Source organism: Crinia signifera, chromosome 11 (genome assembly GCF_055691185.1).
Source record: "Crinia signifera chromosome 11, ASM5569118v1, whole genome shotgun sequence".
Lineage (NCBI taxonomy): Eukaryota > Metazoa > Chordata > Amphibia > Anura > Myobatrachidae > Crinia > Crinia signifera.
In genome coordinates this window covers 53,593,290-53,737,468 of record NC_139227.1, presented here as the reverse complement: position 1 = coordinate 53,737,468, position 144,179 = coordinate 53,593,290, and the positions used below count along the sequence as shown (strand labels likewise).

General features: G+C 46.3%; 1 protein-coding gene across 2 annotated transcripts; it reads left to right on the top strand.

Annotated features, from left to right (window-relative positions):
* The first annotated feature begins 32,079 nt into the window (after positions 1-32,079).
* On the top strand, positions 32,080-141,972 carry MTSS2 (MTSS I-BAR domain containing 2). Of its 2 annotated transcripts, none has more exons than XM_083165702.1 (14): positions 32,080-32,562; positions 66,261-66,322; positions 68,614-68,687; positions 72,018-72,102; positions 101,138-101,229; positions 101,548-101,622; positions 129,313-129,470; positions 131,622-131,729; positions 136,057-136,154; positions 136,310-136,511; positions 136,604-136,678; positions 137,463-137,624; positions 139,331-139,496; positions 140,206-141,972. In XM_083165702.1, the coding sequence occupies exons 1-14, from the start codon at positions 32,494-32,496 to the stop codon at positions 140,988-140,990; spliced, it is 2,211 nt and encodes a 736-aa protein (XP_083021828.1). In that variant the 5' UTR covers positions 32,080-32,493; the 3' UTR covers positions 140,991-141,972. The 2 variants fall into 2 exon arrangements, with proteins under 2 accessions (XP_083021828.1, XP_083021829.1); XM_083165703.1 differs by lacking the exon at positions 32,080-32,562 and adding an exon at positions 40,518-40,745.
* The last annotated feature ends 2,207 nt before the right edge of the window (positions 141,973-144,179 follow it).

Genomic DNA, 144,179 nt, shown 5'->3' with positions numbered 1-144,179 from the left:
TGGCACATGCCAGCAATCTATATATTACTGGTACTACTGGGCACCAATGCATAATGTATAAGCCAGTAATACGGGTCAGGTCCCATCTTTGCAGGGGATGGCGCTGGCGTCGCCAGCCGCCATCCCCCACCAGCGCCATGGCGATGGTGAGAAGGGGACGCGTGCGCACGAGCGGCGCGCGCGTCCCCTTCTGACGGCGCTTCGATCCGTTCCCCCGGGTCCCCGCCGGCTTGCCGGCGGTAACCCGGGGTCCCCGCCGCCTGCCCGCACCCCCCCTAACCCCCCCTAACCCTGTCCGTCTCCCTGAGGCGGAGACGGACAGGGTTTCCGTCGCGCTAGCGACGGAGACTGAGACGCGCGTGCGCTTGAGACGCACGTGCGTCTCAATCTCCTCGCTGGCGAGGCTGCTGGCGGGTCGCCAGCGCGTACGTTCTGGCGACCCGCCAGCAAGGATGTAGACAGTAACATACTATATAGATTGCTGGCACATGCCAGCAATCTATATATTACTGGCACCACTGGCCACCAATGTATAATTTTTATGGCGGCAATGTATACATTGCCAGCGCAGGCTAACAATATATACATTACCCCAGCAATTAACATGTAGGTAAGCAGCACTAATGTGGCATATGTAATAGCCATTACGGTGTGTGATAATGGGCATCATGGTGTGTTGCATAATATTTAACGGGCATCAGTGTGTGCCATTATCTGTAATGGGCATTATGGTATGTGACGTAGTGTGCATCACGGTGTATACTAGCATGTATTATGGCCATCGCAGTGTGTGGCATAACATGTAATGGGCATTACAATGTGTGGCATAATGTGTAAGTGGCATTACAGTGCGCAAAATAGATTTTTTAGCAAAGATTTAAAAAAAAACACTATAAGGCCGATCAAGAGTGGGTGGTTAAGGAGTGGGCCACTGTAAGAGAATATTTCAAAACAAAGGTGGTAACCCTTATTTTATTATGAGAATAGATTATACATTGTTGGCGCAGGTGAAAGGATTTCCCCGGGTGGGGGCGGCATGTACTTGAACGCTGGGCTCTGAATATATGCAGCCCAGCGATCAGTTTTCAATCAGGCACCAAGAACAGAAATGCACTGAAATAAAGGGGCCGTTGCTCCCACCCTTGGAATTCAAACCCCGCCCATTATGTAAATAGCCTTTTTATATGAAAGATTTTCAGCAAAGTCTTTCGCCTCCTGAAAATCTCTAGCTCTTTGGGGAAAATAGCTCAGTGTGTACGCACTACTTTGGTGAAAGATTTATCTTTCAGAGATTTTGGCAAAGTCTTTTGAAATGAAAATCTCTAAGTGTGTATGGGCCTTTAATTAGTATCTAAGGGATTCTGATTAAACGATCAGATTTGTAAGCAGGTGATGGTTGTCCTTTGGTGTAGAAGAATAGTCTTTGAGCCAATGGGTCCAAATAGCAACAGACACCAACGCGTTTCGCAGTACTACTGACTGCTTTATCAAGTCAGTCAGTAGTACTGCGAAACGCATTGGGCCTGTTGCTATTTGGACCCATTGGCACAAAGACTATTCTTCTACACCAGGCTTTCCCAACCACGGTCCTCAAGGCACACCAACAGTGCAGGTTTTGTAGATATCCAGGCTTGAGCACAGGTGACTTAATTAGTATCTGATGGATTCTGATTAAACCATCTGTGCTGAAGCCTGGATATCACTAAAACCTGCACTGTGGGTGTGCCTTGAGGACCGTGGTTGGGAATGCCTGCACTAGGGTGTGGTGGGAGAATAAAATAGTGTGCCTAGTGCAACGAGGCACTGTGCCCGAAGCATCTTCCAACTGTGTCCATGTCCACTGTGTCGACATTCAGGTAAAAAAACAGCGAAGAACCGATGTCGACCTCGTGACCTGTCAACCTAACCCATGTCGACCTAGAACCATGTCGACTTTGTCCCATGTCGACCTAGACACCTGTCGAACTTCATCCATGTGGACCTAGAACCCTGTCGACCTAGTTGCCTGGCGACCCAGTGGTGTTGACCTAATGACAGTCGACCTAAGTGGGGTCGACAATATGATCCACACCCCTCTCCTTGGGATGTTCTGTCTGCCATCTTGTCGGGGTCTCATCATACATATCAGTGTATTTAGACGCTGTGGTCACTTGTGCGGTGCCGGCTGTGGGACGTTACCACTGCCTTGTGACCGTGGGATCTGCTCACACATCTGGAAATCAACAGTGACCGACAGTTCTTAAGGTTCAGAGGAAATGTTTAATATGGACCCTTGTCAGCGCCATAATCCTCAGTATGAAGATCTGGTTAGGCTGCAGATTCATGCAGTTCCTCTAGGGGCTGCGCAGTGGGCGTCACACCCTGATCACCCATTATTTGGTCTCCCCTTCAGCTACAGCATTTTCTCCAATAGATTGTCCAATCTGAGGCCTACAATTAGTTTGTTTCCCTTAGTTAATAATATTGTCTGATCTGCCCCTACCCACCAATCACTGCCCCTATTACTGACCTGCCCCTTCCCACCAGATGCTGCCCCCATTACCAACCTGCCCCTACCCACCAAGCACTGCTCCCAACCTGCCCCTACCCACCAAGCACTGCTCCCTCATTACCGACCTGCCCCTACCCACCAATCACTGCCCCTATTACTGACCTGCCCCTTCCCACCAGACGCTGCCCCCATTACCAACCTGCCCCTACCCACCAATCACTGCTTCATTACTGACCTGCCCGGGCCCTACCCACCAATCACTGTCCCTATTACCGACCTACCCCCATTACCATCACTGCCCCTGTTACTGACCTGCCCTTACCCACCAATCGCTGCTCCCATTACAGACCTGCCCCTACCCACCAGGCACTGCCCCCATAACTGACCCACTAAGCACTGCTCCCTCATTACCGACCTGCCCCTACCCGCCAATCACTGCTCCCCCATTTCTGACCTGCCCATACCCACCAGGCACTGAACCCCTATAACTTTCCTAATTTCCACCAGTTCTCTGCCCATGTACCCACCCTAGTGCCAGAATCCCCCTCCTGTGTGCCAGGCTGGCATGGCCTGGATCCAGTGTAGTACAGTATGGCCCTGATTGTTGGGTTCTGCGTCCATGGGGCATACAGTATCTCCCTTACCATTCTGCTGACATCTGATTACAGGGGAACGGGCCTGTCCTCTCCGGTTTGTCTCTGGCCATCACTGGGCCCTCCGGAGACCGACATGTTAGACACTGGCATACAGCGGGTTAATACTACACATTTTCCAGCATTCTTTCCAGCTTTGTGAAAGCCAGAGAAAGGAAAGTGAGGAGGTCACTTCCCTGTGAACCCTCCCCCATTCCCCACATTGGGATTTATTGACCCAGAATGATCATATTGTTGCAGTTTCTTTTCTTGTTGTTTTTATATACTTTTTACACTTCCATGTCTTGCGCTGTCCGCCCTTAAACTCTGGTTCCTTCTCCTTTATGTACTTATCTGTTTTATGGGCCAACGTATGTGCAGGAGAGTGCGGTGGTACATGTGCCTGGGTTACATCGGGAGAGAGAGGTAGTAAATGTGCTGGGTTACACCGAGAGAGAGCGGTAGTACATGTGCCTGGGTTACACCGGGAGAGAGCAGTAGTATATGTGCCTGGGTTACGCCGGGAGAGACCGGTAGTACATGCGCCTGGGTTACGCCCGGAGAGAGTGGTAGTACATGCACCTGGGTTATGCCAGGAGAGAGCAGTAGTACAGGCTCCTAGGTTCCACCAGGAGAGAGCAGTAGTACAGGTGCCTGGGTTACACTGGGAGAGAGCAGTAGTACAGGCGCCTGGGTTACACCAGGAGAGAGCAGTAGTACAGGCGCCTAGGTTACACTGGGAGAGAGCAGTTGAACATGCACCTGGGTTACACCGGGAGAGAGCCGTAGTACACGTGCCCGGGTTACAGCAGGAGAGAGCAGTAGTACAGGCGCCTGGGTTACACCATGAGAGATCAGTAGTACATGCGCCTGGGTTACACCGGGAGAGAGCAGTAGTACATGGGCCTGGGCTACAGCGGGAGAGAGTGGCAGTACATGCTCCTGGGTTACAGCAGGAAAGAGCGGAAGTACATGTGCCTGGGTTACAGCGTGAGAGAGCGGCAGTACATGCGCCTGGGTTACAGCGGGAGAGAGCGGCAGTACATGCGCCTGGGTTACAGCGGGAGAGAGCGGCAGTACATGCGCCTGGGTTACAGCGGGAGTGAGCGGCAGTACATGCACCTGGGTTACAGCGGGAGTGAGCGGCAGTACATATGCCTGGGTCACACCGGGAGAGAGAGAGCGGTAGTGTATGAGACCTCAGCCACATGGACATCCACCTTGCTGCATCTTATGGCCTGGTGTGACCCTAATAACTAACTTACATCGGGAGAGAGGGGTAGTACATGTGTATGGGTTACACCGAGAGAGAGCGGTAGTACATGGGCCTGGGCTACAGCGGGAGAGAGTGGCAGTACATGCTCCTGGGTTACAGCGGGAAAGAGCGGAAGTACATGTGCCTGGGTTACAGCGTGAGAGAGCGGCAGTACATGCGCCTGGGTTACAGCGGGAGAGAGCGGCAGTACATGCGCCTGGGTTACAGCGGGAGAGAGCGGCAGTACATGCGCCTGGGTTACAGCGGGAGTGAGCGGCAGTACATGCACCTGGGTTACAGCGGGAGTGAGCGGCAGTACATATGCCTGGGTCACACCGGGAGAGAGAGAGCGGTAGTGTATGAGACCTCAGCCACATGGACATCCACCTTGCTGCATCTTATGGCCTGGTGTGACCCTAATAACTAACTTACACTCCGACTCTAGGAGATGTAGTGTATCTGCAGATGGAGCCCCTGTCAACTTTGCTCTTCGCCCGCCAGAACCTCCCCGCTGGCGAGCGCCGGCAGACAGGGACTCCATTGAACTGGGACGTGCATGCGTCTCACCCGCATTCGTGTTCCAGTCTTTCGGCAGCGGGGCAATGGCATTCTGCCTGTCTCTGCTTCAGGGTTAAGGGGGGGGGGGGGGGGGTCGGGGGGTCGGGGCGGCGAGGGGGACCGGCAGCGGTGGTGGACGTCGGCGGAGAGCTCTGTTGCAGCAAGGCGCGCAAGCGTCTCGGGCGCGTGCACCCCCTGACGGGAGATGGCGGCTGGCGATGATTTCACCAGCCCCTGCAAAGATGAAGCCTGCTACATCTGTATATAATAAGTTGAAGAGTGTGTGTGTGTGTGCGTGTGTGTCTGTCGCATTGTGGACACACCGTAGCACTCAGACGCCAAATTTGGCAACAAGGTACCTCTGGACGTTTTTGGAAAACCACTTACAAATGGAAAAAACTCCAAAGTGCAATATGCCTTGATGAGCTGGAAAAAAGATCAACAATCTGGGAAACAGATGACGAAGGAACAACACCACACCTGATTTTATTGATTATGAATGCAAACACATTCTAATGGTGTGTACACACGGCAGATACTCGCATCTCACGGCATGACAGAGGGGCACAATTTACACTATATAGTGCAGATCTGCACTATATAGTGTTGCCTGCCCTCTCTATCTGGCTGCCGATATGCGCTCACACGGGAGCGCGCATCGGCAGCGCTAGGGTTACCACCTAGTCCCTTAAATTCCGGACACATATTAATTACACAGGTTCTGTGGCTGGCTGACTTCAAGACTCCACTTCACCTGATTTTAAACTGCCACAGAACCTGTGTAATTAACATGTGTCCGGAATTAAAGGGACTAGGTGGTAACCCTAGGCAGCGCATCGGGCTCGGAAGCCCTAAAAAAGTATGCGATTTGGCTTCCGATGTTCCCTATATCGGGAACATCGGAAGCCAAATCTAACCGTGTGTACACACTATATCATTATTTATTTATAGTTACTTCTATAGTGCAGCATATTCCATTGCTCTTTAGAACTGGAGACAACAGTTATTAAGCAAACTGGTCAGAAACAAACCGACAGAGGTAGGAGAAAGCTTATAGGTGGAGGCTTTCAACAATTAAGCTGTGTACACACAGGGGCGATAGGGGCTGAAATCGCTGGAAATATGGTCGCAGGCGACCATATTGCCAGTGGTGGGAGTGTGCCCCGGCAATAAATCGCCGGGTGCACGCTCCCGTTTTCAGCCCTGTTCTAATCGCTGGTCACAGGAGCTTGCTCCTGCGACCAGCTGATTACCTCTGCGGCACCACCGGCAGAGGTTCCCTTTCATCAGCGACCATCTCTGGTCGCTGATGAAAAGGAGAAACTCAGCAATATATTGCTCAGCCATATATTGCTAGCAATATATTTCCCCCCGTGTGTACGGGGCTTTAGGAATAATTGGGGATATACATATACCACACATCACTCACACGTACACACACGACACAGTACACCACGTACGCACACACAGCACACTACACACACATATATACGTATCTCACCTCACACATACACACATTGGACAGATACACACAACACATACATAACACACCACATGCAGTACAACACACGCACAAAAACAGTACAACACACAGAACACACAAACTTAAACATTACAAAGGTATACAAACACACAGTACAACAGTGAACACACATACTTAAACATTGCACAGCAACACACCACTCACAGTACAACACCATACCTCCCAACATGACCCTCTCCAGGAGGGACACAATGCTCTATTTCTGGACTGTCTTCTTAAATTAATGATTTCCATCACCTGTTTTAAACAGGTTAAAGGCGTTTCAACACAGGTGATGGTAATCATAAATTAAGAGAGAAGTCCAGAAACGGAGCATTGTGTCCCTCCTGGAGAAGGTCATGTTGGGATGTATGCAACACACACCCAAAAAATATACACAAACCATACCTTCCAACATGACCCTTTCCATGAGGGACACAATGTTCTGTTCCTGGGCTTCCCTGGTAATGTATGATTGCCATCACCTGTGTTCAAGCACCTTTCTTATCAAATAACCTGTTCAACACAGGTGATGGCAATCATACATTACCATGGAAGTCCAGAAGCAGAGCATTGTGTCCCTCCTGGAGAGAGTCATGTTGGGAGGTACTGTATTCTGAAACATTACACAGCAGACAAGTATGTAGTGCACATCACACACTTACACATTGGTCAGATACACACAATACAGCAAATACACACATATATAACATACCACACGCAGTACATGAATACACACAAAAATTAAATGCATCATAGGTGCTAAATCTCAGGAGTGGATGTGGAATTCATCAACATACACAAACTGTCAAGTCAGGAGCAGAGTGTTTCACAGAACACCACACCTGATTTCATTGATGTCACTGAGTATCAATACAAACACATTCTAATGCTGTGTACACACGGGGTAATATGATTGCTGGGGATATATTGGTAGCAATATATCCCCAGCAATCATATTGCTCAGTGTCTCCTTTTCATCAGCGATGAAAAGGAGACACTGCTACGGGGCGGAGGGGGAGCGCAGCAGCAGCAAACGCTGCTGCTGTCACTTTGATGGGAGGAGGGAGGGAGCAGCGGCACGGGGCTGGAGAGATCAACGCTGATCTCCCCGGCGCTGACCTCCCGGCACAGCGATCGCCGGGGAAAGCCGCTGGTCGCAGGAGCATGCTCCTGCGACCAGCGACCATTAGGCAGTGCACACGGGAGCGCGCAGCTGGCGATTTATCCAAATCACTGGCAATATGGTCGCTCAGCGACCATATTCCCAGCGATTTTACATGAAATTGCACCCATGTGTACTCACCTTTACATCATACCTCCCAACTTCCGTCCGGAGGAAATAGGGACACTCGCAAGGGGGTGGGGCGTATGCAAATGAGGGCGCGGCTTATGCTAATTAGCCGCGACCTCATTTTCATACGAGAATAGACGCTGTGCGCATGCGCACAGCGTCTATTCTGCTAGATTGGGGGGTCTCCCAACTGCCACCCCCCGCAGCGGGACAATGCCTGCCGCGGGTGGGACGTCAGGACAGGACCCGAAAATCGGGACTGTCCCGACGGAATCGTGACAGTTGGGAGGTATGTTTACATTATGGTGGAGGCTTTAACAATGTACAATCTGAGGCCAATTTTGGAAATTAAAAAAAACCCAAGGTTTTCCCTGGCAACACCGGCGGGTCAGGTAGTCCTAAAATAAACCCAAAATCAGGGCCGGCGCTACCCACTCAGTAGAGGATGCAAAGCAGGTAGGCACCGGGCAGGAGAGGCACCCTCCCTGCTGTACATCCTCTGCTGTCCTCCGTGGCTGCCGGCTGCTGCTGCGTCTGTCACACTTCATGACAGCCAGCTCCTTATCACCTGGTCGTAGGCAGGGACCGTAAGGGGGCATGGCTACATGGCCCAGAAGGGGCGGAGTTACAAGGGAGCAAGACTGAAGACACATGGAATCATACCTCCCAACATCCTCTTAATTTTAGATTGCCATCACCTGTGGTCAGGGCCGGACTGGGACCAGAAATCGGCCCTGGCATTTTTGAGCACACAGGCCCACCTTCAGTAGGCGGGACCCTTGCCACGCGGCAAAAAGGGGGAGTGGTTTCAAGGATAGGAGGTGTGGCATCAGAAAAAGAAGGCAACTAAATCTGTTCTTTCAATCCCTAATGGTAATCATCGCAACGCATGCGTTCCAAAGCAGACGCATGCTCTGACTAAATACATTCAATGTTTGCATACAACATGGACAACACTGCGTTCACCTCTGAATCAGGCCCAAAGTCTCCACAATGAGACAACTATTTAGTCTTTATTAGAATGCTTTTGAAACTCCCACAACTTTTGCTGCAGTGACAGAGCCCAGAAAGAAAACCAGATACATGTTAGACCACTCTCAGCATCAAGACCTTAGAATGAATGCATTGATAAACTCGCAGCATGCAGACTGGAACATGTGTACTAATATTACACATACACAAAGTGTTTATATTACTGACCTTTAATAAGTATACAGGGTAACTATCACGGCTATGTACTCATTGCTGGCTGGCATGCATTCTATGCCCAGGACTGGGGGCACGTGTGAACAGCAGGTTTGGGTTTGTGCCTAGTTACTACATCATAGCACAGGACAGGGTAGGGGGTAATGATCAGCTTAAAGTCTCTGGGACTTTAACATTGTAACCAACATGTGTGCAGCACGGCTTACCTTCTTGTAATGCTCCAGACCAGATTCCATTCACCCATGCCCTGAGATCCTACAAAGTCCTCGCTGCACAGTTCTATACTCCGGGCGCATGGGTGGGCGGGCGGCATCATCGTCACGACGTCCCACTCCCCGCCGGGCATCAGGAGGAACAGGCGGCATCATCATGACGTCCCACTCCCCGCCGGGCATAAGAAGGAAGAGGCTGTCAGGGCCCTCCTCCTCGTAGTCTGGAGGCCGGCGGCCATGTTCCTGTAGCCGCGGCCATATCTTGAAAGCTGCAGGCTACAGGAACATGGCCGCCAGCGGTGGAGGAGGAGGTCAGCAAATTCGGCCCACTTGCCCATCGGCCCTTCTGGCATTTGCCAGAAGTGCCAGATGGCCAGTCCGGCCCTGCCTGTGGTGAAACCCCTTTTATTAGTAAACCTGTTCAACACAGGTGATGGCAATCATAAATTAGGAGGTAAGTCCAGGAGCAGAGTAGTCTGTCCCTCCTGGCATGGGTCATGTTGGTAGGTATGGAAACAAGAGAGGATGAGCTGCCACCATTGTAAAGTGTGAGTGTATTAATGTAGGCAACTGGTTTGGCCACGTGTGTAGGCAGTGCTACTAATGTCGGCAGCTGATGTGGGCACGTGTATAGGCAGCGCTAATAATGTCGGCAACTGGTGTGGGCACTGTATAGGCAGCGCTAATAATGTCGGCAACTGGTGTGGGCACGTGTGTAGGCAGCGCTACTAATGTCGGCAACTGGTGTGTGCATAGGTATACGCAGCGCTACTACTGTCAGTAACTGGTGTGAGCAGGCGTATAGGCAACACTACTAATGTCAGCAACTGGTGTGGGCACATGTGTAGGCAGCGCTACTAATGTTGGCAACTGATGTGGGCACGTGTATAGGCAGCGCTAATAATGTCGGCAACTGGTGTAGGCACGTGTTTAGGCAGCTCTACTAATGTCGGCAACTGGTGTGGGCATATGTATACGCAGTGCAACTACTGTCAGTAACTGGTGTGGGCACACGTATAGGCAACGCTACTACTGTCAGTAACTGGTATGGGCACGTGTATAGGCAGTACTACTAATGTCAGCAGCTGATGTGGGCACATGTATAGACAGCGCTATTAATGTCGGCAACTGGTGTGAGCACATGTAGAGGCAGTGCTACTAATGTGGGCAGCTGGTGCGGGCACATGTATAGGCAGCGCTACTAATGTCGGCAACTGGTGTGGGCATGTGTATAGGCAGGGCTACTAATGTCGGCAACTGGTGTGGGTATATGGCTACACAGTGCTACTAATGTCGGCAACTGGTGGGGGCATATGTATAGGCATCGCTACTTATGTCGGAAAATGGTGAGGGTATATGGTTACACAGTGCTACTAATGTCGGCAACTGGTGTGAGCATGTGTATAGGCAGCTCTACTAATTTCGGCAACTGGTGTGGGCATATGGTTTAGCAGTGCTACTACTGTCGGCAACTGGTGTGGGCATTTGGTTTAACAGTGCTACTACTGTCGGCAAAGGCGTAACTAGATATTCATAGGCCCCATAGCAAAAGTTTGTAAGGGCCCCCTATTTAGCAACTGATGGTGATAAATGTATGCAAAACATATTAGTTTGACAGCAAAGATGGGCCCCCTTCAGCTCTGGGCCCCCTTCAGCTCTGGGCCCCATAGCAGCTGCACCCCTTGCCCCTATGGTAGTTACGCCCCTGACTGTCGGCAACTGTTGTGGGCACTACGTATAAGCAGAGCAACTACTTTTGGCAACTGGTGTGGTGTTATGTATAAGCAGAGGTACTACTTTCGGCAACGGGTGTGTGCATGTGTATAGGCAGCGCTATTACTGTCAGCAACTGTGTGGGCATATGGTTATGCAGTGCTACTAATGTCAGTATGGTAGCACTACGTATAAGCAGATCAACTACTTTTCACAACTGGTGTGGGTGTTCTGCATATGCCTACATTTGTAGCGGTGCTTATTCATGAGTACTCAGGGCATTATGTGTAGCATAATGTGTGTCAATGTCATTTGGGCATTATAGTGCATGGCATATTATGTAAGGGGACTTACGGTGTGTGGCTTCATGTGTAATGGGCATTATGGTGTTCTGCATATTGTGTAAGGGGCATCATGATGTGTGGCATAACAAATAATGAGCATTACTGTGTGTGGTTACTATAATGTGTTATGGGCTTTGAGGTGTGAAGCATAATGTGTTATGGGGATTATGGTGTTATTGGTACTTTTAGGTGACCGCACCAATTCCCCATGAAGCCATGGGATACTGTGTTACTGTAACACACCTTTTGCTATGTGTGCAGGTGTGCACACATTACCAGCCTGCCATTGGACGAGATGGGCTCTGCGCATACTATTGCGACAATGTGCAGGGACAAGTGACGCAGAAGGTTGGAGAGAGGGTGCATGTGTCAGAGGGCACACAGCCTTGTGCATGTTATTAAATATAAAACATTGTCCTGGCTTTAGGCATCAGCGGGGGATGGTGCGTTACCAAGCTTCGGACGTTGTTACCTAACTATGCATGCCATGCATTAGTGCTCACTGTGGGGACAGGGCAGACATACTTGTGAGATGGGTTTAGAGATACAGGGTGAGATGTTCTAAGCCTTAAAAAGTGATACAATTTAGAAGGATAAACCATCAACCACTCAACTCCTAACTGTCATTTTTCATGTAGTCTGCAACACGACAGGGGCTGAGAAATAAATGACTCCTGTTTTCATGCTTAATGAAGGTGTGAGGCAGATTAAGTCAGGACTGCTGCGATTTTGAGATGTTTATCTGAGCATGGTAGCGGCTGGCTCTCAGGGGTTAATCAGCTTGTGATATATCTATTCCCCGTATGCTGCCTGTGAAGATCTCCCTGAGATGGTGAGGAAATTCCATCCAGCCTAGCGACAGATAAACACAGACCCTCTGTGGAATCCAATCATTGTCAGCGCTCTGCTCGGCCTAATGAAAAGCTCCACAAGATAGCAGCACAGCCAGGACTTTGCCTGAGGCGGACATTGGAGGATGGAGCTGTCATTGTACGGTGGGGAAGCGGAGCATGTGCAGAGGCTGGAGCATTGGAGGCCTGACCGTTACCATGCTCTTCCATTATCCTGAAGCCCCAGTTACCAGTGAGGTGGAAAGCTGCAGTGTGCCCCATCTAACCCTCCATCTTCAGACGGTACCACCTTGGCGGATTGAATAGGGGGTAACATTCTCTGAGATCAGGGTTTATGGAAGCTGCCAGTCATGCCGCCTCCAAACAGGGATGTTTCTGAAGATGCTCCTCTGTGGCAAGGTCGCTTATCGCGTTAATGACCGTTCCGAGCTGGTCCGTTGGAAAATTGTGGATCAGTGACCCAATGGGGAAAATACAGACCTGATCACATGGCCGATTACTGATTACACTGCGCATGTGACTGGGCAACAATGAACGAGTGTGAAGCTAGACAGCGATAAAATCTTGATACTGAATTTCATCGCTAGTCGTCCGCAGGGTGATTGACAGGAAGTCGGCATCTGTGGGTAGTAACTGGACGTTTAGTGGGAGTCCAAAGAAATAACGTAGGCATTTTATTTATATACAGATGGTGCCCCTCTCATGCTTGCGGTGGCTGGCGATAGAATACAAACCCCCCCTAACCCTGCTTGTCTCCCTGAAGTGGAGACAAACAGAGTCACGCCGCCCAACCGCCGAGTGACTGGGACGCGCATGCGTGTAGGCCCTCACACGTCCCAGTCTAATGGAGTCTCTCTTAGCCAGCGGGGACATTCTGGCGAGCGCCGGCAGTGAATGAGGGGCTTCATCTGTACATCAATTTGCAGGGTAGCATACTGGGCTTAAATCATTCAATAGTCGCTGACCATCAAATAATTTTTACTTTATTTGCAATTCAGTCTTGACTGATCTAGACTTAGACGTATGAGTCTGAGAATGGGGCTGGTGGCTGATGTCCTGTAACATCAGCCGCCCACCCCCCTGTAGGCAGGTGGCCGTGTGTGTTCACATGGGGATGCCCAGCGGTTTCCTGGGAGCACCCACTGCTTTGCTAACACCCTCTGCCCGCCTCCATCCTGCCCGCCCCCTTTTTGAATGCCATGGCGACTATGCAAGTTGCCGAAGGCATTCACACTGCAACCCTGCATACAGTTTGCGAATATGCGCACGCACAGAATGTAAACATCGGTCCCTGGTGCAAATTCGACTCAGGCCCAGGGTCTCCTATGCCTCATCCCGAGGCTACGTGTTTATTTATCACCATGGAAATACACTATGGGGCCCTAGGCAAGATGCAGGTGTGTGTCCCCACCCCTCTTAGGGGCAGGTTTGGCTGATCGGAGCCCCCAATGTCCGCTGGGCCTACGTTAGGAACACGGGTTGTCTGATGGATGATCCTGTCCTGCTTCAGACATGTAACAGCTACACTGCACATACAATAAGTGCATCATAAGTGTACTGACCACATGTAGCCTGATCACAACCCCCATTATCATATGCATACTGAGCACAGTTCATGCAGGTTTGGAATATACAGAATATAGGAATCGTTCCAAGCATTGGATGCAGCATGTGGATTACTTTGCAGGAAAGATGGGTGTGACCAGACGCCTGCCAGCACGCTCTGGCTACACCCTTTGGGTCCACAGATGGCGGTTCCTGGTCTCACGGGGCCTGGTCAATAGGGGATTCCCTGTTACCGTCAGTATCTGCCTGTTACTGACTCCACCCACTATGCAGTGGGTGGGGATATCTCTGCCACCACCAGACTCCTACTACATGGTGCCTGTAACCACGGTTACCTCCTCAGGCCCAAACGCTGGCCCCTGAGTAATACCTGCTGGGGTGTATGCATCGACACACTGCTGATACACCCCAGACTGGCATCGGTTAGTTCCCCACTGGTCACGGACCAGACCTCTGTTTCGGTAGCTGACAGAGCAGAATTCGGAGGACGCTGGATCCTGTGACCCAGAACAGCCGGAGAACGCAATTAGTGCAGTAATTCTGTTGGTTGCAAGATGAAAACTGTCGTCTTGAGGCAAAAAGATGTTTATTTGCTCATAGATCTGAAAACATCTCTGCTCCTATCTTTAGGAGGGACAGCATACAGGTAATGTTACAGCATTCAAGTCAGCCAGATGTACAACTTTACAGGCAGACCTTGTGCCTTTTTATCCAAAATCCACACAGCATACCACAGGGGGTAATTCCACCCTGTTCTCCCCACCCAATCAGCATTGCGCAGGAGGTGTACATGCCTGGGACATTTACATTCATATATCAATTGGAACATTTTCCTGTAATAAATAGATTCAGATTAGATGTCAAAGGGTTCAATCCAATTTCCTTAGAAAATTTACCAAATGGACAGGAAAGCATGGATTCCTTGACACATCACATACACAAGTCCCCTGTTACTACTAACACCTTTACACAGGAACCACAGACACAAAGCCTGCTACCTGACATTCTGTTAGCAAAAGGACAATTTAGCATCTCATTTCCTCATCACAGAGACTGCTAAGTTCCTTCCTACAGAAATGTACAAAGTGCATTTTAAATTTAGAATGCATTCCTCAATACAACATACTGTACAAAATATATGGTCCAGTAGTGTTCATTCTAGCATCCGTTATCTTTCAAAACCCATGCAGTTCCTCTTCCCTGCCTGGGGTGTCGCTGTCTGCTGTAGTGCTTCTAGCACAGTGTGGTCTGTATATCAGCACTGATATGCAAACCAGACCTGTGCTAGAAACACCACAGCAGACAGCGACACCCCAGGCAGGGAAGAGGAACTGTATGGGTTTTCAAAGATATCGGGTGCTAGAATGAACACTAGTCCAGTCCCAGCTCAGTGTTGAACATACATTTCATAAATAAATATACTTTGTGCCTTGTGCCCAGCAGTAGGCTTCAACTCACAGCAGCGCTGCAGTACGGGACCTGTCCCAGCTCAGTGCTGCTCATACAGTTTAAAACATTTTAAACATGTCAAGTGCCCTTGTCCAAAATGGCTTAACCCCTTCAGTGCCATGGCAGCCACGGCACTGAAGGGGCCCACAGTGGGATTCCCGGGATCATGTATTGGGATACAGTATGCGTGGTGCCACTATCCGCACAGTCTATAAAAGCTTATGGCGGCGAACATGGCGCACTAGATGCATCCGGTCATGCAGGCACTCCACCAGTGTGATGCCTGGCTGGATGGGGAGGCACGTGAGACGATTTTATGGTGGATTACAGGGGAACTAGATAGCAGCAGATAACAGGTCTAGCAATATACTGTATATTATCATTAATCTATCACTGGAACTGTGATTCTACCATCATTGGCTGTCGCACCACAATACCCAGGGTCCCCTCCACGCAGATCCCTGAACACAGGACACAGACATACTCCTATTATACATGTTTACAGGTGTGTAATATATCTCTACGTAAGCACATGGGGAGGGGGGACAATTAATTCCAGTTTAATAAAGACAAATGAGATTAGGAGGAATTATACAATATCCAACTGGCCGGCTGCTTGGGAAGAGATTATATTATAAACCCTTTTGGCCTCTGCCGCTAGACAGCGGATTGTTGTCCTGAGTCTGTAGTGCTAAACATACAATGCTAATTACTGTATCCACCACACCCAGATATATATGGCAGGACTCATTACTGATGGCTGGTGCTGTCCACACTCCACCTCACATAGCAATCAGTCATACAGCTGCAACATTCCCACTGGTAGGAGAAGCACTGACCACACCCACAGATCTCATTGTACAAACTCTATCCTATCGCTCTAAACACCGTCATATCTACAGGCCGCCTTCCTGCCGCTCTAACCACTATCATATCTACAGACTGCCTTCCTGATGCTCTAACCACTGTCATATCTACAGGCCGCCATCCTGCCACACTGACAACCATCATATCTACAGACCGCCTTCCTGCCGCTCTAACCACCATCATAACTACAGGCCGCCAAGTGCCGCTCTAACCACCATCATATCTACAGGCCACCTTCCTGCCGCTCTAACCACCATCATACCTGCAAACCGAATTCCTGCCGCTCAAACCACCATCATATCTACAGGCAGTGACGTGCGGTGAGGTCATTGCCTGGGGAGGCACTGACCTCACCACCCCCCCCACCCCCCGGACATGGCGGTGCTACATATGCAGAGGCCGCCGGTACATGCGCCCCCCCCCCCTCCCACCACCCGGCGGACTCACCTGTCCTCGGCGGTGGCGGCGGCCAGTCCTCTTGGCGGTGAGACGGGTGAGTGACATCTGCTTTCTCCCTGCAGGCGCCGAACTCCCCGCTGCCCGCGCTGCTGCATCCTCTCCAGGGCCCTGCATGTATGTGATTGGACAGCGGATCCAGCACTGGATCTGCTGGCCCAATCACATCTGGGGGCGTGCGTTTATACTGATGCCCCTGTCATTGCGGCATCAGTATAAGTGCCGCTTCCCCATTCATTTTCAATGGGCTTTTACAGCCCATTGCTGCACCCTGCCCACCCCTACCCGCCCCCCGCTGCCCGGAGTTTTAATGTTAAAAGCGGGAGGCACCTCTCCCGCTGCCTCCCACCCTCACATGCAGCTGTGTAAGAAGGTGGGAGGCAGCCGGAGAGGTAGAAATGATGAAAATAATAAAAGAAGATAAAGAAATATCTTTTTATTATTTTCATCATTATGACAGGGGAGGCTCTGCCTCCCCTGACTGCACGTCCCTGTCTACATTCCACCTTCCTGCCGCTCAAACCACCATCATATCTACAGGCCACCTTCCTATCGCTTTAACCATCATAACTACAGAACGCCTTCCTGCTGCTCTAACCACCATCACATCTAAAGGTCTCCTTCCTCCCGCTCTAACCACCATCACATCTACAGGCTGCCTTCCTGCCGCTCTAACCTCCATCATATCTACAGGCTACCTTCCTGCCGCTCTAACCATCATAAGTACAGAACGCCTTCCTGCCACTCTAACCACCATCATATATTCAGGCCACCTTCCTGCCGCTCCAACCACCATCATATATTCAGGCTGCCTTCCTGCCGCTCTAACCACCATCATATCTACAGGCCGCCTTCCTGCCGCTCTAACCACCATCACATCTACAGGCCTCCTTCCTCCCGCTTACATAGTTACATAGTTACATAGTAGGTAAGGCTGAAAAAAGACTTGCGTCCATCTAGTTCAACGTGGTATAGATATCCATTGCTGATTTGGTAGGTTCTGGTATTTTACAGACAAATTATATTTCTTATTTGTACCCATGGATGTTTTTCTCCAGTAAATGTTTGTCCAACTTTGCCTTGAACGCATTTAATGAGCCAGCCGTTACCACCTCTCTGGGAAGAGAGTTCCAGAGTTTGACTGTTCTGACCGTAAAGAAATTCTTTCTACTAGCTGAATTAAATCTTTTTTCTTCTAATCTATACTAATGCCCTCGCGTCCTAGATTCCTTTCTAGTACGCAAGGGCATGAGTATAGATTAGAAGAAAAAAGATTTCATTCAGCCTTCCTGCCGCTCTAACCACCATCATAGCTACAGGCCGCCTTCCTGCCACTCTAACCACAATCATAACTACAGGCTGCCTTCCTGCCTCTCTAACCATCATAACTACAGAACGCCTTCCTGCCACTCTAACCACCATTATATACTCAGGCCACATTCCTGTCTCTCTAATCACCATCATAACTACAGGCCGCCTTCTTGCTGCTCTAACCACCATCATATCTACAGGCCGCCTTTCTGCCGCTCTAACCACCATCATAACTACAGGCCGCCTTCCTCCCGCTCTAACCACCATCATAGCTACAGACTGCCATCCTGCCGCTCTAACCACCAACATATCTACAGGCCGCCTTCCTGCCGCTCTAACCACCATCATAACTACAGAACACCTACCTGCCACTCTAACCACCATCATATATTCAGGCCACCTTCCTGTCGCTCTAACCACCATCATATATTCAGGCTGCCTTCCTGACGCTCTAACCACCATCAAAACGACGGGCCGCCTTCCTGCCGCTCTAACCACCATCATATCTACAGGCTGCCTTCCTGCCGCTCTGACCACCGTCATATATTCAGGCCACCTTCCTGCCACTCTAACCACCATCATATATTTAGGCTGCCTTCCTGCTGCTCTAACCACCATCATATCTACGGTCCGCCTTCCTGCTGCTCTAACCTCCATCATATCTACAGGCCGCCTTCCTGCTGCTCTAACCATCATAACTACAGAACGCCTTCCTGCCGCTCTAACCACCATCATATATTCAGGCCACCTTCCTGTCGTTCTAACCACCATCATATATTCAGGCTGCCTTCCTGCCGCTCTAACCACCATCATAACGACGGGCCGCCTTCCTGCCGCTCTAACCACCATCACATCTACAGACCTCCTTCCTCCCGCTCTAACCACCATCACATCTACAGGCTGCCTTTTCTGCCTCTCTAACCTCCATCATATAAACAGGCTGCCTTCCTGCTGTTCTAACCATCATAACTATAGTATGCCTTCCTGACGCTCTAACCACCATCATATATTCAGGCCACCTTCCTGCCGCTCTAACCACCATCATATATTCAGGCTGCATTCCTGCCGCTCTAACCACCATCATATCTACAGGCCGCCATTCCGCTGCTGTAACCACCACCATATCTACAGGCCACCTTCCTGCCGCTCTATTCACCATCATATCTACAGGCCACCTTCCTGCCGCTCTAATCACCATCATAACTACAGGCCACCTTCCTGCCGCTCTAACCACCATCATATTTTCAGGCCGCTTTCCTGCATTTCGAACCACCATCATAAACTTCAGAACGCCTTCCTGGCGCTCTAACCACCATCATATATTCAGGCCACTTTCCTGTCGCTCTAACCACCATCATAACTACGAGCCGCCTTCCTGCCGCTCTAACCACCATCATATATACAGGCAGCCTTCCTGCCGCTCTAACCACCATCATAACTACAGGCCGCCTTCCTGCCGCTCTAACCACCATCATAACTACAGACCGCCATCCTGCCGGTCTAACCACCAACATATCTACAGGCCGCCTTCCTGCGGCTCTAACCACCGTCATATATTCAGGCCACCTTCCTGCCGCTCTAACCACCATCATATCTACAGGCCACCTTCCTGCCACTCTAACCACCATCATATGTACAGGCCGCCATCCTGCTGTTCTAGCCATCATCATATCTACAGGCCGCCATCCTGCCGCTCTAACCACCATCATAACAACAGGCCGCCTTCCTGCCGCTCTAACCACCATCATATATTCAGGCCACCTTCCTGCCACTCTAACCACCATCATATATACAGGCCACCTTCCTGCCACTCTAACCAACATCATATGTATAGGCCAACATCCTGCTGTTCTAACCATCATCATATCTACAGGCTGCCATCCTGCCGCTCTAACCACCCTCATAACAACAGGCCGCCTTCCTGTCGCTCTAACCACCATCATATCTACAGGCTGCCTTCCTGACGCTCTAACCACCATCACATCTACAGGCCTCCATCCTGCCGCTCTAACCACCATCATAACAACAGGCCGCCTTCCTGTCGCTCTAACCACCATCATAACTACAGACCGCTATCCTGCCGCTCTAACCACCAACATATCTACAGGCCACCTTCCTGCCGCTCTAACCACCATCATATATTCAGGCCACCTTCCTGCCGCTCTAACCACCATCATATAAACAGGCCACCTTCCTGCCACTTTAACCACCATCATAACAACAGGCCGCCTTCCTGTCGCTCTAACCACCATCATAACTACAGACCACTATCCTGCCGCTCTAACCACCAACATATCTACAGGCCGCCTTCCTGCCTCTCTAACCATCATCATATATACAGACCTCCTTCTTGCCGCTCTAACCACCATCATATCTACAGGCCGCCTTTCTGCCGGGAGCCGGACGGTCCCCGACAGTCGGGATTCCGACAGTCATTCCTCCGATGTCGGAATCCTGACTGCTCCCTCGCGGGGGTCCATGACCCCCATAGAGGGAGAATAAAATAGGTGGCGAGCGAGCTTGCCACCGTGCCCGCAGCGTGGCGAGCGCAGCAAGCCCACAAGAGGCTTCATTGCGCTCCCCACGCTGTGCAGTCGGGATTCTGACATCTGACTATTGACTGTCGGAATCCCGACTGTCGGGTAATTATATCACAACCCTCTGTAACCACCATCATAACTACAGGCCGCCTTCCGGCTGCTTTAACCACTATCACATCTACAGACCTCCTTCATCCCGCTCCAACCACCATTACATCTACAGGCTGCCTTTCTGCCGTTCTAACCTCCATTATATCTACAGGCTGCCTTCCTGCCGCTCTAACCATCATAACTACAGAACACCTTCCTGCTGCTCTAACCACCATCATATTTTCAGGATGCCTTCCTGCCGATCTAACCACCATCATATATTCAGGCTGCATTCCTGCCGCTCTAACCACCATCATATCTACAGGCCGCCATTCCGCTGCTGTAACCACCACCATATCTACAGGCCACCTTCCTGCCGCTCTATTCACCATCATATCTACAGGCCACCTTCCTGCCGCTCTAATCACCATCATAACTACAGGCCACCTTCCTGCCGCTCTAACCACCATCATATTTTCAGGCCGCCTTCCTGCATTTCGAACCACCATCATAAACTACAGAACGCCTTCCTGCCGCTCTAACCACCATCATATATTCAGGCCACTTTCCTGTCGCTCTAACCACCATCATAACTACGAGCCGCCTTCCTGCCGCTCTAACCACCATCATATATACAGGCCGCCTTCCTGCCGCTCTAACCACCATCATAACTACAGGCCGCCTTCCTGCCGCTCTAACCACCATCATATCTACAGGCCACCTTCCTGCCACTCTAACCACCATCATATGTACAGGCCGCCATCCTGCTGTTCTAGCCATCATCATATCTACAGGCTGCCATCCTGCCGCTCTAACCACCATCATAACAACAGGCCGCCTTCCTGCCGCTCTAACCACCATCATATATTCAGGCCACCTTCCTGCCACTCTAACCACCATCATATATACAGGCCACCTTCCTGCCACTCTAGCCAACATCATATGTATAGGCCAACATCCTGCTGTTCTAACCATCATCATATCTACAGGCTGCCATCCTGCCGCTCTAACCACCCTCATAACAACAGGCCGCCTTCCTGTCGCTCTAACCACCATCATAGCTACAGGCTGCCTTCCTGATGCTCTAACCACCATCATATCTACAGGCTGCCTTCCTGACGCTCTAACCACCATCATAACTACAGGCCGCCTTCGTGCCGCTCTAACCACCAACATATCTACAGGCCGCCTTCCTGCCTCTCTAACCATCATCATATATACAGACCTCCTTCTTGCCGCTCTAACCACCATCATATCTACAGGCCGCCTTTCTGCCGGGAGCCGGACGGTCCCCGACAGTCGGGATTCCGACAGTCATTCCTCCGATGTCGGAATCCTGACTGCTCCCTCGCGGGGGTCCATGACCCCCATAGAGGGAGAATAAAATAGGTGGCGAGCGAGCTTGCCACCGTGCCCGCAGCGTGGCGAGCGCAGCAAGCCCACAAGAGGCTTCATTGCGCTCCCCACGCTGTGCAGTCGGGATTCTGACATCTGACTATTGACTGTCGGAATCCCGACTGTCGGTTAATTATATCACAACCCTCTGTAACCACCATCATAACTACAGGCCGCCTTCCGGCTGCTTTAACCACTATCACATCTACAGACCTCCTTCATCCCGCTCCAACCACCATTACATCTACAGGCTGCCTTTCTGCCGTTCTAACCTCCATTATATCTACAGGCTGCCTTCCTGCCGCTCTAACCATCATAACTACAGAACACCTTCCTGCTGCTCTAACCACCATCATATTTTCAGGATGCCTTCCTGCCGATCTAACCACCATCATATATTCAGGCCACCTTCCTGCTGCTCTAACCACCATCATATATTCAGGCTGCATTCCTGCCGCTCTAACCACCATCATATCTACAGGCCGCCATTCCGCTGCTGTAACCACCACCATATCTACAGGCCACCTTCCTGCCGCTCTATTCACCATCATATCTACAGGCCACCTTCCTGCCGCTCTAATCACCATCATAACTACAGGCCACCTTCCTGCCGCTCTAACCACCATCATATTTTCAGGCCGCCTTCCTGCATTTCGAACCACCATCATAAACTACAGAACGCCTTCCTGCCGCTCTAACCACCATCATATATTCAGGCCACTTTCCTGTCGCTCTAACCACCATCATAACTACGAGCCGCCTTCCTGCCGCTCCAACCACCATCATATATACAGGCCGCCTTCCTGCCGCTCTAACCACCATCATAACTACAGGCCGCCTTCCTGCCGCTCTAACCACCATCATATCTACAGGCCACCTTCCTGCCACTCTAACCACCATCATATGTACAGGCCGCCATCCTGCTGTTCTAGCCATCATCATATCTACAGGCTGCCATCCTGCCGCTCTAACCACCATCATAACAACAGGCCGCCTTCCTGCCGCTCTAACCACCATCATATATTCAGGCCACCTTCCTGCCACTCTAACCACCATCATATATACAGGCCACCTTCCTGCCACTCTAGCCAACATCATATGTATAGGCCAACATCCTGCTGTTCTAACCATCATCATATCTACAGGCTGCCATCCTGCCGCTCTAACCACCCTCATAACAACAGGCCGCCTTCCTGTCGCTCTAACCACCATCATAGCTACAGGCTGCCTTCCTGATGCTCTAACCACCATCATATCTACAGGCTGCCTTCCTGACGCTCTAACCACCATCATAACTACAGGCCGCCTTCGTGCCGCTCTAACCATCATCATAACTACAGGCCGCCTTCCTGCCGCTCTAACCATCATCATAACTACAGACCGCCATCCTGCCGCTCTAACCACCATCATATATTCAGGCCACCTTCCTGCCACTCTAACCACCATCATATATTCAGGCTGCCTTCCTGATGCTCAACCTCCATCATATCTACAGGCCGCCTTCCTGCCGCTCTAACCACCATCATATCTACAGGCGGTCTTCCTGACACTCTAACCACCATCATATCTACAGGCCGCCTTCATGCTGCTCTAACCACCATATCTACAGGCTGCCTTCCTGCCGCTCTAACCTCCATCCTATCTACAGGCTGCCTTCCTGCCGCTCTAACCTCCATCCTATCTACAGGACGCCTTCCTTCCACTCTAACCATCATAACTACAGAACGCCTTCCTGCCGCTCTAACTACCATCATATCTACAGACCTCCTTCCTGCCGCTGTAACCACCATCATATCTACAGGCCTCCTGGAGTGGCCATCTCAATCTCCTGACCTCAATATCATTGAGCCACTCTGGGGAAATGTCAAATGTGCAGTTCATGCAAGACAGCCCAAGAATTTACAGGAACTGGAGGCTTTTTGCCAAGAAGAATGGGCAGCTTTACCATCTGAGAAGATAAAGAGCCTCATCCACAACTACCACAAAAGACTTCAAGGTGTCATTGATGTTAAAGGGGGTGTTAGGACTCTGGAGGGTACCACCAAACTTGACCCCTAACTCTGTTGCCTCTCCTTGTGGTTGACGGACTCTAGTCCTAACCTAGAGCAACAGTGTTCGAAGGAGCTGGTTATGCCAGCTCCAACCCCAAAGTCGCCAGGCCTTATGTGAGACAACGTGTCCACCAAGGCAATGAGAGTGCAAGAGGAAAACTGACTAAAGAGACACACAGGATGGGGTACCCCCAGAGTCTACACAAATGCGGGTGCAACAATGCACTAAGGTGGTACATAACAAAACATGCCCAGACTACTGCCCAAGGAAGGAATGACCCCCAGAGGACAAACCAGACGCCCAGTGCGAGCTGCTGCAACAATGCAGAGATGGTACCGTACAAAATATTAATAACAGGAGCAGCTGCAGGGAGAGCCCCTGACTTATCTGGACTGATAGTACACAGCAGACAGAACTCAGGAGGCTGCAGAGCAGGCAGGCAGACTGCTGACCAGGACCAGGAACACGGACACCATAGCACAGGCAAGGCTTGGGGCTCAGGACGCTCGGCATGAGTATTTGCTGGGGTACACAGGGCAGTATTTGGGCTCTGACAGGACTAGACAAGGCTCAGGAGTCAGACTTTGGCTAGGGAGAACTCCACTAGGAACTCTCTGCAGGCTGACAAGCAGCTAGGACAGGACTCTGACTAGACTAAACAGAACTAGACTGAACTATAACTGGCAGGGTCTGCATGCTGAGAACCTAACTAAATAACCTTGCAAGCAGCCACACCCAAGAAGTAGGGTATGCATGAAACTCAGAGAGCTGGATCAGCAAAACCCAGAGTACTGATCCAGGGGAAAACATGCAGACAGTAAACAAAATATATAAACTGCACATTCACACCAGTCTGCTGGAAGCGGATCGTACCAGGGGGCAATACACGGTATTAAGAACTGGTGTATGTAAACTTTTGATCAGGGTCATTTGGGTCGTTTCTGTTGTTGTTATGATTTAAAAAGAGTAAACACACACAGTTGTTTGACAATGATGCTGCTTTCCCACTGCAGACCCGTTTTAAGTTACAGGTAGTCTTAAACGGTATTTAGCATTCCCACTGCAGCAGATTACAGTTTAAAAAGCCATTTAAGTACCATTCCCATTGCAGGTAAAACGTTTTAGCTCTTCAAAACGTTTTTACAGCATTGGTGTGCAGTGGTGCTAGTAATATATACATTGCTGGCCTGTGCCAGCAATGTATATATTACTGGCTGATAATTAATCATTGGTGTGCAGTGGTACCAATAATATATACATTGCTGGCCTGTGCCAGCAATGTATATATTACTGGCTGATAATTAATCATTGGTGTGCAGTGGTACCAATAATATATACATTGCTGGCCTGTGCCAGCAATGTATATATTACTGGCTGATAAATAATCATTGGTGTGCAGTGGTACCAATAATATATACATTGCTGGCCTGTGCCAGCAATGTATATATTACTGGCTGATAAATAATCATTGGTGTGCAGTGGTACCAATAATATATACATTGCTGGCCTGTGCCAGCAATGTATATATTACTGGCTGATACTCCGTTACTGGCTCAGTGTTCAGCGGGGGGGGGGGGGGGGGGGGCGAGCAGGTCTCCGTGTTCAGCAGGTGGGGGGGCGGGGCGAGCAGGCCGGGAGGGGCGGAGCGCCCAGCTTGTGTGACCGGGCGGGGGAGCAGGACTGCCGGGCGGTGAGTGACAGCGGGACGGCGCCGGTGAGCGACAGCGGGACGGCACCGGTGAGCGACAGCGGGACGGCGCCGGTGAGCAGCGGTGAGTATATGACGCTGCGGGCGGGGAGGGGGGTGGCAAGGGAGGGAGCAGACAGCTGGACTGAAAGCCGCGCATCTTTCAGCCCGGCTGCTGTATACACATTCAGCGAGGATGGCTCAAATATGAGCCATCCTCGCTGCATCTGCTGGTAATACCGTTTAAGATGCATTCCCATTGCCTCTTAAACGGTAGATTACCGGCTAAAACCCTGCTTGGAAAACGGGTTGAAATACCGTTTAACTTTAAACGGTATTTCAACTCTGGCGCTTTCCCACTGCAGCCTTAAACGGTATTTTGCCCTCAAAAATCGGCAATATACCGTTTTAAGGCTGCAGTGGGAAAGGGGCATGAATGGCTTCACCCAACCACTAACCATGAGTGAAAGAAAAGTTTGTGAGTTATCATTCATATTCTCTGACAAATGGCCAGAAAATCACAAATTCTGCTAGGGTATGTAAACTTATGAGCACAACTGTAGGTGATATCTACAGGCCGCCTTCCTGCCACTCTAACCAGCATTACATATCTACAGGCCGCTTTCTTGATGCTCTTTGGACAGGCATGTCCAAACTATGGCTCCCAGCTGTTGTGAAACTACAAGTCCCATCATGCCTTGCTACAATTTTGCTATTAGGGAATGCTGAAACTATGACAAGGCATGCTGGGATATGTAGTCTCACAACAGCTGGAGGGCCACAGTTTGAACATGCCTGTCTTACCACCATTAGATGATATATACAGGCCACCATCCTGCCAATCTAACCACCATTAGTTGATATCTACAGGCTGCCTTCCTACTACTCTTACCACCATTGGACCATATCCACAGGCCACCATCCTGTCAATCTAACCACCATTAGATGATATCTACAGGCCACCATCCTGTCAATCTAATCCCTGTTAGGTGATAACTACAGGCCACCATCCTGACACTGTAATCACCATTAGATGATATCCACATGCAGCCTTCCTGCACCTATTACCATCATTAAACGATATGTACAGGCCACCTTCCTGCCACTCAAACCACCATTACATAATATTTACAGGCCACCATTCTTGCAATATAACCACCATTGGTGAGATTGCAAGGATAGTGGCATGTACATTTCATCTAATGGTGGTTAGATATTAGGTGATATCTACAGGCCACCATCCCGCCAATATAACCACTGTTGGCATGTACATTTCATCTAATGGTGGTTAGATATTAGGTGATATCTACAGGCCCCCATCCCGCCAATCTAACCACTGTTTGGTGATATTTACAGGCCGCCTTCCTGCCAATCTAACCATCATTAGGTGATATCCACAGGACACCATCCTGCAATTCTAACCACTATTAAATGATATCTACAGGCCACCATCATGCTGCTCTAACCACAAATAGATGATATCAACAGACAACCATCCAGCCAATCTAAACACTGTTAGGTGATATCTACAGGCCACCATCCTTGCAATCTAACCACCATTAGATGATATCTACAGGCCACCATCCTGCTAATCTTACCACCATTAGATTATATCTACAGGCCACCATCCAGCCGCTCTAACCACAATTAGATATCAACAGACCACCATCCAGACAATCTAAACACTGTTAGGTGATATCTACAGGCCACCATCCTCGCAATCTAACAACCATTAGATGATATCTACAGGCCGCCTTCCTTGAAATCTAACCACCATTAGATGATATCTACAGGCCACCATCCTTGCAATCTAACCACCATTAGATGATTTCTACAGACCACCATCCAGCCAATGTAACCACTGTTAGGTGATATCTACAGGCCGCCTTACTGCCATTCTAACCATCATTAGATGATATCCACAGGTCACATCCTGCAAATCTAACCACCATTAGATGATATCTACAGGCCACCATCCTGCCGCTCTAACCACAATTAGATGATATCAACAGACCACCATCCAGCCAATCTAAACACTGTTAGGTGGTATCTACTGGCCACCATCCTTGCAATCTAACCACCATTAGATGATATCTACAGGCCACCATCATTGCAATCTAACCACCATTAGAAATGTATCTACAGGCCACCATTCTTGCAATCTAACCACCATTAGGTGATATCTACAGGCCACCATCCTGCAAAACTAACCACCATTAGATGATATCTACAGGCCACCATCCTGCCGCTCTAACCACAATTAGATGATATCAACAGACCACCATCCAGCCAATCTAAACACTGTTAGGTGATATCTACAGGCCACCATCCTTGCAATCTAACCACTGCTAAGCAGCATTACATATCTACAGGCCGCCTTCCTGGTAATTGGGGCTGGTGAAGGATAGGGTAGAGGCGCGGGCACGCTGCACTTTTTTGTACTCATTGTGCCGAACACCTGTCTGGTGCACTGACCTGCCTTGGGTGCCAAGAAACCTAGCACCGGCCCTGAGCGAGAGCTTTCTCTTCCATAGTAATAGAACAACTGCGGGAAATGGACTCTGACATGCAGGCCAATGAGGATGCTCGTATGGAGAAATTTTTAGCAAATGAAAGACAGCTGCAGCACTCTTTCTTGGATCAATTAAAGGACATGCAGGACAGACAATTGTCCTGCTTGGAACGGATACTTAATCGTGGGTATACGCCGCCTCCGCATTATCCACAGTGCCACATGCTCCACAGGCCCCAGAACACCATGACTATGCATATGGCCAATACAGTAGAGGGCCAACTTCCTCTGCCCCTAGCACTTTGTGTGAGCACCAGCCACAATATAGAGCCACAACCCCAGCACAGCAACTAGCTACCATCCCACTACTGGTGCTAACTACACCCCCAACACTTCTACCAGTGCCCCACTAAACCCAGAGTATAGTGAGGCAAACACCATTAGCCGTGACAACACTGCTGCCAAACCTAGACTCCCCTGAATTTACGGTATATCGTAATTTGCCTTAAGAAATACCTGGGTTTTTTTTGTTTAGAATCCTTTTTCTTATTGCATTATTGCAATAAGAATGTTGAATGGGTACTTGTTTCCTAGCACGGCGCCCACGATTTTCAATCGTATGGTATCTTATGTATTGTATCGCATCGCATGCCATATTAGGGCCCCTATATGATTTTTAATTGTATAAGCACCCTAATGGGTGCTTACAATGTTCAATGCACCCCCACGCCAACCCCACTATGAACGCCAACTCGAAACATGGCGAGCGCAGCGAGCCCGCGAGGGGCGGCGGTACGCGTCCTCCGACCTTCTCATACCCCCACTATCCACGTCGGCGTGGAGTTGATTTTAGATAGTGTGGCGAGTGCAGTGAGCCACCGAGCCCGAAGCATGGCGAGCGCAGCGAGCCCCGCGAGGGGACGCGCATTACTTCACTGGTATTACGCGTCCTCTCGTGGGGCTCGCTGCGCTCACCACGCATCGGGCTCGGTGGCTTGCTGCGCTCACCACACTATATGAGATCAACTCCACGCCGACGTGGATAGTGGGGGTTTGAAAAGGTCAGAGGACGCGTACCGCCGCCCCTCGCGGGCTCGCTGTGCTCGCCACGCTTCGGTTTGGCGTTGATGGTGGGGTGGCGTTAACAATGAGGGGGCATACAAACAATGGGGGGGGGCCTGGGGGGCATTTCACATTGACCCTAATGGTCTCGGACCATTTGGGACCATTTAACATTGATTCCTATGGAAAATTGCGTCAATCGCATCGCATCACATCACATGCGATTTGGTTGCATGCGATGCGATTGATGCGATTTTATCGTGGGAAATCGCGTTGATCGCTTCGCATTGCATGCCTTAAGTTAAGGCATGCAATTAACAAAATTGGCCGCCCAGATAATACACAAGTACCGCTTATACAATTTAAAATCTTATACCATTGTATATGGCATACAATGGCATACAATGCAATGGTATACGATTTTAAATTGTATAACATCGGGTGCCATCGCGTAACATCGCATCGCATCCCATTGTAAGGCTTATGGCATACGATGCGATGGGTGCCGTGCTAGGAAAAAAGTACCGTTGAATGCATCTATTGCATTCAGTCGCATTGTGGGCACAGTTTGGTTAAACCTTACACCTTGCACTTTTTTTAAATTTTATGGGCACTTGTTTTTTAACATGTTTACATGCACTTTTTTCATTTTTATGTACGCCAAACTTTTTACCTAAACATGTCTTTTCTTGTCTTGTGTGAAGACACTTTTGAAAGTTCCAAAGATTTAATTTTTGGCAGTAAAAAAAAAAAAGTTAATTTAAAATAAATAAGTGTGATGATCCACAGGCCACCATCCTGCCAATCTAACCACCATTAGATGATATCTACAGGTCACCATTCTGCCAATCTAACCACCATTAAACAATATCTACAGGCCAACTTCCTGCCATTCGGACCACCATTACATAATATCTACAGGCCACCACCCTGCCAATCTAACTATCATTAGATTATATCTAAATGCCACTCTAACCACCATTTGATAATATCCACAGGCCACCATCCTGCCAATCTAACCACTGTTAGGTGATAACTACAGGCCACCATCCTGCCAATCTAACCATCATTAGATGATATCTACAGGCCACCATCCTGCCACTCTAACCTCCATTAAACAATATCTACAGGCCGCCTTCCTGCCACTTTGACTATCTGCCAGTATTGCAATATAGGATACCTTGGTTGACTCCATGCAGTCACAGAGGTAGTGACAAAGGGGCGGATACAATTTGTGCAACTAAATGCTCAAACCTAGCAACCACCTAACACAAAATATTTTACTGACAGGTTGCTCTCCCTATTGACATGCTGAACTCTTTGCTGACAGCTCTCCTTATTGACAAACTACACTCTTTACTCACAGGCAGTGTTCACTACTGACAATCTGAACTCCTTACTGACATGCATCTCTTCTTCCTCACAGGCAGTATTCACTATTGAAAGGCTGCACTTTTTGACAGGCAGTGTCTCCTCTAACTGATTGGCAGCATCTGGCCTTACAGACATACAGCATCTCCAATGACCATACTTGCCTACTTTTGAAAACTAGTTTCAGGGAGATTATATATGGCAATCAAATTTTTGCACAGCGCCCCATTGAGGGGGCGTGTCATGCTCCACCCAAAGGGCATGTCTATTTCCATATATGGAGAGATTGTGAAAAGAGATTGTGTGCTGCCTGCCACTAAGGGGAGATCCTGTCAGTCAGTCACTGATGGGAGATACTTTCCTGTCACTAAGGGGAGGTGCTGCCTGTCACTAAGGGGGGTGCTACCTGTCTGTCTCTAAGGGGAGGTGCTGCCTGTCTGTCTCTAAGGGGAGGTGCTGCGTATCTGTCACTAAGGGGAAATGATTCCTGTCTGTCACTAAGAGGAGATGGTGCATGTCAGTCACTAAGGAGAGATGGTGCCTATCAATTAGGGAAGGCGCTGCCCACCAGTCACTAAGAGGAGATGCTGTCAGTCACTAAGGGGAGGTGCTGTCAGTCACAAAGGTGAGGTGCTGCCTGTCATATAAGGGAGATGCTGCCTGTCAGGTACTAATGGGAGGTGCTGCCTTTCAGTCACTGACAGGCAGCATCTCCCTTTCATGACAGGCAGCACCTCATCTTTGTGACTGACAGCACCTCCTCTTAGTGACTGACAGCATCTCCCCTTAGTGACTGGCAGGCAGCACCTTTCCTTAGTGACAGGCACCATCTCCCCTTAGTGACAGACAGGCATAATTTCCCCTTAGTGACAGATAGGCATCACCTCCCCTTAGAGACAGACAGGCAGCACCTCCCCTTAGTGACAGGTAGCACCTCCCCTTAGTGACAGGCAGTATCTCTCATCAGTGACTGACTAACAGCATCTCCCCTTAGTGACAGGCAGCACATCCCCTCGGTGACTGACAGGCAGCGCCTCCCCTTAGTGTCAGGCAGCACCTCCCCTTGGTGACAGACAGGCAGCACCTCCCCTTGGTAACAGGCAGCACCTCCCCTTAGTGACTGACAGTCAGCACCTCCCCTTAGTGACAGCCACCATCTCCCCTTAGTGGCTGACAGGCCGCATCTACCCTTAGTGACTGACAGGCAGCATCTCTCCTTAGTAACAGGCAGCACCTCCCTTTAGTGACTGACAGGCACCACCTCCCCTTTGTGACAGGCAGAACCTCCCCTTAGCTACAGGCACCATCTCCCTTTCGTGGGTGACAGGCAGCATATCCCCTCAGTGACAGTCAGCACCTCCCCTCAGTGACAGTCAGCACCTCCCCTTAGTGACAGGCTACATTTCCCCTTAGTAGCAGGCAGCATCTCCCCTTAGTGTCAGACAGCACCTCCCCTTAGTGACTGGCAGGCAGCACCCCCTTATTGACAGGCAGCATCTCCCCTTAGTGACAGGCAGTCCCTCCTTTTAGTGACTCACTGACAGGTAGCATCTCCCCTTAGTGACTGACATGCAGCATGACATCTCCCCTTAGTGACAGGCAGTATCATCTCCCCTTAGTAACAGGAAGCACTTCCCGTTCCCGTTCCATTCAGGCATAAGAGGAGGCTGTTGGGCATGAAACCTGGGTGGGTGTGCACTGGGCATTAGGCAGATTGGTGGGTGAGTGGTCCTTGGGAAGCAGGCAGGCTGGTACGTGGGCGGGCACCGGGCAGCAGCAGGCCCCGCCCCCTGTGGCAGCGGCGTCCCGCCCCTCCCCCCTCCCCGGTGCTGCAGCACTGCAGCCTCTCCGCGCTTTGCACACAGCAATATAACACAGTGCAGACTGCCCCGGGTGCTGCAGCCAGGCTCTGCAGGATGATGATGCTGCTGCTGACCCCAGGAGGCTGCTTCTCCCTCCGGAGCCCGGGCATCTGAGACTGACCCCCGGGGTGAGGACCCGGCGCCTTTCTGACAGCTCACCCGGAGGAATCTGCCCCCAGCAGCGGCTACCCGGCCATGGAGGCTGCGGACAAGGAGTGCGGGGCCCTGGGGGGTCTCTTCCAGGCCATCATCAATGACATGAAGGTAACCGATACCGATACCAGGGGGCGAGGCCAAGGGAGCACGCCCCCAATCAATATCTGCTCACTCAGTGGGGGGAGTATACAGGTGTGTTCTAGGAGCAGCTATCCCTCCCTCCAGGTGTATACACCCATCTACCTGTATACTGTATCCATCCATCTATCTATATACTATATCCATCTAACTACTGTATATACAGTATTTCTATCTATATAATTTATCCATCCATCTATCTATATACTCCTACCTATCTATCTATCTATCTATCTATCTATCTACTGTATCCATCTATCTAGTCTCCTATCTATATACTGTATCCATCCATCTATATTCTCCTATCTATATACTGTATACATCTATATTCTGCCTATTTATCTACCTATATGCTCATATCTATATACTTAATCCATCCATTTATATACACACATATATATATATATATATATATATATATATATATATATATATATATATATATATACATACACACTGCCTATGTATCTACCTATATACTGTATCCTTCTATCTACCTATATAATGTATCCGTCTAGCTATATACTCCTATCTATAAACTGTATCCATATGTACTGCCTATTTATATACTCCATCTATATACTGTATCCATATGTGTGTGTGTATGTATTACTCCAATATATACAGTATACTGCAACCATCCATCTATCCAGCTATATACTGTTTGTGTCTATGTACCTATATACTATTATACATCTATGTACTGTATGTATCTATCATCCATCTTTATACTGCATATATTCTATCTATCTTGCAAGTGTCTAGTGGTAGTGATGTGTCATGTGTGTATAGAAATGTACATGTATGACAGTGTATGTGCCATGATGATGTGGGATATGTACTAGATGACTGCGACTATACACAATGTATATACATATTATATTTGTGTTTATACAGGAGAAACAGGATATATATACTGCCATGCACAGCCACCATTGCTGCATCAGAATCCATGGGTAGTACTGTCTGTCCTGCATTCTATGCCCGGTGGCAGTGCCCGCATCTCCCTGGTCTCTCCTGCCATGCAATAGGGCTGGCTGGTTGGCAATGTGTCATGTCAGGGAATTGGGGGAGGGGGGCTGCTGGCAGGGGTCTGCCATCTTTGTGTAAGTTAGAGGCTGGGCTCTGTACCAGGAGACAGCTGCAGAAAGCCCCTACCCCTTTCCCTGCTGCCTGGTGCCGGGCTAATGCTCCCTGCCAGTAATCTTCCTGACTGAGCCCCCAGAGGTCACTGCGGCACTCGTCCCCTTCCTCCAGACATGTATGATGGCTGCAGTGTAGATCCCAGTATGGTACACTGCACAGCCATCCCTCACTGGGGACAGGGGCGACCGGAGAGTATATAGGATTGGGAAATGTGTATACGGATGTGGTGAGGGGCGTATAGGATCGGGAGATGTGTATATGGATGTGGTGAGGGGAGTATAGGATCGGGAGATGTGTATACGGATGTGGTGAGGGGATTATAGGATCAGGAGATGTGTATACGGATGTGGTGAGGGGAGTATAGGATCGGGAGATGTGTATACGGATGTGGTGAGGGGAGTATAGGATCCGGAGATGTGTATACGGATGTGGTGAGGGGAGTATAGGATCCGGAGATGTGTATACGGATGTGGTGAGGGGAGTATTAGCCCGGCACCAGCCAGCATAGGATCGGGAGATGTGTATACGGATGTGGTGAGGGGAGTATAGGACCGGGAGATGTGTATATGGATGTGGTGAGGGGAGTATATAGCAGGGACGTGCAGTCAGGGGAGGCAGTGCCTCCCCTGTCATTAATGATTAAAATAATACAAAGAAGATACTTATGACACATATTCTGTGTCATAAGTATTTTTTTTATATTAATTTAATCATTCTCATTGTTGCATAATGTGTGTAAATGGTTTTGGAGGCACCGAAAGCGGTGCCTCCAGCTGCCCCTTATAAAAAGCTGGAAGCCGGAGGTGGGCAGTGGGCGGGGATAAGCAGAGAGCTGTAAAAGCCCATTTGAAAACCTAGTAAAAGCGGCACCTTTCCAAATGCCTCAGTGACAGGGTGCGCTTTCAGCCACTATGAAGACATGCCCCTGTCACTGAGGCCATCGAAAGCCACCCGCCCCCTTCGCCGTCGGTGCCCACCCTGCACTCCACCCTCACACACCTTTAGAAGCCGTGTCCCATGATGAAGAGGGAGCCCAGCGGTAACAGCAGCCCAGGAGGGTCGGGGTGCGGGAGTGTTGTGCCCGGTGCGCCGGTCCAATAAATCTCTTTGCGGGCTGGTCCGTTGGCTGTCCCGGGGCTGGCTGACAGGCAGGGGGCTGCTGCTCCGCGTGAAAACCGGAAGCTGCTCCGGCTAGCCGGGACTCTGGAGCAGCATTACAGCAGGGGAGAGTGGATCGGCGGCCGGGCAAGCAGGGTAAGTAACTGCAGTCACAGTAACCCTGCTGACGCCCGGTCCCATCCGCTGTGGAACCGCTGTGGGTGGGGGGGTGGTTTGCGCATGCTGCAGGGAGAAAGATCCCTGTGAGGGTGGTGGGTCGTCGGGTGCTACAGTGAGAAGAGAGCCGCTGGAGATGGGAGGGGGTCAGAGTGTCAGTGTATGTATGTATGTATGTATGTATGAGAGTGTCAGTATATGTTTGTATGAATGAGAGTGTCAGTGTAGGTATGTATGTATGAGAGTGTCAGTATATGTATGTATGAGAGTGTCAGTATATGTATGTATGAGAGTGTCAGTATATGTATGTATGAGAGTGTCAGTATATGTATGTATGAGAGTGTCAGTATACTATATGTATGTATGAGAGTGTCAGTATATGTATGTATGAGAGTGTCAGTATACTATATGTATGTATGAGAGTGTCAGTATATGTATGTATGAGAGTGTCAGTATATGTATGTATGAATGAGAGTGTCAGTGTATGTATGTATGAGAGTGTCAGTATGTATGAGAGTGTCAGTATATGTATGTATGAATGAGAGTGTCAGTGTATGTATGTAGGTATGAATGAGAGCGTCAGTACATGTATGAATGTATGTATGAATAAGAGTGTCAGTGTATGTATATATGAATGAGAGCGTCAGTGCATGTATGTATGAATAAGAGCGTCAGTGTATGTATGTATGAATAAGAGCGTCAGTGTATGTATGTATGAATGACAGCGTCAGTGCATGTATATATGAATGAGAGCGTCAGTGTATGTATGTATGAATAAGAGCGTCAGTGAATGTATGTATGAATAAGAGCGTCAGTGTATGTATGTATGAATGACAGCGTCAGTGCATGTATGTATGAATGAGAGCGTCAGTGTATGTATGTATGAATGAGAGCGTCAGTGTATGTATGTATGAATGAGAGCGTCAGTGTATGTATGTATGAATGAGAGCGCCAGTGTATGTATGTATGAATGAGAGCGTCAGTGTATGTATGTATGAATAAGAGCGTCAGTGTATGTATGTATGAATGAGAGCGTCAGCGTATGTATGTATGTATGAATGAGAGCGTCAGTGTATGTATGTATGTATGAATAAGAGCGTCAGTGTATGTATGTATGAATAAGAGCGTCAGTGTATGTATGTATGAATGACAGCGTCAGTGCATGTATATATGAATGAGAGCGTCAGTGTATGTATGTATGAATAAGAGCGTCAGTGAATGTATGTATGAATAAGAGCGTCAGTGTATGTATGTATGAATGACAGCGTCGGTGCATGTATGTATGAATGAGAGCGTCAGTGTATGTATGTATGAATGAGAGCGTCAGTGTATGTATGTATGAATGAGAGCGTCAGTGTATGTATGTATGAATGAGAGCGTCAGTGTATGTATGTATGAATGAGAGCGTCAGTGTATGTATGTATGAATAAGAGCGTCAGTGTATGTATGTATGAATGAGAGCGTCAGCGTATGTATGTATGTATGAATGAGAGCGTCAGTGTATGTATGTATGAATAAGAGCGTCAGTGTATGTATGTATGAATGAGAGCGTCAGCGTATGTATGTATGAATAAGAGCATCAGTGTATGTATGTATGAATGAGAGCATCAGTGTATGTATGTATGAATGAGATCGTCAGTGTCTGTATGTATGAATGAGAGCGTCAGTGTATGTATGTATGAATGAATAAGAGCGTCAGTGTATGTATGTATGAATAAGGGTGTCAGTGTATGTATGTATGAATGAGAGCGTCAGCGTATGTATGTATGAATAAGAGCATCAGTGTATGTATGTATGAATGAGAGCATCAGTGTATGTATGTATGAATGAGAGCATCAGTGTATGTATGTATGAATGAGATCGTCAGTGTCTGTATGTATGAATGAGAGCGTCAGTGTATGTATGTATGAATGAATAAGAGCGTCAGTGTATGTATGTATGAATAAGGGTGTCAGTGTATGTATGTATGAATGAGAGCGTCAGTGTATGTCTGTATGAATAAGAGCGTCAGTGTATGTATGTATGAATGAGCGTCAGTGTATGTATGTATGTATGAATGAGAGCGTCAGTGTATGTATGTATGTATGAATGAGAGCGTCAGTGTATGTATGTATGAATGAGAGCGTCAGTGTATGTATGTATGAATGAGAGCGTCAGTGTATGTATGTATGAATGAGAGCGTCAGTGTATGTATGTATGAATGAGAGTGTCAGTGTATGTATGTATGAATGAGAGCGTCAGTGTATGTATGAATGAGAGCGTCAGTGTATGTATGTATGAATAAGAGCGTCAGTGTATGTATGTATGAATAAGAGCGTCAGTGTATGTATGTATGAATAAGAGCGTCAGTGTATGTATGTATGAATAAGAGCGTCAGTGTATGTATGTATGAATAAGAGCGTCAGTGTATGTATGTATGTATGTATGAATAAGAGCGTCAGTGTATGTATGAATAAGAGCGTCAGTGTATGTATGTATGAATAAGAGCGTCAGTGTATGTATGTATGAATAAGAGCGTCAGTGTATGTATGAATGATAGCGGCAGTGCATGTATGAAGAATGTCAGTGTATGTATATGTAAATAACAGTGTATGTAGTATGTATATGTAAATAACAGCGTATGTAGTATGTATATGTAAATAACAGCGTATGTAGTATGTATATGGCGGTTGTCAGCTCCGCAGTCAATGGCCATAAGGGGTTCTTTCCTGTATATGTGCAGAATAATAATTCAGTTACTGAGAAAGCATGTAGAGAGAAGGAGGAGATCTTCTCTGGGGAGCTGGATTTGACCTGGAGCCCCAAACCATCACTGTGGGCCGGCTCCTATATGGCATTGCGACACTGCATTTTTTGGGGACCTCCCTTGACTCCCGCAGCATTATCTGTGTGTGCTGGGCTGTCCACTGCTGGAAGCTGCTACAGGTTGGGCATATGCTGGCCAGCGATGGTGCGGACACTCGGCCATATGAAAGCAGGGGGCGCAGTGCACACGAAGTAGAACAAGGCTGAGAGGAATCCCAGGAACCAAAGGTCCCCGATGAAGTGCAGTAATACAGAGCATCCTGCCCACAAACCGCCCATTTAAAGCCACAGGAGGATCAGGTTAGTAGTGACTACAGTGGGGTTAATGTGTTCAAACCTTCAGTGTGATCAGGAGCCACCTCCCTGCACCCCCCAACTAACCCTAACCATACACCTTCCTCACCAAGTACCCTAACTATACATCCACTTAGCCTAATCCTGACTATACCCTCATCACCTAACCCTAACTATACATGCCCCGTAGCCTAACCTTAAATACACATCCCCCATAGACTAACCCTATATATACACCCCCTACAGCCCAACCATTCACATCCCACCTGCAGTATAATGTCATGGGCATTATGGTGTGGGGGCATGCCTCATTTGTTATATAGCCGCTCCCCCAGCTGTGTGTAACCACACACCCTCATAACACTTGACCACGACCATTTTTGGGACAATGTAAGAAAAAATATCTACTTGCACCACTGCTTACAAACTAGTGCCTCACTAGCCACTGACCTCACCGCACGTCACTGGTATATAGTATCAGAAGATGTGTATATGGATGTGGTGAGTGGAGTTAATAGGATAGGGAGATGTTTATACGGATGTGATGAGTGGAGTATATAGGATCGGAAGATGTGTATACGGATGTGGTGAGGGGAGTATAGGATCGGGAGATGTGTACAGTATATGGATGTGGTGATGGGAGTATATAGGATCGGGAGATGTGTATATGGATGTGGTGAGTGGAGTTATGTATGTATGAATAAGAGCGTCAGTGTATGTATGTATGAATGACAGCGTCAGTGCATGTATATATGAATGAGAGCGTCAGTGTATGTATGTATGAATAAGAGCGTCAGTGAATGTATGTATGAATAAGAGCGTCAGTGTATGTATGTATGAATGACAGCGTCGGTGCATGTATGTATGAATGAGAGCGTCAGTGTATGTATGTATGAATGAGAGCGTCAGTGTATGTATGTATGAATGAGAGCGTCAGTGTATGTATGTATGAATGAGAGCGTCAGTGTATGTATGTATGAATAAGAGCGTCAGTGTATGTATGTATGAATGAGAGCGTCAGCGTATGTATGTATGTATGAATGAGAGCGTCAGTGTATGTATGTATGAATAAGAGCGTCAGTGTATGTATGTATGAATGAGAGCGTCAGCGTATGTATGTATGAATAAGAGCATCAGTGTATGTATGTATGAATGAGAGCATCAGTGTATGTATGTATGAATGAGATCGTCAGTGTCTGTATGTATGAATGAGAGCGTCAGTGTATGTATGTATGAATGAATAAGAGCGTCAGTGTATGTATGTATGAATAAGGGTGTCAGTGTATGTATGTATGAATGAGAGCGTCAGCGTATGTATGTATGAATAAGAGCATCAGTGTATGTATGTATGAATGAGAGCATCAGTGTATGTATGTATGAATGAGAGCATCAGTGTATGTATGTATGAATGAGATCGTCAGTGTCTGTATGTATGAATGAGAGCGTCAGTGTATGTATGTATGAATGAATAAGAGCGTCAGTGTATGTATGTATGAATAAGGGTGTCAGTGTATGTATGTATGAATGAGAGCGTCAGTGTATGTCTGTATGAATAAGAGCGTCAGTGTATGTATGTATGTATGAATGAGAGCGTCAGTGTATGTATGTATGTATGTATGAATGAGAGCGTCAGTGTATGTATGTATGAATGAGAGCGTCAGTGTATGTATGTATGAATGAGAGCGTCAGTGTATGTATGTATGAATGAGAGCGTCAGTGTATGTATGTATGAATGAGAGCGTCAGTGTATGTATGTATGAATGAGAGCGTCAGTGTATGTATGAATGAGAGCGTCAGTGTATGTATGTATGAATAAGAGCGTCAGTGTATGTATGTATGAATAAGAGCGTCAGTGTATGTATGTATGAATAAGAGCATCAGTGTATGTATGTATGAATAAGAGCGTCAGTGTATGTATGTATGAATAAGAGCGTCAGTGTATGTATGTATGTATGAATAAGAGCGTCAGTGTATGTATGAATAAGAGCGTCAGTGTATGTATGTATGAATAAGAGCGTCAGTGTATGTATGTATGAATAAGAGCGTCAGTGTATGTATGAATGATAGCGGCAGTGCATGTATGAAGAATGTCAGTGTATGTATATGTAAATAACAGTGTATGTAGTATGTATATGTAAATAACAGCGTATGTAGTATGTATATGTAAATAACAGCGTATGTAGTATGTATATGGCGGTTGTCAGCTCCGCAGTCAATGGCCATAAGGGGTTCTTTCCTGTATATGTGCAGAATAATAATTCAGTTACTGAGAAAGCATGTAGAGAGAAAGAGGAGATCTTCTCTGGGGAGCTGGATTTGACCTGGAGCCCCAAACCATCACTGTGGGCCGGCTCCTATATGGCATTGCGACACTGCATTTTTTGGGGACCTCCCTTGACTCCCGCAGCATTATCTGTGTGTGCTGGGCTGTCCACTGCTGGAAGCTGCTACAGGTTGGGCATATGCTGGCCAGCGATGGTGCGGACACTCGGCCATATGAAAGCAGGGGGCGCAGTGCACACGAAGTAGAACAAGGCTGAGAGGAATCCCAGGAACCAAAGGTCCCCGATGAAGTGCAGTAATACAGAGCATCCTGCCCACAAACCGCCCATTTAAAGCCACAGGAGGATCAGGTTAGTAGTGACTACAGTGGGGTTAATGTGTTCAAACCTTCAGTGTGATCAGGAGCCACCTCCCTGCACCCCCCAACTAACCCTAACCATACACCTTCCTCACCAAGTACCCTAACTATACATCCACTTAGCCTAATCCTGACTATACCCTCATCACCTAACCCTAACTATACATGCCCCGTAGCCTAACCTTAAATACACATCCCCCATAGACTAACCCTATATATACACCCCCTACAGCCCAACCATTCACATCCCACCTGCAGTATAATGTCATGGGCATTATGGTGTGGGGGCATGCCTCATTTGTTATATAGCCGCTCCCCCAGCTGTGTGTAACCACACACCCTCATAACACTTGACCACGACCATTTTTGGGACAATGTAAGAAAAAATATCTACTTGCACCACTGCTTACAAACTAGTGCCTCACTAGCCACTGACCTCACCGCACGTCACTGGTATATAGTATCAGAAGATGTGTATATGGATGTGGTGAGTGGAGTTAATAGGATAGGGAGATGTTTATACGGATGTGATGAGTGGAGTATATAGGATCGGAAGATGTGTATACGGATGTGGTGAGGGGAGTATAGGATCGGGAGATGTGTACAGTATATGGATGTGGTGATGGGAGTATATAGGATCGGGAGATGTGTATATGGATGTGGTGAGTGGAGTTACTAGGATCGGGAGATGTGTATACGGATGTGGTGAGTGGATTTACTAGGATTGGGAGATGTGTATACTGATGTGGTGAGGGGAGTATAGGACCGGGAGATGTGTATATGGATGTGGTGAGGGGAGTATATAGGATCGGGAGATGTGTATACTGATGTGGTGAGGGGAGTATATAGGATTGGGAGATGTGTATATGGATGTGGTGAGGGGAGTATATAGGATTGGGAGATGTGTATATGGATGTGGTGGGGCGAGTATAGGATCGGGAGATGTGTATACTGATGTGGTGAGGGGAGTATATAGGATCGGGAGATGTGTATACGGATGTGGTGAGTGGAGTTACTAGGATTGGGAGATGTGTATACTGATGTGGTGAGGGGAGTATAGGACCGGGAGATGTGTATATGGATGTGGTGAGGGGAGTATATAGGATCGGGAGATGTGTATACTGATGTGGTGAGGGGAGTATATAGGATTGGGAGATGTGTATATGGATGTGGTGAGGGGAGTATATAGGATTGGGAGATGTGTATATGGATGCGGTGGGGCGAGTATAGGATTGGGAGATGTGTATACTGATGTGGTGAGGGGAGTATATAGGATCAGGAGAAGTGTATACTGATGTGGTGAGGGGAGTATATACGATCGGAAGATGTGTATGCAGATGTGGTAAGGGGGGTTTAGGATCGGGAGATGTGTATATGGATATGGTGGGGGGAGTATACGATGGTATGGGTACTGCTGCTGGCACTATCAGCGTGTTATGGGCACTGCTCCTGATGTAATCAGTGTTTTGGGCACTGCTGCAGTTATAATCAGTGTGTAATGGACACTGCTCTTGGTATAATCAGTGTGGTATAGGCGCTGCTTCTGGTATAATCAGTGCTTTGGGCACTACTGCTGGTATAGTCAGTGTGTTATGGGTACTGGTATAATCAGTGTGTTATGGGCGCTGCTTCCTGCACAGTGAGCTATGGGCACTACTACTGGTATAATCAGTGTGTTATGGGTACTTCTGCTGGCACAATTAGTTTTTTCTTGGCAATGCTGTTGGTACAAGTGATCAAAAAAGGGTGACTGAGTGATAATAGTGTGCACACAACACTTTAGAGCTGCTAACAATTCAAGGTGTTATTCTTAAACCACCTCCATAATCAAACAAGTGTACAAAAATATGAATTGATATACAACGCTAAAAAGGTTCTCCGCAGAGATAGTCACCATAAATCCAATAATCCAAAGGAGATGTTTATTATATTGCAGTCCTTCAAATATAGAATGAAAAAGAAACAGCAAATAGTGCATAATGTTTTAAGACAACAAATTTAATAAAGATGTGCACTTACAAGTGGTAGATATTTGAATGCATATTAATGAAACTCATTTATATGCTTTTAAATATCTACCACTTTTGGGCACATGGGCAGTGCTACTGGTACAATCAGTGTGTTATGGGCACTACTACTGGCACAATCAGCGTGTTATGGGCACTGATCATGGTATAATCAGTGTGTTATGGGCACTGTTCATGATATAATCAGTGTGTTATGGGGACTACCACTAGTACAATCAGCGTATTATGGGCTCTGATCATGGTATAATCAGTGTGTTATGGGCACTGATCATGGTATAATCATTGTGTTATGGACACTGCTCATGGTATAATCTGTGTATTATGGGCACTACTACTAGTACAATTAGCATGTTATGGGCACTGCTCATGGTATAATCAGTGTATTATGGCACATGGGCACTGCTCATGCCAGGTATAATCAGTGTGTTTGGGCACTACTACTGGTACAATCAGTGTGTTATGGGCACTACTGCTGTTACAATTAGTGTAATATAGGCAATACTCCTGGCATCCTGATGCTGGCGTAATTAGCGGGTTATGGGCTCATTGACATTGCTGTTACAGACAGTATGTTATGTTCTGGGCACTGCTCCTGGAATAATCAGTGTGGTATAGGCATTGCTCCTGGTATAATCAGTGTGTAATGTACACACGTGCATTGCTCCTGGCATAATCAGTGTGTAATTGGCACATGGGCACTGCTCCTGGCATAATCAGTGTGTTATGGGAACATGGGCACTGATGGTGATATAATTAGTGTGTTATAGGCATATGGGCAGTGCTGCTGGTATAAGTGTGTTATGGTAATTGCTTTTGTTATAATCAGTGTGTTATGGGCACTGCTTCTGGTATGATCAGTGTGTTATGGGCACATGGGCAGTGCTACTGGTACAATCAACGTGTTAAGGGCACTTAGTGTTCATTCTAGCACACGCTAACTTTGAAAACCCATGCAGTTTCTGTTCCCTGCCTGGGGTGTCGCTGTCTGCTGTGGTGTTTCTAGAACAGGTCTGGTTTGCATATCCGTGCTGATATAAAGACCACACTGTGCTATAAGCACTGCAGCAAACAGCGACACCCCAGGCAGGGAAGAGGAACTGCATGGGTTTTCAAAGATAGCCGGTGCTAGAATGAACACTAAGCACTGCTCATGGTATAATCAGTTGGTTATGGGCACTACCACTAGTACAATCAGCGTGTTATGGACACTGATCATGGTATAATCAGTGTGTTATGGGCACTACCACTAGTACAATCAGTGTGTTATGGGCACTAATCATGGTATAATCAGTGTGTTATGGGCACTGATCATGGTATAATCAGTGTGTTATGGCACATGGGCACTGCCCATGGTATAATCAGTGTGTTATGGGCACGACTACTGGTACAATCAGTGTGTTATGGGCACTACTCATGGTATAATCAGTGTGTTATGGGCACTGCTTATGGTGTAATCAGTGTGTTATGGGCACTTCTTATGGTATAATCAGTGTGTTATGGGCACTACTACTGGTACAATCAGCGTGTTATGGGCAAGCGGGCACTGCTACTGGTATAATCAGTGTGTTATGGGCTCAAAGGCACTGCTGTTACAATTAGTGTAATATAGGCAATACTCCTGGTATTATCAGTATGCTATGGGCACTAATGCTGACGCAATTAGTGGGTTATGGGCACATTGACATTGCTGTTGTTACAGACAGTATGTTATGGGCACTGCTGCTGCTATAATCAGTGTGTTATGGGCACATGGGCACTGCTCCTGGTATAATCAGTGTGTTATGGGCACTGCTCCTGGTGTAATCACTGTGTTATAGGCACTGCTCCTGGTATAGAAACATAGAATTTGATGGCAGATAAGAACCACTTGGCCCATCTAGTCTGCCCCTTTTTTTAAACCTGTTACCTCAAACTATATTTGATCCTTATTTTTTTGTAAGGATATCAATATGCTTATCCCAAGCATGTTTAAATTGTACTACTGTATTTGCCTCTACCACCTCTGATGGGAGGCTATTCCACTTATCTACTACTCTTTCTGTGAAGTAATTCTTCCTCACATTTCCCCTGAATCTTCCTCCCTGTCGTTTCAGTGCATGTCCTCGTGTTCTGTTGCTCCTCTTCCTGTGAAGAATAGAAACATAGAATTTGACGGCAGATAAGAATCACTTGGCCCATCTAGTCTGCCCCTTTTTTAAACATGTTACCTCAAACCATATTTGATCCTTATTTTTTTGTAAGGATATCAATATGCCTATCCCAAGCATGTTTAAATTGTACTACTGTATTTGCCTCTACCACCTCTGATGGGAGGCTATTCCACTTATCTACTACTCTTTCTGTGAAGTAATTCTTCCTCAAATTTCCCCTGAATCTTCCTCCCTCTAGTTTCAGTGCATGGCCTCGTGTTCTGCTGCTCCTCTTCCTGTGAAGAATGTCTCCCACCTGTACCTTGTTAAAACCCTTGATATATTTGAAAGTTTCTATCATGTACCCCCTTTCCCTTCTCTGCTCTAAAGTATACATATTAAGATCTTTTAGTCTTTCCTGGTACGTTTTGTGATGTAGGCCATGCACCATTTTAGTTGCTCTTCTTTGTACAATCTCTAATGTATTTATATCCTTCTGGAGATATGGCCTCCAGAACTGAACACAATACTCTAGGCGAGGTCGTACCAATGACCTATACAGTGGCATTATTACTTCTTTCTTTCTAATGCTGATACCTCTCCCTATGCAACCAAGCATCTGACTTGCCTTCTTCATTGCTTTGTTACATTGTCTACCTGCTTTTAAGTCCCCTGAAATAGTGACACCTAGATCCCTCTCTTCCTCAGTAGTTTCCATTATAGTGCCATTTATACTATATTTAGTCTTTGGATTTCTGAGACCCAAGTGCATGATTTTGCATTTTTTGGCATTAAACTGTAGTTGCCATTCTCTTGACCATTTTTCTAATCTACCTAGATCCTCAATCATTTGTTTTACCCCTCCTGGTGTGTCTACCCTGTTGCATACCTTTGTGTCATCTGCAAAAAGGCACATTTTACCCTCAATTCCATTTGCAATATCCCCAATAAAGATATTAAAAAGCACCGGTCCAAGTACAGATCCCTGGGATACTCCACTTGTAACCTTTCCCTCCTTTGACTGTACTCCGTTTACTACAACTCTCTGTTTTCTGTCCTGCAACCACGCTCTTATCCATTCAACTATCTTAAGGCCCCCATACACTAGCCGATTTTGGTCAGATTTTGGCCAGATCAGTCGGATCTGGCCGAAATCGGACCAAAATCGGCTAGTTTTGATGTCCTCTCAGATCCGATGCGCGGTCCCGTGCGCATCGGATCTGCGTCGGGTGGTCGGACCTGCTGCACGTCCGACCACCCGACTTGGGACCTAGTGGGGCGGTGCGGCGGTGGAGGGAGCAGGGGGGCTGGGGACGCTGCGGGGGACACAGGCGGCATAGAGCCGGGAGCTGTCAGTACTGAATTAAAAAAAAAAAAGCCCATACAATGAATGGGCGGCCTGTGATTGGCTGCCCATTCATTGTATAGGCTTTTTTTTTCTAGCACTGACAGCTCCCGGCTCCCTCTGCCCGGCTCTATGCCGCCTGTGTCCCCCGCAGCGTCCCCAGCCCCCCCCCCCCTGCTCCCACCAGCAGCCCTGCTTTGTAGCTTCCCCCCCCCCCCCCTGCTCCCCGGGTTTTTTACATGTGATAGATCGAGACTATTTATCACATGTAAAAAATGGCACATCAAGTGCCAATCTAATAAAGCTCCCCCGGGGAGCAGCCGGGGAAGCTCAGGGGGAAGTCGGGGGCGACTTGTCCTAAGGACAAGTTGCCCTAGTGTATGGGGGCCTTTAGAATCCAATCCCAAGCTTTCAAGTTTATTTAACAGTCTGCAATGTGGGACAGTGTCAAAAGCTTTACTAAAGTCTAGATAAGCTACAATTACAGCCCCACCTTGATCTATTACTTTAGTCACCCAGTCAAAAAAGTCAATAAGATTTGTTTGACATGAACTTCCCCCAGTAAACCCATGCTGTTTTGGATCCTGTAAAATGCTGGTTTTGAGATATTCTACAACTCTTTGTTTTAAGAGTGTTTCCATCAATTTCCCTACTACTGATGTAGGGCTCACTGGTCGATAGTTGCTTACCTCTTCCTTGCTTCCACTTTTGTGCAGTGGGACTACATTCGCTGTTTTCCAGTCCTCTGGGATTACTCCAGTAGCTAGTGACTGGTTGAATAATTCTGTTATTGGTTTTACCAGCTCCCCTTTAAGCTCTTTTAGTATCCTTGGATGTATCCCATCTGGCCCCATTGATTTATCCACTTTCAGTTTTGAGAGTTCTGTGAGGACTTTCTCCTCTGTAAATGTACTTGTCTCTCCCTCAGTTTTCTGACTATACTTGCAACTTAACTGTGGCCCCTTCCCCTCTCTTTCAGCAGTGAATACTGAGCAGAAATAATTATTAATATTATCTGCTATTACATTGTCCCCCTCAAGAAAACTTCCACTCTCTGTCTTCAGTCTAATTATTCCACTTTTTGTTTTTCTCCTTTCACTTGTATACCTAAAAAAGTTCCCCCCCCCCCCTTTACCCACTGACTGGGCCATTTTCTCTTCAGCCTGTGCTTTTGCACATCTTATTACCTTCTTATAGGGCCTACACACATACCGATTTTGGCCAGTGATATAGCATGCCAGATTTAGCATAGCAGATTTCCTTTGAGCACAAAATCATCTATATTGCTTAGAACGTGCAAAATGTGTCAACGATATGCCTCAGCGATTCTGCTTAGCGATTTAAGCATGCCAGATTCTTCTCAAGCATGGGAAAAAGAAAAAAAAACTCATTTAAATAAAAATGGGCAGTTCAAAGGGCTGGGGGAGTTCTTGGGGAGTTTTAAGGGGAGAGAAGTCAGGAGAAGTGTTGCAAAGAGTACCTGTTCATAATAGCACCTTACCAGAGTGTTTGCAGTACTTTCTCTTCACTCCTCTCCCCTTGAAAAAAGATTATTTTTCAAGGGGAGAGAAGTCAGGAGAAGTGTTGCAAAGAGGAACCATACCTATACATAATTGAACTTAACTTAACTTGAACATAATTAACAATAAATAACATTTTGAAATGAAATGACACCATACCGTGTTTTTTATAATTTATTGCAAATACTATAAAAGTATAAAAGTGAACACCACTGGGTTCATCAATAATATCAGGCCGAGAAATGCCTCTGGCCCAAAGACTTTTCAAACAAAAAAAGGGATCAGGCCAACAAACTCACTACAGTATACTAGAGCCAACAGAAGTGATGACTCACAAAATGTGCAAAGAAGAGATAGCAAAGGTAAGGACAGTCTTCAGTGAAGGACACACAAGAGTGACTGATATCGCATCATTCTGGAGTCAGGGCCAAATGACGTATACAAGCAGACATTATAGTCTACAAGGAATCGAAAACGCATGGAAGAAAGAGCAATTTTTTCAACTTAAATAATTTAGAATTTTATTTTTTTGGAAATTTATAACGGATAATAAACAGCATCGTCCTGTCCTTGTGTACTCGAGAACGCTGAGTACATTCCACTGGACAGAGTGCTGGTGGTGGCTGATGTGGCCGGGTTGGGTGAAGGGGCTCCCGTCGTGTTAGCAGGGGCAAGCTGCGGAGGAATTGCCGGCGGATTACTATAGGGTTGGTGGTAGGGATACTGTGGCGAGGGTCCGCAAGATGCGTAATGCATCGGGTCGCGCATTAATTTGAGGTCATCAGGAATGTTTTTATCCTGGGCCCGAATTATTGCGTCGTACACGATGCATTTGAATTTCCGACGGGTGTCGTCATCCATTGAACGCATCTCCGAGTCTACCGTATTTGAAAACTGCCGAATTGAATCAATAGGCTTATTAAGCCTTGCCTCCGCAAATTGAAAAAATTGCTCAGAGCTGCCGGCTACAGATCTTTTGGCTGTCTTCTTCCTCTGCCTGGGTGGTGGCGTTGGCAGGGGGGTAGAGGTAGAGGTTTCCACTTCCTCACACTCTTGATCTGCAGCCTCTGTAGTCTCGGACGTCTCCGCAAACAGCTCCGGAGTAGCATCCTGTAAAATAAAATACGTTAGGACCATGAATAATGATGACATGTCGCATATCTATGTGTTCAAACTTACCAGATCCTGGGTCTCCTCCTCTTGCCTAATTGGAGGCACAGGATCCATGCTATTCTGTCCATGCGTTTTCGATTCTTTCTCCAGCAGGAAGTGCATCTGGTCGTAGTACCATAACATTGGCTTGTATACGTCATCGGCACCGGCTCCAGAACTCTGCGATTCAGTCACTTTTGCGTGCTCCTTCACAAAGACGGTCCTCAAATTCGCTATCTTCTTCTTCACACATTCCATGGTGGCATCACTTCTGTTGGCTTTAGCATAGGCCAGCAAAGCATTGTAGGCCTGATCCCTTTTCTGCTTGTTTGAAAAGTCTTTGCTGGTAATTTGCCACAGGCATTCATGGGCCCGATAGATGTCAATGAACCCAGTGGTGACTTTTTTTGAAGAATTCTGCTTTGCCATTTCTGTGTGAATAATATGGTATAAAATGTAAATACATAATTAACATATATGCATCCACCATTATGTACATAAACAGTCCAAACTAGGTCAGCTTACAATCTATTGTCCCTACCACATGTACATGCGCACACATTCACTGTTTTTTTTAGGGGGTTTGGTAAGACAATTTACCCCATCATAGACATGCAAGTAAACAACACATGACTAGCTTTTGCAATGTGCCATCACCCCAGAGCATGCAAGTAAACAACACATGACTAGCTTTTGCAATGTGCCATCACCCCAGAGCATGCAAGTAAAAACCACATGACTAGCTTTTGCAATGTGCCATCACCAGAGAGCATGCAAGTAAAAACCACGTGACTAGCTTTTGCAATGTGCCATCACCCCAGAGCATGCAAGTAAACATCACATGACTGGCTTTTGCAATGTGCCATCACCCCAGAGCATGCAAGTAAAAACCACATGACTAGCTTTTGCAATGTGCCATCACCCCAGAGCATGCAAGTAAAAACCACATGACTAGCTTTTGCAATGTGCCATCACCCCTCCCCAAACTTGCGCTAGGGACAGCGGGCATCACATGACACCCTCACCCAGAAGCATGCTTTATTTTATAACATTGGTGGCACAGTGGTCGCCTCACATCCCCCCAAAGATCATTGTGCCCATATTCTTGCGCTGGGGGGGCAGCGCGCGGCGGGTGCAGCGCGCATCACATGACACCCTCACCCAGAAGCATGCTTTATTTTATAACATTGGTGGCACAGTGGTCGCCTCACATCCCCCCCCAAAGATCATTGTGCCCATATTCTTGCGCTGGGGGGGCAGCGCGCAGCGGGTGCAGCGCGCATCACATGACACCCTCACCCATAAAGTTTACATTGGTGGCATAGTGGACCCCTCTCATTACCACCCCACCCCACCTGTAATCAGTGCGTTGGTGGTGCATAGTGGATAGCATAGTACTTACCAGCTCCGGAGGGTTCACAGCGCGTGGTGTCTGACAGCATCAGCATGTGCAGAATGGAGAGGAGGGCTCAGGGAGTGTCCAGATGAGTAAAATCTGTGGTCACTTGAGCAAAAAAAAAAGACACCACACAAAAGGCGCCCGATATGCAGGGTCTTGCTAAGCGATTTTACTAGATTGATGGGACATGCTCATTCTTCTTCTTATTGCGATTTAGACGCGCGGGGCCGCGCATCTATATCGGTTTAGCCTCCACACACACACCGATGTATGCTTAGTTTCTAAGCGACCTAGCTAAATCGCTTAGAAAATGGCACAAAATCGGCATGTGTGTAGGCCCCATTAGCCTCCTTCTGTCTAACAAGATACACCTCTTTGTCCTCATTCTTCTGCGTCTGCTTAAATTTCTTAAAGGCCAACTTTTTTGCTTTCACAATACTTGCTACTTCTTTTGCAAACCACAATGGCTTTCTTTTTCTTGTGTTTTTCCTAACTCTTTTGACACAAAGTTCTCTTGCTTTTAGAATTGCACTTTTTAATTTTTCCCACTTATCCTGCACTCCTTCCAATTTCTTCCACTCTGCCAAAGAATCCCTTACAGAGTTTCCCATCTCTACAAAATCAGCCTTCCTAAAATCTAACACCTTTTGTTTTTGTGTGCGATGAGTCAGTCTTTGTCTTTATTTTGAGCCATACTGCTTGATGGTCACTGGATCCCAGATTTTCACCCACATTTATGTCAGATATTCTGTCACCATTTGTAAGTATTTAAGTCTAATATTGCGTCCTTACGAGTGGGCTCCCTCACCAATTGCTGGAGGGATGCTCCTTGCAAGGAATTCAGCATGTCCCTACTTCTGGTGGAACTTGCAACAGGCAGCTCCCAGTTTACATCAGGTAGATTAAAGTCTCCCATGATTATCACCTCTCCTTTTAATGCAATTTTATTGATGTCCTGCAATAGGCTCTTGTCTAGTTCCTCTTCCTGACCTGGTGGTCTGTAGATCACCCCTATACGAAGAATCGCCTTCTCCCCTGTTTCTATGGTCACCCAAAGGGCCTCCGTTTTTTCTTCAATACTTTGTATTAAGGTAGTCTTTATATATTTTTTTCACATATGTTGCAACCCCTCCTCCAATTTTTCCCATTCTGTCCTTCCTAAATAAAGTATATCCTGGTATAGCTATGTCCCAGTCATGATTTTCATTGCACCATGTCTCTGTAATAGCCACAATATCCAGTTCATCCCTTGTCATTATTGCAGTTGGTTCTGGGATTTTATTTCCTAAGCTCCTAGCATTTGCACACACATAGCTCTTAAAGTTGTGTTTGTGCTTCTCCTGCTGCTAGCTTTGTTCATCTTTCTGCCTATATCTATTCGGTTTTGATTGGCATTATATTCTGTTGCAGTGGATAGGATTCCTGTTCCATTTGCCTGCAGAGACAATACCTCTAGGTTGGGGGAGCAGATTTCTTCATTCTTATTTGGTTCACTGCCCCCCTCTGCTAGTTTAAAAAGTTGCTTATGAAGCTTCCAAACTTCTCACTTAATATTCTCGTTCCCCTTGAAGATGGGTGCAGTCCATCACTTTTATATAAGGCTCTGTCTTGCCAGGTAGCTTGACTTTGACCTAAATATCCAAATCTCTCCTCGTTGCACCAATTCCTTAGCCAAACATTGAAGTTTCTGATTCTCAGAGTTCTATCTTCCCCTTGGTGTACTGGCAATACTTCTGAAAAAGTTACAGTGGTTGCCACCTGTTTTAGAGCAGTTCCTAACTTTCTAAATTCATCTTTTACGGCCATGACTTCAGCATTAACCAGGTCATTTGTGCCTAGGTGGACGATGACATCCACCTCCCTATCTTTTCTTGCTGCCTTTACAATTCTTAGCATGCGTTCTTTATCTCTTGGAGCTGTGGCTCCAGGTAAGCACCTTACTTGTTTCTCTACTTTAGTAGCATTTCCCAGATGAACTCCTCTAATGATGGAATCTCCCAAAAGAAGTGCAGTCCTTTTTGGAGGTGAAATTTTCCTGGTCCTACAGTTAGTAGAGGTAGAAGTCCTCATATCTTCCTGTTCTTTATTGCCTACGTTGGTCATACATTCCAACCCTGCAAGAGCAGCATATGAGTTTTGCAGTGTGACCACTTGGGGAATGTGTCTGATGCCCTCTGTCAGTCTCTGCCTTTCAGAGCCCACAGCAGTCCAGGCAGAATGTCTTCAGGGGGCTCTCTGAGGCAGTGGTGGTTGCAAGGACACAGACATCCTACGTAGCTCAGCATGCAGTTTAGCTATCTCCTCCTGCAGCAAAGACAATTGTTTGCAGATTGGACAGCAGCCGAGTCTCCAGAATGTCTCCCTCAAAACAAATGCATCACATCCACTGCACTGCACCAGGCCAAACATTGTATCAGATGTATGGTAATAACAATAATAATGTGTTTTGGCTTTTGTGTTCAAACTCACCTTTTTCTGTATTCTAACTTACCTGCTTCTGTTTCCAACTCACAAGTCACTTAAATATTGAAGCTTCACTTTAGTCTGCAAGCTTCTCCCTCAATGAGTATGATCACTGTGTTATAGGCACAGCTCCTGGTATAATCACTGTGTTATGGGAACTGCTCCTGGTATAATCACTGTGTTATGGGCACTACTCATGGTATAATCAGTGTGTTATGGGCACTGTTTATGGTGTAATCAGTGTGTTATGGGCACTTCTTATGGTATAATCAGTGTGTTATGGGCACTACTACTGGTACAATCAGCGTGTTATGGGCAAGCGGGCACTGCTACTGGTATAATCAGTGTGTTATGGGCACAAAGGCACTGCTGTTACAATTAGTGTAATATAGGCAATACTCCTGGTATTATCAGTATGTTATGGGCACTGATGCTGATGTAATTAGTGGGTTATGGGCACATTGACATTGCTGTTGTTACAGACAGTATGTTATGGGCACTGCTCCTGGTATAATCAGTGTGTTATGGGCACTGCTGCTGCTATAATCAGTATGTTATGGGCACATGGACACTGCTCCTGGTATAATCAGTGTTTTATGGGCACTGCTCCTGGTGTAATCAGTGTTTTATGGGCACTGCTCCTGGTGTAATCACTGTGTTATGGGCACTGCTCTTGGTGTAATCACTGTGTTATGGGCACTGCTCCTGATGTAATCACTGTGTTATAGGCACTGCTCCTGATGTAATCACTGTGTTATGGGCACTGCTCCTGATGTAATCACTGTGTTATAGGCACTGCTCCTGGTATGATCACTGTGTTATGGGCACTGCTCCTGATGTAATCACTGTGTTATGGGCACAGCTCCTGGTATAATCACTGTGTTATTAGCACAACTCCTGGTATAATCACTGTGTTATGGGCACAGCTCCTGGTATAATCACTGTATTATGGGCACAGCTCCTGGTATAATCACTGTGTTATGGGCACTGCTCCTGGTATAATCACTGTGTTATGGGCACTGCTCCTGGTATAATCACTGTGTTATGGGCACTGCTCCTGGTATAATCAGTGTGTTATGGGCACTTCTTATAGTATAATCAGTGTGTTATACGCACTACTACTGGTACAATCACCGTGTTATGGGCATGCGGGCACTGCTACTGGTATAATCAGTGTGTTATGGGCACAAAGGCACTGCTGCTGTTACAATTAGTGTAATATAGGCAATACTCCTGGTATTATCAGTATGTTATGGGCACTGATGCTGACGTAATTAGTGGGTTATGGGCACATTGACATCGCTGTTGTTACAGACAGTATGTTATGGGCACTGCTCCTGGTATAATCACTGTGTTGTGGGCACTGCTCCTGGTATAATCACTGTGTCATGGGCACTGCTCCTGGTATAATCACTGTGTCATGGGCACTTCTCCTGGTATAATCACTGTGTCATGGGCACTTCTCCTGGTATAATCAGGATGTCATGAGCACTGCTCCTGGTATAATCAGGGTGTCATGAGCACTGCTCCTGGTATAATCAGTGTATTATGAGCACTGCTATTGGTATAATCAGTGTGTTATGGGTACTGCTACTGCTATAATTAGTGTGTTATGAGCATGTGGTCACTGCTGCTGGTACATCCAGTGCGTTATGGGCACATGGGCACTTCTGGTATAATCAGTGTGTTATGGGTACTGCTCCTGGTATATTCAGTGTGTGATGGACACTGCTCCTGGTATAATCACTGTGTCATAGGCACTGCTCCTTGTATAATCAGGGTGTCATGAGCACTGCTCCTGGTATAATCAGTGTATTATGAGCACTGCTCCTGGTATAATCAGGGTGTCATGAGCACTGCTCCTGGTATAATCAGGGTGTTATGAGCACTGCTATTGGTATAATCAGTGTGTTATGGGTACTGCTACTGCTATAATTGGTGTGTTATGAGCATGTGGGCACTACTCCTGGTATAATCAGTGTGTTATTGGCACTGCTTTTGGTATACTCAGTGTGTTACGGGCACTGCTTCTGGTATAATGATGTGTTATGGGCACTGCTACTGGTACAATCAGCATGTTATGGGTACTGCTATAATCAGTGTGTTATGGGCAAGTGTGGTTATGGGCACATGGGCACTACTGCTGTTATTATGATGTGTTATGGGCACTGCTCATGGTATAATCAGTGTGTTATGGGCACTGCTTCTGGTATAATCAGTGTGTCATGGGCACTGCTGCTGGAATAATGATGGGTTGTGGGCACTGCTGCTGGTACAGTCAGTGTGGTTATGGGCACTGCTGATGGTATAATGATGTGTTATGGGCACTGCTGCTGGTACAGTCAGTGTGGTTATGGGCACTGCTGATGGTATAATGATATGTTATGGGCACTGCTGCTGGTATAGTCGGTGTGTTATGGGCACTGTGTGACATGTACACGTGCTGGTGGGGCATTTCTGCTAGGCTGCCCACTACTGTGGTGAGGTTCCAGCACTTCCCATGAGAGAGGCAGAATGGTCACAAAGCGCTTTCTCTAGTAAGTAGCAGGCATCAGATAGATGTGTCCCGGCAAAATCATCTCGGTGCAAAACGTGTCAGTGCCTATTACAGATTCCCCCTACCCGTTACCCATGAGTGGTGTGTGTGCCGGGTGGTGGCTCAGGGTAGAGTGCCTGTGCTGGACAGTTTGGGGACATGAAGAATGTGAGACTGTGGTAATGTCTGAGTCTGCTTTAATATGCCCCGGGATCAGGATTCCCGCATACCCCCGGCAGTAGGACACTCTGACATAAGCTCCACACCCCATACACCCCATATAAGTGCAATTACTGAGGGTGTGCGGCCCCTGGAAGCTTTGTGTGTCTTTTAGTGCACTCACATTAACGCATATTAAACAGCCGTGTAATCTCCTAAAAAGTAGGGCACATTATTCCCTACAGAGTGGCTCACATAAAGTTACTGGAGCATCGACTGAGAGCTGGAGGCGCAGCACTGGAAATAGAAATTCCAGCTCTGCAGAAAACACCTTGCACAGGAAATAATTCCCAGATGCCTCTGACAGCCCCAAACATGAAGCCACCATACTGTATATCCTCTGCCAGGGTCCTGGTGAGTTGGCTTCTGGGAGAAGCTTGTTGCCAGAATTGTCCTACCTGACCCCGGATGTCACAAGGGAACTACAGATCTCAGCCATACCATCTGGGTGGAGGTGGGTACTGTGACAGAGGGCCAGGTAGGGGTGGGGCTATAGGTGTGGTAATATGGGCACGTAAATATAAATCACATGCTTTATACATCGTATAGATGTCAGTAAATGACAGCGCTCTATACGTTACACAGGCATCAGTAAGTCACTGACAGACCTGACAGCACTGTATATTTTACACAGGTGTCAGTAAGTCACTGATAGACCTCACAGCACTGTATACATTACACAGATGTCAGTAAGTCACTGATAGACCTCACAGCACTGTATAGGTTACATAGATGTCAGTAAGTCTCTGATAGACCTCACAGCACTGTCTACGTTACACAGGCGTCAGTAGGTCACTGATAGACCTCACAGCACTGTCTACGTTACACAGGCGTCAGTAGGTCACTGATAGACCTCACAGCACTGTATACATTACACAGATGTCAGTAAGTCACTGATAGACCTCACAGCGCTGTATAGGTTACATAGATGTCAATAAGTCTCTGATAGACCTCACAGCACTGTATACGTTACATAGATGTTAGTAAGTCACTGATATACTCAAAGCTCTGTATACGTTACATATATGTCAGTAAGTCACTGAGGTCAGGGTTAGTTCCTACCGGATGAAACCCACGCAAGTACGGGGAGAACATACAAATTTCGGACGGGAAGGGTCATGGTGGGAATGGAACCCATGACCTCAGTGCTGTGAGGCAGTAATTCTAACCATTACACCATCAAGGCTGCACATTATACTATAGATTTATAATACAGCCAAGTGTAAGCCATTGTTCTCAGTTATCAGACACTGCAGACAATAGGATTAGTGGCTGGAAGTCAGCCCCCCTCCTCTCCGTCAGTACTATACCGCTGATCCGCACATCCCCATAGGCTGGTAGTGAGCGCACATGTCTCCCACTGGTGGAGCCCCCTGTATTTCAGCATCCACAGTCATGGCAGGAAATGCAGAGGTGTGATTTTCCGTATCGGTTCCTACATTGTATGGGTGGCAAATGCACAGTAACACTTCATAGGTTCTGAGTGTAAATTTTATGCACATTAGCACTCTCTAGGTGTTGTATGTTGGATGCAATTCTCGGTATCTGTTCTTATGTTGTATGCGTGGGAATGCACAGTAGCACCTCCAGGTGCTCTATGTTGGATGTAATTCTCAGTATCTGTTCTCTTACATTGTATGAGTGGGAATGCACGGTTGCACTAATCTTTTTCTGGATGTAATTCTCAGTATCTGATCCTACATTGTTTGCATTGGGAAATGCACAGCAGCACTTCTCATGTTCTGAATGTTGGCTGTATTATTGGTATCTGTTCCTATATTGTATGGCTGGAAAATGCACAGTATAATATTATAATGCCTGCAATTTAACCCTTTCATTAGTTGTAACAAATTTCTGATACTTTGCTCATATACAGGTAGTGGTTTTGTATATCAAAGTGGCACAAATTAAGTTAAACCTGTGCTCACACGGAGTATGAAACTGACTAAATTGAGATAAAGCAATATGAAACGGTAGAGGCATATCAGACTGCATTTACAGATCTATCACATGCTATACCCTAAAATAAACACATACTCAGCGCGTGCATCAATTTTTTAATTTATTGTTCAGTGCTTGTCCAGTTATTTATGTGGCATATAATTAACTTCAACGTTTTTTATTCCATATCATTAAAAGTTATATTTTATCGAAAAAATTTTCTTCAGTGCGCCAGCAAAAAAGTCAATCCTTTTCTTTTTTTGTCTTCTTGTATATAATCATTGTCTTTGTCAGCACCCCCATTCTGAATTAAAATGTAATCAACATTGCAATTGTAAATTGGGGACACAAATATCAATTGAAAGAAGCTTGTGCAGAAGTATCTCCCATTTCCCCCAACCCCTTTTTGGAGTATAGGTGAGAAATGCACAGTAACACCTCTCAGGTTCTGTATGTTGGATGGGTACTTATGTTAGTTGGGTGCCCACTAAGCTATTTGCTTAATTTTACGCATCCTCTCACCACGCTTCGGGCTCGGTGGCTCACTGCGCTCACCAACTATATAAAATCAACTCCATGCCGACATGGATAGTGGCGGTATGAGAATACTTACAATAGTGGGCGCCCAACTAACATATACGTACCGTTGGATGGAATTCTTGGTATCTGATCTTGCCTTGTATGAGTGGTAAATGCACAGTAACACCTCTCAGGTTCTGTATGTTGGATGGAATTCTCGGTATCTGATCTGGCCTTGTATGGGTGGTAAATGCACAGTAACACCTCTCAGGTTCTGTATGTTGGATGGAATTCTTGGTATCTGATCTTGCATTGTATGGGTGAGGAATGCACAGTAGCATCTCCAGCAAAGGGCTGCGTGCAGACTCAGCAGCGACATGTCCCTGGAATCTATCACAGTCAGCGCGGTGTGTGGGTGTAGTGTCTGCACAACATGCCTGTTGTGTCAGTCTGTCAGCAAACACGAGCGCCAGGCGAGCGTAGGCTATAGACACCACACAAGCTTCCGTCTTACACATTGATACTGCGCAAAGGTTCTGGTGCCACCGATCTGTCCATGTTCTGCAGTCCCCTCTGCATGTCAGCTGCAATGCTCAATGAGGGCTCTGCTCCCCCTCTGCATGTCAGCTGCAATGCTCACTGAGGGCTCTACTCCCCCTCTTCATGTGAGCTGCAATTCTCACTAAGGCTCTACTCCCCCTCTGCATGTCAGCTGCAATGCTCACTAAGCGCTCTACTCCCCCTCTACATGTTCGCTGCAATGCTCACTAAGGGCTCTACTCCCCCTCTGCATGTCAGCTGCAATGCTCACTAAGGGCTCTACTCCCTTTACATAGGTGTAATGTTCAGGATGACACTAGCTGCACCCTGCATTGGTGTAACGATCAGGATGACACTAGCTGCACCCTGCATTGGTGCTACTATCAGGATGACACTAGCTGTATCCTGCATTGGTGTAAGTATCAGGGTGACACTAGCTGTACCTGGCATTTGTGTAACTATCAGGATGACACTAGCTGTACCCTGCATTGGTGCAATGATCAGGATGACACAGGCTGTACCCTGCATTGGCGCAATGCTCAGGATGACACTAGCTGTACCTGGCATTGGTGTAACTATCAGGGTGACACTAGCTGTACCTGGCATTGGTGTAACTATCAGGATGACGCTAGCTGTACCGGGCATTGGTGTAATGCTCAGGATGACACTAGCTGTACCCAGCATTGGCGTAACTCTCAGGGTGATACTAGCTGTACCCAGTATTGCCAAAAAGTTCAGGATGACGCTAGATGTACTTGGCATTGGTGTAATGCTTAGGATGATACTAGCTGTACCCTGCATTGGTATAACCCTCAGGATGACACTAGCTGTACCCAGCATTGGGTTAACACTTAGGATGACACTAGCTGTACCCCGGCATTGGTGTAACTCTTAGGATGATACTAGCAGTACCCAGCATTGCCAAAAAGTTCAAAATGACACTAGCTGTACCCGGCATTGGCAAAAAGTTCAGGATGACACTAGCTGTAGTTGGCATTGGTGTAATGCACAGAATGATAATAGCTGTACCCGGCATAGGTGTAAAACTCAAAATGACACTAGCTGTACCCGGCATTGGTGTAAAGCTCAGGATGATACTAGCTGTACCTGGCATTGGTGTCATGCTCAGGATGATATTAGCTGTACCTGGCATTGGTGTTACTATCAGGATGATACTAACTGTACCCGGCATTGGTGTAACTATCAGGATATTAGCTGTACTCGGCATTGGTGTAACGCTCAGGATGACACTAACTGTACCTGGCATTGGTGTAATGCTTAGGATTATACTAGCTGTACCCGGCATTGGTGTAACGCTCAGGATGATATTAGCTGTACCTGGCATTGGTGTTACTATCAGGATGATACTAACTGTACCCGGCATTGGTGTAACTATCAGGATATTAGCTGTACTCGGCATTGGTGTAACGCTCAGGATGACACTAACTGTACCTGGCATTGGTGTAATGCTTAGGATTATACTAGCTGTACCCGGCATTGGTGTAACGCTCAGGATGATATTAGCTGTACCTGGCATTGGTGTTACTATCAGGATGATACTAACTGTACCCGGCATTGGTGTAACTATCAGGATATTAGCTGTACTCGGCATTGGTGTAACGCTCAGGATGACACTAACTGTACCTGGCATTGGTGTAATGCTTAGGATTATACTAGCTGTACCCGGCATTGGTGTAACGCTCAGGATGATACTAGCTGTACCCGGCATTGGTGTAGCACTCAGAATGATACTAGCTATACCCGGCATTGACAAAAAGCTCAGGATAACACTAGCTGTAGCAGTCATTGGTGTAACGCACAGGATGATACTAGCTGTACCCAGCATAGACGTAAAACTCAAAATGACACTAACTGTACCCGGCATTGGTGTAACGATCAGGATGACACTAGCTGTACCCGGCATTGGTGTAATGCTCAGGATGACAGTGAAATCACTATGTATTGGCATGGATGTTTGCTGGGCACACACATCACTTTAACCCTTCGCTGGCGTTTGTTCCATAGTCGGATCCTGTGGCATGGCAGATTGCATCAACATATGATGATAATTAGTGCAGAGTCAGGGTATTGGCTAACGCTGAAATGCCCCATAAATGACCAGTCATTCCTTTCATCCAGTCCCGGTGTTCGCCATGTCAGGGAGAAGGTTGGGGAATGACCAGTTTAGAGCAGAGATGCTGGGAACTGTAGTGCAGATGGTATCCAGGGCGATACGCTTAGATGCAGCTTCTCCTGCGTGGCCAGCTTGGCAGTTCTACCCCCATGGTGACTGTATGCTACGCATGGGAACGTGCCCCACGCTGTAGCATCTATACAGGATAATTTGATGTGTGCGACTCAGGGGCTTATTTACTAATATGGGATGTTGCTATGGGCAACCAATCAGATTCTATTATTGCTAAATAAAGAAGAAGTTGATTGTGATTGGTTGCTATGGGCAACATCCCATCTATTTGTGGAGAGGACAGCTAAATCCTCCATTACTGTGAAAAACGCCTGGTCACCATTTGTCTCTGTCGCTATAACTCGTCTTCCCCACAGGTCATTCATGAACTCGTCTGCATCCGCAGTGAGTGGTGCAGCAGCGCCACCCAGTGGTCGTTACGTGGCATTACCCCCAGATGGACTCGTCACCACGTTCTGTCCCCTTGTGGCAGATGCGGCAAAGTAGACCCCAGTACACGCTGAGTCCACTCGCTACTGCAGCGTCATCCACAGCAACAAGCAGGGTGATACACTTATATGTATTAAGCTGCAGCAGCGAGTGGGCTAAAGGTCCATACACACTGGGCAACTATGCCCAGCGTGAATGGACAACGATGATCGCGGTCATCGCTGGGGGGAAAGCCGCTCAGTGCATACACACTGAGCCGCTTTTCCCCCTGCCCGGAGCCGTCAGTGGGGGAGGACAGCTTTGCATAGCGCAGCTGGTAATATAGACAGATGAGCGGCTTTCCCGGCAATGATGCAGGAGCCCTGCAGCACATTCTCCGCGCCGGGCATACACACTGGGCGGCTTTGAGCTCAAAGTCGCCCAGTGTGTATGGGCCTTTTACATGTACTGGGGTCTCCTCTGACACACACAGATAAACTACTGGCCCATGAATTCCTAAACACTGTGATTGGTTGGTTCTTTATCTCTCTCCAAGCTTTGCTAAATCTGCCCCTGTTTTATAGCGGACATATTATGGGGGCTGGCAGCACGAACAATGTAATGGTTAGCATTACTGCCTCCGTACAATTACGGCCCTAACTGTGTGTAGTTTATATATTCTTCCCATGCTTGCGTGGGTTTCCTCTGGTGTCCTCCCACATTCCCAAAAAATACTGGTAGGTTATTTGGCTCCCAACAAAATTAACCCTAGAATGAATGTCTGTGCGTGTACATGTGGTAGGGAATATAGATTGTAAGCTCCACTGGGGCAGGGACGGATGTGACTGTTCAAATATTCTCTGTACAGCACTGCAGAGTATGCGGCCCCCGATGTGCCATGGTCATCCCCTGCGGCCCCCGATGTGCCATGGTCATCCCCTGCGGCCCCCGATGTGCCATGGTCATCCCCTGCGGCCCCCGATGTGCCCTGGTCATCCCCTGCGGCCCCCGATGTGCCCTGGTCATCCCCTGCGGCCCCCGATGTGCCCTGGTCATCCCCTGCGGCCCCCGATGTGCCATGGTCATCCCCTGCGGCCCCTGATGTGCCTTGGTCATCCCCTGCGGCCCCCAATGCACCCTAGTCATCCCCTATGGCCAGAGCCGGCCCTAGCCTAAATGACGCCCTAGGCAAGATTTTGGCTGGTGCCCCCTAGCACCGCCACTAGTTCCGCCTCTGACCCTGCTCCCTTTTCCCAGCACCATCAACCCTCATCATAGCAGTCATCATTTTGGCACCACTTTACCTTGTATACATTACTCCTCAAATTATTCACATTATACCCTTAGAAAGAAATACTGAGAAAACATTGTATTTTAAGCACCTCCATGGCCATGCTGCAACCTAGCACAAAGCAGTATGAGCTGGGCAGAGGAGATAATACCACACAGTAATGCCCCTTACACATGACACACGTTATTAATGTCCTTATAAACATAATGCTCCTTACACATTATGCCAACCTTTATTAATTTATTAATCTTCATACACATAATGCCCATAATGACACACATAATGCCCCTTACACATATGTTGCACATTATTAATGCCCTTATACACATGACACACATAATGCCCATTACACATATGTCACACATTATTAATGCATTTATACATGGCACACATAATGCCCCTTACACATATGCCGAACACTATTGCACAACCAACCCACCCGCAGACAGCACTCGCACAGCCGCTAACACTGTGACCTCTGCCTCTGCTTGGATACAAATGTTTCCTCATACATCTTGCCTCAATGTTGGGTGCCTTTTTTGCAGAAAATTCGTCTTATTTGCATTTTTTTTTTTTGTGACCAGGACACACAAGGAGCTTCCGAGGATTAAAATGATATACGGCATGCCTATATTCTGTGTGCGACTGTGGCTATGCATACAGAATGCTATGTTACAGTGATTTCCATGAATACACTATTTCATATGCAGATACAGTCTCACTCACACACAGAATATAGGCATGCTGCATATCATTTTAATCAGCAGAAGCTGCTGGTGCCCCTAGGCATTCCAAATGCCCTAGGCATTTGCCTAGTTTGCCTATGCCTAGGGCCAGTGCCGGGTCCCGATGGCCTCTGGCTGCCCTCTGCTAATCAGTGCCGATGTTGGGGTGTAGGAAGTAGATTAGTGGCCCCATCTGGTAGAGCATGACCCGTGATTATGTGACCTGGAAGTACATGTGATATTGCAGCCATTGTGTGTTTATTAGTAACTGTATATGTGTTGGTAACCCCGGTGTGTAGAAGCAGCCACATGGAGGAATGCCATCCGATGCTGCCGACTGCTGTGTGAGTGGGAAGGAATGATTGCAGAATGCTTTAGTGGCCACACCGCTGGCTATGCCAGGCTGGCACACAGAGATGCCAATTAGCAAAAGAACAAAGGGTACTTGTTTCCTAGCACGGCGCCAGCGATTTTAATTGCATCCATCGGGACCCAAAAAATAGCGTCGATCGCATCACATGCAACCAAATCTCATGGGATGCGATCAACGCAATTTTTACATTGGAATCAATGAAAAATGGTCCCTGAGACCCGATTTTACATTGGGCCCAATGTAAAATGCCCCCCAGACCCCAATTTTCATTGTATACCCACCCTTATGGGTGAAATGCCCCCCCATTGTTAACGCCACCCCACGATCAACACCAACCCGAAGCGCAGTGAGCCCGCGAGGGGCGGAGGTACCCGTCCTCCGACCTTTTCATACCCCCACTATCCACTTTGGCGTGGAGTTGATATTATATAGTGTGGCAAACACAGCGAGCCACCGAGCCCGAAGTGTGGCGAGCGGCCGCACATTACTTCACAGGTATTACGCGTCCCCTCACGGGGCTCGCTGCGCACACCACGCTTCGGGCTCGGTGGCTCGCTGCGCTCGCCACACTATATGTGATCGACTCCATGCTGACGTGGATAGTGGGGGTATGAAAAGGTCGGAGGACGCGTACCACCGCCCCTCGCAGGCTTGCTACACTCGCCACGCTTCGGGTTGGCGTTAATCAAGGGTTGCCGTTAACAATGGGAGGGCATGTAACATACACATTACCCATTAGGGTGCCTATACAATCAAAAATCGGGGCCATTGGCCCATTTAACATTGTTCCCTATGTAAAATCGCATCAGTCGCGTCGGTCGCATTGCATGCCATTATAATGGCATGCAATGGACGCGATCAACGCGATTTTCTCATTGCCGGCAATAAAGGCTAAAAATAGCCAAATATCGCGTCGGTTGTGTCCATCGCATACCTTAAGTTAAGGTATGCGATGACCCACGACGGGCGCCGTGCTAGGAAACAAGTACCGAACAAAGTATAAGCGCTAGGGACAAGTGATGTGTGCCGTGTACAGATGGCTGCCCTCTGTTAGAGGGATGCCGCCCTCAGCAATATGGAGAAACAGAAGAAAAAAAACAGTGTACACAAACAACAATTTAGTTAAATAAATAACATAAAAATAATTAATTGCCTGCATGCAACAAGAAAAAATGGGGGTGGGAGGGGGGGTTACATCGAAGGGTAAATGTCCCAGCAATTAATGAGGGTATTAATGTGTCCTCCCGATAGAACAAGTGAGTAAGTAAGTTGGTATGTACTCACACCTGGGTCTCCAGTACCGGTGTTTTGGAGATGATAGCGGCACTTCGAGATCCACTGTTGACAAATAGATCCCAGAGGGCTCAGGAGCAGCTGTCACCGCCTGCCAGAATTACTTAACTGGGCTGCCGCTAGTGCCGAAAACCAATCATTTTGTTGCTGGATACACGCACCGCCGTCTACGGCGTCTGATAATCACCAAGCTGCTGCACCGGCCAGCGGGTCGAATGGAGGCTGAAGATGACTATACTTATCGGATGCGTACTCCGTGTGGGGGTGAGAGCGCACTCCTGTTGTAATCGCTGGGCTGTGCGTTCAATCCTCCTAGCAAACGACGGGTGATGGAGACCCTCTCTGTGCCGTGCTGCACCAACTGAGCCGGGACCATGGTAAATGGGATAAGCAAGTTGGTAACTGCAGATAGCAATATTTCCCTCCAGTCCTCGGTATGTGGGGCTCTGGAACTCCTCAAAAGATGCGTTTCGCCGCGCTCAGGGTGGCTTTTTCAATTCGGAATGAGGTATTCCTTGTTAAGAGCCGGTCTTATACCTATACAATTACTACACACAGGTGTGTGATCCCTAATGGGCCAATCGTGGCTGCCTTAGTATTTGATTTGCAGCTGGAGAGTTGTATTCCCCATATATTAGTTTTAGCACACAAATAGCAGTCAAATATCTAAATAAATGCTTAACATAGAAAAATATAAAAAAAACTTTGTTATACTACACTGACTATCAGGGATAACAATTATCGAGCATTAGTACTAAATCAGTAAATCACTTAAAATTGTTTAAAAGTAGACTACAAAGTGGCCTTAAAGGGACATGTACAAATCAAATTAGTTTGAAAAACTAAACCGTTATTACAACCGTTAGTTCTTATTTCTTTATTTGTATTTTACATTAATTGTTCCTCGAGCGGAAAGGACATGCCTCCTACAGGGCCATTCCTTTATCTTCCTATACATACAATCGTGTGCACTTTGACCTGTACTAATCAGGACATAGTAAATAATCGGTCACTACTATGAATGCTTGATTTTATATATTTACTAGTGTGGTTATTTTCTTGTTGCATGCATACACAGAGATGCCTGCCTGGGCTCACTGTCTTAGTATACAGGGATGCAGTTTACATCCCGGCGGTCGGGATCCCGGCGTTCAGAATCCCGACACTGGAATCCCGACCGCCGAAATCCCGACACTTTCTCCCTCCGTGGGTGTCCACGACACCCCTGGAGGGAGAATAAATTTAAATATATATGGTAACAGTACATGCATAGCAGGCACTGGTTATGGACTGCAGACTATCATACGGGACCTTAGTCCAAGTCATACGGGACCTTAAGCCAAGTCTGTCAGCCCATATTCTGTGATAGCAGCTGGGATGCCTGTGACATACGTATCTGACTTCACTCTTCTCTTCTACAGAGCTCGTATCCAATCTGGGAGGATTTCAGCTCCAAAGCCACCAAACTACACTCACAGCTCAGGTAGGTGACCCTCAGCGGCAGTAACGGGAGGACCAGGCTGGTAGTATACCAGTCATAGTAACAGTATATTATATACCTGGGTGAGGGCTCCTGTGTTCGGGCTCCTGTGTTCCCCTTCCCTTAGGCAGTGTTACAGTCACAGCTCAGGTAGGTGATCCTCAGTGGCAGTAACGGGAGCACCAGGCTGGTAGTATACTAGTCATAGTAACAGTATATTATATACCTGAGTGAAGGCTCCTGTGTTCCCCTTCCCTTAGGCAGTGTTACAGTTATAACTCTGGTAGGTGATCCTCAGCGGCAATAACGAGAGGACCAGGCTGGTAGTATACTAGTCCTAGTGACGGTATATTATATACCTGGGTGAGGGCTCCTGTGTTCCCCTTCCCTTAGGCAGTGTTACAGTCATAACTCAGGTAGGTAATCCTCAGCGGCAGTAACGAGAGGACCAGGCTGGTAGTATACTAGTCCTAGGGATGGTATATTATATTCCTGGGTGAGGGGTCCTGTGTTCCCCTTCCCTTAGGCAGTGTCAGCAGTGTTACAGTCACAGCTCAGGTAGGTGATCCTCAGCGGCAGTAAAGGGAGCACCAGGGTGGTAGTATACTAGTCATAGTAACAGTATATTATATACCTGGGTGAGGGCTCCTGTGTTCGGGCTCCTGTGTTCCCCTTCCCTTAGGCAGTGTTACAGTCACAGCTCAGGTAGGTGACCCTCAGCGGCAGTAATGGGAGCACCAGGCTGGTAGTATAATAGTCATAGTAACGGTATATTATATACCTGGGTGAGGGCTTCTGTGTTCCCCTTCCCTTAGGCAGTGTTACAGTCACAGCTCAGGTAGGTGATCCTCAGCGGCAGTAACGGGAGCACCAGGCTGGTAGTATACTAGTCAAAGTAACGGTATATTATATACCTGGGTGAGGGCTCCTGTGTTCCCCTTCCCTTAGGCAGTGTCAGCAGTGTTAGTCATAGCTCAGGTAGGTGATCCTCAGCGGCAGTAACGGGAGCACCAGGCTGGTAGTATACTAGTCATAGTAACGGTATATTATATACCTGGATGAGGGCGCCTGTGTTCCCCTTCCCTTAGGCAGTGTTACAGTCACAGCTCAGGTAGGTGATCCTCAGCGGCAGTAATGGGAGCACCAGGCTGGTAGTATAATAGTCATAGTAACGGTATATTATATACCTGGGTGAGGGCTCCTGTGTTCCCCTTCCCTTAGGCAGTGTTACAGTCACAGCTCAGGTAGGTGATCCTCAGCGGCAGTAATGGGAGCACCAGGCTGGTAGTATAATAGTCATAGTAAGGGCATAAAATACCGCCTGTCGGCACATGTTGTGTCGACATGGACACCGAAACGTAGCACCGCATCCCAACTCGCTACACTCGCCATGCTTCGGGCACGATGCCTCGATACACTTGGCACACTATTTTATTCTCCCATCACGCCCTAGTGGATGGTAAGGCATGAAATACCGCCTGTTCGCACATTTTGGCTCATTAGACATTTTAAAAAAACATTTCGACCTAATGACCCTGTTGACCTTACCCATGTCCACCTAATGACCCTGTCGACCTAACCCAAGTCGACCATAAGTCATTTCGACCTTCCTGCATGTCAACCTTAAGTTATGTTGACTTAATGGTGACTAATGCTTGTCGACCATCATGCTGTTGACCCAATGACCGTATCACATTTCATCTGGGAATCCTAATTCAGATGAGTCTGTAAGTGGATCTGGAAATAAAGTAAAGACAATACAGGGTTCTATAGAATATATATCTACACCCTGCGAGTGCTGATGCATGTTGATCTGAGGTCACGTCACTGTTCTTAACCATTTGTGTGTCTATAAGAGCCATTGACCATATACAGCTGCCAAGACTTTGTCAAGTGCTCGCTCATCAACCCTGATGATCCACCTAATCGCAGCTAATAATTAGCCAGATGCAGACTCCGCGTAAGATAAATGATGGAGCATATGGCAGATAATTCCTCATATTTATACTATATCAGATTCTCCAGAGCCTCACTCCCCCAGACTTACCCTACCCACCCCTCTCCTTAAACATTTACAAACCAATGTCCTAGTCCTTACCCATCAAAAACAGGACACTTCCCAGGGGCATCCTGCAAAAATGACTCCATGGTGGTCTCCATCCCAATAATTTAATTGAGGGCAATCAGACCAACGTTCTGGCCTAGGCCTGAGTAGTAGACTGTAGAGCTGAGAATTAGGGAACATTCAGGCTTTTATCAGGCTGTGAGGTGTGACATCTCCTCTTCTGCCGCAGGACCACCGTGCTGGCTGCTGTCGCCTTTCTTGATGCTTTCCAGAAAGTGGCTGACATGGCGACCAATACTCGAGGTGAGCTAAACGTCAAAGGGACGGCGGTATATTCTAGTATTAATACCTGTATAGTTCTGCTGTAACAAACCTTGCTGGTAACTTGGAATCCTATTCATAACATCCCTGCATATTGATATTTTTTTATTTTTTTATTGAGACATTGCTTTCATGCATTATACATCACATGTCAATCATTGTGCATATTGATATCTTATATTTGTCATTGTTAGTCTGTATTTGGGCAGGAAAGCATTGTGTATTAGTGGTGGGTGTATTGGACTTTCCCTATTCACACTTCACAGCAAGCCTTCTGCTCTGGGTGGGTAGGCTCTGGGTATCAATTAAGGCCCAGACACAGGTCTGAGACATTTCTATTTAACCTGAATGTGGACGGCTGCTTGTCATGTGCAGCTGTGAAGTGTGTAGTGTAAAGTGTGAAGAAATATTAATAAGAATATTGGAGATATTCTGGAGATAAACAGGAAAGGACAGGAGGACACCCATCTACCTTCTAATATCACCCAAACATACCGCTATCAACATACAACAGTGAGCTAAAAACGTAACCACCTCCAACACATACTGAATGCACAGCCTGGACAGCCCTCACCGAGCTCCCTGCCTGCATATGGTCATAGCCAGTACTTTCTGTTCAACCTAATGTTACTAGTCATATTTTGTCTGTTACCATTTCAGTGTGCCAGATTCCACATCAATTGTCTCTGCATTGTATATTTCCCTCTGCACTGTATATGTCACTCTACACTCTGCACTGTGTATGTCCCTCTGCACTCTGCACTGTGTATGTTCCTCTACACTCTGCACTGTTTATGTCCCGCTACAACAGGGGTGGGGAACCTCAGGCCCGGGGGTCGTATGCGGTCTGAGTGGCCCGCCCATTCGCACATCGGCTTTGCCGGGAGTCAAGTACAGGGGAATTCTCGCAAGAGGTCAGTAGTTCTCACGAGATTCCTCTTCTTCAACAGCAGCGGGAGACTGTCAGTCCTATTCAGCGGCAGCCACTGGAGCATGGGACAGCTGCAGCAGGACAATTTGTAAGAGAAATTTTTACATATGGCCCCCGAAGGATTTTTTTCCCCATACAAACGGCCCTTGGCATAAAAAAGGTTCCCCACCCCTGCTCTACACTCTGCACTGTGGATGTCCCTCTGCACGCTGCACTCTGCACTGTGGATGTCCCTCTACACTCTGCACTGTGGATGTCCCTCTACACTCTGCACTGTGGATGTCCCTCTACACTCTGCACTGTGTATGTCCCTCTACACTCTGCACTGTGGATGTCCCTCTGCACTCTGTATGTCCCTCTACACTCAAGCATACCTCCCAACTTGAGTAGAGATGAAGGAGGGACAGAGTGATGCGCGCCGTAGATGCGCCGAAAATTTTGGGGGCGTGGCCTATACCCGCAGCTCCCCGTGAGGCCCCGTTTTGACGCTATGGCGGCATGACCCAGAGGCTCTGTGAGCCTCTAGCCATGCCCCCTGGCTGCGGGAATAGATGCTGTCGCTCTACACTCTGCACTGTGTATGTCCCTCTACACTCTGCACCAGGGATGGGGAACTTTCGTCCCTCCAGCTGTTGTTGAAATACACATCCCAGCATGCTTTGAAACAGTTTTTGCATGGCCAAATAGCAGAACTGTAGCAAGGCCTGCTGGGATGTGTAGTTCAACAACATCTGAAGGGCCGAAGGTTCCCCATCCCTGCTCACAGTATGTCGCTCTACACTCTGCACTGTGTATGTCCCTCTACACTCTGCACTGTGTATGTCCCTCTACACTCTGCACTGTGTATGTCCCTCTACACTCTGCACTGTGTATGTCCCTCTACACTCTGCACTGTGTATGTCCCTCTACACTCTGCACTGTGTATGTCCCTCTACACTCTGCACTGTGTATGTCCCTCTGCACTGTGTATGTCCCTCTACACTCTGCATTGTGTATGTCCCTCTACACTCTGCACTGGATTCGGCATGAAAAGCCGGTGGTCGGGATCCCGACGCCGGAATCCCGAACGCCGAAATCCCGACAAGGGGGGGACGTGGATAGCCCACCCTTGCGGGCTCGCTTCGGTCGACACACAGCGGGCCTGGTGGCTTGCTACACTAATTTATTCTCCTTCCGAGGGTGTCGTGGACACCCACGGGGGGAGAAAGTGTCGGGATTTCGGGATTCCGGCGTCGGGATTTTGAACGCCGGGATTTAAACTGCATCCCTCTGCACTGTGTATGTCCCTCTACACCGGCTTCTTACACTACTTACCTTAACTCTGTATTTATTTTTATTTTCCCTATCTTGACACTATCTTTCTGAACTACACTGTTGCACCAAAGTCGTGGTTCCTTGATCCTGTGCTATACCTATTCACTCTGCATGCTTTCTGCCCCCTAGCAGGGTGTGTTGTGGCATGGGCCACAGTGCAGGGCTGTTATGGGTCAAGGGTGTAGGTGGAGGAGAGAGAGGACTACTTTGTCCATTCTCTCTACCTGCTGGCTCATGTCCTGACCATCCCTGCCATCCTCACTTCTTGCCTTCATGTCTCCTTACTTGCACCTCATGTCACCTGTCTGTCTCTCCCTCCCTCTAGATTGTAAGCTCCTTGGAGCAGGGCCCTCTTCCCTCCTGTTCTGACAGCATTCTTTTTGCATTTCAATTACAGCTCTTTTACTCACTTACCATCTATACCTGCATCTCTGCTCACTCGCTTCCCTACATCTCAGCTCTCTTAATCACCTACCATCTACCCGCATCTCTTCTCACTCACTTCCCTACATCTCAGCGGGTATTCCCACAGAACAGTCCCAATGAGGAGAGGAGGAAAGGGATTCTCTCTCTCACACACACACACACACACACACACACACACACACACACACACACACACACTTCATGTGACCTAAAGGGAGATGAACCAATTTTTCCAGATGTAGAAGATGCATCTGTACACACACACACACACACACACACACACACACACACACATATATATATACCCACACACACACACACACACACACACACACACACACACACACACTTCATGTGACCTAAAGGGAGATGAACCAATTTTTCCAGATGTAGAAGATGCATCTGTTAGCCAATCAGCTTCTATCATTTTATGGAATGTACTTGGTATAGTAGATGCTAAATAAAAGCTCAGTGATTGCTATGGGCAACTTCTCCAATCTTTGTAAATATCCCTACTAGTTCTGTAATATCCAGGAAAAGTTGTCTGGTTCCAGGAACAGAAGTTGTGTCCCTGGTAGACCCCAGTGCAAACCCCCATGGATGGAATATTCTCTCCTCTCACTGGTTGTTTCCTATTACAGGAGCGACGCGGGACATTGGATCCGCGCTGACCCGGATGTGTATGAGGCACCGAAGCATCGAGAGCAAACTGAGACACTTCACTAAGTGCGTATATAGTGCTTTTTTTCTATACACATATATATATATATTTTGGATGCGGCCCGGCACTCGCCGCTGCTGTTCAGCTGCCCTGGTGCCCGTCTATGTGGAGTATGCAAGATCAAAAAGGAAAGACTGGCACTCCGGGGTCTTCAATAAACGTGCTGTATTGAGTGGCAACAAAAGCGACCAACGTTTCGGGGGTAGTCCCCCTTTGTCAAGGTGCGTGGTGATAACAAAGGAATACATGGTGAGTGCTTACCTTATAAAGGGTGAATGTAGGAGACGTGTCCCGCCATTTGCCGCGCGCCTGCCGCCGTCTGGTGTGTTTGCCGGAAGTGACTGGGTGAGACTCCCGTCTACTTTCGGTCTGTGGAGCGCTATGGAGCGCAAGCGTGCCGGTCGTCATGGTGACCGCCCTGTAATGAGTGTTCTGTGCCTGGCGGCTGGTGATTGGCTACGGCGTGTCACGGCTCCTATTACAAAGAAACGAAATACAATGAAATATACAGTTCTAATATAGTGATCCTTGCGTGAGACATGAATGTGACGTTGGAAAGAGATTCATGATAGAAAGTGATAAAAGTTGATGCTAATATCCGAGATCGGCGTGTGTAAACAAGTGATGAGATGCGCTACCTTCTATCTGCGCAATGTATGTGTCTAAGAGCCTGTGTGTATCGTGACAGGTCTATAAGGCTGTGACACTTCGTGGTGTGAGTGGAGGGCTCCTATTGTCTCAGGTGGAGATGTATGTAGGGATATTCTTTATGCGTGTAGCTAACGGTGTCCTAAGACTGTGGTTATGTGTTGTTAGGTCCGTATAGTCTATGTCTTATATGTTGACAATGTACTCTATGGGCAATGTTCCCACTTGCATAAATGCTGAAGGTACAGTTGGCAATCCGTGGGGTGCGCCCTATCTCTCACATGGGTGCTTCTTGGGGAGGGAGCCCCTATTTGGGTTCCCAAGGGCTATGCTTATGTTCTATGTGTGAGGCAAGACTATGACTGCCCGCTTGGGTCGGTCTGCCCCCCTGTGTGTGACTCATTGGGGACTTTAAAGAAGGAGTGTGAACACTCCTGAGATTCTGTGGGGTCACTGACATGTAGTCACATTATATACAAGTATATTTGTTAACACAGGAAGAAAATCAAAGGATAGCGAGATTAGACAGAGATGAAGAGAAAAGCACACTGATTATTAGGTCACTGTAGCATAATCTATGTCAATGATAATGGTCACCACAACGTTAGGCCTGTAGGGGACACCATAGGCTACATCTTCAATGAAGGAGAGTTATACATGTTACTACAATTGGATGGAGATGAAGCTCATCTGGAGCTTCTGGATACTAGAGGATTGTGATGTTCATGTTATTATACATTGGAAGAAAATACAAAGGATAGTAAGATGAGGAGGAGATGAAGAAAAAGCACACTTTAGGCTTGTAAGCCTACATCTATGTCATAATGGTCGGTACATGTACCATATCATATTATACATTGGAAGAAAATGCAAAGGATAGTGAGATAAGAGGAAGATGAAGAAAAAGCACACCTCAGGCTTGCCAGCCTATATCTGCTGTTGGATACCTACAACATGTCATATCATACACAGGAAAAAATTTAAAGGATAGTGAGATAAGAGGGAGATGAAGAAAAAGCACACCTTAGGCTTGCAGGCCTATAATTCATGGCTCAATGATTGTTATCTGCATCATAACATGTTATACACCGGAAGAAAATGCAAAGGATAGTAAGATAAGATTAAGAGAAGCAAAAGCACACACTGAGCCCGTGAGGGCAGGTACATCTAAGATGTTTAGTTATAGAGTCTGCGTTGTCACAATGGTCAACAGACGTGGGGTGTCACAGGAAGACAGATAATGGTAATCTGTCATTAAGTCCCGCTGGTTTAACCGAATTTAATCGGTGTATCCACCGGGCCTCCAATCGCAGTAGTTTGCCCGCTCGATCTCCTCGTCTGATTCCTTCAGGGATGTGGTGCACCACCATGTGCCTCAAGTCCGATAACTTCTGTTGTTTGTGGGCAAAGTGCCTTGCCACTGGCTGGTCGTTGCCCTTGCCTGTTAGGGCTTGACCTATGGCAGATCTATGCAGGGCCATTCTTTCCTTGACTGATCTTATAGTCTTGCCCACGTAGGTCATTTTGCATGGACAAGTGATGACGTATACCACGTGAGTGGATGTACACGTTAGTACATGTCAGATAGGAAACTGGATAAGGCTGGCTGGATGGATGGACAAAGCTGGCTCCTGTCGTCATATGTTGGCACGTGGTGCACTTAATGCATTTATAGCATCCAGGTGGTCGGGTTAAGAAATTAGTGCTGGAGGTGGCCTTGGACATAAAACCTGTGACATCATTGTGCACGATGCTATCTCTGATGCTGTTGCCCCTGGTATAGCACAGCATGGGTCTTTTCTTTTTGAGTCCTGGCAATTCTCTGTCTGTTTTCACAATGGGCCATAAGGCCCTAGTGGCTCTGGGCAAGACAGCGCTGGATACATTTAGCCTGGTCACGAATGGCAATATCTCTTCCTGTGTATCTACAGTGGTGGTTTTCGGTGCCAATAGAGTTTTTCTGTCCATGGACAGAACCTCCTCTTTCTGTTGTGTTAGTGCCTTTCTATCATATCCCCTCTCTTCAAACTTGGTGATGAAGCCATCTAGGATTGTGGGGAGGCTGCCCCTGTCACTGGTTATCCTAGCGGCTCTAACCATCTGTGACTTGGGCAGGGCTCGTTTCAACGCCCTAGGGTGAAAGCTGTTTGCTTTTAATAGGGTGTTTCTGTCTGTTGGTTTGCAGAAAACCTCCGTGCTGATAACCCCATCCTGAACCTTCACTAGGACATCCAGGTAACTGATGGCACTACTGGATGCTGTGAACATCAGTTTTATCGGGGATGGTCTGTTGTTGATCCTAGTGATCAGTTTTTCCAACTCGTCCTGTTCTCCCGACCAGATCATAAACAGGTCATCTATATATCTTGTGAAGCCCTGTATTCGGTTTGATGTAGCCGGGTCGTCAAAGAACATGTATTTCTCTTGCTCGAACATGTATACGTTCACAAATGAGGGCGACACACAGCTCCCCATTGCACACCCAGTTTTTTGCCTAAAAAAGCTGCAGTTGAATAAGAAATAGTTCTTAGTCAGGGTGAGACGTAATAGTTCCATGTACAGATCTAGGTCCAGTGACTCCATTTGGTTGTTTCTTAAAAACCGGCTCATTACAGAACATAAGCATAGCCCTTGGGAACCCAAATAGGGGCTCCCTCCCCAAGAAGCACCCATGTTAGAGATAGGGCGCACCCCACGGATTGCCAACTGTACCTTCAGCATTTATGCAAGTGGGAACATTGCCCATAGAGTACATTGTCAACATAGAGTACATAGTCACTGTATAAGACATAGACTATACGGACCTAACAACACGTAATCACAGTCTTAGGACACCGTTAGCTACACGCATAAAGAATATCCCTACATACATCTCCACCTGAGACAATAGGAGCCCTCCACTCACACCACGAAGTGTCACAACCTTATAGACCTGTCACGATACACACAGGCTATAATGTATGTATTTTAAATATGAAGAAATAAAGGTTAGATTTTAATCTAAACTTTATTTCTTCATATTTAAAATACATACATGCACACGTCAATTTTAATGCAAAGGACATAATTTTATGCAGGAAATGCAAGTGAGATAACGCATAAAAAGTTTGGCGTGGTAATTAATCAATTAGAGTAAGTATGCAACACAAATGTTCTAAAATGATTATTAAACGACGTCCATCTGGTAGGCGAAAATGATTGCAGGGAATTTACCAGTCACAATCAATTAGTAAGCAAGAAAAAGTAATTACATAAGTATCAAATGTACCAATAAATAAATAAATTGATTGAATCTTGCTACGGACCCTCAATTAATACAGTATATTATCCCTTATATATTATATCGGTCACCGGTTAGGTCATTAGCATAGTATAAAAGAGTTTATAGATGAAAGGGGGAATGCTCTTCGTATGCATTCGCTACTTCTGCTGTCTGGATGTCAATACAGCACTGGATATTCCCTGGTGGTCTCCCAAGAGGTACTGATCCAGCCAGTCACTGCTGATCGGATGGGATCAGGCGGCACAGCGATGTATGGCAGTATATATCGACAGATGAGAGAGCCTCAAATGTTACTAGGAGCCAGATGTCACTTCTGCTTTTTACCTGGAGTCACCCAGGTAAATGAGAGTGAATGAGTCCAGATGATAGATACTGATCAGGATGGAAATCGGCAGGAGAAGACAAAATAGTACACAGATAAACTGAATGTATATATGTGTGTGCCCACTGCTCAGATATTCTGGTATGTAAATACCGTACCAGTAATTGAGGATACTGTGCACCGTAGTACATGCAGGGGTGAGTGGGGTCTTTATGATTGATGTATGGATGTATGTGCGCACTGCTTATAGAGTCAATAGCGGCATCATACAGGGCCAGGTGTATCGCAGGTTTTAAATAAATAGAGACAGATGCAATGAAAAATATGTAGAATTATTATCCCAATATTATCAGAACATTGTTTCTCATAGATAGACCAAAGAAGCCACCGCTAGTATAGAGCACACAATAGGATTCAGTATAGGTGGAAAGAGTAGTATTAATTAGTTTAAATGTGGCCAGTTTAAATGATAGTAGTAGATGGCAATAATTGGCAACAAATTGCAACAGATAAGAGCGCCTGTGAGTGGATAAATAAATCTTTAGTTTAGATGATAGCACAACAAGGCAATAAATATCCGCAGATTTGTAACAAACTGGAGCGCTTGTAAATGGATGAATAAATTTCCAGAGGTATACGATGTATATCTTTTATGGGCGCAAGACAGATGCTGCCAAAGCACAGGGGGAATAACCTGTATGTGCAGAACCGGGCTCAACTAAAAAGTAGCCGGTACAAGGGAGTGGATGTGCGGACAGCGCTAGAGCGCAACACTGGCACTGGGCGCTGACGGCAGCCGGTTAGAGATCAGCCTGCCAGGTAGCCAGTAAAGGGAGTGGATGTGCGGACAGCGCTGTAGCGCAAAACTGGCACTGGGCGCTGACGGCAGCTGGTTAGAGATCAGCCTGCCAGGTGGCCGGTAAAGGGAGTGGATATGCGGACAGCGCTAAAGCGCAACACTGGCACTGGGAGCTGACGGCAGCTGGTTAGAGATCAGCCTGCCAGGTAGGATGCGAGCGTGCGGGTTAGTGCTTGCCTTAGCGGCAGCAGGGTCCGGTAACAGACACAGAGTCTGTCCGTGACATGTAATGCTCTAACGAGGATTTAATACCTGTGTACGTAGCGGTCAGGTCCTGTTGTAGAAACGAGCTTGTTTGACCGCACTTGCCGGAGGGATAGTACAGGAGTAGTCCGTGTGGCTGGGAAGCCCTGACGTCAGAAGAGACACGTGTTTCGCCGCAAATGGGCTTGATCACATTGACGTGCTGGCTGGTGACTCCCTGTCTGAATAAAAGAGGGAGGCTAGCCAATCGGCATGTTAGACACATGATGGACATGTGAATGTCCCAATGAATTAGTGGGTGTGTGATTGCCGCTTGGGTCTGATGCAGTTGCGGTGGACACACCAGTTGATTACAAATGATTGGAAAATGTAGACACAGCTTGCGTCGATTTATAAGTGCAGGATAATATTTGGGTAGGAATAATAAAAATAGGATTGGGCTGTTGTTAAGTAGTATGCTGCAAATGGTATTATGATAGGATTGAAATTGATATGTTGAAAAAAGGATATACATTAAGTTAAACGTGTATTAGGTATATCGTAATGCGAAAATAGTTAGTGGGAGGATAAGTCTAATTGTGAGTCTCCCGGGAAACCATTAATTAGTAGGAGTGATGAGATGATTAGTTAATATGGTAGAGATGGTCGGGTTATGTCCCCCGTTATAAATTGTGCAGGACAGAAATATTAATACAACAAAAAGTGTTGTAAGGACAAAAAGAGGGGGTTTGATTTCTTTAAATAGATTTAATTCTAAAAGGTTTAGATGGAGATAGGAAAGTGCTGATGGGATTTAAAGGGGCAGGGTAATATAAATGTTCTTGGTCGGGATATTATTGATTAAATTATGGATATGAATCTATAAATATATATGGAGACATGAGAAAAATAAGAAAAATGATTTAGGACTCAGTAACATTGGGTTGAGCCATGTGGAGAAGAAGGTGGGCCGGGCTAAGCATGGATTATATACAGGCTTTATGCACGTGATTACTTGGCTGATGGTCCTCAATTGAGGGATTGGAAATAAAGTGATGGGAGTATGTTTTTAAGAAGTATGCCACAGGGATGGGCCACGTGAGCAGACATGCTCTGTTGACCCTGAGAGGGGTGAGCAGGCATGCTCTATCTACCCTGAAAGAGATTAAGATAGTTATTAAAAATTTTGAAAAGAGACAATTTAGCATAAGAAATATACTGTTATGATTAGAACATAATTGATTATAACACAAAAAATGTATATATGATGATAATAATAGACACGATTGGTTCCGGCACCGGCTATGTGTCTGTAACAAATATGATCCATTATTGTGCCCAATGAGTATTAAGGATTATATAGTTGGATACATATACACATAATGGATTAACCAAAATATATTACAGAAAAACATATTGCAGAACAACAAATCCCTAGGCTAATTCGAAAGGAATATCGCATGTGACCATGTGATACGTTAGGCCCAAATATAAATCCCAGGATTTGTCTAGAAGAAATAATAATAATAATCATTGTTAGGATTGATATATGACCAAATGGCTTTCATTCGTCGTAAATGGTGTTGCTAACCTTATCGGGTTGGATCTGAAAATAAACATATAGAGCGTTAGACATCTACCTCAAAGGAAATATAAGGGCAGTTGTTTACGAAGGCCCTACTATTAGAACCAACTTTGTTGGTATGGGTGGGGTGTAAATGAAATTTAGAGAATGGCTGTATTGAATATAGGGAAAGAAAATTTGGTGTGCCAAATTGGTTTATAATAAAGGTGTAATGGATAGTTGGAAGTTTTGGATATTGATGACATCACAAGAATGAGCTAAAGTTGATATCTTCATTAAGGCCTTTGGGAGAGAGCGTGTCTACCTGTAAGATCCACCAGCTCTCCTTCTGTAATAAGGTTTGATTCACGTCCCCGCCTTTTCTACCAAGATGGATTTGTTCAAGTCCCGAAAAGGTTAAATGTGAAGTTTCTGAGTTGTGGTATCGAAAGAAGTGTCTGAATACCGATGTTAGTTGTTTCATCTTCGCCTTATCAGCTGCCGCATTTATTTATTTATTGGTACATTTGATACTTATGTAATTACTTTTTCTTGCTTACTAATTGATTGTGACTGGTAAATTCCCTGCAATCATTTTCGCCTACCAGATGGACGTCGTTTAATAATCATTTTAGAACATTTGTGTTGCATACTTACTCTAATTGATTAATTACCACGCCAAACTTTTTATGCGTTATCTCACTTGCATTTCCTGCATAAAATTCTGTCCTTTGCATTAAAATTGACGTGTGCATGTATGTATTTTAAATATGAAGAAATAAAGGTTAGATTTTATTTCACCCACTTTAGACACTTATCCTAAACATAGATGTAGGCTTACAAGCCTAAAGTGTGCTTTTTCTTCATCTCCTCCTCATCTTACTATCCTTTGTATTTTCTTCCAATGTATAATAACATGAACATCACAATCCTCTAGTATCCAGAAGCTCCAGATTAGCTTCATCTCCATCCAATTGTAGTAACATGTATAACTCTCCTTCATTGAAGATGTAGCCTATGGTGTCCCCAACAGGCCTAACGTTGTGGTGACCATTATCATTGACATAGATCATGCTACAGTGACCTAATAATCAGTGTGCTTTTCTCTTCATCTCTGTCTAATCTCGCTATCCTTTGATTTTCTTCCTGTGTTAACAAATATACTTGTACATAATGTCAGAGTGACCCCACAGAATCTCAGGAGTGTTCACACTCCTTCTTTAAAGTCCCCAATGAGTCACACACAGGGGGGCAGACCGACCCAAGCGGGCAGTCAGTCTTGCCTCACACATAGAACATAAGCATAGCCCTTGGGAACCCAAATAGGGGCTCCCTCCCCAAGAAGCACCCATGTTAGAGATAGGGCGCACCCCACGGATTGCCAACTGTACCTTCAGCATTTATGCAAGTGGGAACATTGCCCATAGAGTACATTGTCAACATAGAGTACATTGTCACTGTATAAGACATAGACTATACGGACCTAACAACACATAACCACAGTCTTAGGACACCGTTAGCTACACGCATAAAGAATATCCCTACATACATCTCCACCTGAGACAATAGGAGCCCTCCACTCACACCACGAAGTGTCACAACCTTATAGACCTGTCACGATACACACAGGCTCTTAGACACATACATTGCGCAGATAGAAGGTAGCGCATCTCATCACGGCTATTAGCATCAACTTTTATCACTTTCTATCATGAATCTCTTTCCAACGTCACATTCATGTCTCGCGCAAGGATCACTATATTAGAACTGTATATTTCATTGTATTTCGTTTCTTTGTAATAGGAGCCGTGACACGCCGTAGCCAATCACCAGCCGCCAGGCACAGAACACTCATTACAGGGCGGTCACCATGACGACCGGCACGCTTGCGCTCCATAGCGCTCCACAGACCGGAAGTAGACTGGAGTCTCACCCAGTCACTTCCGGCAAACACACCAGACGGCGGCAGGTGCGCGGCAAACGGCGGGACACGTCTCCTACATTCACCCTTTATAAGGTAAGCACTCACCATGTATTCCTTTGTTATCACCACGCACCTTGACAAAGGGGGACTACCCCCGAAACGTTGGTCGCTTTTGTTGCCACTCAATACAGCACGTTTATTGAAGACCCCGGAGTGCCAGTCTTTCCTTTTTGAGATATATATATATACACACACAATCCAATATGACCGGCACTCTGGTCTTAGCAAAAGTAAGCCTGGGAATCCTTGCTCCGGTGCCCTCAGACTAGAGGGAGTGGATCCTCTGGATATAAACAGGATACAAATAAGCGGCACTCGGAGACTCAAGTACAGGTGAAGAGGTGGAATATATATATATATATAAAAGGATGTTTCACAGGATGGCACTCTAATGGGAGACTGTGTTCCGGTGCCAGGAACGTATCAAATGATATAAATGCACTTACCCCCTCTTACAGGAAAGGATTGGAACCGGCACACTGATATGTAGATGAAGAAATAAAGTAATTTTATTGTACAAGCATAGTTGCACATCCAGACAGCTGTTTCAACTGCACGGCAAACTGATGGTAACTGCTGCCATGCAGTTGAAACAGCTGTCAGGTGAACAGAATTACTTTATTTCTTCAACTGCATATCAGTGTGCCGGTTCCAATCCTTTCCTGTAAGAGGGGGTAAGTGTGTATATGTATATATATGTATATATATATATATATATATATATATATATATATATATATATATATATTCCAAGTGCTTAATAAAAAGCGAGGGCACTCACCATAGCAGCAAAAGTCAGCCAATTTTAATAGTCACACATGATAGTCGACGTTTCAACCCACATTTACACATTAAAATTGGCTGACTTTTGCTGCTATCGTGAGTGCCCTCGCTTTTTATTAAGCACTTGGAATATAATTGGCTATCCGGATTGGATGACCTTTTGCTGTGCACCCCGTCTATGGTCCTGACATTTAGATGTGAGTGCTATATATATATATATATATATATAGTGTGTATGTATGTATGTATGTATGTATGTGTATATATATATATATATATATATATATATATATATATATATATATATATATATATATATATATATATATATATAATATATCAAGTGGAAAGAATGGAGAAGCGCTAGCTTTGCAGCCTCACAGTGATACCTGCTTCAGTAATATATTCAAAGTCAAAGCTTCCAGGGATTTTTAGGCACTAGACCTCATTTACTTTTAGGCCGCTGCTTTCCAACCTTTGCAAGGGAATCCCGGGACCCCACAGGATTAGTAGATTTCTGGAATGGAAGATGGAAGGAAGCGTTTCAAAGTGAAAATATTGTTTTAAATCAAAGGTATAAATCGCTTTAAAAGATTCAGTTAAAATGTACAACTCGTACCCTGTTAGACATCAGCGTGGGCTAGAACTACCATGTGGTTTTTAATAACAATTACCGCTTCCACCGCCATTCTCTCCTCAGTGCGATCAGTTGCATCTGATAGGACACGCCCAGATGCGTTTCGTGGATGACTTCGTCAGCCCACTGACGAAGTCATCGACAAAACGCGTCTGAGCGTGTCCTATCAGACGCAACTGTTTGCGAGCCACCAGCTAGGAGAGCTGAGAGGGGAAAAGTGCTCCAGCAATCCCAGCGTGTCAGACTGACACAGCACGCGGCAGCCCTAACCCGATCGCACTGAGGAGAGACTGGCGGTGGACGCAGTATTTGTTATTAAAAACCACGTGGTAGTTCTAGCCCACGCTGATGTATAACAGGGGTACGAGTTGTTAATTTTTTTTTTAAATTGAGTGTTTTTTATTGAATTTTCAAACATAGAAAAAACAGCTAACGTTAAAGTTCTGACATAGGCAAATTAGATGTATACGAGGTGAGTATAAACAGTGAGTTACATACTGTATTATTAGATTTACACCGGATGAGTAAAGAAGTGTCAACTACCATCGCCTATATAGATAAATCATAGTTGCCCAGAGGCGCCATCCAGGCAACCAAGAGAACAGGAAAAATATAAGGGCATTTGTGCAATGAAGGTATTCGACAGTATACCCCGATCTCATAGTCAGAATGAGTAAACAGTAAGTTACCATCCGCCAGAAACTGTATGCTAAAACCTAAAATAAACCTACTATACGTAACTAAAAATATTCCCAGAAGAACCCAAAGCAAACACCCCCTAAACCCCCCATCCTGTATAACCTACCCCCAACTTAGGCATACCTGGAGCCCAACCCACTAACCCCTAGCCCAATACCTACATTTACTAAATCTAAATCTACCCATGAAACCCTTTATAGAAACTGCCTGCCTCCCCCCCCCTCACCCCAAGTTGTGAAACACAGGATATGATAGAAAGGATGTATCGAGGGCTACAAACATATAACAATAGTCTTAGCTATGCTAAATCAGCACATCTCCCCAAATATAATAGCATACCGTATTTAGGAACGATCATATATTAAGGTAGAATAAATAATTTCAATAGTAGATCTATACATATTTTTTCACATAGTATAGAAGCCTAAAGTAATTTTTTTTTAAAGGAGACAAAAAAAGGGAAAACAATAAAAACTATAGAGTGCATCACAATACAGAATTCTAGCCATTAGAGAACTTATCGCCAGATATAAGTGAACAACTGAAATGTGCTAGTAGTAGTATAAGCGCTATCCGCAGAATCATTACTCCAAACCAGGGTATAACCCTAATCTGGCCAATTTTCTGTACCCTGAGAGTACCAAGCATGCTTTTTGTTGGGGGTATCAGTCACATGGGGACAGATGAAGGGGTGACTGTAGCACATTGGGGTCAATGTCCAGAAGTCAAATATAAACTTTGATAGCAGGAGAGAAGACTGGAAACAGACCAAATCAGTATCAATTTTCTGAAGAATAATATGACCATGAGGCTTGGAAGGTAAGTGGTTATAGTTGAACGAATCAAGTGTAATGTTCAGGGCGGTTGCAGGAGACATCAGATAGCCATTAGGCAAGGAGTAAACTTCCCCATAAGGTATATCGCATCTTCCAGGAGTATAGTGATGGGAGATGACACCTCCATGAACGTCATCCAGTTGGCGATAAATTCGGGCAGAGGAGGCATAGATTGCATTAAGAATCTGTGTAGTATAGGCTTCCATATTTGACAAAAATATGAATAGGCCAGGAGAGTCACTAGAAGTAGACTGCAGGATATTTAAACAGCTGCGTTGAGAGACGGTGTGGAATAGGGATCGCCAGGACACACTAATACCAGCTGGCAAACATAGGAATCAAAGCAGTTTACAACGAACGCCACAGTCCAGGAAACTCGTGGGGAGGGCTAGACCATGCCGGCTCCCCCCGGGCGGTCTCTATTGAGACCCTGTCCCGCTCCCCCGCTACAGGTGCCGGAGAGATAACCAGCGCACCCCACCCCAATCCACCAAGTCACCGGAGACAAAGCGCTACAGAGTGCTTTATAAGCAATGACTCCTGATGTATATACAAAGGGTCAGGTGTTCTCAGTGTTGCAGAGGTTAATATCGGAAAATGGTATCTGGTACAGCATAGACTCACAGAATAAAATGGCCGCGGTCTCCTCCCGACCCCTATGATGTGCGGCGGGGCTACACTCGTTTTCAGGTGTAAAAGCGCTGGAGGCTCCACAGGAGGCTGTCAGCAATGAATCGGTGGTGCAAGAGAGTACCAGCGTGGAGATCTGTGTAAGACAGTTCAGAAGCGCGGCTGCCAGGAATACCGAGCCTCAGCTCCTCACCCGACAGCCGCAGCAGCAAGATGGCGCCGGCACCTGATCCTCCCCGGAGACCCACTACGGCAGGCTGGATTATCTCCACAGCGGGGGTCCGGGTTCAGAGTCCGAGGCTCTCAGAATGGTGCAAACGGCTTTTCCCACCTCCACAGGTAATTTGGTGGAGGTATATCAATGCAGGATGGGTATTCAGGATATCTGGAGCGGGGAGCAACAGGAGAGCGCGTCCGCTCGCTTGTCCACCCAAGTCACGCCCCCCCGTACGAGTTGTACATTTAACTGAATCATATATTTTTATATGAAAAAGGTGCTGGAAGCGCCGAAACGGCTGTCGAGGAGACGTTGCCTAAAGGCTAGATTGCAGCCTGAAATTATGCTGAATTGATGCTAAGTATAGCCTGACGGGTGTTGTATGCTGACATGATGACATGTTCGTTTGCTGTTCACTTATGTCCTCTGTGACAATAAATATGTATTGAATATACTGGACTGGTGCTGGTCTTCCTGTGACATGGGACTCTCTGCTATATATATATATATATATATATATATATATATATATTATGGAGGTGCGCTAGCTTAACTGCCTGGGTTCTTTTAAAAAGTCCAGTAATAGGTACTCATACAAAGGCAGTTCACCGGACAAAGTTGTCCCTCTTTTTCCAATTAGCACTACATCACTGATTTAGCTGACCGCTGCTTCCAACCTGGATAGGGTCCTGGGATCCAAGCAGAACCAATTTTTATCTGTAGAGAAGGGGATGGAAGGAAGCGCTATATAATGCAATATTATTTTGATAAAAAGAAGTTTATTCTATGCACATAAAACTGAACCAACGATACACTGCTCATACCATTGAATTCCTCAGTGTGGGCTACAAATACCACATGGTGTGTTAGATAATAAAACCCGGTCACCGTCTGTGCCTGATGCTGCCTCCTGGCAGGGTCCGCTCTGTCACCTTAGCGCTCACGGCACTTCACGGTAGAAGATCAGCGTGTACCCCTAAGCTTCCACGCAGCAGGACTTCAGACTTGGTGTGTCAGTTTGCGTCAGGTAAGACACGCCCAAACGCGTTTCGCCTGTGGCTTTGTCAGTGGGCTGTCCTACCTGACGCTACCTTGGTCTATTTCTACCCAAACAATTAACATCAGCTGGTGTATTAACCCCGCTCACTCAGGACACGGCTCAATCTATTTAAAATTGACTACGGCTCATGTAATGTTCAGCCTGTAACTGCTATTCCAGCCAGATCGGAATTTAAAACATTAAACAACACATATACCTTAAAAACACACAAAGACTTAAAAGCGGGACATGGATTTTTAAAGTGCATACTAATTAGTAAAGGGGATTAGCCACAAACAGGGCACTGATATTTTTTGGTTTAATTATTTCAAGATAAAGGCAGAGCACCTCCGCAATTTCCTTTCCACCTATGAGAGATGGATATCTTAATGATTTTTCCTTATCCTGGGTCAGCGAGGTTTTACAAGTTTTCTACATCATACACACCAGGCAATTTTTCTAAAAGATCAAATTACATCATACATAGCAGGTAATTTATCCAACTGGTCTAATACACATTAGGCGATTTTCATATATGGTCAAATCCATCATACATAGTTGGCGGTTTTTCAATATAGTCAAGTACAGCCCCTCAGGAAGATTTTTTTTACAGGTATAAAGTTTCTACACATGTATATAGTAGTCTGGGACAAGGATCAGAAATATAGCCATACCTCTTATAATTATTCTTTATCTAAATGCTATATTAATATATGTATACAAAGGGCTTCTTACGTGTTGGCAATAAACGGTGTTATCTCGCAATTTTCATTAAGCCCGTTAGGTATAATTGTGTCCAGAGTAAGTATCCAATGGGTCTCCCTTCTTAACAATTGCTTATCAAGATCACCTCCTCTCTTATCTGGCAGTACCAATTCTATCCCTTTAAATTTAAGGCCACTTGCATCTCCTCCATGATGTTCTAGGAAGTGCCGGGGAACACTATGATTCGTGATTTTATTCTTAATGTTCCTAGTATGTTCTAGGATCCTTATTTTTAGGACACGTTTGGTCTTTCCAATATACATATATCCGCATGGACATGTCAATGCATATATAACTGATTTACAATTACAGTTGATGAAGTTTCTTATTTTATATTTATTTCCATTTTTGTCCTCGATCTCCTTGGAGCCCTTTTCGCCCAGTGGGCACACCTTACACTTTCCACATGTGTAAAAGCCGACAATGCCACCCAGTGGACGTGCCGCATTTGTTTTTATGGGCTCCAAGCAGCTCTTGGACACCAAAGATTTTATATTTTTGGCCCTTCTAAAAATCAGATCCGGTCTGTCAGGTAGTTCATTTTTCAATATAGGGTCCAACTGAAGAATATGCCAATTTTTCTTTATTACATTTCAAATCTGTTTCTCAGCATTATTATAACCTGTAACAAATGGACATACCATTTTTTTGTCCTTGTTTTTTGTTTTATAAACTAGCAGATCAGATCTTTTTGATTTAAGAGCCCTATTTTTTGATGACTCTATTAGACAGAGGGTAACCTCTCTCAAGGAACCTCTGTGTGTATATATCTGCTTGTTCTTCAAACTTATGGAGTTCACTACAATTTCTCCGTAATCTGGAGAACTGGGAAAATGGTATATTATTTTTCCAAGCAGATAGATGGCAACTGGTGTATTCCAAATAGCTGTTGGAATCCACCGCCTTAAAATGTGTACAGGTTTCTATTTTGTTATTGTGGCTACTTATGCTGAGATCCAGAAATTCCAGTTTGCACTCATCAACTACATATGTAAATTTTAAGTTATATCTATTAACATTTATTTTGTCAACAAATTCTTTAAAATCAGGAATTGTCCCGTCCCAGATCACTATCACGTCGTCTATATAGCGACGAAACACAATGATGCGCGGGTCAGCATATGTCGCCAACATCTCAGACTCCCATTGTCCCATGTACAGGTTTGCGAGACTTGGCGCGCAGATGCTACCCATCGCCGTCCCGCAAACCTGTACATACCACTCCTCCAGGAACATAAAATAATTACATCTTAACACAAACCCTAGGCATTTGCAAATGAAATCTATTTTGGCCCTCTCAATTGTTTCATCCGACTCCAACACCTTTCGGATTGACTCAATACCTCCTGCATGTGGTATCGCAGTATATAAGGATTGTACATCTATGGAACACCATTTATAGGAGTCTTTCCACTCTAGTTCCTCCAATGCCTTTAGAATATGCGTCGTGTCCTGCACATAAGATTTTAGTTTTGGTACATACCCTTTTATCTGACTATCAACATACTCTGAAATCCTTGACGTTAGTGATCCTATGCCACTTATAATTGGACGACCAGGGGGGTGGGAAATGCTCTTATGGATCTTGGGTATATGGTAAAATACCGCTATACGTGGAGTTCTATTCAGGAGGTAGGCAAATTCCTCCTTACAAATACATTTATTTATTAAACCTTCTTTGAGTATTATCTCAAGTTCTTCTATATACTGTTCTGTTGGATCCTTTTCTAGTTTTTTGTAGGATACTCCATCATTCAACAAATTGTATGCCTCTTTTTCATAGAACTCCCTGTCCATAAGAACAATCCCACCCCCCTTGTCAGCATTCTTAATGACCAATTCTTTGTTTTCAGACAAATTTTTTAATGCTTTTGTTTCGGACGCTGTCAGATTTTTTGCTTGCCTCGTTGTATCGATTTTTTTCAAAATCTTGCTTGGCTAATTTTGCAAATAATTCTACATAAGGGCCTTTTGATTCCACAGGAAAAAAATGTTGATTTTAGTTTCAATCCTGAACTATTTTGGCTTTCCCAATTCTTTTCTATAGCATTGGATTTTCTCAGATAATGGCGTTTTAACGTTAAATTACGTACATATAAATTCAGGTCTATATACAGTTTAACCTTATTCAAGTTGCAGGTTGGGGCATAGGAAAAGCCTTGTTTAAGGACCTTTTTTTCTTCAGTTGTTAGGCTGTATTTAGATATATTGAAAATACCCTGATCTAATTCTTTTGTTTCACATTCCTTACTTTGGCTTCCCTTTTTGGACCCTCGTTTTCCTCTTTTTCTGTTCTTCTGCGTTTTGTTCCTAGGGGTGTGAGGTTTGGGTCCATCAGACTGCAATTTTGCCCAGTCCCTCTCCGTTCTAAAAAAAACTCCTGATTATTTTGAGAACCAAGCTGATCAAATCTATTCGGACGACTATAGTCTCTCCACTACTCCCGCCTGCTATTCTTTCTTACAAATTTTTTAGGCTGCTGCCAGTGATACCTGTCTGTATTAGTTCTCCTGTAAGAGGGCCTCCTTCCTGAATTATCATAGTGGTTTCTATTGCTGTATGGGGCATTATTTTTTATCTCTGCATTTTGGGATGAATACGTTTCAGGTCTCCTGATATGTTGAGACCAGTTACGTACCTGCCCTCGTTCATAATCCTGTTTGTCTCTTTGGTATTTTCGCATTTTGGTATCTATTACTTTTTCTTCTATTTTTTGTACCTTTTTATTTATTTCTTTCATGCGATACTGAAAAATACCTGTCTCTTTTTGATCTTTGAACTCACCCTCAAGTTGTTCAAGTTTATCTTCAGTTTCTTTAAGGGTTTTTTTCTTTTCTAGACCCAGTAGATTAATTAATTTGAGGGAGCAATCATCTAAGATTCTATCCCATTCCTCTATAAACTTTGTATTTTCCTGACCAGTGGTGGGTACTTTCAATAATCTTAGACCTCGTGGTATGCGTTGACACTTTAAATAATTTTCCAGCCCTGTGATATCCCACCATGTTTTTGCTTCCTTAATCAAAAGGCGCTCTAAATTAGTGAATACCTCCTCATTTAGGTTGGGTTCTGTATTTTGGGTAGGGGCCTGCGGGTTTTCAATTAGCCTCTCACAGAATATCCTAGCACTCTCTTAGCCTCTCCTACCATATTGCTCACCGCTTCTAAACATGACAAACTTTAACACTACACACACACAACAATTAACAATAGACAATTAACAATATAAAACTTCACAGTAAATATCCCAAACGTATTCATCCCAAAATACAGAGATAAAAAATAATGCCCCATACAGCAATAGAAACCACTATGATAATTCAGGAAGGAGGCCCTCTTACAGGAGAACTAATACAGACAGGTATCACTGGCAGCAGCCTAAAAAATTTGTAAGAAAGAATAGCAGGCGGGAGGAGTGGAGAGACTATAGTCATCCGAATAGATTTGATCAGCTTGGTTCTCAAAATAATCAGGAGGTTTTTTTAGAACGGAGAGGGACTGGGCAAAATTGCAGTCTGATGGACCCAAACCTCATACCCCTAGGAACAAAACGCAGAAGTACAGAAAAAGAGGAAAAGAGGGTCCAAAAAGGGAAGCCAAAGTATGGAATGTGAAATAAAAGAATTAGATCAGGGTATTTTCAATATATCTAAATACAGCCTAACAACTGAAGAAAAAAAGGTCCTTAACCCCTTCACGACATTTGACGTATATATACACGTCATGGCCGGGAAGTACTTCCCGACACATGACGTATATATACGTCATGACTTTAAACTGTCACTGCGTCTCGAGACGCAGTGACAGAGGGACGATGTCTGCTGTCCCTGACAGCAGACATGTCCCTGCATGCCCAGGGGGGGCTGCGATGCCGCCCCCCCGTCGGCGATCGCTGTGATTGGCTGTTCAGTGTGAACAGCCATTCACAGCGTTTTCCTGTGTTACCAGCGAATCAGACGCTCGGTAACACAGGTGTCAATCACCGCCGGGCGTCAGGGGGCATGAGGGGGTCATCGGTGACGATGACACCTCACCCCACCCTCACCCCACCTGCCCCCAAGGCTGTGATTGGTCCGTGGGACCCACGGACCAATCACAGCCAAGGCGCGACATTTAAACTAACGGTGACTGCGCTGCAGACGCCATTCCGGTCTGGAATAGCGTGCAGAGCGGTCACCGTGCCTATCTGCCGTGATACTGACCTGATCCTTGCTAATACTTACCTGATCCTTGCAAATACCTTACCTGATCACTTGATCACTGCTTGTAGCGTGCTGGACGCTTCCTGGATCTGACTTCCTGAGACTTCCTGCTGCTGCTGCAGTGTGATAGAGAGATAGAGAGATAGAGAGATAGAGAGAGAGAGATAGAGAGATAGTGACAGAGAGAGCTATATTTTGTGTCTGCTACCCCCCCTTTTTGGGGGTGCAGGGTTTTTTTATATATAAATAACTGTCAGTGCTGCTGCTGCAGTGTCATAGAGTGATAGATAGTGATAGATAGTGAGAGATAGTGAGAGATAGTGAGAGATAGAGAGATTTGTGTCTGCTACCCCCCCTTTTTGGGGGTGCAGGTTTTTTTTTTATATATATAACTGTCAGTGCTGCTGCTGCAGTGTCATAGAGTGATAGATAGTGATAGATAGTGATAGATAGTGAGAGATAGAGAGATAGAGAGAGATAGTGACAGAGAGTGATAGAGAGTGTATATTTTGTGTCTGCTACCCCCCCTTTTTGGGGGTGCAGGTTTTTTTTTATACATATAACTGTCAGTGCTGCTGCTGCAGTGTCCTAGAGTGATAGATAGTGAGAGATAGTGAGAGATAGTGAGAGATAGTGAGAGATAGTGAGAGATAGAGAGAGATAGTGACAGAGAGTGATAGAGAGTGTATATTTTGTGTCTGCTACCCCCGCCTTTTGTGCTGATCACTATATCTGAGGTGATCAGCAACTTTTTGGAGGCGCAGAGGTTTTTTTTTTTTATATATACCTGTCAGTTGCTGCCAGTTGCACCAAAGGTTGTGCACCTGCTGCCCCTCACTGGTAATCAGTGTCGCATCACTGATCACCTTTTTTTTTTTTTTGTGGGTGCTGTGTGGTCTTTTTTTAATTTTTTTTTTACACACATTGTGATTTTGTGGGTGTCCTGTGGCCACTGTGCGCTGATCAGTGACGTACATCACTGATCAGCTTTTTCGGCACAGGGTTGATCTATTTTTTTTTTTTTTTGATCAAATTCCTGTTGCCTTTGAGCGCTGTTCAGTGACGGACGTTACTGACCAACATCTGTGCTCAATTTTTGGCGCAGGACCTTTTTTTTTGTTTTTTTAACCCCTTCAATTTTTTTTTTTTTTTAACCCCTTCAATTTTTTTTTTTTTGTATAAAGTATTTTTTTTTCTACACTACACACTACATACCCCCCGGGTTGAAATAAAGTTTGTACCCCCCCCCTACACTATACACGTGTTGAAACATTTCACTACCAGTAACACAAAAATAAAAATGTCATCCCAGTCATCCAGAAGAATGTATTCAGTGGAGGAGGCATATGCCATGCTTGCTTCTGATTCTGACACAGCCAGTGAGGCAAGCGGGGAATTTGAAGGATTCGTCTTAAGCTCCTCTTCCTCCTCTGGTGATGAGGGACCCCCTCAAAGACGCCCCCGTAGAGCAGCTGAGACCCCCCCCCCAATAATTGATCTCGTATGGACCCCACCACCAGACAATTTTGAGCCCCAGGTTCCTGAGTTTTTGGCCATGCCAGGAATCCAATTTGATTCCACAGGTCTCAGAGAAATTGACTTTTTCAAATTATTTTTCTCTGATGATTTTATAAATTTAATGGTGGACCAAACTAATTTATATGCCTAGCAGTTTATTGCTCAAAACCCCACGTCATCATTTGCTAGGTGGACCCCTGTAGATGCAGTAGAGATGATGACGTTTTGGGGTCTGGTGTTTCATATGGGCATAGTAAAAAAGCCACAAATTAGGCAATATTGGAGTACAGATGTTCTGTACAGCACCCCATTTTACCGTATGGCCATGACTCGGACTCGTTTTGAGGCAATCCATAAATTTATACATTACACCGATAATGCACAGTGCCCACCCAGAGATGATCCCACCTTTGACAGGCTATTCAAAGTCAGGCCGGTCATTGATCATTTCAGTGCCAAATTTGCAGAGCTATACATCCCTGATAAATGTATTAGCATCGACGAGTCCCTTATACATTTTAAAGGAAGGGTTAAATTCCGCCAGTACCTTCCCAGTAAGAGGGCAAGGTATGGCATAAAAATGTATAAGCTGTGTGAAAGCACCACAGGGTACACCCACAAGTTTAGGGTATATGAAGGGAAGGATTCAAGAATTGAACCGCCAGAATGCCCCCCCTCCCTCGTAGGTGTTAGTGGAAAAATTGTCTGGGATTTAATGCACCCCTTCCTGGATAAGGGTTATCACCTCTATGTGGATAACTTTTACACCAGCATCCCCCTGTTTAAGGCCCTTGGTTCAAGAGGTACAGCAGCTTGCGGTACTGTGCGTAAGAACCAAAGAGGCCTCCCAAAAACGCACATTGCCCAAGTAATGAGAAGGGGTGAAAGCAGGGGAATATGCACCGAAAATATGTTGTTGGTCAAATATAAGGACAAGAGGGATGTCCTTATACTGACAACAATTCATGGAGACAGTACCACCTCCATCCCTGTACGAGGTACCAGTACCCACACCTCAAAACCAAATTGTATCCTAGATTACAATAAGTACATGGGCGGAGTGGATCTTTCAGATCAGGTACTGAAGCCGTACAGTGCCCTGCGGAAAACAAATATCTGGTACAAGAAGCTGGCCGTGTATATCATCCAGATGGCACTGTATAACGCTTACGTGCTATTCCGTTCTACCGGCCAGAGGGGGACATTTATGCACTTTCAAGAGGAAGTCATAAAGGGCCTAATATTTGGGAACCAGCAGGCAGAGGGCCCCAGTACTTCTAGTACTGGCCCCCGTATTGTACCAGGGCAGCATTTTCCCAACGAAATCCCCTCCACTGCAAGAAAGGGCAGGACACAAAAAAGGTGCAAAGTTTGCTATAAAAAGGGAATAAGAAAGGAAACTATTTTCCACTGTGAAACTTGCCCCGACAAACCCGGCCTATGTATAAAGGAGTGTTTCAAAATATACCACACATCTATGGATTATTAGGTTCATCATTTCACCGTGCTTCGGGGGTCTTGCTAATGCCACATAGCACCCACCATTCATTCCACCAGAATCTGAGCTGCAAAATCCAAAAATCACTCCTTCCCTTCTGAGTCCTGCCATGCACCCAACTGGTATTTTTTGGTCACATGTGAGGCATTGCCGTACTCTGGAGAAATGGGGGCACAGATTTTGGGGTGCTTTGTCTCCTTCATTCCTTGTGAAAATGAAAAATTTTGAGCCAGAAGTACATTTTTGTGTAAAAAAAAATGTAATTTTTCATTTTCACAGCCCAGTTGTACCAAAATTGGTGAAACCCCTGGGGGTTTGAAATGTACACTATACCCCTAGATGAATTCCCTGAGGAGTGTAGTTTGCAAAATGGGGTCACTTGTGGGGGGGTTCCACTGTATTGGTAATGCAACATAGCACCCACCATTCATTCCACCAAAATCTGTGCTCCAAAATCCAAAAATCACTCCTTCCCTTCTGAGTCCTGCCATGCACCCAACTGGTATTTTTTGGTCACATGTGAGGCATTGCCGTACTCTGGAGAAATGGGGGCACAGATTTTGGGGTGCTTTGTCTCCTTCATTCCTTGTGAAAATGAAAAATTTTGAGCCAGAAGTACATTTTTGTGTAAAAAAATGTAATTTTTCATTTTCACTGCCCAGTTGTATCAAAATTGGTGAAACCCCTGGGGGTTTGAAATGTACACTATACCCCTAGATGAATTCCCTGAGGGGTGTACTTTGCAAAATGGGGTGACTTGTGGGGGGGTTCCACTGTATTGGTGCTTTGGGAGTCTTGCTAATGCAACATGGCACCCACCATTCATTCCACCAAAATCTGTGCTGCCAAATCCAAAAATCACTCCTTCCCTTCTGAGTCCTGCCATGCGCCCAACTGGTATTTTTTGGTCACATGTGAGGCATTGCCGTACTCGGGAGAAATTGGGGCACAGATTTTGGGGTGCTTTGTCTCCTTCATTCCTTGTGAAAATGAAAAATTTTGAGCCAGAACTGCATTTTTGTGTAAAAAAATGTAATTTTTCATTTTCACTGCCCAGTTGTATCAAAATTGGTGAAACCCCTGGGGGTTTGAAATGTACACTATACCCCTAGATGAATTCCCTGAGGGGTGTACTTTGCAAAATGGGGTGACTTGTGGGGGGGTTCCACTGTATTGGTGCAACATAGCACCCACCATTCATTCCACCAAAATCTGTGCTGCAAAATCCAAAAATCACTCCTTCCCTTCTGAGTCCTGCCATGCGCCCAACTGGTATTTTTTGGTCACATGTGAGGCATTGCCGTACTCGGGAGAAATTGGGGCACAGACTTTGGGGTGCTTTGTCTCCTTCATTCCTTGTGAAAATGAAAAATTTTGAGCCAGAACTGCATGTTTGTGTAAAAAAATGTAATTTTCCATTTTCACATCCCAGTTGTACCAAAATTGGTGAAACCCCTGGGGGTTTGAAATGTACACTATACCCCTAGATGAATTCCCTGAGGGGTGTAGATTGCAAAATGGGGTCACTTGTGGGGGAGGTTCCTAACTTTTAGCACTTATGGTGCCTAGAAACCTACATGGTGCCTAAAAAAAAATCTCATAAAAAGGAGGCTCCAAAATCAAGTAGGTGCTCCTTCTATTATGAAGCCTGTGGTTTGGTCAACGTGCACACTAGGGCCACATATAGGATATTTTTGAAAACAAAAGAATTGGGGGAATCAATGTTTAGTCACATTTCTCTAGTAAAATCTACTGTATTCGTTAGAAAAATGTATTAAAATTGAAACTCTGCAAAAAAAAAGAAATTTTGAAATTTCACCTACACTTTGTTTTAATTCCTGTGAAACACCTAAAGGGTTAACAAACTTCCAAAATGCTGTTTTGAATACTGTGAGGGGTGCAGTTTTTGAAATGGCATCATTTATGGGGGTGTCTCACATACAAGTCCCTCAAAGTCACATCAGAACTGAACTGGTCCCTAAAAAAATCAGTGTTTGAAATTTTCTTGAAAATTTGAGAATTTGCTAGTCATATTTGAAGCCTCCTAGTGTCCAAAAAAATGAAAAGGAGGTTGAAATAATGATTGCAACATAAAGTAGACATATGGTCTTTGTTAGTTATTAACTATTTTGAGTGGTATGATTATTTGTCTCACAAGCAGAAAATGTGACATTTTGCATATTGCTAAATTTTCCATTTTTTCACGATATTTTGGTATTTTTCACAAAAAAACACAGACTGTATCGACCAAAATTTACCACTAACTTGAAGTACAATGTGTCACGAGAAAACAATCTCAAAATCACTGGGATAAGTAAAAGCAAAAAAAAGTTATCCCCACTTAAGTGAGACATGTCAGATTTGAAAAAAAGGGCTCTGTCATGAAGGCACAAACTGGCTCTGTCATGAAGGGGTTAAAAAAGGCTTTTCCTATGCCCCAACCTGCAACTTGAATAAGGTTAAACTGTATATAGACCTGAATTTATATGTACGTAATTTAACGTTAAAACGCCATTATCTGAGAAAATCCAATGCTATAGAAAAGAATTGGGAAAGCCAAAATAGTTCAGGATTGAAACTAAAATCAACATTTTTTCCTGTGGAATCAAAAGGCCCTTATGTAGAATTATTTGCAAAATTAGCCAAGCAAGATTTTGAAAAAAATCGATACAACGAGGCAAGCAAAAAATCTGACAGCGTCCGAAACAAAAGCATTAAAAAATTTGTCTGAAAACAAAGAATTGGTCATTAAGAATGCTGACAAGGGGGGTGGGATTGTTCTTATGGACAGGGAGTTCTATGAAAAAGAGGCATACAATTTGTTGAATGATGGAGTATCCTACAAAAAACTAGAAAAGGATCCAACAGAACAGTATATAGAAGAACTTGAGATAATACTCAAAGAAGGTTTAATAAATAAATGTATTTGTAAGGAGGAATTTGCCTACCTCCTGAATAGAACTCAACGTATAGCGGTATTTTACCATATACCCAAGATCCATAAGAGCATTTCCCACCCCCCTGGTCGTCCAATTATAAGTGGCATAGGATCACTAACGTCAAGGATTTCAGAGTATGTTGATAGTCAGATAAAAGGGTATGTACCAAAACTAAAATCTTATGTGCAGGACACGACGCATATTCTAAAGGCATTGGAGGAACTAGAGTGGAAAGACTCCTATAAATGGTGTTCCATAGATGTACAATCCTTATATACTGCGATACCACATGCAGGAGGTATTGAGTCAATCCGAAAGGTGTTGGAGTCGGATGAAACAATTGAGAGGGCCAAAATAGATTTCATTTGCAAATGCCTAGGGTTTGTGTTAAGATGTAATTATTTTATGTTCCTGGAGGAGTGGTATGTACAGGTTTGCGGGACGGCGATGGGTAGCAAACCTGTACATGGGACAATGGGAGTCTGAGATGTTGGCGACATATGCTGACCCGCGCATCATTATTTATTTATTTATTTATTAGCAGTTTCTTATATAGCGCACACAGATTCCGCAGCCCCTTACAGAGAATATTTCACCATTCACATCAGTCCCTACCCCAGTGGAGCTTACAATCTATATTCCCTACCACATGTACATGCACACACAGACATTCTAGGGTTAATTTTGTTGGGAGCCAATTAACCTACCAGTATATTTTTGGATTGTGGGAGGAAACCGGAGTACCCGGAGGAAACCCACGCAAGTACGGGGAGAATATACAAACTCCGCACAGTTAGGGCCATGGTGGGTATTGAACCCATGACCTCAGTGCTGTGAGGCAGTAATGCTAACCATTACACCATCCGTACTGCCCATTGTGTTTCGTCGCTATATAGACGACGTGATAGTGATCTGGGACGGGACAATTCCTGATTTTAAAGAATTTGTTGACAAAATAAATGTTAATAGATATAACTTAAAATTTACATATGTAGTTGATGAGTGCAAACTGGAATTTCTGGATCTCAGCATAAGTAGCCACAATAACAAAATAGAAACCTGTACACATTTTAAGGCGGTGGATTCCAACAGCTATTTGGAATACACCAGTTGCCATAATAATGCTGAGAAACAGATTCGAAATGTTATAACGAAAAATTGGCATATTCTTCAGTTGGACCCTATAATGAAAAATGAACTACCTGACAGACCGGGTCTGATTTTTAGAAGGGCCAAAAATATATAATCTTTGGTGTCCAAGAGCTGCTTGGAGCCCATAAAAACAAATGCGGCACGCCCACTGGGTGGCATTGTCGGCTTTTACACATGTGGAAAGTGTAAGGTGTGCCCACTGGGTGAAAAGGGCTTCAAGGAGATCGAGGACAAAAATGGAAATAAATATAAAATAAGAAACTTCATCAACTGTAATTGTAAATCAGTTATATATGCATTGACGTGTCCATGCGGATATATGTATATTGGAAAGACCAAACGTGTCCTAAAAATAAGGATCCTAGAACATACTAGGAACATTAAGAATAAAATCACGAATCATAGTGTTCCCCGGAACTTCCTAGAACATCATGGAGGAGATGCAAGTGGCCTTAAATTTAAAGGGATAGAATTGGTACTGCCAGATAAGAGAGGAGGTCATCTTGATAAGCAATTGTTAAGAAGGGAGACCCATTGGATACTTAAGGCCCCCATACACTAGCCGATTTTGGTCAGATTTCAGCCAGATCAGTCGGATCTGGCCGAAATCGGACCAAAATCGGCTAGTTTTGATGTCCCCTCAGATCCGATGCGCGGTCCCGTGCGCATCGGATCTGCGTCGGGTGGTCGGACCTGCTGCACGTCCGACCACCCGACTTGGGACCTAGTGGGGCGGTGGAGGGAGCAGGGGGGGCTGGGGACGCTGCGGGGGAAACGTCTGTGTCCCCCGCTGCTGGGGACGCTGCGGGGGACAGCGTCTGTGCGGCAAAGCGGTAGAGGGAGCAGGGGGGGCTGGAGACGCTGCGGGGGACACAGGCTGCATAGAGCCGGGCAGGGGGAGCCGGCCGGGAGCTGTCAGTAATGAATAAAAAAAAAAGCCCATACAATGAATGGGCGGCCTGTGATTGGCTGAGCGCTCTCTCAGCCAGTCAGCAATTGGCTGAGAGAGCGCTCAGCAGCCAATCACAGGCTGCCCATTCATTGTATGGGCTTTTTTTTTTTATTCATTACTGACAGCTCCCGGCCGGCTCCCCCTGCCTGGCTCTATGCAGCCTGTGTCCCCCGCAGCGTCTCCAGCCCCCCCTGCTCCCTCTACCTTCTCGCCGCACAGACGCTGTCCCCCGCAGCGTCCCCAGCAGCGGGGGGACACAGACGTGTCCCCCGCAGCGTCCCCAGCCCCCCTGCTCCCACCAGCTCCCACCTCTTAGCCCCCCCCCCCCCTGCTCCCCGGGTTTTTTACATGTGATAAATCGAGACGATTTATCACATGTAAAAAATGGCACATCAAGTGCCAATCTAATCAAGCTCCCCCGGGGAGCAGCCGGGGAAGCTCAGGGGGAAGTCGGGGGCAACTTGTCCTAAGGACAAGTCGCCCTAGTGTATGGGGGCCTTTACTCTGGACACAATTATACCTAACGGGCTTAATGAAAATTGCGAGATAACACCGTTTATTGCCAACACGTAAGAAGCCCTTTGTATACATATATTAATATAGCATTTAGATAAAGAATAATTATAAGAGGTATGGCTACATTTCTGATCCTGGTCCCAGACTACTATATACATGTGTAGAAACTTTATACCTGTAAAAAAATCTTCCTGAGGGGCTGTACTTGACTATATTGAAAAACCGCCAACTATGTATGATGGATTTGACCATATATGAAAATCGCCTAATGTGTATTAGACCAGTTGGATAAATTACCTGCTATGTATGATGTACTTTGATCTTTTAGAAAAATTGCCTGGTGTGTATGATGTAGAAAACTTGTAAAACCTCGCTGACCCAGGATAAGGAAAAATCATTAAGATATCCATCTCTCATAGGTGGAAAGGAAATTGTGGAGGTGCTCTGCCTTTATCTTGAAATAATTAAACCAAAAAATATCAGTGCCCTGTTTGTGGCTAATCCCCTTTACTAATTAGTATGCACTTTAAAAATCCATGTCCCGCTTTTAAGTCTTTGTGTGTTTTTAAGGTATATGTGTTGTTTAATGTTTTAAATTCCGATCTGGCTGGAATAGCAGTTACAGGCTGAACATTACATGAGCCGTAGTCAATTTTAAATAGATTGAGCCGTGTCCTGAGTGAGCGGGGTTAATACACCAGCTGATGTTAATTGTTTGGGTAGAAATAGACCAAGGTAGCGTCAGGTAGGACAGCCCACTGACAAAGCCACAGGCGAAACGCGTTTGGGCGTGTCTTACCTGACGCAAACTGACACACCAAGTCTGAAGTCCTGCTGCGTGTAAGCTTAGGGGTACACGCTGATCTTCTACCGTGAAGTGCCGTGAGCGCTAAGGTGACAGAGCGGACCCTGCCAGGAGGCAGCATCAGGGACAGACGGTGACCGGGTTTTATTATCGAACACACCATGTGGTATTTGTAGCCCACACTGAGGAATTCAATGGTACGAGCAGTGTATCGTTGGTTCAGTTTTATGTGCATAAAATAAACTTCTTTTTATCAAAATAATATTGCACTATATATAGCGCTTCCTTCCATCCCCTTCTCTACAGATATATATAGATAGAGATAAGACGGCACTCCAAAGTACATCATGATATAGGTGGCGGTGCAGGGTCCATAAACAATTGATAACAACACTCACCCAGCCTCCAAGAAGGATAGGAAAGGACCAGCACTCACAGGTTTGTTGAAGAAAAGAAGTTTGTATTGCGTTTTCACAGCATGATAAGTTACAAGCAGGCTGACCCAACAGCCGTTTCCACTGGATACCTTAACCAGTCTTCATCAGGGGTGATGAAGACTGGTTAAGGTATCCAGTGGAAACGGCTGTTGGGTCAGCCTGCTTGTAACTTATCATGCTGTGAAAACGCAATACAAACTTCTTTTCTTCAACAAACCTGTGAGTGCTGGTCCTTTCCTATCCTTCTTGGAGGCTGGGTGAGTGTTGTTACAGAATATATATATATATATATATATATATATATATATATATATATATATTAGTTCTATACCAGCCCCCAAAGATCACTCGTAACCTGCTGTATATGCTGACCAGCCATAATGTCACTGTATCCCAGCAGTGTCCTGTAACAATCCGTGTTCTCCATCTGACCAGCCATAATGTTACCTTATCCCTGTAACAGTCCGTGTTCTCCATCTGACCAGCCATAATGTCCATCGTCTGTCTTCTCTATGCGTTTGGATATATCTAATGACACAAGTTCTTGACTGCTCCTCTATCTGCCTCTACAGTGCCCTCATGGAGAGTTTAATAAACCCCCTGCAGGAACGAATAGAAGACTGGAAGAAAACAGCAAACACACTGGACAAAGAACATGCACGAGGTAATAAAACATACTGTACACTGCCTCTCCTCCCACCCTACTCCACCTCTCCTCCCACCCTACCCCGCCTCTCCTCCAACCCTACGCTGCCTCTCCTCCCAACCTAGGCCGCTTCTCCTCCCATCCTAAGCTGCCTCTCCTCCCACCCTACGCTGCCTCTCCACCCACCCTACGCAGCTTCTCCTCCCACCCTACCCTGCCTCTCCTCACTCCCTACGCTGCCTCTCCTCCCACCCTACGCCGCTTCTCCTCCCTTCCTACCCTACCTCCTCCCATCCTGACGGCACATCTTTCTATGTACTCTGTTTCTGCCTGCAGAATACAAACGGGCTCGTCATGAGATCAAGAAAAAATCTTCTGATACACTAAAGCTTCAGAAGAAAGCTCGTAAAGGTAAGATCCGCAAGAGCTCACAATCTTAACACTTGTTCTAGTGACTTGTACTGAAGTGCGATAGGTCTAGTGGCAGCGGGGTCCTGACATTACTGTATTCCCTCCGGCTCTGAAAAAGGAGAGATGTAACATGGACATGTGTAAGGGGCAGATGTAGTAAGACAGTTATGGTATTTTAGATCTACAATGTCTTAGTCTACAGTCATTTGGTTGACAGGGCCAAAGGTCTACAGTGAAAGGTTGACAGGGGCCAAAGGTCGACATGGAAAAGGTCGACATGAGTTTTTCATTTTTTTTGTGTCCATGTTTTTGTCTTTTAGTTTGTGTTTTCTCAGGTCGACCTTTTTCATGATGACATTTTGACCAGGTCGGCCTTTTCACTGTCGACTAATAGTGGTTGACCTTATGACTGTCGCCTTATAATCAATTTATCATGAGCCCGATACCACTAAGCCTTGGAGAGAGATAAAGTAGCTTCCACTCTGCTCCCAACTGTCCTTTATCAAACATAGCATGTAACATGACAGTTACAAGCTAATTGGGTGATACTTTGTCTTCACTCTTTAAAGCTTAATACATCTGCCACTTTGTGGCCCAAATGTTTGTTCTGGTGGCAGACGCTTATTACACTTAATGGTCAGCAAAACAAGCCAAAAAGTCCATGTACAATGTCAGAATCAGAATCAGCTTTATTGGCCAGGTATACTTGCGTATACTAGGAATTTGTTTTTGGTTTGCTGTGCAGCAGCTAGGTGGGTAACAAGTAAATAGCATACAGTATAAACAATATAAACAGGTGGGGGAACATGTACAGTCCTATAAATTATTTTGAGGGGAGTCCATGTTAGATTATGTGCAAAGGGTTATGGCGCGACTAGACAGTGAGGAGATCATGAGTTCACATGTCAACAGGTGAACCGCTTGAGAAAATAAACTTTTTAGGCTTCTACTGTACCTGGAGGGAATAGCCCTGTAGCATCTGCCTGATGGCAGCAGGTTAAACAAGCCATGGCCAGGATTTAGTTGGTCCTTGACTATCTTCGTTGCCCGCATTTTTTTGCTCTAGACAGGTACAGGTCCTGGACAGAGGGAAGGTCTGTCCCGATTATCTTCTCCGCAGTTCTGACTACCTTTTGGAGTCTGCATTTGTCTCTCTCGCTGGCGGAGCCGCACCAGACCAGTATTGAGGAGCACAGTACAGACTCCACAATTGCAGAATAGAAGAAGAGCAGAAGCTTCTGTGGGATGTTGAACTTCCTCAGTTGCCTAAGGAAGAATAGCCTCTGCTGCGCTTTTCCAACAATAGTATCAGTGTTGGGCCCCCATTTAAGGAGATTGTGGTTCCTAGGAACTTGAAGGAGTTTACTAGCGACACCACACTGTCCGCAATTGTTAGTGGAGGAACACCAACAGCCTTCTTCCTAAAGTCCACTACCAACTCAACGGTTTTGAGTGGGTTGAGCTCTAGATGGTTGCTGCTGCACCACTGGGCCAATCGGTCCACTTCTTGTCTGTAGGCTGATTCGTCCCATCCTTGATAAAGCCAATGACGGTAGTGTCATCAGCAAATCTGATTATCTTTACTGATTGCGCCTCTGAGGTGCAGTCGTTGGTGTACAGGGAGAAGAGCAGGGGTGAGAGTACACAGCCCTGGGGGGCTCCTGTGCTGATGGACCGCAATTGGGAGGTGAATTCCCCCGCTTTCACAACTTGTTTTCTATCAGTCAGAAAGTCCACAATCCAAGAACCCGTAGCTTCAGGGACTCCTAGGCGGAGTAGTTTGGGGTGCAGGATGTTGGGGATGATTGTGTTGAAAGCCATGCTGAAGTCGACAAACAGGACCCTTGCATAGGTACCAGACATATCCAGGTGCTGCAGAATGTAGTGCAGGCCCAGGTTGACTGCATCCTCAATGCATCGATTTAGATCGGTAGGCAAATGTCTTGTCTTGTCAGTTACTGTAACCAGGGTGGCACCAGTACAATGTAGTGTTAGTTACTGTAACTAGGGTGGCTTTGGTACAATGTAGTGTTAGTTACTGTAACCAGGGCGGCACCGGTACAATGTAGTGTTATTTACTGTAACAAGAGCGGCACCGGTACAATGTAGTGTCAGTTAATGTAACTAGGGTGGCTTTGGTACAATGTGGTGTCAGTTAATGTAACCAGGACGGCCCCGGTACAATGTGTTGTCAGTTACTGTAACTAGGGTGGCCCCTGTACAATGTGGTGCCATTTACTGTAACTAGGGCGGCCTCGGAACAATGTGGTGTCGGTTACTGTAACCAGGGCGGCCCCGGTACAATGTGGGTGTTATGGTAACCATGGAACCCTGCCACAATGTGGATGCATGTGTAGAGCTGCCTGCGAGGTATGTGTCTGTCACCTATGTAACCAAGCTGCTGGCACTGGTCACACAGGTTGGTCTATTACATGTATATCTGCCCTGCTAGGCCGTAACCATCTCCTGCCTGTTGCGTGCTTATATCTGGGGGGAGGGGTCTGTTTGGGGTGTCCCTGCTTGCCTGCATGTCTCACTAATGTCTTTCCTTTTCTCTTGCATGGCTGATTTCCTATAGAAGTCCTAGGTAAGTGACGTGTCTCTGTGCTGCGTATAGTGAGTGCAGCGTTAGTCCAGTATGCACCTCACAGTGCTTCCTCTTATATACTGTGTTACCAAATGGTAAGGAGTAGCCAATCAGCTCCTAACTGCCATGTCACAGTGACAGTTACTTATCTCATCCCAAGGTTTGATTCATCCCTCACATATAGGGCGGTATTCAATGAGGCTGATTCGCCAGGTTTTTATGGCGATTTTGTGCTGTAAGGCGAATTTTTGACTAAAACGGTGAATCACCCTATTCAATGACCAGATGGCGAATACATTTCAAGGTTTTTTTCGCCATGATTCACTGAGTAGCAATCGCTATCTTTTTATGGTGAAGTGGAATGTGAACTTTTAAAATAAAGTGTTTTGTTTTTTACAATTGATGTAAATAAATCAGGAATTTTATTCTGAGGATGGGCATGCTATTTTTATTCATGTGCTGTAAGCACATGAATATATATTTAATTAAAATATATATATATATTTATTTTTTTACACAGACCAGCCAGCAGGGGGTCGGAGCCGAGCCGCTCATTAGATATTCATATATTCACTTCACCCGATCATTACATATGCATGATCGGGTGTAGTGAATATACCCGGTCCCCTGCTGGCACCCCCGGAGGGCAGCCTGTGCTGCCTGGCTCCCGGGGAGCCCACCTCCCCCCCACAAACGTTCTGGGGCAGGCAGGGAGACTTCCATCTCCCTGCCTGTCGCCGTCCTCGGGCTCCGAGTTAAAATTCGCCAGTCAGGGGCAGTGAGCCCCTGACTCGTTGAATACTGGAGCCGGCGAGGCTCCGGAACGCAGCGAGCAGTGGCGAATGTGCAGCGAATCCTAAACAGGATTCGCTGCACGTCGCCAGTATTCTCATTGAATACTGCCCATAGTGTCAATCCTACCGATACACTGAACAATGTGATCATGCACCATTACTCCACACACCAGGAGGAGAAGGTGGAGAAGCGTAGTGCCCACATCAGCTGTTCCCATATGGAGAGACCGATCTAGTCTCAGACAATGGGGGAATCACTGTCCTATAATCTCACTATAATGTCCCTTCTTCTATGTGATGATGGAGGTATTATTCTGGTGAGCTGGATTCCATGCTGCTCAAAGGACGCCTTCTGATGAGTGATTTGTGGTCCAGGTACCACTAAATATGTATTCTATAGCCATGGCCACGATAACCACACTGATTTCCAGGATATGTTAGGCCTTACTGTAATAGGTATAGAATCATCATGTACGTGTCGCGATAAGCCCTGCCCTGAGCACGCATCAGTGTACAGTGAGGACTGAGCGCTTGTTAGTGTATATGAGCGCACATCAGTGTATAGTGAGGGCTGAGCGCACGTCAGTGTATAGTGAGGGCTGTGCGCATGTCAGTGTATAGTGAGTGCTGAGCGCACGTCAGTGTATATGAACGCACGTTGGTGTTTAGTGAGGACTGAGCGCATGTCAATACTAAATACTAACTCGAACTGTTCTAGATATATGTGAAATGTATGTGATGTATGTTTATGCTTCTCTTCCCACTTCCTTTGTGTTCCCTGATTGATGCTGCACTGTTACCACAAAAAATTCCAAGCATACGCAAGTATACCTGGCCAATAAAGATGATTCTGATTCTGATGTCAGTGTATATGACCGCACGTCGGTGTATAGTGAGGACTGAGTGCATGTCAGTGTATATGAACGCACGTCGGTGTATAGTGAGGACTGAGCGCATGTCAGTGTATATGAGTGCACGTCGGTGTATAGTGAGGACTGAGTGCATGTCAGTGTATATGAGCGCACATCGGTGTATAGTGAGGACTGCACACATGTCAGTGTATAGTGAGGACTGAGCGCATGTCCGTGTATATGAGCGCACGTCGTGTGTATGAGGACTGAGCGCACGCACGTCAGTGTATAGTGAGGCCTGAGCGCACGTCAGTGTATTTGAGGAATGAGCGCACGTCAGTGTATAGTGAGGGCTGAGCGCACGTTGTGTAAATGAGGACTGAGCGCACGTTGTGTATATGAGGACTGAGCGCACGTTGTGTATATGAGGACTGAGCGCACGTCGTGTATATGAGGACTGAGCGCACGTCGTGTATATGAGGACTGAGCGCACGTCAGTGTATATGAGGACTGAGCGCACGTCAGTGTATATGAACGCACGTCGGTGTATAGTGAGGACTGAGCGCATGTCAGTGTATATGAGTGCACGTCGGTGTATAGTGAGGACTGAGTGCATGTCAGTGTATATGAGCGCACAGGGATTACAGTGGGTAGAAAGTGGGTCACGAACCCTTCCAGCACCAGAATGGTTAAACTTCTTGACTGTTCCCAGAATGGCCCAGCCCCTCCCCCCTCCTCTACCCCGCCTCCAGGCCTAGCTACTTTCAGTTTTAGATGTGCTGGCAGGAGCTGACATGCACGCTATAGATAGGGGCTGCCTTATGCAGCCTTACTTCTGTTTTAAAGATTTTATTTTTCTTCTTTTTACACTGACTGTGTGTCAGTGACAGGGTAGCAGCACTGGGGGTCAGTTAGACCCCATGCACTGCCGGCCCATCACCTGGACCTGGCAACCGCATACCACTGGCTGCCACAGATGGAGGTGTATCTGGCTGGTCCCGGGCCCTGGGAGACCGACAGCCGTCACTGGGCTTCAGGACACCGATTAAGGTAACGCGCTTCCTGTACGTGCTGGAGCGGCTGTAACAGACCGGCGAGGGGGACCGCCGGGCTGCACTAGCAAGCAGCCGGACTGGTCTGCCATCCGTCCCGCTGGACCACCAGGGAACGGTGTGTGTGTGGACAGCAGCACCGGTAAGTAGGGTCATCCAGCGCGCACCGGATCCCTGCCATATTACCGGCGCCGCATGAGGTCAAAATCCCTGGGTGGCCATTTGCTAGTAGGGGGAGTGGGCTCTCTCGGGGACAGGAGGAAGGAATATACCCATGTAAGTCTCCCTGATCCCTTCCTGCCTGCCTGCTGCATAGTGATAGAGTGACACAGAGAGCACTCAGCCATTCCAGGGTTCCACCTCTTGACTAGTCCCCCTTGTACCTTTCCTACTGGAGCACAGGTTACATCAATTTATGTTCCTGCCGGCCATAGTGCTTTGCGGAGCTCAGTGCCACTTTATTATTTGCCTTTGTATGTGTGCTGTGTCTCTTATACTGTGTTAACACTATCACAGCCTGTCAGAAGTATATTGTTAACTGTATCAGTTTAGCTGCCTCTTGTACAATGTCAGAGGACATCGGTAGTGACACACAGGGGCTTCTGTATTGGTGTCCTGCACACGTTGCAAGGCTGGCCGGAGCGCAACTGCGTGCAGCTCATGCCCCGGTCCCTGGCAGCTGAGACCACCATCTCTGGAACTGTAACAGACACCGCCTCAGGCGGCACGCGTGTCGATCCTCCCCCAGCCATACCGCCACCGGCCAGCCTGGGCAGTTGTGAGTATTTCCTGCCGGCGGTCCTAGGCCACCTTAACAAAGATGGCACATTGTAAGAGGATGGAGCTGGCCGGGAGGGGAGCTTACAGCAGGGTTTTCTCCCAGAGGCCATGTCACTCCCCCAGCTATCACGCGGCTCTGGCAGCCATTTTAAAATACTCAGCATCTCTGCACGCTGCTGGAAGCTCCTGACTGCTGCTGCCCTGTGATCCAGCATTTCCTGGTCTCACAGTGACTGCACCTATGACTGCAGCAGCTCCCCCAGGCTCTGTGATCAGACAGTGGGGTTTAGAGCATGGTGGGAAAGTATTGCGCTGTATGTAAATTAGGTCATAGCACTCTTGTGTTATATACCATAGTGTTGTTGATTGCCTGTGGCAGCTCATCTCTTTATACTGTCTGAGGCATTAAACAAGCATTGGAACATCCTTCTGATAGATCCCATTATGAAGGACTTTCTACCGGACAACCCACAAATTATATATAGGAAACCGAAGAATCTGAAAGATCTCGTAGCCCCCAGTATGCTGAGAGAAATAACGACACAAAATAAGGACTTACTAAAATGCACCAGAAGCTACAAGTGTGGACACTGTAATATATGCAAATATCTACATCCCAATAGGAAGATCTTTTTCAATAAAGACAAAACCAAAGCGTTTAAGACAAAACAATTCATCAACTGTAACACAACATCGGTCATATATATGCTTGAATGTCCATGTGAACTACGTTACATCGGGAAGACCAAAAGGATGCTCAAAATCCGCATAACAGAACATGTGAGAATCATAAAGAATAAAATACCAAGGCATGCAGTCTCTTAACACTTCAGTACGCACCACAACTCAGATCCAGAAAAAATGACCTTCAGAGGCATCGAACTTGTCACCCTTGGAGAAAGAGGAGGATACCTATCCAATCTCTTATCCCACAGGGAAATGTACTGGATTTCTGAAATAAATACCCTACATCCAGATGGCTTCAATGAAAGCTATGAAATAGCACCCTTCCTGTAAATATCCTCATCATATTGAACAAAAGAATATACAACAATGCGGTCAGTAACATGCTATACCAACCTCTGCTGAATAGTACCGGGATGGGAAGCTCAAACATAGCAGAAATGTTGGAATACAAACACCCCCCCTTTCACATTCTTAATCTTTCATTCTACTTAAAATACAACTGGTGGGAACAATATATGTACATGCATCTCCCATCCAAAATCATACAGCCATCCCTCACTGGTACGCCCAACCACACCCGAACGTGGAAGCTAAGCAGTGAAGGGCCTGAATAGCATTGGGCAGGGAGACCTCCCAAGAATATCAGGTGCTGTACCATCACAATGATGGAGAGTTATGTATGTTATGCATATACCAATAAAAACTTCTAATAAAAACCTTTTACTTTCTCTTTGGATTATATTGTTTCTCTTATAAAATTATTAATTAACATATAATAACAATATTAAAATTAATATTAACAGTTTATATCCATTTATGATAAAATAATAAAGAAAGAAATGTTTTCCATGTACTACCAATAGGTTCCTTATAAATACACCTAATACTATGATATATATTTTTTAAACTCATTCAAATTATACATATGTCTCTCTCTTCATTTAATGTCTGAGAACTGATAGAAAGAAAAAAACGTCTCTGACCTACTAAAAAATGGCGCCCGCAACTACAAGACATTGCACGTCATAGCAGTGAAATAAATTGAACCTGCACTATCCCAGATGGCAAAAGAACTGAAGAGACTTAGGAGGAAATTTACGAACATGTGTATTCTACTTCACATGTGATGTTGCTATGGGCAACCATATAATAGGTAAAGAGAACCAGCACTCACGTGTCTTAACAGCAAAAATGAAACAGACACTCAGGTCTAAGTCAGCAACGTTTCGGTTTATGGTATAACCTTTTTCAAGAAACGTTGCTGACTTAGACCTGAGTGTCTGTTTAATTTTTGCTGGTAAGACCCATGAGTGCTGGTTCTCTTTAACTATAGTGTGTATTGTGCAGGAGCACATAACAAGGCACCAGGGCAGCTGACTACTGGACACATCTCGGGGAGTGCCGATCAGTATTTACATATATATATATATATATAAAAAAAAGTAGTGGTATTTTTAGCGCAAAACAAAAAACTAAAACCTCCTTCAATCAGTCTCACTGAATCCTTAAAGTCCAGAAAAAACTCTATACTTCCTTATGCACTCTCCCTCTGTTTCAGGGTGGCAGCACTCCTCCAATGGGTCTCTGTTCTTTAGGCCCTTATTAAGTAATCTGGAAAACAAGAGTGAGATGTGCGCCTCCTAGTGCAATACGTCAATGTTCGTACTCTTCCCTCCACCACACAGAGGGAGACTGACAGCACCCCAAAAATTCAAGGAGTACCGTTGATGGTGGTAATCCACCACTGTTTCTTTCGCACAATTCAGCAATGAGTATCCACCGTTATCCAGGACAAATCTCTGCTCAGATACTGGGATTCTTTTTTTCTCAAAAATAACATGTATGGGAGATAGGAGCAAACAAACAGAAAACGGAGACAATAGTGTAATAAAGTTTTACACCATTTTTATTCTCAACACAACACAATAAAATCTCCGTACAATATAAAAATTCTTTTTAGCTTATCTGATATGATGAAGTCAGTCCATCACCAAAAATACCAGAACCAGTCACCTCGACGCGTTTCGTCCTTGCCCTTCCGGCTGGACTTCCTCAGGAGTATGACTGTTTCACTCCATAACCTTGCTTAAATAGGTTGCATTCAACCTATTTCCTGTTTCAAAATTCCCGCCAAAATCGCGGGTACACACTTCCGGGATAAACTCCTTTTGGAACGCAAATGTCATATCCGGAAGTCCTAATGGAACGCAAAGGACTTCCGGTTTCTTAGAAAACTACACTATGAAAACATACAATCTTAATGCCTCAAATATCATCAATCGCGATTAGTCCACATGTACATCAAAGGCTCCTACCTATATCCACTTTCAAAACTTAACCGGCTGTCATAATTTTCCCGGCGCGGGTGAGTGTCATACCACCGCTACTCACTCTCGCGTCCCTGACAACACACGCTTCCCCGGAGCGCGCGGCTCTCTTCCCATGGTGACGTCCGCCGCCATGGTGACGTCCGTCGCCATGGTTACCATCGCTACTCACTCTCGCGTCCCTGACAACACACGCTTCTCCGGAGCGCACGGCTCTCCTTCCCATGGTGACGTCCGCCGCCATGGTGACGTCCGTCGCCATGGTTACCACGTGTACACTTGTGGTAGTCAGAGTGCGCGTCTGTTTCTCCCTCGGCGATTCGTATCACCATAGTTACATGTAAACATTCTTCGCAAATGCCTGATGTCTACATTGTATTTACAAGCCAGCATTAACTTATAAAACAGTACAAAAACTTTTTTGGTGAGCAGAAAAAGGATATCCGTTTCTCTAACAAAACAATTATATCACCTGAAAACTTATATCAATGACCCATATAAAACATAAAACATGGGGGAAGGCGGGGCGGGGGGGGGGGGGGTAACGGGTTTTTACGGTCACAGTGCCAGTCCGAAACCCCTCCCACCCTAGATAAATGTCATAAAAATGCAATACATCAAGTAAAGTGCGAACAGTGCAAAAATGCAATGCAGAGAGAATAATAAACATTAGAAAATGTTAAATAGGACCAATATAATATAAAACATCTTTAAAATCCATAAAAATAGCAGCACACCGTGAACTTTCTCATAAAAATGGAGCCAATTCAAAATTGTCATTTAGGCCATTCGGTACCAAAGTACCCAATTGATGTATCCAGTACATTTCACGTCTGGACAATAAATTCTCCCTATCCCCCCCTCTGGGGCCAAGGGTGACGTGTTCTAATACTTTAAATTTAAAATCATCTGTACTGCTATTATGGTATCTTTTAAAATGTCTAGGGATGGTATGACTCTCAACCTTATTTCGTATTCCTCTAATGTGTTCCTGCATTCTGATTTTCAAGTTTCGTTTAGTCTTCCCTACATACTTGAGGCCACAACTGCACTCAAGCATATAGACCACCCAACAGGTGTTGCAATTGACCAGACTTTTTAATTTATACGATTGTGTGCCACTAAAGTTTTTAAAATTTTTTCCATCTGGATGTGCAAATTGGCAAATATTGCACTTATTACATTTATAAAATCCTGTTGCTTTAGCCCAGGGATTGGTGGCTATGGTCTTTCTTTTTGTCAAAAGACTTGGCGCTAAATTGTCTTTGAGATTTTTCGCTTTCTTAAAAACAATGTCTGGTCTTGGTGGAAGAATTTTTGTCAGAACTGGGTCTGTATGCAGGATATCCCAATGTTTGGTTAGGATTCTCCTAACATTTTGCTCTTGATCATTAAAAGTGGTTATAAAATTGATCCTATCTTCCCTCCTGACTTTATTTTTGTATCGTAATAAATCTTTTCGATCCATTTGTTTCACCTTATCCATCGATTCTTCCAGGACGGTTTCTGGGTATTCTCTCTCTTTAAAACGGTTTTTATATATCTCTATTTGTCTCTCACAGTCCGGTTCCTCTGTACAATTTCTTTTTATCCTCGAAAACTGTGAGAGGGGGGTATTCGTTTTCCATTGCCTTTTATGGTTACTTTTAAAATGAACATAAGAGTTGGCATCCACTGCTTTGATAAAATTCTTTGTAATAATACGATTTTCCTGGCTGCTTAAAATCAGATCCAAATACTCCACTGCGTCTGAGTCTGGTATTTTTGGTGATGGACTGACTTCATCATATCAGATAAGCTAAAAAGAATTTTTATATTGTACGGAGATTTTATTGTGTTGTGTTGAGAATAAAAATGGTGTAAAACTTTATTACACTATTGTCTCCGTTTTCTGTTTGTTTGCTCCTATCTCCCATACATGTTATTTTTGAGAAAAAAAGAATCCCAGTATCTGAGCAGAGATTTGTCCTGGATAACGGTGGATACTCATTGCTGAATTGTGCGAAAGAAACAGTGGTGGATTACCACCATCAACGGTACTCCTTGAATTTTTGGGGTGCTGTCAGTCTCCCTCTGTGTGGTGGAGGGAAGAGTACGAACATTGACGTATTGCACTAGGAGGCGCACATCTCACTCTTGTTTTCCATATATATATATATATACATACAGCGTTTCTATATCGTTTCCTGTTTGTTTATTTTCTAATGTACCTGCATGCACATACATTATAACCAAAACTATGGCACAGGTAGACTGTGTAATGCTATAATGCACAACCTGTTTATGTCTGGAAACCAATGTAAAACGGGCAGTTCTGTGGGCTCTCCGCCAGGCAGAGCCTTGGCTTCAAGGTCACCCTGTGCAGGACAACATGAAAACTGTGGCTTATATCAACCACTAGGGTGACACTCGGAGTGGGGCAGCCATGGCGGACGTCTCCCACATCTTTCGATGTGTGGAGGACAAGATCCCGTCCTTGTTGGCAATCTTTATTCCGGGATTCCTCAATTGTGAGGCGGACTTTCTCAGCTGTCAGACTCTGGATCCCGGCAAATGTACCCTCCTGTGGTTGGTAGACCGTTGGGGCAGACCAGTGATGGATTGATGGCCTTACGCCACAATCACCAGGTCACCCTGTATGGTTCCCGAGTATCGAGGAGAACAATTATATACTCTACTGGAGAGTATATATAGGGGTGCCTGTTATATGAGAAGTTCCTCTAGGCAGCTGCTTGATGACCGGGGTAGTCAATCCCTGTTGAGACTGTCACTGGGACAGGTGATGCAAAATAGAAAAAAGAGAAGCAGCGCTGGTACTACAATGAATGATTACACACTCTCAATGAAGTTTTAAAATTCACAGGTAATTTTATATAATAAAGAAATATATTAAAACATTGACATATACAAAAACATTGATAATAAAATGAAAAGGAAAATTAAGAGGATACCCCTCTTAATTTTCCTTTTCATTTTATTATCAATGTTTTTGTATATGTCAATGTTTTAATATATTTCTTTATTATATAAAATTACCTGTGAATTTTAAAACTTCATTGAGAGTGTGTAATCATTCATTGTAGTACCAGCGCTGCTTCTCTTTTTTCTATCCCGAGTATCGAGACCTAGGAGCTTGCAGGGTCAATGCACTGTCATCCCTGTGGCAGTTCGTTCTGAGGTTTGCCTTTCCCCCATCTCGCTCCTCCTCAACGTTTTTCGAACGTTAAAGGCGGAGGGGGGCACTTTGATCCTGGTGGCCCCGCATGAGCCCAGGAGGATCTGGTTCTCAGATCTGCAGGCCCTGTCATGGGCCCGACAGTTGTTAATGGATGCACTCCTGATTCTAGGAATCGATACTATTGTTTCAATAAATTGTTCTTTTTTATATATATAAAACCGTGGGGACTTCTATTGTCTTTATTGATTTGATACTTAACAAGGAGTTACCCACAGATGTGCGAAAAAATGAGAGGTTAAAATATCCCAACATACATATATACACAGTGATAGAAAATAAAGATTTGGGATAGAAAAAAGAGAAGCAGCGCTGGTACTACAATGAATTATTACACACTCTCAATGAAGTTTTAAAAATTCACAGGTAATTTTATATAATAAAGAAATATATTAAAACATTGACATATACAAAAACATTGATAATAAAATGAAAAGGAAAATTAAGAGGATACCCCTCTTAATTTTCCTTTTCATTTTATTATCAATGTTTTTGTATATGTCAATGTTTTAATATATTTCTTTATTATATAAAATTACCTGTGAATTTTAAAACTTCATTGAGAGTGTGTAATCATTCATTGTAGTACCAGCGCTGCTTCTCTTTTTTCTATCCCGAGTATCGAGACCTAGGAGCTTGCAGGGTCAATGCACTGTCATCCCTGTGGCAGTTCGTTCTGAGGTTTGCCTTTCCCCCATCTCGCTCCTCCTCAACGTTTTTTCGAACGTTAAAGGCGGAGGGGGGCACTTTGATCCTGGTGGCCCCGCATGAGCCCAGGAGGATCTGGTTCTCAGATCTGCAGGCCCTGTCATGGGCCCGACAGTTGTTAATGGATGCACTCCTGATTCTAGGAATCGATACTATTGTTTCAATAAATTGTTCTTTTTTATATATATAAAACCGTGGGGACTCCTATTGTCTTTATTGATTTGATACTTAACAAGGAGTTACCCACAGATGTGCGAAAAAATGAGAGGTTAAAATATCCCAACATACATATATACACAGTGATAGAAAATAAAGATTTGTGTTAGAGAGAGTTAAAATGTGTAGGCAGACTTTATAGGATGGTCTTGATTGGTAGTGATCTGGTAGTATTCCCTTATGGCTTGTGTTTTCTTGATTTGTGTGTCACACTGTTTGTGGATGTTGAATTACCCCAACCCTGGGTTTTGATATGTGCCTATTGGCAGTTCTGCGGTTTTATCAATACAGTTAGATAAGTATATTTCCAGCTTCTGTCAGCATATAGTAGCTAGACATGTATGTGCTTTGGCCTCAATTGTGGCTCTATATCACACTTTGCTGTTTTTATATCTATTGTATACCCCACAGTCTGTTATTGTTTTTATTCCTGTCTGAGGATATGTACAGTATTACAGATACATTTTAGAACTTCTGTCACGTATACATAGGCGAATCTAGAATTATGGTAATGGGTGGTCCCAGATCTAGACACAATAGCAGGGGGACCTTTGCACGGCGTAGCCGCGCGGCAAAAATGGGGCGTGGCCTCATGGGAAAGAGGCGTGGCATCACAAAAAGGGGGTGTGGTATTACACTTTAGACCATACACAGTAATGACCATACACAGTAATGCCCATTAGCAAACTCCGTAATACCCATTACACATAAAGCCACACGCCGTAATGCCAATTACACATAAGGCCACACACCATAATGCCCATTACACATTGTGCCACACATCATGATGCCCATTACATACTATATAACAAACCGTAATGCCCATTACATATTTGCCACATAAGTGCTGCTTACCTACGTGCTCATTGCTAGGGGGTTCTTGCTTGATGGCACCATAGTACCCATTACACATGATGCCGCACACCATAGTACCCATTACACATGATGCCGCGCACCATAGTACCCATTACACATGATGCTGCACACATAATGTCCCTTACACATTATCAGGGCCGGTGCAAGGCACCGGAGCGCCCCAGGCGAGTCGGGGTGGGGGCGCCCCGGTGCCGGGGGGGGGGGTACCTGTCCTGCGGCGCTGTGTATTTAAATCTGGCGGCGGAGGCAGCGGGGGTCCCTGCAGTCCATTAGAAATAACGAGCGCAATCCGCCGGGCTATGCGGAAGCGCTTCTAGTGTGAAAACACTGGCAGCACGCTGATTGGCTGAGATCAGCCTGCGCCGTGCTGCCAGAGTTTTCACACTAGAAGCGCTTCCGCATAGCCCGGCGGATAGCGCTCGTGATTTCTAATGGACTGCAGGGACCCCCGCTGCCTCCGCCGCCAGATTTAAATACACAGCGCCGTGGGACAGGTAACCGGGCGGCACAAAATGCCGCCCTCCAGTGGCCGGCGCCCTAGGCAAATGCCTAGATTTGCCTAGTGGTGGCGCCGGCCCTGCACATGATGCTGCACACATAATGCCCCTTACACATGATGCTGCACACATAATGCCCCTTACACATGATGCTGCACACTGTAATGCCCCTTACACATTAAGCCACACATTATGCGTAATGCCCCCACATACCGCCACTTGTAGCGTCCCTTAAGCAATGCCCCCAAAAGTGCCACTTACTGTAAATTTTTATATGAGCCTTCGCTGCTGCTGCAGGGAGAGATGGAGAGCGGTGCAGCTGCTTCTATGGGGAGAGGAGCAGAGCGCAGCGCAGAGCACGCTCCCACTCCCCTCCTGGTGTCCCCTCTAGCCGAGTGGACATTTGAAATATTGTGCGCGCTGTTGTTGTGCGTGACGTCAGGAGAGCACGCCGGGCGCCGGCACCACATGATTAAGGGGGGAGGGGGCGGCTGAGGTGAAAGCGGGGAGAAGAATTGGAGCGGAAGCTGCAGGGGTAACAGTCATTGACAGCTGGGCAGAGAGCAGGGGGCTGCCCGGCTGTATTCAGAGCACTGCAGGTCACGGCTGTTTGAAATAATACCCCTTTCACAACAGAAAATGCAGGGATTTAACCGGGAATATGGTCCCAGGATCATGCAGGGACATTCCCAGGCTGACCCCTTATACACCAGCCTAGTCCCTGCATTTTCTGGTGTGAGGGGGGGAAAGACAACCACTCCCCTCTCCCTACCCCCCTTTAACCAACCAGCTATATCTTCGGAACCAACTGACCCATTTACATGAGACCAGTATCATATTGAAGAACTTTTGAGTTGGCTTCGAATGATTTTGGTCCCATGAGACTGGGCTGTTTGGTTCCAGAGAAATCTGCCCTCAAAGAACATAAACAGTCATGAAATTACATTTAAGAAATAAAAAAAAAAAAACGGTTTAACCTCAATATCCCTGGAAACAATTAACCCATATGGATCCAGCCTGGTATCAGATTGAAGGCCCAGCGATTTTGGTTCGACTGAGATCAACCTCGAGCTTCAGTGATGCCGAAGGGGGAACTGGTAGCCGTTGAACTGGGTGGGGGTCGGAATTAGCGGGTCCCATGTTATCCTATAAGGAAAACGTTCCAGCTTTGCCTGGCAGTATCTCCGGTTCCCAGGGGGCTAGAGACACAGAGCTGGGCTCGTTGGAAAGCCCAATTCCTCAGCTACAAAATGGGTGGTCCAGTGCACCCCCGGACCACCCCCTAGGTTCGCCTATGCACGTATACTGGTTTAGCTGTAAATCAGCATTTTGGTATTTAATGGAGTGTGTGGTTTGGCCGCAGAATTGGCTCTATGTCACACAAATATTATAGACGTGATTTACAGCTCCTATCACATGTGCCTATTTAGCTGTTATTCAGTATTTGGCAATTGATAGTATTTGTGATTTGGCCTTAATTCTGGCTCTATGTCACATTCAGCTGTTTTGTGATGTTTATTGTATTCACCTCAGATTTTTTATTTGATAAGGTATGTGATTTGGCCTTATTGTGGCTCTATGTCACACTTTGACTGTTGGGGATACAGTGACTGTATATAGATCTGGCCGCTTATGTCACGATTCTTCCTATTGGTATTTGGTGGGCTGGATGGTGTAATTGCTCGTGTGGTAGTTAAAGAATATATTTATCCAGTTACTGTAGCTTTCAGTGGATACTTTTTGCTACACTCTCATTCCTGTTTTGGCTTTTTGCCCAGGATTTTAGATGAGTAGTTTTGGATACATAATATTTGATTCCCACTGTTAGCTGCTGACCTCTGCTGGTGGTTTTTTATATATGCATGTTTAGCACTGTTTTATTGGCTGGGTTGCCAATAGATTTTTTGTGCAGCTATGTCGAGTATTTTGGTGTTTATTATTATCTCTGCTATAGACACACTCTTGAATCCCACCTGCTTCCACCTTTTCTAGCCGTTCTGGTACTAGGTGGTTGATCAGGTGTATGATTATAGCCTTAGATTGGCGGTGTGCTATGCTCTGATTGTAGCTGACATATGGTGCCTTCCCTGCAGGTTACCCTGTGTAGGGAGACTGCATGAGCGGCGGTTGCTGTAGTTCCACCAATGTTAGGTCAAAACAGCATTGCTAGAGTTTAACAAACAGTGAATCTGACATTGACAATAAATAACACAATTTACATCCTATCAAGTCTGCCTAGCACGGGTCTAGGACACGTGTTTCTCACTGGGTGCTTCTTCAAGCTAGCCAAGCGTTTGTTAGCCTCCGTTCAATCTTTATTCATGTGTTCCGCCAATCATCATTAAGTCCGCGGGTCACATGTCGACTATGTAGCCAATGATGAGGCTCGCTATACTTCTATCATTTCTATGCAGCGTCATGCTGCTGCCGCTGCTGGTACCACGTGATTCATCACGTGTGTATCCTGCGCCAATGATCATCTCCTCGGGCTCTGCCCGTCTATCTGTATGTTGCATTCTGACGCCCCGGAATCTGTATGTGTGTTAGTTATTTCATTTAACGTAACTGCGATTACTAAAGTGACCTATGCACGGTTTTGGGATTGCCTCTATTTAGTTCTATACTCCTCTCGTTTCTGATTCTTGGGTTGTTTTCACTGTGTATTGGGTATTCAGCATTGGTTTGAGATGTTTGGTTATACGATGTGCCGAGTATCCCTCCTACCCGGTAATCTGCATGATTTATATCATGTATTACGTTCCTATGATGTATAGAATATTCAGCTTGATTGCCAATAATGTTATATACAGTATAACGGTTTGTGTCTAATCTGATTAAGTATATTGTGTTCAAATTTTCTAGGGTAATAGTCAATGTTGAATATATGGAGATTGAGGATTTGACTTCACAGAGAAAAAACGTGAGTATTGTGCTACAAATATTAAAATTGTGTTGATGTGCAAAAAAAAACAAGGGGGAAAAAAAATGCATGGAGAGTGAGCCAAGTCATAGAAAAAATCGTGTAGGTTATGCTTAAATATGCTTAGGGTGGTTATAATGCATTGGTTGTTATTTTGAAAGAATACCAATGATCAATATAAACTAAATTTTCTTGTTAGACCCTTAAAACTGTTTTTCTCCTATACTCCCTCCTCTGTTTCTTAAACCCATCAGCCCTCTCTCACCCCCAAATTAGAAGTTATGAGAAAAGTCGAACACCAATGACAATCAACAAAAATACTCACCATCACCAAATGAACATCTTTAAAATGACAAAACAAGATAAAAACAATTTAATAAATAATACCAGCATACACAAGGGAACCACCCCCCCCCCCTTTTTTTCATAATAATATCAATTTAATAACCAATAAACAAAACGGATAATCAAGAAATAATTTAACCAAATCACCAACACAGTATCTCACTTAGAATACCTGTAAACCACCACAAATAAATCACACATCATCCTCTCTCACTATTAATCCAACCAGATAACACCACATTGAACATCTTTCCCCATCTCTATCACCTTTTAAATTATTCACCTAATGGAACCATAACTGATTATTATCAGTATAAATACAGTAAGCTCACCACCAATGCATTATAACCACCCTTAGCATATTTAAGCATAACCTACACGATTTTTTCTATGACTTGGCTCACTCTCCATGCATTTTTTTCCCCCTTGTTTTTTTTGTACATCAACACAATTTTAATATTTGTAGCACAATACTCACGTTTTTTCTCTGAAGTCAAATCATCAATCTCCATATATTCAACATCGACTATTACCCTAGAAAATTAGAACACAATATACTTAATCAGATTAGACACAAACCGTTATACTGTATATAACATTATTGGCAATCGAGCTGAATATTCTATACATCATTGGAACGTAATACATGATATAAATCATGCAGATTACCGGGTAGGAGGGATACTCGGCACATCGTATAACCAAACATCTCAAACCAATGCTGAATACCCAATACACAGTGAAAACAACCCAAGAATCAGAAACGAGAGGAGTATAGAACTAAATAGAGGCAATCCCAAAACCGTGCATAGGTCACTTTAGTAATCGCAGTTACGTTAAATGAAATAACTAACACACATACAGATTCCGGGGCGTCAGAATGCAACATACAGATAGACGGGCAGAGCCCGAGCAGATGATCATTGGCGCAGGATACACACGTGATGAATCACGTGGTACCAGCAGCGGCAGCAGCATGACGCTGCATAGAAATGATAGAAGTATAGCGAGCCGCATCATTGGCTACATAGTCGACACGTGACCCGCGGACTCAATGATGATTGGCGGAACACATGAATAAAGATTGAACGGAGGCTAACAATCGCTTGGCTAGCTTGAAGAAGCACCCAGTGCGAAACACTTGTCCTAGGCAGACTTGCTAGGCAGACTTGATTGGATGTAAATTGTGTTATTTATTGTCAATGTCAGATTCACTGTTTGTTAAACTCTAGCAATGCTGTTTTGACCTAACACTGGTGGAACTACAGCAACCGCCGCTCATGCATTCTCCCTACACAGGGTAACCTGCAGGAAAGGCACCATATGTCAGCTACAATCAGAGCATAGCACACCTGATCAACCACCTAGTACCAGAACGGCTAGAAAAGGTGGAAGCAGGTGGGATTCAAGAGTGTGTCTATAGCAAAGATAATAATAAACACCAACATACTCTACATAGCTGCACAAAAAATCTATTGGCAACCCAGCCAATAAAACAGTGCTAAACATGCATATATAAAAAACCACCAGCAGAGGTCAGCAGCTAACAGTGGGAATCAAATAATATGTATCTAAAACTACTCATCTAAAATCCTGGGCAAAAAGCCAAAACAGGAATGAGAGTGTAGCAAAAAGTATCCACTGAAAGCTACAGTAACTGGATAAATATATCCTTTAACTACCACACAAGCAATTACACCATCCAGCCCACCAAATACCAATAGGAAGAATCGTGACATAAGCGGCCAGATCTATATACAGTCACTGTATCCCCAACAGTCAAAGTGTGACATAGAGGCACAATAAGGCCAAATCACATACCTTATCAAATAAAAAATCTGAGGTGAATACAATAAACATCACAAAACAGCTGAATGTGACAGAGCCAGAATTAAGGCCAAATCACAAATACTATCAATTGCCAAATACTGAATAACAGCTAAATAGGCACATGTGATAGGAGCTGTAAATCACGTCTATAATATTTGTGTGACATAGAGCCAATTCTGCGGCCAAACCACACACTCCATTAAATACCAAAATGCTGATTTACAGCTAAACCAGTATACGTGACAGAAGTTCTAAAATATATTGACATAGAGCCAGAATTAAGGCCAAATCACAAATACTATCAATTGCCAAATACTGATTAACAGCTAAATAGGCACATGTGATAGGAGCTGTAAAATCACGTCTATAATATTTATGTGACATAGAGCCAATTTTGCGGCCAAATCACACACTCCATTAAATACCAAAATGCTGATTTACAGCTAAACCAGTATACGTGACAGAAGTTCTAAAATTTATCTGTAATACTGTACATATCCTCAGACAGGAATAAAAACAATAACAGACTGTGGGGTATACAATAGATATAAAAACAGCAAAGTGTGATATAGAGCCACAATTGAGGCCAAAGCACATACATGTCTAGCTACTATATGCTGACAGAAGCTGGAAATATACTTATCTAACTGTATTGATAAAACCGCAGAACTGCCAATAGGCACATATCAAAACCCAGGGTTGGGGTAATTCAACATCCACAAACAGTGTGACACACAAATCAAGAAAACACAAGCCATAAGGGAATACTACCAGATCACTACCAATCAAGACCATCCTATAAAGTCTGCCTACACGTTTTAAAACTCTCTCTAACACAAATCTTTATTTTCTATCACTGTGTATGTATGTTGTGATATTTTAACCTCTCATTTTTTCGCACATCTGTGGGTAACTCCTTGTTAAGTATCAAATCAATAAAGACAATAGGAGTCCCCACGGTTTTATATATATAAAAAAGAACAATTTATTGAAACAATAGTATCGATTCCTAGAATCAGGAGTGCATCCATTAACAACTGTCTTTCCCACTTCCTCCCTCTCTCATTTTTTGATCACTGACCCCCAGTTGGTCAGGATAGCACCCCCGCTACATAAAATAAAAATAGCGGTAAAAACCCGTTAATACAGGGCAAAACATAAAACCTTTTGAGTGCAGAATCCACAACCCTACCTGTTCCTGTCAGGGGCCCCTCTGATCCGTCTGCTTTTATGGCCAAAATCACTCACGGAGCTGTTGAAACCACCTTGTTGAGACAACCTTGTTAAGAGTCAAGGGCTTGACTTTGAGGGTCATATCACCTAACCTCAGGGCATTTTTTTTCCTGGTGTCGCCCAGGACTTGCCGTTTGTCTAGGATTTTGTCCTTTCGGTAAAAGAACTTGGAGGCTGGCCTCCGCCTGTCTTCTTTAAAGGTGCAGGTCTCTGCTCTCTCCATGCTGTTCCGCAGGCGATGGGCTTTGTTGCACAATCTCCGATCCTTCTGTGTCACGAAATGGGTGTGTGGAATCAGTCGTGACTGGAGTGGTCAGATGGTGGATTGATGGAGTGGTGCGGATCTCAGGAAGAGAGGCGTGACCAGCCGGAGATGGGTTAACACAAACAGGTTTATTGAAGGAACTCATATAACAGATAATGTAACCAGGATCAATACTTCTTGATTGAACAAATAATAAAATAGATGCAAGTCTCTGATAAATAACAAGTAACAAAAGATGGCAGTCCTTTGCAAAAATAAACAAGATGGCAGTCCGTTCAAAATAAACAAGATACGTGCCGGTAGTTCTGGGAGGATAAGGCAATGTTCAGGATTTGAGTTTAGAGAAAAGAAGGATACCTGAAGATTGGACAATTGGCTGACTGAAGATTGGACGATTGGATGATTAAAGATTGGACGGCTGGATGACTGAAGATTGGACGGCTGGATGACTGAAGATTGGAGGGCTGGATGACTGAAGATTGGAGGGCTGGATGACTGAAGATTGGATGGCTGGATGACTGAAGATTGGATGGCTGAATGACTGAAGATTGGATGGCTGAATGACTGCTGCTGGGATCAGGATACAGCTGAATGACAGGATTACTGGAAGCTTACAGCAGAGACGTAGCACACAATAGCTGGATGCAGCTTGTAGCAGGCAGGTCAGGAAACTGGTATCAGGACAGGGTAGCGACTTTGCTGAGAGCAACCTCTTAGTCTAGGAGCTGAATATTTAAACCCCTTGCCTTGCACCGATTGGATGAATAGCCAGGCAGCAACTGCAATAGCAGAAATGGACTCTGAATGGGACAATCAGTGCACAAGAGGAGAGCTAGCATGGGCTTCACCAAACAGGGAACCAAGGAGTTAATGGCTGATCAGGAGACTCTGGGCTAGCTAGAGTTCTCACAGGTGTGCAATTATCAGCACACAGACATTCATTGAGTGTATGGCAGCAGAAGTGGAGGCTGTAATATCCTGAGAAAGCAGCAACTGGAGAGAACATGCTGAACAAACATGCAGAAATAACTAGGTATGTGACAGTACCCCCTCCTTCATAGGTGGACTCCGGACACCCTTTTCTGGCACTTCAGGAATCTTGAAACGATATCTCAGATGGATTAACTGGAACCACTATTAAAGAAAATCTTGAGATATGAATCTCTTCTGCAGTGGAATCAGGATCTGCGACAATTCTTTTTCTTCTTATGAGATTGTCTTGATCTTCCAGAGGGAGGTGGAATCTTAAGTTTAGAGAAGCATTTATCAGGTAATACAGGGCCTCCAAGGAAAGGAGAAACATCATAATCTGAGTCAAATTCAGAGTCTGAGTCTAGATCGGGAGTTGAACTTTGGCCCTTCTTCATAGATTGGTAACTTTCTGGTGAATTGCTGAGGTAGTATGCAGCAGAAGAACCGATACATATTGTGGGAATTGAAGAGTTGGGATATTGATCAGAGGAAGAAAGCAGTGAACTTGAAGGTCTAAGCAAATCAACACCATGGGATAAGGAGGTGCAGCCGATTCTCAAGTCCATAGATGATGATTCTGGAGGATCATGGTTCTTAAAGGTTTTGAAGGTTTAAGTTTCTTGATCCTTGGATTCTTGAGAATGGCAAAGGAAGAGAGGTCTGGACTTACTTAACTGGATAGTTAGAGTGCTTTGTGGAACTCACATGGGATGCCTTTGGACCAAATCTTTTAAAAACGGCTGCAGTGAAGGTCTTTAAGCTATATAGCACAGGATCATTGGATACCAAGAGTGGATTTGCCCACTCCAGCGCTTCACCTCTGAAGGCCAGAAATAAGTACATAACTATATCGGTTAGAGTAATACCGCAGTTTGGGTTTGACTCCATCATGGACAGATATCGGTGAACTAGGATACTGTATTGCTGGTGATCACCATCGAAGTGTACAGGAGAGGAGTCTTCGGGGGGTAACGCAGTGTCACTTGATGGTTTCACTGAAGAACTTGTGTCTGCTTTCGGTTCTCCCGGTTGGGAAAGAGCACTTACACGTTCCGTGGCTGTACATACTGATGGCTGGGTTAACATCCCAGACTGCTTCGACAGGACCGGACCTGTGGATGGTTTCAACTGAGCAAGAGACTCGGAAGACTTTGACAGGGCTATGGTCTCGGATGGTTTTGGCAGGGCAGGCACCTCAGATTCCTCAGAGAAGGCAGGAACCACAGGAATGGCTGGAACAACCTCAGACCCAAAGGCCAGGGTAGAAGTAACCTCAGACCCGGAGGTCAGGGCATTTGGGACCTCAGGCCCAGAGGCTAGGGCATTAGTGACCTCAGGCCCAGAGGCTAGGGCATTAGTGACCTCAGGCCCAGAGGCAAGGGCATTAGTGACCTCAGGCCCAGAGGCAAGGACAGACGTGTCCTTGGGTTTTGAGGTCGCAGTGGAAATATCCTCAGACCCGAAGGTCAGAGCAAGGATGTCCGCAGGCCCGGAGGCCAGGGCAGAAGTGTCCGCAGGCCCGGAGGCCAGGGCAGAAGTGTCCTCAGGCCCGGAGGCCAGGGCAGAAGTGTCCTCAGGCCCGGAGGCCAGGGAAGAAGTGTCCAGAGGCTAGGGCCAACATATCAGACTCTTCTCCTAGGTCCTTGGTACACAAGACCCCCTCCAGGAGCAGGACACTCTGATTCACCCCCACTTGGGACTGGACACTTGAAATCCCATTTTGGGGCTGGACACAGAAAGCCCTCTTCTGGGGCTGGACACAGAAAGCCCTCTTCTGGGACTGGAGACAGTGAACCCCCTCTTGGGGCTGGAGACTGAGAGCCCCCTCCTGGGGCTGGAGACTGAGAGCCCCCTCCTGGGGCTGGAGACTGAGAGCCCCCTCCTGGGGCTGGAGACTGAGAGCCCCCTCCTGGGGCTGGAGACTGAGAGCCCCCTCCTGGGGCTGGAGACTGAGAGCCCCCTCCTGGGGCTGGAGACTGAGAGCCCCCTCCTGGGGCTGGAGACAGAGAGCCCCCTCCTGGGGCTGGAGACAGAGAGCCCCCTCCTGGGGCTGGAGACAGAGAGCCCCCTCCTGGGGCTGGAGACAGAGAGCCCCCTCCTGGGGCTGGAGACAGAGAGCCCCCTCCTGGGGCTGGAGACAGAGAGCCCCCTCCTGGGGCTGGAGACAGAGAGCCCCCTCCTGGGGCTGGAGACAGAGAGCCCCCTCCTGGGGCTGGAGACAGAGAGCCCCCTCCTGGGGCTGGAGACAGAGAGCCCCCTCCTGGGGCTGGAGACAGAGAGCCCCCTCCTGGGGCTGGAGACAGAGAGCCCCCTCCTGGGGCTGGAGACAGAGAGCCCCCTCCTGGGGCTGGAGACAGAGAGCCCCCTCCTGGGGCTGGAGACAGAGAGCCCCCTCCTGGGGCTGGAGACAGAGAGCCCCCTCCTGGGGCTGGAGACAGAGAGCCCCCTCCTGGGGCTGGAGACAGAGAGCCCTCTCCTGGGGCTGGAGACTGAGAGCCCCCTCTTGGGGCTGGGGACCACGAACCTCTTCTTGAGGCTGGAGAGGCTGAACCCTCTTCTGGGGCTGAAGATTCTGGACCCCCTTCTGGGGCTGGATACAGCAGACCCCTTCTTGAGACTGGAGATGCTGAACTCCCCTCTGGGGCTGAAAAGGCTGAACCCCCTCTTGGGGCTGGAGACGGGATACTCGTTCTGAATCTTTAGCACAAGATACCCCTGCTGGGGCTGCGGTATTGGACAACCCTCCTGAGGTTGATAAGACAGTTACATGCTTTTGGGCAGAAAATCCTGAGACACCACTTCCAATAATGGATACAGGAACCTTCCCAGGGGCTCTGTGGACAGCAGTAAAACCGTGTTTGGCCAAGATGATCTTTGTTCTAGGGCCCCAAGTATTAACTCAGGTTTCTCTCTGAGCTGTAACAGGAGGAATCTCCCCATTTCTGGGCAGACGGAGGGAACAATCTCCTATGAAATGGTCTGAACCACCACAATAGAAGCACAGGTCTAGCTGCCTGCGCCGTTGACGTTCCTCCCCAGACAGCTGGGCTCGTGGTCTGCTTTGTGGTACGTCCTTACAAGGCTTATGAGAGGACTTCTCAGGAGTACTTGGAAGTGTAGTGGAAGTTCCTTTGAGCACGGTTCCACTGGAAAGGGGTACCAAAGAACTGTCCAATATGGCGAAGACTACAGAAAAATTTTTAGATGGTAATTCCTGTAGTTGATTCAGTAACTGGTGTAAAACCTTTAATGTCTCTGATTCTGGCTCTTTAAAGGTCCAAGCAGAACCAGATTCCAGATGGCAAAGTAACGGACTTATGACAGACCCACTGTCCGCAGAAGCCTCATCATCCTCCTTTGGAGTAGTCAGGGGGTAGAGGTGAAGAGGCCAAATGACATGCGGCTGCAGATGTGACACGTGAGGATTCATTAGCCGGCAAGGATTGCTGCAGCTTGCAAGAACAACCAGATAAGTCTTGCCAGAACTTTGTGATTAAGAACTGAAGATCAATCTTTCTCTCCATGCTGGTACTGTGATCTAGACAACCCACACTTCTCACACTCTGATCACTGACCAAGTCCATGTGCTCTCAGCAAACTGTCACGAAATGGGTGTGTGGAATCAGTCGTGACTGGAGTGGTCAGATGGTGGATTGATGGAGTGGTGCGGATCTCAGGAAGAGAGGCGTGACCAGCCGGAGATGGGTTAACACAAACAGGTTTATTGAAGGAACTCATATAACAGATAATGTAACCAGGATCAATACTTCTTGATTGAACAAATAATAAATAGATGCAAGTCTCTGATAAATAACAAGTAACAAAAGATGGCAGTCCGTTCAAAATAAACAAGATACGTGCCGGTAGTTCTGGGAGGATAAGGCAATGTTCAGGATTTGAGTTTAGAGAAAAGAAGGATACCTGAAGATTGGACAATTGGCTGACTGAAGATTGGATGATTGAAGATTGGACGGCTGGATGACTGAAGATTGGATGGCTGGATGACTGAAGATTGGACGGCTGGATGACTGAAGATTGGACGGCTGGATGACTGAAGATTGGACGGCTGGATGACTGAAGATTGGATGGCTGGATGACTGAAGATTGGATGACTGAAGATTGGATGGCTGGATGACTGAAGATTGGATGGCTGAATGACTGAAGATTGGATGGCTGGATGACTGCTGCTGGGATCAGGATACAGCTGAATGACAGGATTACTGGAAGCTTACAGCAGTCTCTGTAGCACACAATAGCTGGATGCAGCTTGTAGCAGGCAGGTCAGGAAACTGGTATCAGGACAGGGTAGTGACTTTGCTGAAAGCAACCTCTTAGTCCAGGAGCTGAATATTTAAACCCCTTGCCTTGCACCGATTGGATGAATAGCCAGGCAGCAACTGCAATAGCAGAAATGGACTCTGAATGGGACAATCAGTGCACAAGAGGAGAGCTAGCATGGGCTTCACCAAACAGGGAACCAAGGAGTTAATGGCTGATCAGGAGACTCTGGGCTAGCTAGAGTTCTCACAGGTGTGCAATTATCAGCACACAGACATTCATTGAGTGTATGGCAGCAGAAGTGGAGGCTGTAATATCCTGAGAAAGCAGCAACTGGAGAGAACATGCTGAACAAACATGCAGAAATAACTAGGTATGTGACATTCTGGCAGGGGGTCCTGCGAATCAAACCTCCATTTGCTACCCCGGTTGTTCGGTGGGATCTTTCTCTGGTTCTTTAGGCGCTTCAGGGTCCACCTTTTGACCTATTGCAGTAGGTGGCCCTTTGCTGGCTTACCTGGACAACGGTTCTCCTGTTGGCCATTGCTTCAGCCAGGAGGGTGTCTGCACGTTCAGCTCTGTCCTTTCAGTCTCCTTTCCTAGTCTTTCATCCTCATAGGGCGGGTTCTTTGAACCGTTCCTTCACACCTCACCAAGGTGGTTATCGAATTTCAGGTCAACCAGGAGATAGTGGTCTCTGCCCTTCGTAGGCCGGGGGTCTTTCCTAGGCAGCATTCGCTGGATGTCGTCCGTGCTTTGCACATCTATGTACATCACACTGGAACACTTCATAAATCTGACTCTCTCTTTGACCAATAGAGCTTTCCAAAGAGGGGTGGGCCTGCTACCACGCAGACTATTGCCAGACGATGGCTGCGGTCGGTTATCAAGCAGGCTTCCTTGGCCACCTCCCTCCCAGTTATTGCGGGGGTCCGGGCTTATTCCAGGGTCAGCTGGGCCTGGAGGCAGGGTAGAGGATGGGAGGGGCTGGGCTGTCCTGGAACAGTCAAGAAGTTTAACCTTTCTGGTGCTGGAATGGTTTGTGACCCACACTCTACCCACTTTTAGCCCTGTGGCCCCTGATGTCCTCAGAGAAAGAGATTTAACAGGTAAGACATAAATCTCGTTTTTGTCCACAACGCACTAGGAAAGTGTCTTGTTATTGTAGAGTGCTAAGAATAGTAGGAGGAACGGAGTGTCAGCCCTTTGTGACCAGTTTGCTTTGTTTATCATGTAGGGAAGGGTGACTTACAACCCCAGCTGGACCATGCTCTTCAAGATGTAAATGACATGTACCTGCTACTCGAGGAGACCGAAAAGCAGGCTGTCCGCAGGGCGCTAATCGAGGAGCGCGGGCGCTTCTGTACCTTTATTGCACTGTTGCAGCCTGTGGTGGTGAGTACTCAATAGTACGGGCATCTCCTATAAGTAATATATCCACTAAGGGCAAATTCACTTTATAGCCATAACTACTAAGGGCAAAATCACTTTACAGCAGGCATGTCCAACGTTGGCCCTCCAGATGTTTTGAAACTACTCATCCCAGCATGCGTTGGTTTTAGCATTCTCTAATAGCAAAACTGTGACAAAGCATGCTGGGATGTGTAGTTTCAAAACATCTGGAGGGCCAACGTTGGACATGCCTGCTTTACAGGAATATATGTACTAAGGGCAAATCCACTTTACAGTCATAATTAGGAAGGGCAAATCCACTTTACAGTCATATTTACTAAGGGCAAATTCACTTTACATCCATAGGTATCAAGGGCAAATTTACTTTACAGGAATATATGTACTAATGGCAGATTTACTCTACAGTCATAAGAACTAAGGGAAAATTCACTTTACAGCCATACGTACTAAGGGCAAATTTACTTTACAGAAATATATGTACAGTACTAAGGGCAAATCCACTTTACAGTCATAATTAGGAAGGGCAAATTTACTTTACAGTCATAAGTACTTAGGGCAAAATTACTTTACAGGAATATATGTACTAAGGGCAGATCCACTTTACAGTCATAAGTACTAAGGGCAAATCCACTTTACAGTCATATTTACTAATGGCAAATTCATTTTACAGTCATAATTAGGAAGGGCAAATTTACTTTACAGTCATAAGTACTTAGGGCAAAATTACTTTACAGGAATATATGTACTAAGGGCAGATCCACTTTACAGTCATAAGTACTAAGGGCAAATCCACTTTACAGTCATATTTACTAATGGCAAATTCATTTTACATCCATAGGTATCAAGGGCAAATTTACTTTACAGGAATATATGTACTAATGGCAGATTTACTCTACAGTCATAAGAACTAAGGGCAAATTCACTTTACAGCCATACGTACTAAGGGCAAATTTACTTTACAGGAATATATGTACTAATGGCAGATTTACTCTACAGTCATAAGAACTAAGGGCAAATTCACTTTACAGCCATAAGTACTAAGGGCAAATTCACTTTACAGTCATAAGAATTCAGGGCAAATGTACTTTACAGGAATATATGTACTAAGGGCATATTCACTTTACAGCCATAACTACTAAGGGCAAATTCACTTTACAGCTATAAGTACTACTATAAGAATATGACACATAGCTCCCAGTACGGGGTGTACATCACAGGGACGGGTGAGATGGGGCTGTATATGACGCCCACCTCCCAGTACAGGGTGTACGTCACAGTGACGGGTGAGATGGGGCTGTGTATGACACACAGCTCCCAGTACGGGGTGTACTTTACAGTGACGGGTGAGATGGGGTATGGTATGATTGTATTCGCTGAGTGCAGCATTGACTGTGGGGTGTGAGATATAGCGCCCTCAAAAGGGTGGGGCCGACGGTGTCTGTGGGGTATGAGATATAGCGCCCTTGGATAAGTGGAGCTGAAGGTGTCTGTGGGTGAGATATAGCGTCCTCGGATGGGTGGAGCAGCCAATGTCTGTTGGGTGTGAGATACAGCGCCCTGGGATGGGTGGAGCTGGTGGTGTCTGTGGGGTGTGAGATATAGCACCCTGGGATGGGTGGAGCTGGCGGTGTCAGAGGGGTATGAGATATAGCACCCTGGGATGGGTGGAGCTTACTGTGACTGTAGGTTGTGAGATATAGCGCCTTCATATGGGTGGAGATGGCCGTGACTGTGGGGTGTGAAATATAGCGCCCTCTGATGGGTGGAGCTGGCCATGACTGTGGGGTGTAAGATGTAGGTCCCTTATATGGGTGGGGCAAGCGGTGTCTGTAGGGTGTGAGATATACAGTACCGCCCTCGGATGGGTGGAGCTGGCCTTGACTGTGGGGTGTCAGATGTACAGTAGCGCCCGGGGATGGGTGGAGCTGGCAGGGACTGGGTGGAGCTCGTGGTGTCTGTGGAATGTGAGTTATAGCGCCCAGGGATGATTGGAGCTGGCAGTGTTGGTGGGGTGTGAGATATACAGTAGCGCCCGGGGATGGGTGGAGCTGGTGGTGTCTATGGGGTGTGAGATATAGAGCCCTCTGACGTACTCACTGTATGTACTAACCATTAGCCCTTCCCTGGTTTCAGAATGGAGAGATCCACATGCTGGGGGAAGTGACGCACTTACAGGCGATTATTGACGATCTGATGGTACTAAGTGATGAGCCCCACAAACTGCCTGCAGCCAGCGAACAGGTGAGAGACCCACCTCTCAGTTCGGGGTGTACGTCACAGTGACGGGTGAGATGGGGCTGTATATGACACACAGCTCCGAGTACGGGGTGTATGTCACAGTGACGGGTTAGATGGGGCTGTATATGACACACAGCTCCCAGTACGGGGTGTACGTCACAGTGACGGGTGAGATGGGACTGTATATGACACAGCTCCCAGTACGGGGTGTACGTCACAGGGACGGGTGAGATGGGGTTGTGTATGACACCCACCTCCCAGTACAGGCTGTATGTCACAGTGACGGGTGAGATAGGGCTGTGTATGACACACAGCTCCCAGTACGGGGTGTATGTCACAGTGACGGGTGAGATGGGGCTGTATATGACACCCACCTCCCAGTACAGGGTGTACCTCACAGTGACAGGTGAGATGGGGCTGTGTATGACACACAGCTCCCAGTATGGGGTGTACTTTGCAGTGACGGGTGAGATGGGGCTGTATATGACACCCACCTCCCAGTACTGGGTGTACGTCACCGTGATGGGTGAGATGGGTCTGTATATGACACCCACCTCCCAGTACGGGGTGTACGTCACAGTGATGGGTGAGATGGGGGCTGTATATAACACACAGCTCCCAATACGGGGTGTACTTTACAGTGACGGGTGAGATGGGGCTGTGTATGACACACAGCTCCCAGTACGGGGTGTACGTCACAGTGATGGGTGAGATGGGGGCTGTATATAACACACAGCTCCCAGTACGGGGTGTACTTTACAGTAACGGGTGAGATGGGGCTGTATATGAGACACAGCTCCCAGTACAGAGTGTACGTCGCAATGACAGGTTAGATGGGGCTGTATATGACACACCTCCTAGTATGGGGTGTACCTCACAGTGACGGGTGAAATGTGGCTGTATATGACACAGCTCCCAGTATGGGGTGTACGTCACAGTGACGGGTGAGATGGGGCTGTATGTGACACACAGCTCCCAGTACGGGGTGTACGTCACCGTGAAGGGTGAGATGGGGCTGTATATGACACCCACCTCACAGTACAGGGTTTACGTCACCGTGTCGGGTGAGATGGGTCTGTATATGACGCCCACCTCCCTGTACGGGATGTGTGTCACAGTGATGGGTGAGATGGGTCTGTATATGACACAAAGCTCCCAGTACGGGGTGTACATCACAGGGACGGGTGAGATGGGGCTGTATATGACACCCACCTCGCAGTACGGGGTATACGTCACAGTGACGGGTGAGATGGGGCTGTATATGACACCCACCTCCCGGTACGGGATGTATGTCACCATGATGGGTTAGATGGAGCTCTGTATGACACACAGCTCCCAGTACAGGGTGTATGTCACAGTGACCGGTGGGCTGGGGCTGTATATGACACACACCTCCCTGTACGGGGTGTACCTCACAAGGAAGGGTGAGATGTGGCTGTATATGACACAGCTCCCAGTACGGGGTGTACGTCACAGTGACGGGTAAGATGGGGCTGTGTATGACACACAGCTCCCAGTACAGGGTGTACCTCACAGTGAAGGGTGAGATGGGGCTGTATATGACACACAGCTCCTAGTATGGGATGTATGTCACCATGACGGGTGAGACGGGGCTGTGTATGACACACAGCTCCCAGTACAGGGTGTACATCACAGTAACGGCTGAGATGGGGCTGTATATGACACTCACCTCCCGGTATGGGGTGTACGTCACCGTGACGGGTGAGATGGGGCTGTATATGACACCCACCTCCCAGTACAGGGTGTACGTCACCGTGACGGGTGAGATGGGGCTGTATATGACTCCCCCCTCCCAGTACGGGGTGTACGTCACAGTGATGGGTGAAATGGGGCTCTGTATGACACACAGCTCCCAGTACGGGGTGTACGTGACAGTGAAGGGTGAGATGGGGCTGAATATGACACCCACCTCCCAGCACGGGGTGTACCTCACAGTGACGGGTGAGATGGGGCTGTATATGACGCGCACCTCCCAGTGCGGGGTGTACGTCACATTGACGGGTGAGATGGGGCTGTATATGACTCCCCCCTCCCAGTACGGGGTGTATGTCACCATGACAGGTGAGATGGGGCTGTATATGACTCCCCCCTCCCAGTACGGGGTGTACGTCACAGTGACAGGTGAGATGGGGCTGTATATTATACACAGCTCCCAGTACGGGGTGTACGTCACAGTGATTGGTGAGTTGGGGCTGTGTATGACACACAGCTCCCAGTACCGGGTGTACGTCACAGTGAAGGGTGAGATGGGGCTGAGTATGACACCCACCTCCCAGCACGGGGTGTACATCACGGTGACTGATGAGATGGGGCTGTATATGGCACAGCTCCCAGCACGGGGTGTACCTCACAGTGACTGGTGAGATGGGGCTGTATATGATGCGCACCTCCCAGTGCGGGGTGTACGTCACAGTGACAGGTGAGATGGGGCTGTATATTATACACAGCTCCCAGTATAGGGTGTACATCACAGTGATGGGTGAGATGGGGTTGTATATGACACACAGCTCCCAGTACATGGTGTACGTCACCGTAATGGGTGAGATGGGGCTGTGTATGAAACAACTCCCAGTACGGGGTGTACGTCACAGTGACTGGTGAGATGGGGCTGTATATAACGCCCACCTCCCAGTACGGGGTGTACGTCACAGTGAAGGGTGAGATGGGGCTGTATATGACACACATCTCCCAGTACAGGGTGTACGTCACAGTGAAGGGTGAGATGGGGCTGAATATGACACACATCTCCCAGTACAGGGTGTACGTCACAGTGACGGGTGAGATGGGGCTGTGTATGACACACAGCACCCAGTACGGGGTGTACGTCACAGTGACGGGTTAGATGGGGCTGTGTATGACAACCCACCTCCCAGTACGGGGTGTACCTCAAAGTGACGGGTGAGATGGGGCTGTGTATGACACAGCTCCAGTACGGGGTGTACGTCACAGTGACGGGTGAGATGGGGCTGTATATGATGCACAGCTCCCAGTACAGGGTGTACGTCACAGTGACGGGTGAGATGGGGCTGTGTATGACACACAGCTCCCAGTACGGGGTGTACGTCACAGTGACGGTTGAGATGGGGCTGTATATGACACACAGCTCCCAGTACGGGGTGTACGTCACAGTGACGGTTGAGATGGGGCTGTATATGACACACAGCTCCCAGTACGGGGTGTACGTCACAGTGACGGGTGAGATGGGGCTGTGTATGACACACAGCACCCAGTACGGGGTGTACGTCACAGTGACGGGTTAGATGGGGCTGTGTATGACACCCACCTCCCAGTACGGGGTGTACCTCAAAGTGACGGGTGAGATGGGGCTGTGTATGACACAGCTCCAGTACGGGGTGTACGTCACAGTGACGGGTGAGATGGGGCTGTATATGATGCACAGCTCCCAGTACAGGGTGTACGTCACAGTGACGGGTGAGATGGGGCTGTGTATGACACACAGCTCCCAGTACGGGGTGTACGTCACAGTGACGGTTGAGATGGGGCTGTATATGACACACAGCTCCCAGTACGGGGTGTACGTCACAGTGACGGGTGAGATGGGGCTGTATATGACACCCACCTCCCAGTACAGGGTGTACCTCACAGTGACGGGTGAGATGGGGCTGTGTATGACACAGCTCCAGTACGGGGTGTACGTCACAGTGATGGGTGAGATGGGGCTGTATATGATGCACAGCTCCCAGTACAGGGTGTACGTCACAGTGACGGGTGAGATGGGGCTGTGTATGACACACAGCTCCCAGTACGGGGTGTACGTCACAGTGACGGGTGAGATGGGGCTGTATATGACACCCACCTCCCAGTACAGGGTGTACCTCACAGTGACGGATGAGATGGGGCTGTATAGGACACAGCTCCCAGTTCGGGATGTACGTCACAGTAACGGGTGACATATGGCTGTGTATGACACACCGCTCCCAGTACGGAGGTACGTCACAGTGACGGATGAGATGGGGCTGTATATAACACACAGCTCCCAGTAAGGGGTGTATGTCACAGTGCCGGGTGAGATGGGGCTGTATATGACACACAGCTCTTAGTACAGGGTGTACCTCACAGTGACGGATGAGATGGGGCTGTATAGGACACAGCTCCCAGTATGGGATGTATGTCACAGTAACGGGTGAGATGGGGCTGTATATGACACACAGCTCCCAGTACGGGGTGTATGTCACAGTGCCAGGTGAGATGGGGCTGTATATGACACACAGCTCTCAGTACGGGGTGTTCGTCACAGTGACTGGTGAGATGGGGCTGTATATGACACACATTTGTTATTTTCTTGTAGGTCATTAAGGACCTGAAGGGATCAGATTACACCTGGTCCTACACCACGCCGCCTTCCTCGCCAAGCAGCTCTGGATCCAGGAATTCCAACATATGCAGGTGAGAAGAGAACGCACAGTTCCCCTTAGGCTATAGTATTGTGTGTGTGTGTGTGTGTGTGTGTATCTTCACTTGTTAGTGTCTGTTTGAGCCATATTTCATTGTATTGACTTCTTAATCTCGTACCCCTTCCCTGGTTGTCGTATTTATCACAGCACAAAACCTGCCCCCTCCTGGCAAGCTGCCTCCTCGCACCCCCAGTCTCCGGGCTCCTCATGCCGCTATCGCAGCCTGCCACAGCCCAGCGGAGGTGCGCAGCGCCTGATAAGCTCCTCCTCCCAGGATTCTGGGTGCAGCTCTCACGAGACGATCTTCTCCAAGCCACCATCACCTATGCCGTCAGACATCACAAGCCAGGTAATACTGTGCCCAGTGCTGGTCCGCCACAGAAGGGGGACACCTAACTATGTCCACTTTCCTGTCTTTTCCATGTTCCTTCCATGCGTCAGAAGTCCTCAAGCTCGGCGTCTTCAGAGGCCTCAGAGACTTGTCAGTCAGTCAGCGAGTGTAGCTCCCCAACTTCTGTGAGTGTGTTTTATCATGTGTTACTGTGATGTCATGCCATCAGTCAGTGTGTAATGTATAGAAGGGGTAATACACAGCTATAGACCAGAATCTGGCCATGAATTTCCAGAGTAGAGGACAAGTCTATGGGCTTTAACAAATAAACAAAGTGTTGAAACGTCCCAAGGCGCTATCAGTCCTTGCAGCCGCAAACCCAAATGGAGGACCACTGGGTAATCCTCTCTAGCAGATACTTTGGAACAAATGAAGGTCTGACGGTGCTGAACTTGGAAATGGAAATAAATTTAAAAAAAATGAAAAAGTTGTTTTAGGGTTAAAAGAAAAAAAGGTGTTTTTTAGGGGAAAACACTCTGCGGAAAAACTTGTAACAAAACTCACTAAATAGTGGTGTTGTACAAGTGTATAAAGGTATCTTTATGGGTCCACCCATGCAAACAGCATAAGACAAAATACCAATGACGACGAAAAATTTCCACAATGCGTACTGTACTCACTGTATAAACAGTATTTTTGACGCATATAAAGGTATCTTTACTGACAAATAACAGCTAATCCAGAGATAGATAGAGCCAATTGCCAAGATGGGTGCATACCGTACTCACTGTGGGTATGGATCACATCACGAGAAACACATTTCGTGGGACACACAAGTTCAGCGCCATCAGACCTTTATTTTTTCTGAAGAGACATCTATGGGTCTCGTCTAAGGGTCCTCCGATGGGCTGGAAGTAAGGTGCCGTTCCCGCGGTGACCTCCCTGATCGGTATTTTGTGTCTGTTGCAGGATTGGTCTCGCTCTGGGCCATATGAGACCCCACCAACTAGTTCCGTCCAGCGTAGGAAGGACCGCGTGGAGCACCTGCGGGAGGCGGAGCTGGGTCCCACCTATCCGGGTATGGAGGACCCTTACCGGCCTCGCATGTCCCCTGCTGTCATTGCTGCTAAGGTAGGCTCCAGCCTTCAGCAAATGCATCATGACACCTCATATACCTCACTATACACCTAATATACATATATAACATGTGTACATCAGGCACGCATCAGGTGTAAAACAGGAACGCATCGGGTGTACAACAGGGGAATCGGTACATCTGTCAGACCACACTTAGGTCTACAGTCATTAGGTCGACCCCACTAGGTCGACTGGCAGGAAGGTCGACCTGACTTAAGGTCGACATGGGCCAAGGTCGACATGTCTTAAGGTCGAATTGGCATAAAGGTCGACATGAGGAAGATCGACTGGACATAAGGTCGACATGGGTTTTTCACTGTTTTTTAACCCGAATGTGACACAGTCGACATGGACACAGTTGGCAATGAGAATCGGACCCTCGCATCGCTCGCTTCGCTCGCCATGCTTCGGGCACGGTGGCTCGCTTCGATCGCCACAGCTTTAATAACCTCCTCCACGCCCTAGTGGATGGAAGGGCATGAAATACCGCCTGTCGGCACATGTCGGCTCAAAAAACAGTGAAAAATCCATGTCGACCTTATGACCAGTCGACCTTCCTCATGTCGACCTTTATGCAAATTCGACCTTAAGTCATGTCGACCTTGGCCCATGTCGACCTTAAGTCAGGTCGGCCTTCCTGCCAGTCGACCTAGTGGGGTCGACCTAATGACTGTAGACCTAAGTTCATTCTAATAGATGACCGCTTCCCACAACGGGCATGCATCGGGTGTGCAACAGGCACGCATCAGGTGTGCAACAGGCACGCATCAGGTGTGCAACAGGCACGCATCAGGTGTGCAACAGGCGTACAACAGGCACGCATAAAGCGTACATCAGGCACGCATCAGGCATACAAAAGGCACACATCAGGTGTGCAACAGGTGTACAACAGGCACGCATCAAGCGTACATCAGGCACGCTTCAGGTGCCTGATGCACACATCAGGTGTACATCAGGCACGCATCAAGCGTACATCAGGCACGCATCAGGCGTACAAAAGGCACGCATCAGGCGTACAAAAGGCACGCATCAGGTGTACAAAAGGCACGCATCAGGTGTGCAACAGGTGTACAACAGGCACGCATCAAGCATACATCAGGCACGTATCAGGCGTACATCAGGCACGCATCAGGTGTGCATTAGGTGTAAAATATGCATACCGCAGGCATGCATCTGGCGTGCATTAGGTGTACATCAGGCATACATCTGGCGTGCAGCTACAATCGCATTATACACAACATATTAATATAATGGAGGTGTCACAGACAGCAAAGAGGGAAAGTTGGACAGTTATTATGTGTGAGAGTCGCATCCTCAGTATAGAATGTAACATGGACTCATCACAAGTGGCTCATACTCGTGTCTGTGGTCAGTGAGGTCATCGTTAGTGGCATATTGTAATCTACTGAGAGATCTGTTCCTTCCTATGGTGCAATCTGTGTGGTTCCATATATGTGTGGGTTTGGGCTGATATATTCTGTAATGATTAACATTCCAGACACGTGCGGTGATCCCCGCAGGAACACTTTGTGTCAGCGTTTGTTTGTTATTATTCTCGCGGCAAATAACATTATGTGTGCCGTGTTTCCGGCCTGTCTGGGGTGGGGCTTTGGTATTACTGCACATTCAGACACAACCATTCCTAGTGCAAACTGCAGGTGTACGCTCTGATTAAGCATTCGCCTTCCTCAATGTCACAGCATGGAGAGGAGGTATCCCCAGCGGCCAGTGACTTGGCGATGGTTCTGACCCGTGGGCTCAGTCTGGAACACCAGAAAAGTAGCCGCGACTCTCTGCAATATTCTAGTGGCTATAGTACTCAGACTACCACCCCATCCTGCTCCGAGGACACAATCCCATCACAAGGTAAACATGTGCGCAAATCACAGCCTTTCCCTGCGCCCAGGACGCAATCTGCCACCTGTACACAAATCACAGCCATTCCACGCACCAAGGACACAATCCTGCCACCTGTACACAAATTACAGCCATTCCCTGCGTCCAGGACACAATTTGCCATTTGTACAAATCACAGCCATTCAGACACAATCCCGCCACATGTACACAAATAACAGCCATTCAGACACAATCCCGCCACATGTACACAAATCACAGCCATTCAGACACAATCCCGCCACATGTACACAAATCACAGCCGTTCCCTTCCCCCAGGACACAATCCTGCAACATGTACTCAAATCACAGCCGTTCCCTGCACCTGGGACACAATCCCGCCACATGTACACAAATCACAGCCATTCAGACACAATCCCACCACATGTACACAAATCACAGCCAGTCCTTGCTCCCGGGACACAATCCCTCCACATGTACACAAATGACAGCCGTTCCCTGCACCCGGGACACAATCCCGCCACATCTACACAAATCACAGCCGTTCCCTGCTCCCAGGACACAATTCCGCCACATGTACACAAATCACAGCCGTTCCCTGCTCCCGGGACACAATCCTGCCACATGTACACAAATCACAGGCGTTCCCTGCTCCCGGGACACAATCCTGCCACAAAGTATAACCATTTATCATGTGACCTCTTGTTCCCCCCCCCAACAGGCTCCGACTATGACTGTTATTCCGTGAATGGAGACGCCGATGCCGACAGCTCCGGTGACTTTGACAGATCCTCTACTGTTCCCCGGAGCAGCAGCTTGGCGCAAAACTACCGCCGCATGCTGCAAACCAAGCGCCCAGCCTCCACAGCCGGCCTTCCTAGTGCCATACCACCCTCTGGATCTGCCCCCCCACCACCACAGTCTGGATCTACTCCAGGGGTGGCAACAATAAGACGCACTCCTTCCACCAAACCCACAGTCAGACGCACTTTGTCCAACGCTGGACCCATTCCATGCCGCCCCCCAATTGTGCCAGTAAGAACCCCCACTGTCCCAGACTCTCCCAGCGGGGTGCTGGGAGGACGTTCCCGGGTAGGAAGTGAGGAGTGTGTTTTCTATCTGGGATGCGATGACGGAAACCCATTGGACTATGCCAAGTCTTCCCCTAAACGACTGAGTCTCCCTAATGCCGCCTGGGGAGGGGCAGGGGAGATGTCTGTGTACGGAGGTGGTGGAGGGGATGAGGAAGACATGGGAGGAGGGCTCTTGGCTGCCAATCGGCACAGTCTGGTAGAGAAGATTGGCGAGCTTGTAGCAGGGGCACACGCCTTGGGGGATGGCCAGTTCCCTTTTCCCTCCGCTCCAGACAAGAGTCAGGTTCCAGCACCGACAGGCGGAGAGAGTGTGTCGGAACCCCCAGCAGGCGATATGCTGGCATCCATACGCAGAGGGGTACGGTTACGCCGGACCCTGACCAACGACCGCTCTGCACCCCGTATCTTGTGATGTGGGGTGATTGGTTGATAGAATTAAGGATTGGTGCTCCATTGGGGAGGGGAGTGACATATACTGTGAGGCACAGAATGGAAACCAAGGGGTACATCCAGACCTAGAGGGGCTCAGTTTGGGGATTGAATGTTCCAAGCTGAGGGAACAACTCAGCCGATGGAACCTTACAGACCATTTTTTTCCCGACATTGAACATTACTTTAAATAACATCACAATTGTGATTGTAGTAAATGTTGTGTAAAGTATTGCAGGTGTGTCACCACAGCTGTAACTACACAACTTACACCCCGGAGTCTGACACAACCCCTGTACACTGTTCTCACTCACAAACCACTATGTTCTTGCCATGTTGGTGCACAACCCTGCCACTGTGTCCAAGCTGATCACCTGGGATTTGGCTGCAATGAACATAGAAAGCCATCAAATTCTAATACAAGAAATACTCATAATTTGGGCACTAATTCCATAATTATATATATGGGTGTAATTCTGCAAATTCAGTAGCAACTGTTCTGCTGGCCATTACAGTGTGTACAAGATGGGCATTACCCTGTGTACCAGCCAGCCGTTACCGCGTGTACAAGATGGGCATTACCCTGATACCTGGTTACCATGTGTACCTGATGGCTGGTTACCGTGTGTATAGGCCGGCTGTTGCCATGTGTACCCAGCTGGCTGTTACCATGCGCACCCAGCTGGATGTTACCATGCGCAGTGTATTATACCAACTGTCTTATGTTCGGCATAATTAGAATGTACAGGTCCTGGGATTGTGGTACTTGGCTTTTTCTGATACTGAAGCATATTGGGAGTATATTAATTCTGTCCCGGCTGCCATATATACTGGTTTCTGCCTATGTCCATTGCAGCCTGGTTGTACAGGGGTGCACATTATATATAGGAAGGTTGGGGCCGGCACTCCCAGATAGTTAGGTTAACTATCTGACGATAGTGCCAAATAAAGAGCACTGAAACGTTGACTTAAGACACAGTTCTGTCGACTCTTCATTTATTCGAACAGCGAGTGCCGCACCTACCACCCTGTGTGTATATGTATATATATATATATATATATATATATATATATATATATATATATATATATATATATATATATATATATATATATATATATATATATATAGTATACGACGGGCCCCTCAGGTTCCAATCAGGGCACTCACCAGGCAGTATAATAATAGTTTTTAATCAATACATCACCAAAAAGTGCATAGGACCAAAGTCCAAGTTGACGAAATTCCTCGACTTGCGTTTGATGGTTCTGCTGTCGTCTTGACAAAGGCCGGGTGCCGGCTGAAACGTCAACTTGGACTTTGGTCCTATGCACTTTTTGGTGATGTATTGATTAAAAACTATTATTATACTGCCTGGTGAGTGCCCTGATTGGACCCTGAGGGGCCCATCATATACTATATTGAAGGAGCAAATGTTGCTACCATAAAGGAGCACCCCATATCTCTCTACTGCTGGCTTGGAGTGCGGTTACTCTGTCACTATATATATATATATATATATATATATTCTGCCCAGGATTGTGTCTGTGGGTGGGGGCTATAGTCGCTGATAGGGCCGCATGGGGTATATATAGCGCAGATCGCCCACAGCTCCTACTGTTCTCCTTGTGTAAGGAATTTGGCTATTACTGTCACATCACAGGTGTCACACACGATACATGTGGATCTACATAGAGTCCAGGACACAGGTTCCATGGGCTGTGCCCACAGTCAGACACCCGGTACATGGGGAACTGTGGACTCCGGATTACACCAGTAAATGCGCCTTAGTATCACACGCCAGACTTATCATTCTACCGGCATGCTATAAGATTTGTTACATACAATTTGTGCCAAATCACAATGTTTTGGAGACTATACGGCCGCCATGTTTATTGCGCGGTTTTCTACTTACTTGTGACATCAGACGATAATAAGTAAAACATTTTCCTTGTCCGATGCAGTAGCTGACATTGGCTGTTGTAGTAAGGAAAAGGGCTTGTGGGTCACCCGTTGGCTGGACCCCTGGGAACTGGTGACGGCAAACTTTATTATCAGAGCTTAATGAATACACCACATTTCGGAAAGATTAGATGCCTTTATGATCACAGAGGCCTCTCATACTGTTGTGTAATCTCCGTGCTCCCTATCTTTCTCCCATGTAATATGGAGTCCCTACTATCCCCTTATGCCCTCACCCTGTCATCCTACTGTGGCGTACAGTATGCAGTGGTGTAACGGCCACTGAAGTCACTGCAATAGGTCTTGTTGGCAGATGTACTGTGATATTACCTGTATTACTGCAATAAGAGGGACCAGGCTTATGTCCAGACATCAGGTATATACACGTTATAGTATTGGTTCATCTGATTGGATGCCCGGTTGGCCAGTACTGACTCAGTGGGGGGGTCTTGGACTGCCAGACGTGTTCACATCAGAGGCTTAGAAAGTTTAATCGGATAAACCAGTCTATAAAGAGGATCAGGCTGCCCTGGGCCTGGAGATATTATTTGCCCCTGGTAGAGGGCAGTTTGTAATGACTAAGATGTAACTATGAGGTAATTATAGAGAGGTATTTTTTGACTAATTGACAATATAACTTTATCTCCCGGGTGGTTCCTCACCAGCAAAGTGAAGAGTAACGGGAAATAGAATATTTTTACGTGGCCGGAGGCTGAGCCAAAGGCAGACAAACTAAGTATGAATATTGGAAACTTGTGAGATACGCCGCCTGCTGGTCAGGGTGGAGAACTGCAGTCGGTATAATTGTTAACATATATGCCCTCATGCTGTAATGGGGGGCAGTACATTGTGGCACTGGATAATAGAGATTAACAGGAGCTGGGGCCAGGCTTGTGTAGTACCTGTGTCTGTGATGCGTATGCTTGGAGGGCTAAAAATGGCGGCACCACATGGAGGCAGCCATCTTGAGGGTGGTACTGGCCATTCAGAGTGGCTGCCATGACTGTGTGTAGCCCTGCGCTCAGTGGTAAATTGTCGTATTGCCCAATGTCTGTGCTGTTGCAATATGGCCTTCAAATGAAGAGACTGTAACTGACACGCAATTTTGAAATTCCATTATTTATGGCTTCTCTGTGACAAATAAGCCCATAGATGGGTCATGTAGGTGATGTAAGATAAGGGGTGATGACCACCGTGCCGTAGGCTGCC

What these genes read in the sequence shown, in the direction of transcription:
- MTSS2 (XM_083165702.1), top strand. Translation starts at nt 32,494, where the DNA reads ATGGAGGCTGCGGACAAGGAGTGCGGGGCCCTGGGGGGTCTCTTCCAG. An exon ending in TCAGAAGAAAGCTCGTAAAG is followed by an intron (nt 101,623 to 129,312) that starts GTAAGATCCGCA and finishes TTTATCATGTAG; the next exon opens with GGAAGGGTGACTTACAACCC. An exon ending in CACTGTTGCAGCCTGTGGTG is followed by an intron (nt 129,471 to 131,621) that starts GTGAGTACTCAA and finishes CCCTGGTTTCAG; the next exon opens with AATGGAGAGATCCACATGCT.